The sequence below is a fragment of the Equus caballus genome, chromosome 1, assembly GCF_041296265.1.
Source record: "Equus caballus isolate H_3958 breed thoroughbred chromosome 1, TB-T2T, whole genome shotgun sequence".
In the NCBI taxonomy this organism is placed as follows: Eukaryota; Metazoa; Chordata; class Mammalia; order Perissodactyla; family Equidae; genus Equus; species Equus caballus.
Window position 1 is genome coordinate 188,149,369 of NC_091684.1, and position 144,179 is coordinate 188,293,547.

Genomic DNA, 144,179 nt, shown 5'->3' on the forward strand with positions numbered 1-144,179 from the left:
CTGCTCCTGCTTGCCCCAGGTTTTCAGGGTTGGACTCTGCCCCACAGGCGCTTCTGTCTGGGGCGAGCGGGGTAGGTTTGTCTAATTCCGGGGTCAACATTTGCAGGGCGTGGTGTCTGCACACTTAAGCTCTCTTCTCAAATCTAGTTTTTATAGTTAAAAAGGAAATAATTTTCTGATTCCTCTGCCAATACAGTTGGTTCATAACTGGGTGAGTTTAGTCCTCTTGTGTCTCAACACCAAAGCCCTACAGTTGGTCACTGTCAGAGTTACGGACTAGAATTCAGATCTTCCTGAGCTTCAGCTCTGCTTTCCCACGTGTCATGCACGTACCTCAGCCAGTTCCTCCACAACTTCCCTCTTGGCTCCCGGAACTGCCTCTACTACGATCAGCTCCTCCCTGACCCACCGCGTCAGAACTCGGAGCCATGCTCTCCCCACGCTGCCTTTGGTTAAAGATATTTACAATGAGTTCACTATGAACGTGTTTTGAGGCTAATGAAATCAATGTTTATAGAGCCAACTTAATAGGAAAATTGGGTAATGAGCAGATTAATGAGATAAACGTAAATACCTCATCATAAATTAGTCAGGTTATAAATGCATTCTTATCGTCAACATGTTTATTTTTACTTTTCCTCAAACTGTTTTGTCAATTCTCTAATTTTTTGTTTTATTTTACATCGTTTCAGGCAGCCTCTTAAAAGCTATCATTTCACTCTGACATTTATCTGGATATGAGATCAGAGTACTAACCCTCTTCTGGTTGATGTGCGTTTCAGTTAATTGCGGCTAAGAAGAGAACTGTATTCTGCTTTATTATGGCTATTCTGTAATACTGAAATGTAGTGTTTCTACTGGACCAACAGCCGGACCTTTTCCACAGTCAAGTGGAGTATAAAAAATTATTGAGTATGACTATGGAGAGAAAAATTACTCTAAATGAAAAAGCAAATGAAATATACCTCTTGGTTGAGAATCCTGAATCCTTCTCTATTGTTCCAAGTTAAGCAAAACCAAAAGAAATAATATAAATAAAATAAAACTTAAAGAGCAAAATATATAAGCCCCTCCCATGTAGTCCCGCTCCTTTTCTCTAGTGATGGCAAAGGATAAAGCCGCTTCACGCTGTGCATTTGGAGAAGCGATGGATCAGCGGGTGTTTTCACCTAAGTATCACCTCCTTTTCCGTTAGGAAACTGGCCTTCTACACTGTTTTCTGTGCCAAGGTGGTATATGTCCTTCTCTGTTTGGGGCTGTCTGCTATATTTCAGAGAGTCTTGTGTCTGTCGTATAGCTTGATATAGAGTTTTGATTTCTCATATTTTTGTTTCTTCTTCTCTTATTAATCAGCCAACAACTATCTACAAAAGAACACCCTTTGGATATAGAAATATGCTAGATCTTGAAGAGACCAGGAAAAAAATGATTTCTGTGTTTTGGTTCCTACTAGTTCTCAGTTTATTATCGGATTGGAAACAACCAGATGTGTCTTGACATTCCTTTTGTCTATTTTAAGGCTTCAGCACTGCTCCCTTACACAAGCCCTAACTCCAGTCAAGACCAGCATCTCTCTAGATTTTTCCTCTCTTAGTTGGAGTATAGACTAAGCTACAGAAAGAGAGACTTCAAGACACAGGGGCCTTACCCTGATAGAAGTTTCTTTCTTTCTCCCGCAATACCGCAATAGTCAGAGGTGGGAGTTCCGGGCTGATGCAGTGGCTCTGCTCCACAAATCATTCAGGGACTCAGGTCCGTTTCATCCTGTGCTTCCACCATCCCCTAGAGGGTTGCCCTTATTTTTATGGCCAAAGACTGGTCGATGCCACATAGGTGTTTCAGCCTTCAGAAAGTAGGGATTAAGTCTTTGATACACAATTTCGTTTTATGTAAGTGTAATAGACAACGATATGCACTAATATCCAGTTCTTTTCTGTTCGTGGGCACACAGAGGGTTACGTTTCTTCACTCTTGGTAGTTCGGCATAGCCATGGTTTTGAACAAAGTAACAGGAGCCAGTGTGGCAGGAGTCACTTGTGCGTGGGAGTGTTCATTGCTGGTGCTAGACTCTCCAGCTCTCACTTCCCTTGTCCTCGTGACCACAAAACACATGTCAGTGTGGAGCGCTTCGAGGTGGTAACATGCAGGAATCCTGAGTGAATGCAAAGAAGTCCTTTGGGCTTGCAGCAGATTTCTGTGAGCAAGAAATGACCTTGTGTTGTTGATTCCACAACATAACCGCTCCTACTCTGACTATTACAGCAGATGATGGGGACATTGTACACATTATTTCTGCCCCCATTTTATCATTGAGAACATAGTTGTATGGACAATCCTGGTTCAAGGGCTAGCTGGGCGGTTTATACTCCATTACTATGGAAACAGAGGGGAGCAGATAGTTGGGGGGAGCAGTGAGCCTCACCTCCTCGCCTCGAAGTTGCACTTGCTCGGAATGCCCTCCTCCCGCCTCTCAGTCTGCACATCCCACACATCCTCTAAAGCACAGCCCTCTGCAAACTCCTCAACATTCTGATTCCTCTCTCCTCTAAATTCTGATAGGTCAATGTTTCTAACCTTTTATTATGTGATTCACTTATTTAGAAAGGGTTGTGGACTACTCACCTACACACTGTGCTAGACGATGGGAATATAATGGCAGCAGAATCTTCAACTTCCAGAGCTTGAAGCTTCCACCTGCCTAGCACAGCACCCCACCCAGATTCCATAGTTAGTAAATAAGCCTGGGTTGAATACATGAATAAGTCAGTAATATGATGGCATGTGATTAAATGTTAAGTGGCAGAGCACTATTGGCAGATAAGAGAAGGGAGAAAATCCAAGGTAGATTGTAGGATACATGAGGACAGGGATCATGCGTGTCTTGGATTCTGCCTCATGTTCACTGCCAACCACTGAGCCGGGCACAAAGTAGGTGCTTAATATGTTTTTGTTGTTTTTGTGAAGAACCATGAGACAAGTGGCCCGACACGGGTGTCTTGAGGAATCTTGGGACATAAGTTTGGACCAGTATCTAGGATGGGACCAGATTTTGAGAAGTCAGTCATGAATTTTTGGGTTTTCTTGTGTTAGAAATGAGAAGCAAAAGTTGTTCATCTGTTTTTTAAATGAAGCTGTAGAAAGGTCAGACTGATTTGCTCAGTGAATTTGGATATAAATGTTAAAATTAAAAAAGATAACTTAGTGAAGACTATAGTAATGAAAATCTAGGTTGAGATGGCAATGGTGGACCTCAATACAAAGGGGAAAATCTAATGGACGTTTCAAAGGGAGGATCGATAGAAATTGGTGACACAGAATATAAGGGTTAAGGAAAACAAAAATGGATTGAAAAAGAACAATTGAGAGCCAGCCTTGATGGCCTAGTGGTTAAAGCTTGGCATGCTCACTACTTTGGCAGCCTGGGTTCACTTCCCGGTCGCAGAACCACACCAGCTGTCTGTCAGTTACCGTGCTGTGATGGCGGCTCACACGGAAGAACTAGCAGGACTTACAGCTAGGATATACACCCATGCACTGGGGCTTTGGGGAGGGGAAAGAAACGGAGGAGGATTGGCAACAGATGTTAGCTTAGGGTGACTCTTTACGTGCAAAAAGAAAAAGAAAAGAGAAAAAGCAATTGAGGGTTCTAGCCTGAAACTCTGGAATGAGAGTTGCAGCATTAAAGAGATAAACGTTACAGAAGGAGTCTGTGATGAGTTTAATCTGAGGCACGCTGCATTTGCGGGGGCAGGAGGAACTCTGTGGGGATGCTGAGCAGGCAGCTGAGGCCTGGAGCGCAGGTGTTGTCAGTAGTGAAGATGAAGCCTTGGAAGCCACTTTCTGTGGACATGCAAGACCTGAACAGACCTCTGCTCAGCTTTCACTTTTCCTGTGTGTGTTAAGGCAAACAGGACTGGTCCTCAATGCAATTGTCAAGTGGGCCTTTGCCCTCCCGTGCACCCTTCCCCTGTCACTGAGGGCCCTGGACCATCTGTACATGCCAATACATGATAAAGGAGAGAAAGTTCCAGACCATCTAAAAGAAGGGTAGGGTAGAGGATGACTGAAGGGACAGAAAGTGGTAAAAGGAATGCATCCCAGGAGGAATGGCCTGGCTGGGAAGAACAGAGGAGTAAAGGAGAGGCACACAGGCAACTCCTATAGAGCTCAGAGGTGAAAGATGTGTGTGTCTGCGTACATGTGTGCATACAGTCAAGTGTGTGTGTATTCAGAAAAGATCAGCAAATGTGTCTCCACCCACCAACTGTGCCCCTTAGCCAAGTTTTGAACCACCTACCCATTCCTCCATTTATTCAATAAGGACTTCGTACCATTTATGTGCCAGACGCTGTGCAGGTAGATGTGGAAAAGAACATCGGGCAGATGTGGTCTCTGCCCTCATGGGACCCATATATTAAAGGTGATATAGATGGTGACTACATACACCTTAATTAACTCACCAAAATTGTGGTAAGTGAGATGCAGGGAACTATGTGCTCTTCATTTTATCATTCTTGCCTCTTGCAGAAGCAAGAGGTATTTGGGGTCAGCTAATACTTTGAAAATAGCTCATTTGGGAAGATACTAGCCTAGTGGCCTGGAGAGGAAGGCCTGATTGTGGACACTTAGAGCTACTCCCACCTCACTTGCCACCCACAAACCTGGCACATAGTCCAGAGGCAAACTCAGTGAGAGTCGAGGCCTACCTTCAGCTTTGGAGCCTGGAAATATCTGTCCAGCATTCTCCTCACTGGCTTCCCATTTCAGTCTGTAGGTCTTTCTTTGGGTTCAAGAAACAAGGACATAAGGATGATGAAAAGATGATATAAGTGGGCTATCAAGAAGAGAATGGTAAAAGTGGAAGTTTTAGATGAAGGCAAAAGAACCATAGATGTGTAAATTATTTTTAATTTAATTTGCATTTTCTCCTTTTTTTCTACCCGTGGGATAACAGATTTTTTGGGTAATAGAGTCTGGATTGGTGCTGCTGGCTGGAACCACTAGAGATCCTAGTTCCACAGACTGTTGAGTAGAGAAGCCAGTGTGCCCAGAGACCCCTGTTCTCCTTGAGTTACAGCGATGGGACAAGGGACTGTCCTGTTGGATAGGTCCTTCTACTAGGCAGTTTCATCCCCAGGGACAGAGTCCATTGCCATGTGTCATTCAGCTTAGGGCTCACTGTCCGCCTTGGACTTGCCCCCACTTTTACTCCTTCAAACAATGGCACCTCAGAATAGGCAACTGCTGCTTCGAGCTGTCAGACATCTGACGCTGGTCTCCAGAGAGAAGGACCTTGAGTAGGGCAAGAGGAGGGGGCAGGTGTAGGAGGGATTTTGAGAGAAACAGATTCCATCTAGATGTCTTGTTTAGGAATGCGTTTGTAAAAAAAGAGATGGTCTGGGGAGGAAGACTATGTGTGGGAGGGTATGTGTGGGTGCAAAGTCAGTTGGACTTCCAGGGTACAGAGTCAAGAACTTTGTTTCATATTTGTCCTACTATGTACATATCATGAAGTGAAAGCTGTATAAAGTATACAGGAGAGCTTTAGTAATCACGCATAATATAGTTCCTAAATATATTCAAGGACTGAAAATTACAAAATGTGATTATTCAGGATAAAAATTAATATTCATTTAAACAAATTTATTATCATTTCCACCTAATTATAATTTATTTAGAAAAACATCTATTGATAGCTTGCAGCATAAAGGCAATTTGTTTTTTACAACACGCGTAAAGTATAATTCCTCACTTCAATGGCATGCAATGGTGTAGAGGAGATGAAAAAAACATACATCAGTCGTTATAATAAGGGAGATTCAAAGAAAGTGATGAGGGACTTCAGAGAACTGGTTTGAGTTTGAGGTACCTCGGGACAACATCTTGGAGGAGATAGCATTTAAACCAGGACTTGTAGGACGGACACATATTGGCACGCCACATGGTAATGGGTGGCATTCCAGCTAGGATTGTGTGTTAAAATGATGGAGCAACAATAAAGCAACACTGAGTAATTCAGTTTGGCACAAACACAGGCTACAACATGAGAGGACTGTGTACTAACCTGAGAAGGTCTCAGAGGGCCTGAGCCAGGCTTCGGAGTGTGGACCTCATGTAACGGGGAAGCCCTTTGGAGCAGCGGAGTTGAATGATGGAGTGGGATATGAGGAAGGTAAATCCGATGGCAGGCTGGCGTAGATCACCGGGAAGAGAGAGATGCAGCGTGAAGGGGAAAAGCAGGCTGATGGGATTTCTGTTTGTGGTGGTGGTTTAGGCTGGGGCAGCCTTAAGGGACCTATTGTCCAAAGGAAAGACCAGTGCAGAGAGGACAAATGAAGGTAAAAATGGGACAAAGTCTCAAATTATGGAGGAGAATGTTAAGGACATAAACAGAAGGGTTAGCCATCCCACCCCTGCCCAGCCTGAGACCTGAAATAGAGAAAAAGAAGAAGATGTGTAAAGATGGGGTGAGGGGGTGCAGAGGAAAGCGCTAACATCTGAGAACGAGGATTTCCTGGCATCAGTCTGTATCTCTTAAGTCACCTGCCAAATACAGGAGAAGCCTGAAGAAGACGTTTGAATTCTGACTTGGCTTTCCCCTAAACCTGAAACGTGCAGTCCAAAGTGGCTCAGCCTTAGGAACATAGAAATCTTAATCCGCATAAAACTCCTTAGCTTCTTACCTTTTCAAGGAGGAGGACCTCTTGTTAAAATGAAAAACCTGACTGATCTGCTATGATAACCATCTCGGTAATTCCGCGGGCCCCGGCTTGGGAAGAACCATCACAGCGGCTGCAGATTTCTACGATCTAGCCCTCCCTCAGTTTCACAGGGATTTTGTGAGGATAAATAAAACAAGATAGTACACGTAAAAATATTTTGTCTATAAAAAGCTGTTATGTGGATATTATAGGCCCATAAAAAAGTGCTTCGTGGATATTACAGCATAGAATAATATGGCATTATTTTGTTTTGTTCTTTTTAATTTATACTTGACGTTCTTACAAAAAGAATGTAAAGCAGTTTTTTTATGGTTTATCATTTTTAAGAGCTTTCTATATATGTTGATGGAGGGAGTAGTGGGAAGCAAAATGCTTTAAACCAAGCTCAGTGCATAGGTAATAATGGCATCTGCCAAACTGACACTCTTAACACTGTCGATGGACCCACAGTCACAGCCCTGCACAGTCAGAGCAGCTGGAGCTGGTCTAGCCAATAAACCACAATTACTGCCCTCTGTGATACTGTAGTGCCAGGAGAACTCACCTATTGAGGTGGGTCACTTAAAGGACATATTCCCACCGAAGGCTTTGTGGAACACGCTCTCTGGCCTCTTTAAGCATCCATCCATCCAGCACCCGCTGGATGAAACTTTATGCCCCCAGTGCTGCCACTTGAAAGAGGAAGAAATCTGGGAATTGGAAAGGGGTCACTTTTTCAAATAGTGAGTCTTACTATCGACTCCCGTCACATCCTCATATCACGTGATAAGTAGCATGCTTGGCAAGAAGAACGAAAGCATGGTTAGCTTAGGGGCGGCGTTTGCCATCCTTGGGCACAATGAAATGCTTTTTTTTTTTCCCAGAGTTATGGACCATTAAATTTGTTTTCTGGTTCTCAGGACTCTTGAATTATGTTCACTAGTTCTCATAATGACATTAATAAGACTTCCTAAAATCCTGAATGGGTGTGGTCTGAGTGGTTTATGAATGTCATGATAAGGGCATTTCATAGCTTTTCTCCTCAGTCTGCCATAGTGCACCTGATGGGCGCTTACTCTGCTCCAGGTTACTGTAATAAGTCTCTACACTCATTTTCTCATAACGACTTTATATGGCAGTTAACATTCTCGCTTTTACAGACAAAGCTAAAAGCGCGTAAATTTTTTTCTAAGAAAATAGCTAATAAAAAGTGTGCACAAGTAGAAATTTCTTTATTTCTCAGTAACAGAACTCAGTTCTTGAGCCTCATTCCTGCTGATGACAGAAAACTTAATCTTGCCACATCAAGGTAAGTTCAGTTCTTTCTGGTTTTTCTTAGTGCTTCCTGGTTAACTGGCTACTCTAGGAATCCCTCCGTCTTACTTCTTCTCTTCTCCATAGGAATGATCTAAGTTCGAGAAAGTTTACTTATTGACCTGGCATTAGGGGATAGAAGCCTAGTTCCATTGTCCATGGCCACTAGATCTGTCCACCTGGTTTACAGTGGAACATACACTCTCCAGTGCTTTTGGCTGTCCAAATCTGCGGCTGTAAGGGACAAGTTCCCCTTTGAATTTTGTGTGTTGGGTTCATCCAGGTTATTTAATGTCATGATAACTCCAACCTAAGGTGTCACAAGATCCACAGGCCCACTCTCAGGCCAAAGAAATCTTAGCTTCTCTCTGACACCATTGTGCAAGGCCTCCCTCAGGTCCATCCGCCTATATACCTCCCTTAGATGTTGCAACTCTGCAATATCAGCGCCGTGTTTGACTGTGGTTTCTCAGAGAGGTTTTCAGTTTCCTGGCCCATGCCCTGAGAATAAGGCATCGATTCCCTTTATCCTCATTATCCTCTAATCTGTCCAGTTTCTGTCACATACCCCCCCCTCCCCGCCCAGGGCTCATGTTCAGTGTGAAGGTGAGCAAGTCCTAGTGCCCACTAGGGACACTCACCTATGTTTACCTCTATTGCACTTCTGCATATTTTTTCTCTCTCTTGCTGGTAGAATTCTATCTTATTTTAGGAATTATTATACTTTCTAAATCTATCCACTGAAAAGGCCTAGAAACAATGACCAATTCTAAAGCAATGGATAGAGCCCAGATTGTAGTCTTGAAATATCAACTTCTATTAAAAGAAACCAGGACTTGGAGACATGGCTAATTCCAGCTCTGGGGCAGGAAAGATCCATAATGAACCTGGAAAATCTTGTAATACCAGATGGCAAGGAAATTATTAAAGGATACTAGGATCACGTCAAAAGGACTCAGGAGCCAAACTAGAAAGCTCCCATTGGCCAAAGAGAGGATAATTTGAGCTTCAATAAAGATATAAATGGCAATTAATTGAAATCCATCTAATATGTTTAATTCTATGAATTTATATTAATAGTAAAAAATATGATGATCATCTTTTGAAGAATATAAGGAAAAATTCTTATTTATAAGACTAGGTAAATATAAGGAAATAAGTATTTATCCTGCCTTTCCTATATGAAATGTATAATTCAATAACCAACTGGTAAATGAGGAGAAGTGTCTCCTTATAAAATTTTCTAGGTAATTAATAAAAAAAAATTTGAATAGCACCACTTTGTAACCCCAGTGAGTTAATCTATCTAAGCTTTGAGCATCAGTCACTGCTAACATTTAAAAAAAAAAAGGAGAAAAAACAGACATTATGAGCTGTTCTTGCAAAACATACCGCTACATATCGTCTTGTCAAAGAGACAGTTAATAAGTCTGTTCAAGCCACTGAATCTAAGTACCAACTTTCAGGAAACAGGGGACAGAGAAAAATGCTAAGCTGTACCATGAGTTTGAAATCTGCAAAATTGAGGCTGTGGGAAGCTTGACAGGGCAAGCAAACACTCCAAATTCATCAACATAAAACTTGTAAGATAGGGGCTGGCCCCGTGGCCGAGTGGTTGGGTTCGCGCGCTCCGCTGCAGGCGGCCCAGTGTTTCGTTGGTTCGAATCCTGGGCGCGGACATGGCACTGCTCATCGGACCACGCTGAGGCAGCGTCCCACATACCACAGCTAGAGGGACCCACAGCGAGGAATATACAACTACGTACCAGGGGGCTTTGGGGAGAAAAAGGAAAAAATAAAATCTTTAAAAAAAAAAAAAAACTTGTAAGACAAAGGATGGGATGGAAGGGGAGCATATATATTGATTACAAGAGACTTGAAAATATTAAGTTAAAAAACACGTAGTATGTACATCCAGTATGACACACCCTGATGGAATACCACGCTGTGCAAAGGGAGGTAGGAAGATCACGTGAACTAATGATATGGAGTGATTTTCAAGAGATATTTATAAGTGAAACAAGCAAAGTACAAAAGAGTATCCATAGGATGCCACCTTTCATGAAGAGAGAAGGCAAAATAGGAAAACACTCATGCAGCTCTCATAGTTTTAGAATAATAGCATACAAACATAAATAAAAGCCATAAGGATGAGGGGGACCAAAAATGGGCTGCAAACAAGTTAACTGTGCTCCAGATGAGTAACATGAAAACAGCGAAGGGGTGGAGGGGAAGAATTACCTAAGGAACTTTGGATACAGTATGTTCATTATACTCTAAGGCGAAAGTCCAAAAAGAATTGTACACAGCATTGTACTTTAAACAGTAGATTTTTTTTTCATGAGGATATGGACTAGGAACTCTGAAACAACTTTCCATAAACTCTAAGATTGAATTAATAAGTATAACACACGCACACACACATAAATATACATACATGCCACATTTTTTATTGTTGGAAAAAGGGGTTACCAATAAGGAAAGGGGGGAAGAATGGAATTAATTCTGGGTATAAACTGAAGTTGTAAATATCAATATGAACTCATGGACTATATAGAAATGGATATAGATGTGTATATGTATTCACTGATATAAAATTTCCTAGCCCTGTCTGTTAAAAAGCCCTAAAAGCAAGGTCATTAAGCACATCTAGCACTCAGATATTGATTTTTAGATACTACTCTCTAATTAAAGCAATCTGGGCTCCTTGGAGAAATGGCTAATGCTAGATACAGCAGGGGCAGCAAATGTACAAGATGAGCCCATACCAAAAAGGAAGGGAGTGCTCAAAAAGTGATGTGGCTATTTCAGAAGGAGATAGGAGATAACCAGAAAGGACCGCCATTGGCCAAGTCTGGGACAATTTGGATAGTAAAATCAATGAGCAAATGAACAAATACATGAATGGTTAAATGAATAAATGAAGTTGAAGGAAAGCTCTTCCTTACATAGAAATCCAAATAATAAATGTTGCAGAAATGATGAAAATAGAAAACCATCTTTAGGGGGAAAATCAAGGAAATTTGAATAAGATATGTATATTTGATAATAGGATTATACCAATGGTAATTTCCTGATTTTGATAATAGTACTGTAGTTATGTAAGATGTTTTTATATTTGTAAAATCTTGGTAAAGGGTATTCAGGAATTGTTCTATTTTTGTAACATTTTTGTCAGTTTGAAATGATTTCAAAATGGAAAAATTATAATTAAAAACATTAAAATAAAAAAAGGGGCCGGCCCGGTGGCATAGTGGTTAAGTTCGCACACTCAGCTTTGACAGCTCAGAGTTCATGGTTCAGATCCCAGGTGTGGACCTACTACCTCTCATCAAGCCATGCTGTGGTGGCATCCCACATAAAGTAGAGGAAGATTGGTACAGATGTTAGCTCAGTGACAATCTTCCTCAAGCAAAAAGAGGAAAATTGGCAACAGATGTTAGCTTAGGGCCAATCTTCCTCACACAGAAAAATTAAGAAATAAATAAATAAAAAGAAAGTATAAATTGTGTAAGATTAAAATACAGTGTCAAGGGATGAACACTTGGGTAATACAACCATAAAAAAGCCAGAAAATGATTTCTACAAATATCCAGATGAGGCTACTTTGGGATTGAAGAAGTAGTTGTAATTGGGATGGGACACAAGGAAAGGCTCCTGGAGGGGCTTCTGAAGTTCTGTTTCTTGTCCCTGGGGGGTGATGGTTACAAGGATGTCCCCCTTATAATAATTCACTATGTGCTTGTTCTACGTGACTTTCTGTATCTGCATTTTATTTTATGAAAATAAACAGGGGGCCAGTCCTGTGGCCGAGTGGTTAAGTTCACACATTCTGCTTCGGCGGCCCAGGGTTTCGCTGGTTTGGATCCTGGGCACAGACCTAGCACCGCTCATCAGGCCATGCTGAGGCGGTGTCCCACATAGTACAACCGGCAAGAACTACAACTAGAATCTACAACTATGTACTGGGGGGCTTTGAGGAGAGGAAGAAGAAAAAAAAAAAAAGAAAATTGGCAACAGATGTTAGCTTAGGTGCCAATCTTTAAAAAAAGCAAAAAAGCAAACACACAAAAAAAAGACCAGAAAAAATATGCCTTGGCTTTCAAGATTTTCTCTCTGATATGAATATCAAGAACCTATTTTGGAATTGAAAGACAACAATTTGACTCTTCACTCTTAGACTAAACAGCCTCTTTTGAGGATATAAATATCATTGGCTCAGTCAGGGGGGGAGGGGTCCTCCAGGGAAATAGGTAGAAAAGAGAAAATTTCTGTTAACTGCTTAGAATTTCTCCCACCCCAGAGCGCTTAACCACTACAATATGCTTTTCAATGAGGCACACACCCTGTCACCTCTCCCACCACCATTTACACAGATTTATATTTGTTCTTCCTCATCCTATTTTTAATGAGCTTAAGCAAAAGTGTTTTAGAAGTGGAAGAACAAGACTACAGGGAAATAGTCAAGAGGACATGGCTACAACAAGGACAATTAATTCAGCACACCTCCCACACTTGCTGAAATAAAACTGTATTTCCACAGCTTGATTAAGCATCTGCTACACTCCAGACACTGCCAGAGACTGGGAACAGAGAGAAGAGAACATTAAACTTTTGTCTTGAGTGTGTTGCATAGAATGGTTTGTAAACTTTGTTTATAATCAGAATCACCTGGGAGTGGTTAAAACCTATCTATAGAGAGAGATTCCACAGCCCAGCCTCCAAAGACTGATTTAGCAGGTCTGGAGTTAGGTTTTTAAATATATATTATATTATGTTATATAACATAAATATAATCACTGCAGATGATTTCAATGATAAAGTAGATTCAGGAACCACCGGTGGAGTAAGTTGCCACTAAAGCAAGCCCATGGAAGCAAATTAATTGGTGTGATTTGAGGAGACAATGAGACTGTCACCACTGCTCCCGCTCCTCCTGTTGTCCCATTCCCTGTCTCCACTCCTCAGCCCGGAGGAAGCCTTGAAAAGCAGCAGAATTGCAAGCAGAGGAGCTATGAAAGCCATCCGCCGGGCAGTCACTGGAAGGGGCAGAACAGATTTGGAACTTTCAAAGAGCCAACGAGAATTATCACTGTGTACCTATCTGTAATTGTGTCCTCCGAAACATGTATTTAAGTCCTAATTCCCGGTACCTGTGAATGTGACCTTATCTGGAAATAGGATCGTTGTGGGTGTAATTAAGTTAAAATGAGGTCACACTGAATTAGGGTGGGATCTAAAGCCAGTGACTGGTGTCCTTATAAGAAGAAAAAAATTTGAACACAGACACAAATAAGAGACACACAGAGGTAAGAAGGCCCCATGACAACAGAGGCAGAGATTGGAGTGACACAGCTGCAAGCCAAGAAATGCCAAGGATTGCATTAACCACCAGATGCCAGGAAGAGGGAATGAATGATTCTTTCCTAGAGACTTCAGAGGGATCAAGGCCCTGACAACACCTTGATTTCAGACTTCTAACCTCCAGAACTGCCAGAGAATGAATTTCAGTTGTTTTAAACTACCCAGTCTGTAGTAATTTGTTATAGCAGCCATAACAAACTAATACAGGTGGCAACGACACTGTGGCAAACCAGACTGTACAAAATTACAACGGGAGATTTGGGGAAAGAGATGTCCATATGGGGCTTTGCAAAGCTCCAACATATTCCTGGGAATCTGGGAAGGCAGATGCACGTGTAAGGCTGTGCACTTGCCCGGGAAAGATCTAAAAAGGTCCTAATTTCTCCAACTCCGGGAGATGCTGAGGTGCCGTGAAAGCAAGAAGTGAAGCCTAAGGTAGAATTGTAAACTGCCCGAGCAGTGAAGGCCTCCTTCAACACACACAGAGTCCCCCTGATGAGGATTTTTAGGCTGCTTAATTTTAAAATGGCTTATGATGAGGATTCTTTAGGCTGGTTAGTTTTAAAACTACAGATGAGATTCAGGCTCCAAGGAGTGGAATTTGTTTGCCCCTTTGTTGGGAAACATTTACATTTCTAAGGGAAACCTCTATCTGTGAAGATGCCTCCCTCTCTGTGCCAGGAAGAAGGGGGAATGGCCTTATCCCTAGAAGCTCTTAATGGGGAAGGCAAGAACTTAAGTTGGTTGCTGTCTGGCAATCTCATGTAACTGGTTTAGGGTGGTGGCTTCTGACCTTTACTTAATCCGATTTGATTCTTGTCTAAAAGTCATGGGATCACCCAACAACCAGACCCCACCTGCACTGATACCATTTTAACTTTTTTTCATGTTCTTTCCTTTGTCTTGTAAAGAGATGATTCACATACCTATGCCTTAAATTTAGCCCTAACCCTCAACTCGGGGCAGCAGCAGGAGCTCTGACTGCCCGTGGGTCCTGTCCCCACGCACCAGCTCTGCCTGCCCATGGGCTCTGTCCCCATGCCAGCGGGGGCAGCAGAAGCGGCGGCAGCAGAAGCTCTGACTGCCCATGGGTCCTGTCCCCATGCCAGCGGGGGCAGCAGAAGCGGCAGCAGCAGGAGCTCTGACTGCCCGTGGGTCCTGTCCCCACGCACCAGCTCTGCCTGCCCATGGGTCCTGTCCCCATGCCAGCGGGGGCAACAGAAGCGGCAGCAGCGGAAGCTCTGACTGCCCATGGGTCCTGTCCCCATGCTACACTATTATCTAAATAAAAGAGCACTACTGCCAGATCTTAAGAGTCTAAGAAATCTTTCTTTCGACTCCTCGGCTCACCGACCCCGCATCACTTCCACAAAAGGTGGGAGATCTATTGCTCCAATCAATTATATAAACCTCTGTGTAATCAGCAGCTGACCACTAAGCCACCTGAGCAGAGTTGGAGTTTGTTCAGTGGTCACACATGACAGGGAAGACAGACTTGTCAGATATATCAAGCAAAAAGCAACCATAAGACAGCTGAAGTTGTGGTACTAATATCATGCAAAATAGACTTCAAAACAAAATGATTACTAGAGATGAGGAGGGACATTTTATAGTGATGAAAGAGCCCATACATCAGGAGATATAATAATTGTAAATGTAGGGGAGGAAGACATTTCCTCTTCCCAAATGTGGGTTCGTCTGGCCAGAGAACGAATTAAATTCACATGAGACAGAATAGCCAGAGAAAATTAAACAAAGCTTTATGAGGAACCATGGCCCGGGGCCTTTCTTCCTGAAGGAAGAAAGGGCACCGAAGAAGTGGGGTGCACAGAGTGGTTATATACCCCCAAACAGGGTGTTTCACATGTGATTGACATGTCCCTCCCACAATAGTCACAAGATTGCCCTGTCGGTACAGCGCTTGATGGACACAGCAGGTAGTGGTCTGCTATCTCGGTGGGCGTAGCAGGAGGCAAGTCGATTGTCTGGAGCTGGGCGGTCACAGGTGAGCGCAGCAATCAGTTCCTAGCCTAAGGAAAGATGCTTAATCCTTAAAGAAATGCCAACGTTGGGAGGGGGAGGGAAGTCAGTTACAGGAGGTTACCAGAGAAGCACAATAAAATGCATATTTTAAGTCCTTGCCTTTGGTATTGATTAAGAGTTTCTAGAGAGAAAAGGTCATCTCCTTTCTTCTTCCTGGTACAGAGAGGGAGGCACCTTTCACAGATAGAGATTTACCTTACAAATGTAAATGTGTCCTAACGAAGGGCAAGTTCCATTCCTCAGAGCCTCCTTCCCTGTCCCAGTTTGTCAAAAGCAATCAGCCTCAAATAATCCTGATGCCAAAGAGACATATCTTGGGGTGGCCAATTTCAGGTCCCTACCAAACATATATGCACCTATCAACAGAGCTCCAAAATACATTTTTAAAAACCTGGCAGAACTGAAGGTAGAAACAGATCATTCAACAATAAAAGTTAGAGACTTCAGCAGCCCTCTTCAATAATGTCTAGAACAACTAAGGAAAAGACTGAACTGAAATAAAAGACTTGAAAATCTCTATAAACAAACTAGCCTTAACAGACTTCTATTGCACACTCTACCTAATAACAGCAGGATACACAATCTTCCTAAGCACCTGTGAAACAACTCCAGGATAGAAGATATGCTAGGCTGCAGGAGAGACAGTAAAACAAGACTCCACAAGTTTAAAAGAGTTGAAACCATACAAAGTATGTTCTCTAACCACAATTGAATCGAATTAAAAATTAAAAACAGAAGGAATTTAGGGAAGTTTGCAAATATGTGGAAATTAAGCAACACCATCCTAAATTACCAATGTATTAAAAAAAATCACAAGGGAAATTAGAAAATACTGAGATGAATGAAAATGAAAATACAACATGCCCCAACTTATTGGATGCCACTAAAGCAGTCTTGGAGGGAAATTTACAGCTGTAAATGCCTATATTAAAAAAGCAAGATCACAAATCAATAATCTAACTTTCCACCCCAAACAATTAGAAAAAGAGTACACCCAAAATAAGGATAAGGATGGAAACAATAAAGATTAGATGAGAAATAAATGACGCAGAGAATAGAAATGCAATAGGGAAAAATTGATGAATCCAAAAGTTAGTTCTTTGAAAAGATCAACAAAATTGGCAGAACCTTTGGTTAGACTGGCTCCATCCCCAAAAGGGGAAATACTTAAATGACTGAAATTAGAAATGAAACAGAAGACATCACTACCAACCTTTTGGAAATGAAGAAGAATTATATGGGGATACTATGAATAACTGTACGCCAACAAATTAAATAACCTAGAAGTAATCACTAAAGTATTTAGGGGTGGTGGGGCATTAGGCTGGCTATTTGCTCTTAAACAATTCAGGAAAACAAAGTTATTTTTACTTTGCAACTTGTGCATACATGAAATTGTTTCAGGAAAAGAAAAGAAAAAGAATGACACCATGTCAGGCTACTATTCACAGCAAGGCTTAATATTGTAAGAAAGAAGGAATCTCAAAGTTCGAACGATAATGGTTTACTTCTAACCAAGGGCAAAATTCATTAAAGTACACACGCACAAATGTCTGAATTTGTGATTTCAGATGCAGAACAATTTCAGAATCATCTGGAAGGCGAAGGTGCGGCTGTTGGCACGGATGGCTGAAATGAAGCGGAGGTCATCCAAAGTAAGGAAGTCAAAGAGGTGGAATGCCCAGGCACTGGAAGAATCATCCATGAGGACTTTGAGACTGTGTAAGATAATGGCAGGTCTTAGGCTGGAGAGAAAGACATAAATTCGGTTCCAAGTCTTCCTTGTAAGGAAATGACTCCACAGGCAGCTATGAGATGAGTGTGGGGGTAGAAGCTTTTAGGTAAGAAAGGAATGAACATCAAAGAGGTTGGAGAAGTAATGAAGAAGTGATAGTAGAGAAGTAGTACAGAGAAGGAACGCTGACTCTAGCCTTAGGTAGCTCTTAAGAGACCATCCTTAGCTGGCCTGATTCTGCCATGGCTTCAAAATTTTATGGAAGACTTCATAGCCAGAAATCAAAGGAAATTATATGAAGCTTGTTCTGCAATTGCTGTCTGTCAGGAAATCAAATGTGAAAACAAACTGTTTTCTGTAATTCTTTCCTGATCTACTTAGAAGGGGAAATAATAGGGGATAATGCTACAGTAATTAAGCTGGCAGCTTATTCTTTACATAGGGCATATGGACCCCAAGATTTGTAACGCCACCAGGGGCATGTTGCGCAACGAGTTAATGATGCATTCTCTGTTGTGTTGTAAGAATGATACAAGGGTGCCCTACTTTAAGACAAAGCATGTGTACACACACACACACACACACACACAGATATAGATGATTCTCTCTCTATATATAATTCTAGCTATAGATAATTTACATTTCTTTTCGATTACAGATGAGGCTATTTTTCAAATTACAAAAAAAGTACCATATATGCTATTCAAATAGTTACCTTCTTTACTGAGAGGTCATGTAGTAAAGAGGAAAGATAAACCACCACAACTGAGGTGAACTGAGACACACTGACAATCGGGGACATTGAGTAAACCATTTACTTACCTGATTTTAGTTTTACTTGTGAAATGATTTTATTTAAATTCCTTTGAATGTTGTTAACTCTAATAATTCATTTGTGATTTTATTTAAATGTAACTATTTAGACATATACTTAGTATATGAAGTAAGCTACCTATTACTTTATTCCTTTAATGTTGCAATACCATTCATATACCATATATATGTATTTTATACATTGCACACTCAAGAACATCAAAATGGTTCTATGAAAATATAGTGTAAATTTTCTCCTGTTTTCATTCTTCCTGGTTACCAAGCTTGTTTCTCTATCTTTCTCCATGCACCAACTCTCTCACACTTAAACTCCTAGCAGACTAATAAAAGTAGGATATTTTCTAGGGGTCTCAATTCCACTAGACAGTGATTATTATTATGTCATCTTTTTTTAGAGGAATGCTTCATTTAGATTACTTTCTAATACCCTGGGTCATAACAAGATATTTGTATTTACCACTTATTTCTTATGCTATTAATTCTTACGGAAAGCTGTTTACCATGCCTTTGTCCATGCAGACTATTGTTAAGTTGTAATCATTCCAAGATGGGCATGTACGGTCACTGCATGCACTTTTATTAACAGGAGAAGGAAATGGTTTGGAATTCAAGATTTTCCTTGGATTAAACAGTACACAAGACCTTAGCAACTTTGGAGGAAATCCAGTTACTTTTGCTTTAATGCACCCAGAAGATCTCAAATCAATATGTAGAATTAATGTTTTAATTGAAAATTAACATCGCCATAATTAGAAGTGAGGATCAGTATCCTGATGTTTCAGAGAGGTCTCTCTCGTTGGAGAGGTCATTGCACTGGGGAGCACAAATGTTGGAAGAGGAAAACAAATCATCGGTCCCCTTGAGCAAGGACACACAGAAAACCCTTGAATTGATGGTCAACTATAACCTGCTTCTAGAGCCAGCAACTCTGGCAACACGACAGTTTTGGTTTACAACAGAACAGACAAGTAGCAGTGATTTTGAAAGCAGAGTATAAGGAACCAAGGAAAAAGTTAATAGTTCTTAAAGATCTCCTCCTTATTACCAGATTTAAAGATCTCCCCCTCAATCTAAAAGCAGGATGCCCTCTTGTTGCTATTCCCAGCATGCCCCTCAGCTGTTCTTCCTAAATTACTCCTCCAAGAAACCAATGATATCCGAGTCTGGGTTTTGAACAATCCTTTATTTTTTGCCTGGGAATTTCAAACCGATATACTCCCAGTCTGAACAATCTGCACAGAAGGTTTCCTTCCCACTTTGGTAAAAAATAAAATTTTAAAAATCGTATTCAGTTTCCTATTTGCTTCCAGTGTCTTAAAAAGTTCAACCACTTTGCCAACTCCCCCAGAATAAACACAAGAAAATACCTCTCCCCCGTGGGATCCCGGCCCTCAGTACCACCCTAAGGCACTTGCACCTCTTCCATCTTCAGGGAAGGCGTGGCTAGTTTAGATTTAGCTCCTCAGCCCAGTAGAGGGAATTTAGGGGAAGGGGAATTTCTGCAGTAATCGTCAGTCCCACAAATAAGTTCCTCTTTTCCCTTTTCTCTGAAAGTGAAAAACTCTGCTCACAAGAAGTGCTCCTCGTCCCTTTTCCCTACGTATCACTGGAGCCAAGAGAAGACTCCGTCAGCGAGGCGCGCTCCGCTCTGTCCCGCAGACCACGGTCCCCGACGTTCACCCCGTTGTCTGTGCAATGGGCAGAAGTGGAGCGCAGAGCAGCGGCCTCAGCATCACTCTCCACGCCCGGTGGGGCCAAACGGCCCTTTCTCGGCCGGGAGGAAGGGCTCTTGTGGAAGCAGAGTTTGAAAAGCCCCAGCATTGTCATGGTCAAGATCACCAGCACTACCACCGCTATGCTCACAAGTAAGAAGACCACGGTGGAGGAGGAGTCGAAAGGCTGGGAAGGCTGGGGAATGGCAGAGGAAGAGGTGGAATTAAACTTGGGCATTACGCTTCCCGAAGAGGTTATGGCGGCCTTTGACTTGACTTGAGGGGACGTTTGAAGGGTAGATAGCGTGCTCTGTGCTCCCCACCGAGGAATCTCGGGAATAGATGTTGCTGAACCGCCTCGTCCAGGGGTATGGGGTACCTCTGCTGGGTTCTCATGGACCCTGGGTGACCACGTTCTCTTCGGCACGGGGCTAGCTGCAGTGGCCGGCGCGTGACTGGTGGGCACCTCGGTCCCCCCAGAGGCCGGCTGTCCTTCCCCACTGGTTACACAAGAGCGTCCGTCTTTCCCCAGCACGAAGCCCGGAGCACACTCGCAGGCGAAGCCTCCCGAGTCGTCGAGGCAGTTAGGAAGCTCCGCGCATTTGCCAGCACGGAGGTACCTCCCAGGGCAGGGACAGAGCACGGCCCCGGAGGGTATCCCGTCCCAGCGCGCGCCGACCTCGTCCGCGATGCAGGTGGCGGTGACGGAGAGCTGCCCGGGGCAGAGCGCACTCACCTTGGTGCCGGGGGGACTGAAGTCCAGCGCGGCGCTGTGCAGCTGGAAGGGCGCGCGGTAGCTCAAGTCAGAGGCGGCCCCGGGGCGCGGCGCGGGGCACAAGCCCTCAAACTGGTACTTGCACAGGTAGCCGTTGGCGCGCGTGTGGCATCGCATCTCCTTCCAGCCCGCGGGCTCGACTCCCCCGGCGGCCTGGAGTCCCGCGCAACTCCGAGCGGTGCAGGAGCGTTGGGGCTCCTCCACCCATGGCAGCGTGTCGCTTTCGGACTCACCGACGTCGGGGGACAACCAGGAGAAACCTCGCAACGGCTTGCTCTCCAGGGTGCAGCGGGATCGCCCGCGCTCCAGCGCCACCCAGAAGAGAAGGTCTTTGGAGCCCCCTCCGGGCCCCGGGCCCGCGCGCAGGAGCGCGAGCACCGCGCGGAGTTCGGCGCCCCCGCGCACCGTGCTGAGCGCCCCGCCGCGCAGGCTGCAGGCCTCCTCGGCCGCCAGCCGCTTGATGGTGGCGTGGTGCAGGCTGTAGCAGGCCCCTGAGGCCACGCAGCCCGCGCGGTCAGCGGTGGGGTGCTCGCCGCGGCCCGGCCGGGGCCAGAACGCCTGCCAGAGGAGGCACAGGGCGAGCGCCGGCCTCATCCTGGAGTCCCGCGCGCAAGGCCGCTCCCAACTTGGATCTGTCCCGCCGAGGGCGCGAGCTGTCCCGAGAGCGCGGTCACCGCCCCTACAGCTGGCTCTCCCCCTCCCCGCCCCTCTCCAGCCCGGCCCCTCGACCTCCCGGAATCCCCACCAAGGTCCTGGCGGCAAACGGCTTCCTTAGGCCGCGACAGGAAGCGCGTCCGGAGCTCCGCCAGGCCCCTGCAGCCCGGATTGGTTCTGGGGTCAGGGACACGGCGGGCGCCGGGCCCGGGGAAGCAGTCGAAGGCCCTGCTCGGAGCAGGAGAGAAGGCAGAAAGTCGCCCCCGGGAAGAGTGCATCGTTTCCCCGCTTAGGGGGTTCCAGGACCTCGGATCCCCAAACCCGCGGCGGGCGCACAGGGACCGGAGGATCGCGGAGGGGAGCTGGCCGCCGGCCCACACCGTCCTCGTGCAGTGGCCGGAGCGGGTCTGCCTCACGACGGGGCGGACGCCTCCGGCCTCCCAGCGGCCTGGGACTGCGGGGAACAGCTCCTGAGAACCGAAGCTTCTCCCTTCGCCCCAGGGGAGCACCGGTTCATCGGCCGAAGCCTCACTTCTCTCCTCTGTCAAAGGAGAGTCCAGCGTGCTAATTGCTAATCAAAGGACGCGGAGTTTCTTGTGGATGTCTTAAATGGAAAATCCTGCTTCTTCTTCAGCGCTTGCCTTAAAGGTTTATTTTTGGGGCCTCCCGGCACAGCGGTTAAGTTCTCGTGCTCTGCTTCCGCCTGGGCTTCAATGGTTCAGATCCCAGGCATGGACCTATGCACCAATCATCAAACCATGCAATGGCAGCATCCCACATGCAAAATAGAGGAAGATGGGCACAGATGTTAGCTCAGGGGACAATCTTCCTCTGCAAAAAAATAAAAAATAAAAAGTTTATTTTTCGCTTCCATTTGTTTCTCTGAAATGGCCTGATTGGCTCATTCAGGAAAGGAAATGTATTTCTAGGCCTAAATGAAAAATAATGACTGTAGATCTTAACTGTTAGCTTGGTGGGTTTCCTTACCACTATATTGGTTCATAACTTCTTCTAGCTTATAGGTTATAGATAAATGAACTCATGGCCTTATTAATGTTTGAGAACTGCCCCATGGGTGATTTTATCCTTGAACTATTTTAATATCATTTTCTCCTTTGATTAAGTGCCAATATTTGTAGCAGTAAGTTGTAAAAGTCTCCTTTAAGGGATACTAAGTTCAATATCCTTAGGAAATTAAAATATTTATTACATTATAATGCATATTGTATAAGGTAAAAAAAACACAACTTAAAAGATGGGTGAGCCTGTTTCTTCAGAGTGCCAACTGATGTTTGATGTTTTGTTTTAATAAAAACACTTCCACTCAGTTGGAAGTGGGGAGAAATTAAAGATGAGTAAAGGAAGGAAAAGTTCGACACTGCCCTGTCTATGAAAGGATTTTCTTTTTAGCAACACATACAATTCCACATAATTTTAGGAAATAGATTATCTGTCTTAGCTCACAGCTGCTAAATATTGCAATCAGAAATACATGAAGAGTTTCACCTAAGTCCTCTTAACTGTGCCTGATGCTTTTGAATATCTATAATCAGAATGAAGCTTGCCCTTCCATGAATAATGCACACCACAGTTGTAACTCATGGTGTTGTACCGGATGGGGCTGTTCAGGTTCAGGAGGGGGGCTAAGGAGGGAGGTTCCAAGACCACATCTTACACTCTCACCTCAGTTTTACCACTGCTGTCACTCTTCTTCTCCTCTTGGAGATTCCAAGTATCTTCACAAAGGACTGTGAACACCATGAGGCAGGGGCACACATACCTTGCTTTGGCTGACTGTGGAGTTTTGCAGCGGAATTTCTCTCCTACCCTTGCTGTTCCCCAGTTTAAAGGACATTCATTAGTCCTTCATTTCAGAAGTCCGAGAATCACCTTAAACATGACTTTGCATTTAAATTAACTTAATGTCTTATGAGAAAGAAACATGAAAATCTAGAAATCCAGTTGAAAGATTTTAAAAATACTTAATCACTTGGGCCAGCTCTGTGTACCTTTGCAATCTAATGACTGTGTGTTTGTAAATGTGCCCATGCAACACTGCTGTTTTAACCTTTTACAAACCTACGTAGTCAATGGAAATCTCTTAGATATGTTTAAAATCAGTAGGGAATGAGGGGAGGTTTCTAGTGCAAGAAAAAATGAATGACTGGAAAGCTTGTAGTAAATATTTTATGACCTCACCCCTTGGCGTTTTGCCTGGAGAGGCAGGATATTAGAAGAGAACACAGTGGCCACAATGACGTCGTGTCACAGTCCTGGCCGTGCCTGCAGTGATGGGAAAGAAGAGTCAGAAAAAAAATCAGCTTCAAGTAAGACATATATCATTTTGTAATTGCTTTGTGTTGATCTACATACACTAACATATTTTGAAGTGTATAGTATACTTGAAAAAACTAAAAACGACTAATTTTTTATTTTTAAACAGTATTAATTAAGAGCATAATAAGATACCATTTTACCTCCATTGGATTCCAAATATTTAAAATTCCTATAACACCAAGCGTGGATCGCAGGCTCTTTTATATGTGATAGATGAGAGCAACAACTTTAGAAAAGCTTGCCATTTTTTTCCTAAAATCAAAGATTTATGTACTCTATACACTGGTCCTTCCGTGCCCAGGTGTATATTCGAGAGAAACTCTTGCACATGTACAAGAAAAGATATGTAAAAGGAAGATGTTTATAGCAGTACTGTTCATATTAACAAAAAACAGAATGAACCAAATGGCCAGCAACAGAGAGTACATAAATAAACTATGGTACATTCACTCCCTGAATATTGTATAGCAAGTAAAATGAACGCAGTATAGCCACAAGTAACACTATGAATTAATCTTATCAATACAACGTTAGGTGACAAACGTTCCAAAAGATTATACAGAGCCTGACATTCCTTTCGTAAAAACTTTTAAAAATTACTAAGTATATATTTGTGTACTTTTCAGGAAAAAAATGGTTACAATACAAGATAAAAGGAACAATAAGATTCTGAGTGATGGAACATATTAAGAACGTGTTTCTGGGTGACAGATCCTTTGGGTGGAAGGGAGAAGGCGGTTGGCCTGGTGGGCAGACAGGAGATTTGATGTGGCCTGTGGTTAGAGTCTCAGCTTTCTCTTTGGATAGTAGCTTTGTAGGTGATTATTTCAGTATTAAAAATAAATAATTAAATAATTAACAAAGTAAATAAGAGCTCTACACGTGGACATATGATGAGAGAATGACATGAACCAAAAATTACAATTAATCTGACTGAGCAGCTGAGTTCCAAAATGTAAAATAAAAATAAAATCAAGACGTTAGGGGGCCGGCCCTGTGGTGCAGCAGCTAAGTGCGCACGTTCAGCTTCTCAACGGCCCGGGGTTCGCCAGTTTTGGATCCCAGGTGCAGACATGGTGCTGCTTGGCACGCCATGCTGTGGTAGGCATCCCACATGTAAAGTAGAGGAAGATGGGCACAGATGTTAGCTCAGGGCCAGTCTTCCTCAGCAAAAAGAGGAGGATTGGCAACAGATGTTAGCTCAGGGCTAATCTTCCTCAAAAAAAAAAAAAAATGTTAGTTACATTTTCAAAAATCTTTGTCAATAAATTTTCCTTTGATCCATATGTTCTTTTGCAGGTAACACATTTCTAAATTTAAGCCAATTATTAATCTGAAGAAGCATAATAAAATACTTTCCCTATGTTTCTAGACTTTTCAGACAATCTGTGTATTCGTAAGAATCATGTAAGATATTAATTTGTTCATTTATTTATACAAGGGCATCCAAAGAACCATAGAGAACATATAAGGAAAGTGAGTTTAATCCAACATTTTCAATTGAAATATTAATTTAAAATATCAGAAACAAAGATGGAGAAAGACAAAATTTCACTAATCACATTCCAAGTGATCTCATAAATTTATAAAGTTGTTGATCTTCACTGAATAAATTCTATTATTGTTGAAAGAAAACACCTGGGTCTTAGCATATTTCTGAGTTCACTTAAGATACATGAAAATACTTCAGAGGAAATTGAATAGAAGACAATATTCCATTAGGAGAACATAGCATTCAGAAACTGATCTAAGCTAGAGACTAAGAATTGTGAAGATTCATAGCCTTTTAGAACTATATCGGATCCTAACTAAATGATCAATGATGAATGTCTTTATACTTTTAACTGACAGCATTTTAAATTCTATTTCTCAAGTGTCCATGGGGCGCTTAATGAGTGATAAAATCTGGTAACTTTATTTGCTGAAAACACAACTTCTAAATTCTCATTATGTACAAGTCCTAATCAGGATGTATGGTCTGACTCCTAATCCAACAGATCATATAGGCTCATAACCTAAAAAATTCATATACACCCGAAAAGATAAAGACTTCTTTCAGGTGGCGTTGTATTTAAGCCATCTGCACACGTTTACGTACAGTCAGTCACTTCAGAAATGTATGTCACAATTAGAGTCCTCTTCTGCTTTAGTGAACAGCATGACTAGGTACAGAAATAAGAAACTTTAAAAAACATTAAACTTTCAGCTCCGTCATACAAACTGCTCTCTAAACAGAGGCAGGGCTGACCATATTCCTGGGTACAAGGAAGGTAATAGAAAAAATTATTCTCTGATGGCCATTATGGAATCTGCCCACTTCCCCATTGCCAAGTCTATAGTCAAGAAATAATGAAGGAATGACTCACGCACGTAAAAGCCTTGTTACAATCCAAATGCCTAACAAGTTCTAAAGTATAAGTGTTTATCCTGCTACTCAGGTATTTTTTCAAAATTGCCTACAGAGCTGGTTTATGAGCCACGCTTGAAAGTCAGTCTTGTTAAAGTCATAGTTACACACACGCACGTGCGCACACGTGCACACACACACACACACACACATACCCCTCAAGTCCATAAATCTTGAAGTTCTTCAGGCCCTAGCCATGGCTCCTCTTTTCTTCCCACTGAATAGCCTTTCCCTCGTGTAATCTCATCTCGTCTCATCCCACGGTCTTGGATAGCATCTCTATGCCAGTGATGCCCAAACTTACTGCCACACTCCATTCTTTTTGACTGAGCTCTAAATTCATGTGTCCACCATCTACTTAATATTCCCACTTGGATGTCTCATAGGTATTTCAAATTCTCATTTCCTAGACAGAACTTTGGTTCTTCCCTCTTGAGCCAGCTTCTCATCTTGCCTTTGTCATTTTAGTAAACAGCACATCTATCTTCCAAGATGCTCACCTCCAGCTCCCTCACCTCTTGTACTGGTCAGGTTTTTTCAGGTGTAATTGACAGAAATCCAACTCAAACCAGCTACATGCAAAGGAATTATATGATTCATTTAATGGGAAAAATTCTGGGGTAGTTCCAATAGTCAAATGGAGTACTGCCAAACCACAGCAGCCAGGAGATTCTATCACACCAAGATATGTCTCAATCTCTTTCCCCTTCTCTTCTCTCCAAGGCTGCATCCTCTACTGTTTCCTTTGCCTTTCTCCAAATGACCTTGAACAAGACCACTGACAGTTCTCATGTCAGACCTTTATAACCTTCTACTAAAGAAGGAAAGTCTTCTCCTCTATCTCCATTAGGAAAATCCCAGGAAAGGATACTGATTGATCCAGCTTCAGTAATTTGCAAGTCCTTGGCTCAATCACTGTAGCCAAAAATATAGGACCCAGTGACCAGTGATTTCCTTGAGAGGGCGGAGTCTGTACCAGAAGGATATGTAAAGAATATTCAATTCTATGTCTACAGTATAATTTGAATAGATTCAATTTTATGTCTCCATTTTTGATCATCCTAGTCAACCCTATTATATGTCTTCTCACTGGTCTGCCTGCATCATTCTGATCCCCATGGAATCTACTCTTCAGAGTCATCAGGATGATCTTTAAGAATCTTAGTCTCATTATGCCTCTCTTCTGTGTAAATCCCTTTAATGACTTCGGATTGCTCCTAAAATAAAGCTCAAAATCCTTACTGAGACCTACAAGGCCCTGGCTCCTATTCCCCTTTCCAATTTTACCTTCTTGTCCCTCTGGTGTGAGTTCAATTGCCAGCACCTCAGTGAGCTCTTTCAAGGTAATCCAATCTCCATTACCCCACCGAGCAACCCTATACCCCTAGTCTCTTCTTTGATATTTAGTCTATGGCTCTTTCTATGATATCAACCTATTGTTTTCTTCATAGCCATCATTACTCTCCAACATTACCTTGTTCATTTATTTGTTTTTTGCCTGTCTCCCACTCAATATAAGCTCCATAAAAAGAGTACTTGTCACAAATGTATAAATGAATGTATGAATGAATCTTCCACCATTCTCCCCCTTGTTCATTATGCTCCAGCGACAGTGACCTGTTCTCTCTTCCTCCAAAACACCTACAGAATTCTTACATGATTTCTCTTTACCTAAACCATTCCTGTCTGTCAGATTTTTTTAAATTACATTTTAGGAAAACGTGAAGTGTAATGTACATATAGAAAAGTGCCTCCAACAGTTACGTACAGTCTTCTAAACGACCCTGAAGCCATCATCCAAACCAAGAAACAGAATAGGGCCAGCTTATGGTTACAGCTTCTTTGGGAAATTTCCTTCCTGCTCTGCTCAACCTCAAGGCTACTTGTCTTGATTAGGAGAGGTTTACCCTCCTTTCTGGTTTACCCTGACATTGAGGATGTAGCTCAGCTGATTGGTAGGAGGGTCTCCTTGGGTGGGGCTGGGTTTCGACACTTGTTCCTCTCTCCCCTTGAGGTCCTGAAAACAAATTCAAGATCATCAGGATTGGTGGCAAATTTCCAAGGGCAAAAGTGCCTCAGTGCTCACCTTAGGGTTCTCTGTTCTTTCTTCCCCATAGATTTCAACCTGCTTGTGTGTGTGCATGTATGTGTGCACGCACATATATACATGCATGTGTACATGTGTTTGTATATTTCATCACTGTTCGTTGTCCTCTCCGAGAGGGTTGGTTTCTTAACTTGGGTTCCCTCAAAAGCATACTCTGAGACAAGGATTTGGGAGCAAGTAATTTATTTGGATGTGAGACCAGAGTCATTGGCAAGGAGTAGGATGTGATACAGGGAAGAGGGGAAAGTCAAAGTTATATAAGAATTACAGCTATGGGCATCTAGGGCCCAGTCCTGCTGGGAACCCTCTGACAGACTATAAAACCCAACTAAGTGTGTCCCACTGAGGAGCGGTAAAGCTGGGGTATTTATTTACACACTCCTGTCTCCCAAGCAAGAAGCTGCAGGGCGTTTGGTCTTAGGCTCTTCTAGCAATCTCTGGGCACAGGTCAAGCACACTCTGGTGTCTGAAGAACATCTTCAGGCAGAAGGACACCAAAGGTGTGTGTAGCATTCACTAGAGTTGGTCTCAATAACTCAGCCAGCCATATTCCCACCATCCTTCAGCTGTTACCTTAAATGTCCCCTCTCCTAGCCCTGAGCTATAGATCGGGTTCCCTACTTTATTTGATCTCATGGATTCTTGGACTTTATTCTTCATAGCACTTATCACAAATGTGAGTATATAGTTATTTGTGTGATTTAATGTCCGTGTCCTCTACCACCTTGCTACTCAAATGCCAGCAACGTTGGCATTAAAAGGGAGTATATTAGAAATGCAGAATTATCACAGACACACTGAATCAGCATTTGCATACTAACGAGATCCCCAGGCGATTTGTATGCACATGAAAGTTTGAGAAGCTCTGCTCCACTAGACTGTGTTTTCTTGGGGGCAGTGGCTGTGTCTCTCTTCTTCACTATTTATCCTGGGTCTCTAGTGATGTAGCTGGTATATAGTAAGCACTCAAGAAATAATACTTCACTGAACACACACACGCCAATGCACACCTGTGTAGGCATGCACACACATAGTACACACAAATATGATAAAGCACCAGTGATTTAGTAAAAATGCTGTATGTTAGTAATTGAACACATGGAATTTTCTAGCTTTTTGTCAAAAATCAGATTATCTTCCCACGGAGCCAGCAGTTCAGGGACCACTGGCTAGCGTGTCTCCTAGCAAATTGATCTGAAGTATGTGATAGTTTAGAAACTGTTGTTAAGACATTCTAATAACAACAAAGTAGGCAGCATTTTTATTTAGGTTTCTGGACAGCTCACCGTGGCGCCTGACCCAGCGCGAGTTTCACGCTGTGGTTCGGGCTTGGAGGATTTGTGTGGTAAGTGTGCTTGATCATCAGGGCAGGCATGCCTTGAGATGAAAGTGGGCCTTTTCCACTGTTGCCTGTAGAATTTCCACTTCACAGAGCTGGAAGAGGGAGGAAAAAAGTCACAACTACTTACATTCAAATGCTATTAGGAGTATCTGTTATCAGTTTGTAAGAACTAGGGATAATCAGCAGTTATCTTAGCATTTACCTTGTAGGGGGCAGTGGGAACCCTGAAATTATTATTAGCCAGACTGAATATCTGGCCCATTTTAAGGCCTATGTATCTGATAAATTCACATCCCCCTGCACAAGAGACTTGACATTGGCTGTTCCAGAGATGTGATTTATTCTTACTATAATACGGCATTTCAAATACATTCAGAAGATTTTTGTTTGACCTTCAGATTTAGCATGAATTTAGCATGAATTTTTGTTTTAAAATAGCAGTGATTTAGGCAAATCTATTCAATACGATCGGACGCCATATATTTTCTTGGTGCGCTACCTCTTCATTTTGTACTGAATTCACATAATGGGACATGATTTATTACATTGGGGAGAGGGAAAGTGCTGCCTGCTACATTACGGTTCTAGAACACACACCTCTGTCTGTGAAAAACTGAAGACCTTTAGTATTATATTTTTGCCAAATTACACCTTTTGTGAATGGTCTTACTGTGGGTTTGGCTTTACAATTATTGACAGATCGGAATAATTTCTAGCAATTTTCTTTCAATCCTTCATATTTAGCGTAGGAATTCACAATTTTCAATGTATTCGTGACCATGTCATTGTTTCATAATAACCGTTCCACACACTCTCTGATTGGCCCGGTGCTGACCGGAAGGCTGGCTGAGGGGTCCTCTGTGGAACTGCAGTTTTCCTGGTCTTCTGTGTAACAGGGTCACCTGAGTCACAGGATATGGAGGTGGAGGGCAAGGAAGGAGTTGAGAAGGACATTGGCCATTACAACCTGGGATGGTCTGGGGTGATGGCAGCCTTGCAGGAATGGTGTCTAAACGTGCCTTCAGGATGAAGTGGGGGAGACATGAGGGCAGGCGGGCTGTGCCTTTTACGTGCTCTGGGTCTTCCGCCCAGTGGCGTGGAAACCCAGCAGAAGATCTCAGGGAAAAGGATGGGTAAATCCCTCTTCCCTCACGCCTGGAGCGCCCTGAGGACTAGGAAGCCTAGTGGAAGCTGATTTCAGCCCAGAGAAGGCGTCGCAGCACAGTGGGAAATCCTCTTTCCCTTCTGTACTGAGAGAAGTCAGAAAAGCCTCTACTGTGTCCCCTTTGTTAAGTGATGGGCACACATCCTCTGACTTTGCTACACCTAGAAATCTCAGCCCAGCAGTGAGGGCCCCCCTGCCCCCCGCCCCCTGTCCTTCTCTGACTTTCTCTTCATGTTGCAGGATAAGCTCTGCTTTATCCTTCTTTAAAGATGAAGGATAAGCATTCAGGAATAAACAAGCATTCATTCATTCAGCATATATTATTGGGCACCTCCCACGTTCTTGGCACTGAGACCCATACTGGGAATACAGTGATAAATAAAATAGAAACATCTCCTTGCTTTAAAGGCATTTACGATCTAGTGAAAGACATAAGTAAATTAACAGATGGATAGTTACCAAGTGTGAGAAGTGCTATGAAGGAAAATAACAGGGAATTACAAACTCGAATTACAGAGAGCATACACTTAGCCTCACTGGTCCTGGAAGGGTGAGGATGCATCATGCCAGCTGAGGCCCCAGGGTGAGCAGGTGGTGTGAGAGTAGAAACAGGATCAAATCCTGCTGCAGGAGACAGCGAGAGTGGTAGCTCAGAGTGGAGTCTGCGAGCCCCCGTGAATGTCGGAGTTCCCTTCTCAGGGGTGTTGGTTGGGGGAAACACTGCAGGCAGCACCTGCTTTTCGCTTTTATGCAAATTTCACCTGCAGTCAGTTGAGTCCTGTCAGAAGTCTGACCTACAGTCACAGAAGTTCATGGGTTTTCTAACACCAAAAGAACCCTGCCTTCAGACTGAAGTTCCATTGTCTCATGTCAAAATGACATAAATGGCCTACTTCCGGTTGAGATCTCTCCCCAGAGGAGAAACTGCAAATACCCTTGAATCTTTCTCTTCCTCTCTTCCATGAACAATTGGCCACTCTTTCCTGTGGTTCCACCCTAGACGTGTCTCTTGACTATATCCTTTGTGCTCTTTCTGCTCCCGCCACCTCTGCCCTAAGTCACATAGACTCTTGTACTGGCCTCCACACCAGCGTCTCACCTCCACCCTGCAGCTCCCCCTGCCCCACCCAGCACGCTCTGCCCTCCACACGCTCTGAGGTTATTGTAAAGCACACAGCTGCTGACGTCACCTTCCTTTCCCCACCCTCCCCACTCTTCTTGCTCCCAATTTAAAAAACTCTGCATGGCTTCTTATTTTCCTCCCACAAAACTAAAGCCTTTGCTCTGTGAACACACTGCTTTGTATTATTTGCCTAGTTTTCTGTGTGATAGTTCCGGCTTCCCAACTACATTTCTTAAGCCAGTAACACTTTGTAATGGGACGATATCTACACCCTCCAGAACAGCAATAGCAATAGAATAGCAATAAACAGGCTGTTTGATTAATTTCAACAGCTAATAAATTAAGTCCATGGGTGTCCTGCGTTATCGCTCGTGGCTGGTTGGAACCATGATTTGCCTTTTCATAATTAAAATAATAAACACCTGCTTTATTTGACTAATCAGAATGTTTGGGTCCCTGTGGGCAATAGCTTTCTTCGTTTTGAGCCCTTGGTCTGTACACACTGGAGGTCGTTTTTGTGAGGGCAGCGTTAACCCCACACTAAATCATCCGCTCATTACTTCAGATACTGCTCCCCGAGTTCACCGCACCCATGTGCTCTCCTTTCAAAGCAATTGGACAGAAAATAGTCTCAAGGTGTAAATCTTTTAGTTCTTTAAGTATAAAGAAGACAAGTTAAACATGATCACAGCTTTAAACTGTGTATGCTTTCAAAGGAACTCAAGTGGAGGTCTCTCTTATTAGTACTTGGACACAAGGAGAAGAGTCTGGAAAACACAGGCTCCATGGGCGTGATGAGAGGAGAATCCCTTTCTTTCCTCTTTCCACTAATGTGATCTGAGGTCCTACTTCCAAGCCTGCAAAGCTGTTGGTGAATTTCCATGCTGTGTCCTGAATAGTCATCAGGGGTATTTTGTATTAATACCTTCTAATAATTTCAAATATTCTGGTCTTAAATGAAGAAAGCCAAACATGAGAAAGGACTGAATTTGGCAACAACTGTCTCCACCTGAGACTCATGAGGATCGCAGTCCAGATGCTCCTGAGCTCATGCTTGGTTTGGTCCGGATTCCACCCATCAGGGAATTCCCTCTGCTTTGTGGATGTCCAACTGCTTCTCAGGAAATGGCTTCAACTTCTTCCCATCCCAAACATGAGGAAGTAATATTTTTTCTTACCATTATATTTAAATCTTCTCTCTTTAAACTGCTACTTAACTTGCTTAAGAGTATAATTACCAGGGAGTAGAATGCCTTAGATATGAGAAAAAGAAACAGTAAAATCCACTTGGAACAACTTTTAATATGATATGTCTTTCCATTCCTTCCCAATTATAGTCAAACCACCCACTAATCTCCATTACTGGCAAGCCAGACTGTCCACCACAGGGAACTATCTCATTTTGCGTAGTTGCTCCATGTAGGGCCCCATGCTGCTTACTGTGATGTCCCTTTTCCTGATACATACCCATCACCTCCCTACCACCTACCTACACTGCGTCTCCAAGAGGAATTACTTCATTGATTTTGGGCTGTAATATTTACTCACTTTTAATAGAAAATGTCAGCATGGCAGGAAGGACTTGTCTGATATTTAGAATTTTGGGAACAATCCCTAAGCCATTTTCTCTGAATTAAAAAAGTGCATCTTCCTTTGAAATTCAGAGTGCATCTTTTACTCAACGCAGAGTGAGGCTAAATCAGCATATTTATTCTTACATACCGTATTTATAATCTTATAGGGCCAGATTTTAAATGCCTTCTAATTTATATGCTCCTGCAAGTTGTCCTCGTCTCCTTTGTCCACCTTTATAAATAAGTCTTTATTGTCTTAAATGAAGCAACTGAAATTTCCTAATAAAGTTAAAATGCAAAAAGGGGCCTATTGCTTTGGAAAAATGAAAATCACCTATTATATGGACTACTTTTTAATGGGACTGGATCAAAATTCCTAAATGTAGATATTTTTATTCTGAAAAGTTCTGACAAGATCATGATTCTAAATCTTTCTTAGCTTTACTTTTTTTCTTAAACTCATGGCATTATTATATCCATATATATTCTTGTTAAATGCTGTTTTGACTTTGATTAATAGTCACCAGTATAGTAAAGGGCATTGTCAGAGATGGAGGAGGAGGGTGGGAGGAGGTCAGAGGTGGGGAAAGGTGGGAGAATGGAAGGAAGGGTGAAGGCGGGTTTCTGCTTGTTCATCTCTATCTCCCAACAGGGTGGAGAGATGGACTTGATGGACTGGGGCTTCCTCCTTTCCTCCCTTCCCAGGCCTCCACAATTGGGGAGACTCAACCGTAACCACAGCTCTATTAAGGAATTACCAGGAGAAGGCTGGGGAATCAGGCATGGAAAGGAATGGACATGGTTGCTATTGACACGTGCTATCCCACTGTTGGGGCCTGGACTAGGTTTTCCTTGACAATCCACCTAGAAAAGTATCCTAGAAATGTTTGGTGTTGGCCACTGCCAGTATGCATATCATGTGTTACTGCTTTATCTTAGATTGGAGGAATGAGGATGGATTTGGTGGGATTTCCACCTCTTGAAAAGAGGTAGAAATTCTCCATCCCTCTTCTTGTTTCTGAAACAGTTGAATAAATCATTTTTGCCCAGGGTATAAAATTAAAAGAGGAAAGTTTCTTTTTAGCAAAGAATATGCTACAATTCATTTCATGTTCCTATTACAAAATAAGAAACAGTTTGACTAAACAAAATCTGGGACTGAAGTAGTTTATGACTGTGCTTTTTTTTTTTCCTTATGTTGACAGAAAGCTATTTTTAAAACACTTAAGAACCTGAATAGTGTTTTTGTCTGAATTAACAAATTGTTGTTCAAACGGTTAAAAAGGCATTTTTATTACATTTATGAAAGACTCAAACAGACAGGAGACTTCACAAGTGAACAGGGAAATCAGCACAAAGAATGTTACATGGACCATTTATTTTCTAATAGTTGCATCTGAGAAATGAAATTTGACTGTCGAGTGTGGGTGGTGAGTGTTGCCATAGCAACCTGTTCCTTAGAGGAATCTGGAGGGTGATCATAGTGGCGAGGGTAAAAGTCAGGAAACAGACTTGTCGAGATGTATTTTGAGGCGATATGAGATCATGGATATTTTCATTCAAGGTGCGTGAAGGAGAGCAGCTCCCAGAGTCAACGATCTTAGGTGAGAGGTTCAACACGGGGCTTTGGTTTAAGCATTTGATCATTATGGGTTCTAGCAGCTTGGGTTCCCACAGTGACAGTTCTTGCATTACGCAGGTGCAGCAGCACCAGCCAAAGTGAAACAGAATGAAGCCTACTTTCTCATACATCATAATAACAACAGAAGCGCATGCCTATTTCCCCAGGTGTTCTCTGGAGTACTTTCTTGCAATCTTCATAAGAACCCTATGAGATAGGGAATCTTGTTCTCCCCATTTGACAGATGGGGCAGCTGACACTCTGGGAAGTTAAGTAACTTCCTTTAGGTTGATGTTGAAGATCATTTGGAATGGAGAGAGGATGGATCCTCGTAGCAAGACCCATGAGTGGAATAAACAATATATTACTTCTCCCCACTGGGAATTTTAGAAAGAAAAAGGGTGTGGGGGAGTGGGGCCTTAAGTCAGGGAGTGTTGGCTTGAAGCTCTTCCAGCTCTTAAGACCTGTCAGCAGAACCCGCTGTACCAGTGTTGGGCAGAAAGAAGGTCTATGGTCAGGAGTTACAATGCCCTGAGTTCATGGTCACCCTCCAGGTGACCAAGACAAGCCATTTTAACCTCTGTGTGCTTTAGTTTCCTAATCTTTCAAAAATGATAAAAAATAGCCGGCCACTTTTGTGGCAGAGGTGTTGTAAAAATACAATGAGGCAATGAATGTGAAAATGGTTCAAAAGCTCAACAGGACAAAATAAACATAAAGGGAGCATTATTAGGGTTAATGACCATCAGCATTATTTTCAGCTGTTCTCAGCCTGATAATGAGTGTGTATTTTTTACTTATCTAGGGAGGATATGAGACTGGAATCTGGTTTCGAAAGGCAAACAATTCTGGCTGGAAGGTTATTCAGATGGAGTATAGAGAAAGAAATCTGTTTAAAATGGCTTTAGGATTGGTAACTTTTTTTTTTAATATTTTATTTTTCCTTTTTCTTCCCAAAGCCCCCGGGTACATAGTTGTGTATTTTTAGTTGTGGATCCTTCTAGTTGTGGCATGTGGGACACCACCTCAGCATGGCTTGATGAGTGGTGCCACATCCGCATCCAGGATCCCAACTGGTGAAACCCTGGGCCCCCAAAGCGGAGCACACAAACTTAACCACTTGGCCACCAGCCGGCCCCAGGATTGGTAACTTTTATAAGAGCTGGCATGTATTAACAGTTTACCACTTGCCAGGCACCGTTCTAAGCATATTTTGCCTGTTTTAACTCATTTATTCTATATAATAGTCCTATGCACTAGGTACCATTTTTATTTTCCCAAAATTTATGGAGGAAGACACTGGGAAGGAAGGTAAAAAATAAGCTTCCTCAAGGTTGCAGAGGTAGTAAGTGACAACCCCAGGTCTCCGGGCCGCAGAGTCCGTGCCTGGACCTGCCGCACTGTGCTCCCTCCGCGGTACCTGTCATTCTTACATTAAAGATAAGGTGGAAGGGTAACACATCAGCAAGTGGGCGTGTAAATTCTTTCTATTTATTTGTTTCTTTTCAGTAAAAGGAAAGAAGCTCTTTCTTCTAAACTACCTGGGTGATATACATATTTAGCTATTGGGAGAACTAGGGAGCATTAACTCAATAAAATGCTGATTTTTTTTTAATTCCAGTTATTTCACCGAGGGATAGTTTTAGGAAAATAACAATAAGAGAGAAGCAGTTAACTTCTAGCCAAGATGTCAGGTTATGCCATCATCCATCCAGCTGCGTTCAGCAGCGGCTCTGGAGGCCAAATGCTGCCAGGAACAAAGGATGCCTATGTCAGTATGTCTGCTCTCCAGGAGCTTTCTGCCTGGATGTGGAGATAGGACGTGTATATGGTGGGGAAGGTAGGAAACAAGAGGTTCAAATAAGATGCTCGAAGCCTTCAGAGAGAGAATATCGGTACACCTGTGTGGGTGGGGTGGGGCAGGATTATGCCTTGGTTTTCCCATCCCTTTTTGTCTATAAGTAACCTCATCTGCTCCATGATTATATTCCTTTAACTATCGTTCATATGTGTTACTAATTTACTGTCTCATGCATTCTGCCTATGTCTCACAAGCTACTTGTTTACTCGTTATCCATACTTAGCATATGCTATGAATTATGCCTTCATGTCATAAGCTACGAATTTACTATCTATCCTTAACACTTCTTATGCATTTCATCCATCTCATTTGTTTTGTAGTTTGTAGAGCAGCATTGGATAGTCTCAAACAATATGGCAAACTCAGATTAGAAGATGTGATGTGACTCGACCTGTCTTCAGTGCTTATGTAAAGTTCATCTGGAAGCAAGAAAATGTAGAGATTCGAGAGAAGGGAGCTCAGGATAAAGCATAGGGGAATGCCCACTAAGAGCAAAAAGGGGAAGGAAGATAATCCAGGCAAAAAAAAAAAAAAAACTCAGAGAGGAGGAAAGCCAAGGTTTCTTTAAAAAGTATCATAGATGTCAAAGGAAGAGTTTCAAATTGAGGAGACGCAGAAACCGTGAGATTAGGGAATCAAACCAAAAGGGTCCCCCTGGAAACACTGACAGGAGAGAAGTCTTTCCCAGAAGATAAAATCTCAGCTGAAGCTGTGGCTGTATCCTGGCTCTCAGAGAACAATGACAACAAACAAGGAGTGTGTGAGTGAGGAGAGTGGACATGGGATGGCCAGACGTCTGTAACATGGGTGTTCAATGCGCGGGTGTTGACAGCCATTGGATCAGGCCCCAGCTGGTGGTCTGACTTTGGATAATTTATTTAACCTCTCAAGACCCAATTTCCTCAACTGTAAAATAGGATAATGATAGTATTTGTAGGGGTACAATAAAATGAGATAATGCATATAAGTAAGGACCTAATAAATTGAAGGTATTATTTTTGACTATCATTTTTAACAACTATTAGTGAAAAACATTAAGCATATGGGAGAATTTGTTCGGAACAAAATGAGGGCTCCTCCACAGGACTCAGCATCGAGGTTAACAGAGTGTAAGACAGGAGGCCGGAGGGAAAGATCTTGGGCTGAATGTGTGGAAAGGCAGTGGAGAGGGTCTTCCAGTTGGCTTCCCCTAGTTCCTTCCACCTCTCACCTGCTTTCATTCGTCTGTAGGCCTGGAGCTAGATGATTAAACTTAATACATTTATTCCTCTCATCAATAGCCACACTTTTGGGACAGTGTCAGAAGTTCCTTTATATGTGATCCAGGTTCATGAGAACTCTCTCCTTTCATAAAAAAGGGAATAGTAAGGGGGACCCACAATCACTGAGCCTCATTTTATTACTGGGAGGTCTAGGAAAGCGTCTAAATGCAGTCATTTTCAGGTAGTGTGGAATTTCTCATTAAGGAAAAACATTTGGAGAAATAAAATCATTCACAAAATCCTCTCGTTAATTATCGTTTGAATAAAAATCTACTTCTAAAAATTATTCACAAGCTTATGCACAAAATTAAACTCATAAGTAGTTCATTTGTGGATGCTTAAAAAAAACTTAAGGTCATAGACCCACTGATTCCTTTGGAAGCCTAGAACGAAATTTAATCTTGACTTAAAATTCATCTCCATTCTCTCCCACCAGGTTTCTATCCACCATTACAATTCAATCTTGCTGATTTTATCATGTGTGGTGGGGTGGGTGACAACAGGATACCAAGGCAGATGCAGGTGGTGTGAAGGGAAAGGGACAGGCGTGTTTGAAATAAGCAAAAACACGCAGAGGACACAGTCATTGAAACACATTTGAATCAATGTAAGAAATTTGCATATTGTTACCAGACCCATTGTACAGGTCAAAGAACCTATTGTTATTGACACAGGAATGGTACTTCAACAAGGACATCTTGTTTTCTGGGATAAAAGTGACAAAGACACAACAAGTTATACCAACTGGAGAAAAAACTTCAATGCAATTATAAAGATGAGAACTTGATTCTTTTTAGAAGGATCATAGATGAGATCATTTAAAGATGAGTAAGTCCTTTCTAACTACATGCCCTGCTGTTTACGAAGGAGAAATGGTATAAATAGATCCCCATTTTCACCAATATGCAAACAATTTAATAATAGTCAAAGGATGATTGAACAGCCACAGAATGAAAACTCGTCCAGCAAACATTTCCTTTATTCATTTTCAAGTATTTTCAGAATATTTATATTTGAAAGTATTTGGAAAAGTATAAACACAAGTTATGCCATGTAACTTAGAATATCTGATTAAATAAAGAAGATACATTAAAATTCTTTAATTTGTACCTTGCTTTTACAAAATGGAAGGTGGTATACCGTGCACTTGTGGAAATAGAAGTACTTGGTGTAAACAATCAACAATTTTCTTTAGCCTATGGATGAAGAACAATATTTTTGGACATAATTTCAGTAGAATGAATTTTTTCCAAATGATAAATATGCAAATTACATTACTGTTGTTTCCCCTCTTGGAGTGGTGAATTTTCCAAATCAAATTTTTCCTTGCAGCATCATAGATATAGTTTAGCAAGGTGATATGAAGGGCAATGGCAATTATTGGATATTAAAATTCCTCTGGAAAATCTGCATAGCGTATGGAAACCACATCTTTTCCTCTTAAACTTATTTTCTATTTTTACCAAGTTACACATGTATACGATTTAGCATCAAACAGTGTAACAGGCTTGTTACTAAAACAGCACCCCCCTGACTACCGCTCCCTATTTCCCACTCCTCACACCTTTGTGCTTTGATACTGGCCTACATCTTTAAATAATATGTTTATATTTTATCTTCTCGATGTTCCAATTTTACACCAAAGAAAAATGAGGGCTTAATTCTTTTTCGGTCACCACCCACTATATACATGCACACCTCCCAGACTCTCATCTGCCAGTATAGTTCTGTGGGTTTTTTTTTTCAATTTCTTTTAGAATAGCTTTAGATTTACAGAAAAGTTTCAAGGATAGTACAGAGAGTTCAAGTGTCCCTTGCCCCCACTTTCCCATATTGCCGCATCTCCTCTTTATTTACTAAGTGTGCTGGTGTCCTCTCCTTTCCTGCTTGGAGAGGTCTCTCAGAGCCCCGCACGCCCCGGGACAGACTGAGTCAGCTCTGAGTCAGCTGGAGCTCTGAAGTGGTGGGAACCGCATTCACCTTTGTTTCTCTCTTGTGTTGTTTCCTTGATTCCTGGACCCTATGTCTTTCTCTCTCTCTCTCTTTGTCTCTCTCCTGTTTTTTTATTTTTAATTTTTTTGTTTATTGCCTCATTTTCATGGAGCACGTCCTCCAGGGAGACATTGCATGTCTGACAATGACTTTATTTTACCCTTGCATTTAGTGGGTATTTGTTGGGTCTGGAAATTTAGGAAGAAAATGATTTTCCTGCAGTATTGTGAGGCATTCTTCTATTTTTTTCTACATTCCACTGTTGTCCTTGTGATGTCCAAGTCATTCTCCTTTTTTTTTTTTTTTAAAGATCGGCACCTGAGCTAACAACTGTTGCCAATCTTTTTTTTTTTTTTTTCTGCTTTATCTCCCCAAATCCCCCTGGTACATAGTTGTGTATCTTAGCTGCACATCCTTCTAGTTGTGGCATGTGGGACGCCACCTCAATGTGGCCTAATGAGGGGGTACCATGTCCGCGCCCAGGATCCGAACAAGAGAAACCCTGGGCCACCACAGCGGACCGCACGGACTCAACGGCTCCGCCATGGGGCCCGCCCCGCCATTCTCCTTCGTAATCCTTCTTATGAAACCTGTTTTTTCTTCCTTGATACTTTTAGAATCTTCTTTGTCCTCACATTTGTCTTCTAAAACCTCTGCTCTATTCTCTGAATATTACAGGAATCTTGTCTGCTCTTTTGGATTTGTGACCAATAAACCAAACAGTGTATTGAGAGCTCTGTGTGCGAGTATACGTGGTTTGTTTTCTAGGGTCTTTCTCTAACAGAACCTCCAGCGTAAGTCAGTATATGATGCTCTTTCCTCTTCCCTAGTTAGAGTCCTCAGAGAATGAGCTTCTCATCTCCTAGCTGGAGGACAGAAGCCCGGCTGCTCACCCCCATTTTAATATCCAGTCCTTCAGTCTGGAGACAGTATATTTTATATTTTGCAGAAATTAAAACTCCCAGGATGAGGAAGGCACTGTCATCCAGCTGCTCAGGGCAGGGGAGAAGACCTGGGAATCTAACTCCTTTTCAAAAAAGACTTTCAGTTATAGTTAAATTTTTAGTCCCAATCTTCCCTTAGAGGTTAGTGGTATCATTTGAATCTTTTGAGAATTCATCAGTATAAAATTAAGTTGCTTCTCAGATGCCTGCTGCCAGTTTAGGATTTAGCTTCCTTGTCCATCCGCTTTCCAGTTTCCAAAAACTTGTCACCATTGTGTTTTTTCCAATTATCTTTGTCCTTGTTATGCTATTTAAAAAATCCCTTTATTGTTGTGTTACTGGGATCTGAGCAAGGGACAAAAGCTAATACATACAGTTAACTCACCATTTTAACAGGTGTAACCCTGTCATTAACCCAATGAGAGCAAACGTATTAGAAAGGAAAAAAAATTCACATATCCAAAGCTATTTCCTCTCATTTGATGGGAAATCAGGGCAGAAATTAGAGTAAACGCAGAATGTTTAATGCTTTTAGATTTGCCTAAGACCTCTGACTGGACTTTCTAAATTCATAAACCTTCCCTAATTGTTTAAACTTCAATTTATTTGAGTGTTAGGAGTTATTGAAACACAGAGTTCACGAGAGAGGAAAGCCTCCCCGTCACGCTCCAAAACAACTCTCAGTGTTTACTGGAAAATATTTTTTCCTTAGGGAGAGAAGGTTAAGACTCCAGGAAGCTTATCTGGGTCCTCTCAGATCCAAACTGTTCCACACAATGGCTGGATAAACACGGTAGTGACTGATTACGACAAAGATTCTGATACGATACGAAGGAAAACACAAATCTTAGAACAAAGTAACTTTGGAAAGAATTAAGGATATCCTTAGGAAATACGCCTTTCACTACATAGTTAGGCGCACGATAACTTGTCAATCTAGGCATGTGCTGGCGGGAACTGCATAACTGCAACTCTTACTAGACAGCTGTTTCTTGAATAATCACTCTGGGATACTGTCTTGGAGTATCATATCCCTTTTAAAATAACTTGTATTCAAAATCATTAGAGTATATATGTTTATTTATGATAAAGGCCCAAATTTACGCTAGTCTTAAGTTAAGCAGTATCTGGATTGTTCCCTCAGATTCTTTATGTCAGAACAACGTGTGACAATGCGATGGACAAGATTAGCTTTCAGTTTTGACTTGGAGATTTTTCTGTGCAGAATTTTTTATGCTTTTATTCTCCTTGAAAAAATGGCAGCACAGCCCATCTTAAAATAATTATGCTCTGCTCTAAATACTGGTCCCTGGGAAAATTTGATCTACAAATGGGAATTATAATAGAAGCAGCTTTTTAGAAGGACAATTACACAAGAATTGCCAAAGTGTTCGTATCCTCTAATTTTCATTTCAAGGAATTTTTCCTTGCCTCAGTTGAGAACCCTTCTAAGTGCATCCTACAGGAGAGATTACACTCACTGTTGTGGGACTCTTAGACCATTAAACTCCTAAATGAGGCTGTGCCTCCCTTCACAATTCCTGAAGTGCGTTCCTGCTCTTTGACATTCTTCTACAGATGAAAAACAAAAAATTAAAAAGGGGAGAGACATTATAAAAAAAAGGAAACCTGCTCAAGCATTTTATGAGGCTAACTCTTATGACGAACACTAGGTGGAGAGTTCTTTCTTAGAAACCATGAGCCAGAGAACTGGTTTGGGGACAGAAGTCAGGAACCACTATGCCCTGGAAGATGACACTGATGCTAGAAAACTTTGAGTCTATTGTTTTGGATTCCACTCTGTGACTTCTGCTGCAAATGGCCCATGAAATATACTCATAAATCAGGATTTTGGGGGGCTTACTTTTTAATGGCAGAGAAGAAAAATCTTAAGCTGATATTGAGAAGATTGAGTATGGATGTAGAGACTCCAAATATGAAGCATACAGCTGCCAAATTTGAGGGTTTCTTCTACGAAAGGAAATCATTAAAGGAAACATTCAGACGATTCCAGCCCCATCTGTTAAGTCATCTTAGTCGCTGAATCTTCCCAGTTGAGGCTCTAGACAGTCGAGAAGAGAGACAAGCATTCCTGTGAACATGATCAAACCATTGCTTTAAGCCACTAAGTTTGGGATCATTTGTTACACAGTAGTAGTAACTAGAACAACTGCTTTAGTATTTTTTCCCTCTGGTAGCCTTATCATTGTATTCCAACAAAGAGGGTTGAAGGTGCATAGCCTAGGAAGTCATAAAACATCACTTCTGCTGCATTCTGTTGGACACTTATGAGTCAAAACCCTACCTATTTTCAAAGGAAGGAAATATAGACCTCATCTCTTGAAGGAAGGAGTGTCAAGAGCATATGGGATGGGAGATAGAGTGTGGCTATATCTCTGGAAAATACAACCTGTCACCAGACTGGTTAAATAAATCATGGTACATCCAAATGTTGGAATATGAGAAACTGAAAACAAATGCTTGAAAACTATTTAACAATAAAGGTTGTTCATGCTGCAATTATGAGTAAATTAACACAGACACACATAATAGAACTTATAAAGTAGAGTAAGAGAAGAATATGATGCAATGCTATTAATCATTAAATATGAACAAATAAAGTGAATACATTTCTGCAAAAGTATAAAATGCCAAAATGAGCATGAGAATAAATATAAAAGTTGAATAGATTAGTACTTATTAAAGGCATTGAAATAATATACAAAGTCTTTGCCAACTCCTAAAAAGGAAAAAAAGAAGACAGAAATAGATATGTTTGATCAAGAAAGTTTTACAGGTGATTTCCATCAAATATTCAAGGAATAGACAATCCCCATATTTTATAAGTTGTTTCAGATAATCAAAGAAAAACGAAAAGGAAAGCTGCTCAAGCATTTTATGAGGCCAGTATAACCTTGACTTCCAAACCAGATAAGGATAGTACAAAAATTTAAAAATCCATGTGTATTTCACTTATTAACATGTATGGAGAATTCTAAATAAATTATTCACTAGCTTTTGACAGAATATTAAAAATAACACAAGACAGGGGCATGCCCATTGATGTGGCAGTTAAGTTCACACATTCCGCTTCAGCAGCCTAGGGTTCGCCAGTTCGAATCAAGCCATGCTGTGGTAGGCATCCCACATATAAAGCAGAGGAGAATGGGGGTGGATGTTAGCTCAGGGCTGGTCTTCCTCAGCAAAAAAGAGGAGGATTGGCAGCAGACATCAGCTCAGAGCTAATCTTCCTCAAAAATAATAGTAATAATAATAAACCAAGGCAATTACTAAGGGTTATCTCAGGAATGCAAGGATGGTTCAACATCAGAAAAATTTATCAGTGTCAGTTACCAAATGTAAATCAATGTAGAAAACAATGCAGAAAAGACATTTGATAAAATTTAATACTTAACTGAGACTGAAAGAAAAAAATCTCAGAAACAAAGAATTGAAGGAAACTTCTTTAATTCAACAAAACCTCTAAACCAAAGCCTACAGCAAATTTTACAACAAATGACAAAAAATTAGACACATTTCCTTTAAGTTTGAGAAGCAGACAAGGGTGCCTGCTCTCTCCACAAAGCTTTAACATAGTATAGCTGGACATCCAAGTCAAATCAGTATAAAAAGGGAAAGGACAATTGAAGGAAAATGATAAAACCATTGTTATTTGCAAATATATGATCATCCACATTGAAAACCAACGAAGTCAACAGGCAAATTATTAGTTAATAAGAGTTTAGTGAGTTTACTGAATAAAATATTAACTTATAAAAATCTATCACATTCTTCTCTATCAACAACAACCAACAGCAAATTAAAATAGAAAATAAAGGACTATGCACAATAGCAACAAAAACTATAAAGATTTTAGAAAATAACATAAAGAATAAAAGACTTTTTGGAAAACATTTTAAAATTTTATTAAAGAATATAAAAAACAAATTGTGAATAAGTGGAGAGGCAAATTATGCTTAGGAATGAGACAACTTAGCATTTTAAAGATAAGTCTACAATTTCAATATTATTTTAACTAAAATTTCATAAGGATTGTTGGGGAAGTTTGAAAACAATTATAAAATATATTTATAAGAGCAAACAGTGATGAGTAATGAAAAATTTTTAAATGAAGAGGAAAATAGAATTTACTACATAGTTGTGAAAACAAAAATAATGTGTTACTGGCTCAGAATAAGCAAATAAAATAGAAAAATAAGTAAAAGAAGTGCCATGATTTACAGAGTACCATTAACTCTGTGTGCCTGAAATACAAGAAAATAACAGAGAAAAAGACAATACACAGTATACAAAATATCTTGTACATGTTGATACCAAAGGAAAAGAGGAGAAAAAAGACTAGGGAAAGTACTTAGTTTTCATTTTTAAAAAATCTTTTCGTTTTTTTAATTGGAAAGAATGACAAAAGTGTTAATAGAGATTATCGTTAGGTGTTGGAATTATGGGTTTTTAAATTTTATTCTTTTCTGTTTCCCAAATGTTTGTAGACTAAACACATATAATTATTATATTAAATAGTGTCCATTTAAAAAAAAGGAAGTGGTATTTGAACAGAGTCTCTGAAGATGGCCGGGAGCTTGCTAAACAGATACTAGCAGGCCAAGTGGTCCAGATGAGGTGAACACAGGTGCAAAGCATGACTGGGTGAAAGGCTGTGGCATTTCAGGGAACTGCTATATAATTTAGGATGGCTGGAATGTAGGATACACATCTGGACAAGTGGTGGAGATGAGGCTGAAGAAGCCTATAAAGTTCAGATCAAGAACACCTTCTGTTTCATACTAAGAAGTTTGAAAACATAGGAAGGTATCAAACGCTTTGAATAAGGAGAACGGCAGGCGGTGTTCCACATTGTCAGCAGTTTTGAGAATGGATTGGAAAGGTTGTATGAGGGAAGATAGGAGGCTATCGCAGGTGGAGGGTTTCATGTGGTAGCCAAGGGAACAGAAGAAGTCAAAAGGATGCTTCTGAGATTCTGAGTGCTAGTACATGCTGATTCCATTAACCAAGATAGAGAATACAAGAGCATGGACGAGGCTCTGCCAGAGCCTGAGAGTCTATGTGTAAAAATCACACTTTATGAATGAGATTAATTAGATGTATGCTAAATGTAACTTTTTCTGAAACAGAGTTGGGAAGAACAGACAAAGGCAAGCCATACTCGCATTTATATAACGGCTATGGGATAGTTTAACTCCCTCTGTCAATCTGAAACATGATACCTTTGGAAGACAATTTGTCACAGAGTAGAGGTGGTGGTGTGTGTTCAGCACTGTTCATTAATAAAAAAGACAGAATATGGAGACAACAACCAGATTGGGTTCATGGTACGCTGGAAGGCTGAAGCCAGGACCTGAACTATGATAAATTCACCAAGTTCTACCCTGGGAGACCGCTAGGCAGCCCAGCCGCTGGTTTCCTCTCTCCATCTGAGATGTATGGGAGACATCTAAATGGAGTTGTCTGAAAGTCACTTGGAATTGGAATGACTCTGGGGTAAAGAAGGAGGGCTTGGACTTCTGGACCACCTAGGTATTAGATTCCGCTTTAGGAGTGAGGGAGGGCCCCCAGGAAGAGCATGTAAAGTGAGAAGAAAAGCAGGTTAGGAGTCGAACTTGCACAACATCAACATAAGGGGAGGCGGCAAGGCACAGCGATCGGCAGACTTTCCTTTTTAGGAATATTTACTTATCAGGAAGTCAATAATCCAGGCAAGGATTTGAAGTTTAAGTGTTTAAGATTTAAGTGAGGATGGTGGCAGCAAAAAGAAAGGAAAAGACAAAACGACGGAGAGAGACTGTGAAAAAACAACAAAGTTTTAAACTGATAAAACAGAATTCCCAGGAGGAGGATGGCAAAAAAGTTGTAGCTAAGATTTTGAACTGAGAGAACGAGCCAGCAATCTAAATGACACAGCAGAAGAATTTCGGTACGCTACCATACGGTACCATACAATACGCCAACGAAAGTCTTAAATTCTTACAGTACCATAAGATTTTATGAAAAAGATTTAATGTTGGTGGAAGAGCAAGAATTTGTTTTGGGGGCATATCAAATAGATATTGACAGGACAAAAGGTGAGGTTTTGAGCAGCCATCTTATTTTTGTTTCCAGGTATTTATTCATGCTTCGACCCTTCCAGGTAGTGAGAATGCACCACTAGAGGAGTCTGGTTTGAGGCTAGAGAGAAAGATTCGGGTAGCATTCACCTGGCAGCCTCATCTGATACAACGTGAGTAAAAGAAGTTTCTGCCGGGACAAAGTGAAGTGGAGCATATGAGAGAAGGGCAAAAAGTTATGAGCAGGGCTGTGGGGCATGTTTGGAGGCTGAAGTCAGAGAAATCTGAGAACAGGTATAGTACAGGCTCCTGGAAAACCAAGAGAAGAGTTTCAGAAAGAAAAGATGGGGAGACTTCCAGGGTCTGGCCCTACATATAAGGAACTTAAAAGTTACCACTTCATCTTAATGAGTAAAAAGCTGTACAAACTGAAAAATCAATGATTCTTCTTGTATCTCTCAGAGACGTGAGGTCACAGGGTAACCCACTGCCTGCAAAATTGCGGAGACAGACACACAGATACAGAAGTTCACACTCACCTGATCAGAGACCTCAGTGGAGACCAGCGCTGGGCTAGGAAAATCTCAACTGCCGCTGACGAATGGCTAGAGGCTCAGTGTGGACAAGCCTGAGAGAGAAAAATCTAGGCAGACCCAGCCATTGGGGGACCCTCATACTTTCTGCGAGTTTTACTCCAGGAACTCTACCATGTTCTCATAATGAAGAGCAGAGAAAAATCCCCTTATGCCTCCCCAGGAGGAGGGGAAAGTTAATCATTTTGAAATATGCTAGACCACTGTCTGTTTCGACAAGGTCTGCCTTTAAGAGAAACTATTTAATCAGAGCTTAACCTGCTGGGGTTTATCAGAGCTGAACTGACCTGAGGAAAAGGAAATACCCAACTCCAGCCTCCCTAACCTTCCACACAGGAGGAAGGACATCCCGAACAACGGCTGCCTCTAGTCATCCTGTCCCACCTAGAGAAGTGGAAAACAAAACTGAGAATCACTTGTCAAGTTCACAGTCCAACGGCGCAGTCTCACTAAAAGACTGGGACCTGGTCGTAGGACTACAGGATGCTTCCTCGCCCCCGTGTCCTTGCCACATTACTACAGGCCTGTTTACGGCAGTTCCTTTTACACAGTGCATCCTGTCCCCTTTTCAACAAAAAATCACAAGGCATGCTAAAAGATAAGAAGCACAGTCTGAAGAGACAGAGCAAGCATCAGAACCAGACCCAGTCATGGCGTGTATGTTGGAATTATCAGACCAGGAATTTAAGTCAACGATGGCTGATACTTAAGGACTCTAATGGAAAAGTAGGCAACATGCAAGCACAGATGGGTAAGATAAGCAGAGAGATGGAAATTCTAATAAAAGAATGAAAAACAAATAATAGGGATCAAAAACATTGTAACAGAAATGAAGAATGCCTTTGAGAGGCTCATTAGTAGAATGGACATGGCTGAGGAAAGAATCTCTGAGCTTAAGGAAATGTCAATAGAAACTTCAGAAACTGAAAAACAAAGAGAAAACAGATTGAAAAAAAGAAAATGCAACTTGCAAGGACTGGGAGATCACTACAAAGGTTGGAACATACACGGAATGGGACTACCAGAGAAGTTATACAGAGCAGAGGAGAGGGAGGAAGGGAAGGAAGCCAGGAGTGACCACCAGGCTTAGTAGCACGACCTCGTGAAGGTGTGTGTAGCCTGATTAAAATGCAGGAAAGCTAAGCTCTGAAACCCGTTGCAAAACAAATAGTGCTGTTCCTGTAATCCAAAGGGTTAGTGTTGTAGAAAAATTACAATGCTCAGAACTTTTCTCCACCTTCAGTTGATAAAAGGTAAACTTCACTCAGTGACCCGAAGAACGCAGAGTACTGGTGCGTAGCCACATAGCAAATCTTGAAGAATGATTAGGCATCGTAAAATGGCTTGATAAAAAACTTCTCAAACTGCTCTGTTGTTCAAAATCCTTAACTGGGTCTTGAAATTCGGTTTTATTTTCCTTGTATTTGAGGCTGAATTTTATCTTCAGGAAATAACCTGGAAGGCCATTCTTATTCATTTCCTGCTTTGAATATATCAAGTTTCAATCAGGAAAATGAAAAAGGAGGAAAAGAATGAAGTATGAAGTCAAATAAAAGACAGGACTAAAATAACTCTCCTAAAACGAAAACAAAATATGCTAAAATCAGTTAGAATGGGCTGAAAAATTAGGCAAGGAGAAAAATCAAAGCAAGAGTTTCATTACTACGTTCTTTAAAGATGCAAAGTATTTCCCAGGCTTTGGGTATGAAAATGGGCAGGCATTAATGCTTTCTAGTTAAAACCCTAAGAATAATGTCTTTTTATAATAAGGCCTTGTCACAATATTGCCATAGTATGGTTTTCTTTTTCCCACTTGACATTAAATATGAAGCTTATTTTTATATCAAATAAGAAATGTTATTAAGAAAAGAATGTTAGAAGCAGTGTTGTACATCTGAACTCAGAGACTACTATTGCATGTGAAACATTGATTTGGGTGACTTCTTTGATAAACAAGATTGTTTTGTTGATACTGAATAAGACGGCAAAGCAGATAGGACACAGAGAAGAAATGAGCATTTCTTGCACATAACAGAAGGGCACACTGCTGAATAAATTAAATACAACTTGAAAAAAATGAAGATACCAGTGCTTTAAAAGCCTGAAGCTAAAAGGCATAAGTGAAAAGGACCAACCGAAGAGAGTCATGTGGACTGGATTGCAATTCACGTTCTCTACGCTAACCCCCATTTTCTTCCGACTTCAAGAGGGGTCATAGTGTCAAAGTCCTGCAATTTGTGCCATTAAGGGTAGTTGACTGCTTAGGAGAAAACATTCCTTTCCTCAGGGAACTGCCATCATCTATCCTTCAGGAAGAGTCCATCGTAGATTTTTTGTTTTTTAATAACAAATTACATGTGATTTGTATTTATAAATAAAAATCAAAGAGGATCGGCTTATTACTAAGTTTTCTCGTACTACTAGTGCCTAATAGGAAACGAAAACAGAAACAGTACCATTCCCTTCACAGAAAGAAAGTACGATACTTCTGTTTCATAATTCAAACTGGTTGCTACCAAAAAGATTGCTCCCTCAATGCAAGCATATCTCCAGTTTTGCCTCAGTCGCTATCAGATAATCTTTCAATGTTTGGGGAAATGTCCACTTTCAGTAAATGTCTTTTTTTTCCTCCCACACAGGATGCGAGAATCAAAGTTGTCCTCAGTGGCTTCTCTCAACACTTCTGGACCCCATGAGAGAAATCTCTGAAGCTCGCTAGTCCCCCACCGCACCGTGTAAACTCACTGAAAACCCTAAGTGATGGAGTAAACGGCTTCCTGTGGCTTACTGACTCAAATGCGACAGTGCTCAAATCCTTTCCTTTGCCAAAGTTAATAACCCAACACAATCATCAATGCTGAAAGTTTCATGAAAATATTAAAAGTATCTCATGTATTATAAATGTTTTCTTTCTACATTCAGCTCAACTTCTCTGGTGCTAATTATCCCCAGAATATTTCTGAATTTGTTTGTTAATTCCCTCTTGAGAGCAGTGGACTGTAACTGCATTTCAACTGCCTAGAATATTCTACTTATATGGCTCTGACTGCATGTATCCAATTCTTCCAACACTGCTGATTGTGCTCTTCGTATGATCAGTTCAATAGAAGGTGACTTCAAAAAATCTGGACGCCATTTATGTACAGAATTTGAAGCGTGCATGTTTTTCATGAGGAAGCTTTAAGGGTTTTTTGGAATTTTTACGTCTCCCTCTATTACATTGAGAAAATTGGGTTCAGGGAAATTTGTACTATTTTTCACATGCTTTTAGCAATGTCTGAGAAAATGCTGTTCAGTACCCCAAATGCCTACAAGACAGAAGGATTTCACTTTTCATCCATTGGCAGGTACGCTACCTCCCCTGGGTTTCACTCATTCACCAAATATTTATTGAAAGTCACCAATTTCTTAGGCGTTGTTTCAGCTCGCTGGAATAGGAACAAATTAAACAACATTTCAGTCCTTACATTCTAGAAGGGAAGATAGACAATAAACAAATAAATCAACATGCTACACAGTATCTGGTAACGATGACCGCTATGAAAACAAACACAGTCAGCAACTAGAGTGGCCATGAAAGGGCTGTGTCACATGGATGGTCAGGAAAGTTCTTGAAGAGGGTGGCATTTCAACAGAGATACCAGTTTGTGCTTCTTTTGACTTGTGGTTCCTTGTGGAAGGATTCGTTAAATTCTACAGCTCTTATTTGTCTCGCGGATATTCTTGAGGTTTCCTGCTAAGGGTACTGTAGTGAACATAAGCCCTATATCTAAACAGGGGCCTATCAGACTACTTAGAAGACTTTCTTTCTCTTACTGAGACCCTATCAAATTTGTGCCACCCTAGGTGACCTGTGAGATCAACATTAGGTTCCACGACAGCAATTAAATATAATAGCATATGGTGATAATGATGATGATGATGATATATAATAAAAGGCACCCTTAAGATAGATTTTTAAGCCTCAGTACACAATCTGTTCTTACTTTAGATACTTCACTAGGGCCTAGAACTCCACATATTTTTCTACTATTGTTTTTATAAAAGTAAAATATTGATCATTTCTTCAGAGTTTGTCATATGTTGATTATAAAGGAACATGGACCACTGCTCAGTAAGAGCCTATGACACGTATGATGGGTCATTTTAAGGCTGAGTCATTTTAAGTACAACCTTATTGCTTTTTAATGAATAGATCTCCTCTGCTTGTTCCTTTGAAAGGAGCGTTTAGATTGAAGTGTTCCTAGACAGGGTAACGACAGCTTCAGTTGCCAGGTGTCATCGAGAGGCCAGCTGTGCTCTTACATTGCCAAGTTTTCTGCAAAGACTTTGGTGAAGTAACAGGGCAAATCCTAATTTATAAACATGTTGGGGGGCAAAAGATAAATATACTATAAATGCTGTAATAACACTTTATCTTTTACCTCTTGTCCCTCTTTATGTTGGTTGTATTCAGTTAGATTGATCGTCGATTTGGTGATTTTCTGAACATGATTATTGATTCCGCATCTTGACTTTTTGTTTTACCTTTTCCCATGACTGCTCATGATATTTACATAACTTCAACTAATCAATAGGAGCTTTTCCCCTTTTAATTATGGTGATTATATTGAAGAATTAATTATTCTCTTTCATGGAAACAATAAAATTAAATCTAAATTTGGTCATCCAGTCTTTGTTATTTTATAAAAGAAAGCTTGGTAAGATTAACTGCTCATTAAAGTTAATTCTACTCTCTCTTTTGTTATTAAATGACCTTTTTATTCATTCACCTTTAAGAAAATAAACTAAGTGCTACTAGTCCAAATAAGACAAGACCCCAAATATTTTTACTGTGAAAATTTGGCATATGTATCAAATAGAAAAATAATCCTCAAAAGAATATTTTCTAGCATAACTTTGGGCAAAAGATAGTTGACATTATTTATTAATCCTAATGGAATAGTCACTTGGTTGAGAACTTGGGCGAGTATGACTACACAGTCCTTTTCAAGAAAACTTCAGCTGAAAAATCTGGAATGATGAGGTTAGAGTTTATAAGCCTCAGCCATTCGCCATGGAAATCTACACATTGTCTTTACTTTGTGAAGATAACTTATTTAACCCTTTTAATCATGCCAGAAACTACACTTCATTAAGCTTTACTATAGGTAAACAAATTGAATTCTGCTTGAACAGAAGAATAAACAGTAGATGAGTTTTCAGTAAGAATTGATCTTTTGGATCCTTCACATGAAACTGAGAACACAGAAAGGAACATGCTGTGGATTGCTACCAGTTCGATTAGTAGTTAAAAGGACAACTTAGAAACAGTGGGAACAACAATCTGGAATTTAAATAAAAAATATCACAGTCATAGAGTAATAGAATCCTGAAAACTCTGAGTTTAAAAAATTAACTTAAATTACATGAAATAACCAACTATCTAATGCTATCTCCCCTAAAAATGATTACTAAGTGGTTGTCTTCCAGCCTTGATTGAACACATGCAACAGGCAACTCACTACTTTGCTTCTATCTTTCTATCTTTCTTAGAAAATTGCAATAAGGGGCCAGCCCTGTGGCATAATGGTTAAGTCTGTGCACTCCACTTTGGCAGCCCAGGGCTTGCAGGTTTGGATCCCAGGCACCGACCTACCCATTACTCATCAAGCCATGCTGTGGTGGTGTCTCACATACAAAATAGAAGAAAATTGGCACAGATGTTAGCTCAGGGCCAATTTTCCTCACCCCCTAAAAAAAAATTGTGATAAAAATCAAACCTGCTGTTCATCCTCATTTTATCCTTTGGGGTTTAAATGGAACCGTCTTAACGGATAGAACATATCAACAGCCCACTCTTTGAAGACAGCAGTGAACATTGTGGAGCCAAACGAGGCTGCTGTGTCCTTCATTCTAGAGTCTAGAAACCATTTCTATTAATGTGGTCTAGGATAACATTAGCCTTTGTGGGTAGACATCATAAACTTGACACAAAGTGAACTCAGTCAGTTCTAACAACGTTGCTGCCAAGTTGTGTATCCTAATTAAAACGATTTAGAATCTAATTCTGCCTTCTTTTCAGTTTTTAGTTTAATCTTCTCGTCTTCTCAAAATCATGTCCCATATGTCAGTGTATTGAGTATACGATTATAATTTGGTCCAAATTATTGACAAACATGTTGAAAAGAAGAGATATAAAGAGTTGGGCATTTGATGCACCCCTAGAAACTTCTAGATTTATGTTAAACCTTCAATCAGTGTCATTTGGTACAGTCACTTCACCAGTTTGTAATCTACCTAATTATAGTAGAGTTTAGCTATTTCTTCACTTTGGCAAGAAATCTATCATTGAGATGACTTTTATATATTAGCTGATATCCAGATACCTAGTCTGTTATAGATGATTGTTCTTTGAACTTAGGAATACCATCAAAGAAAGAAATAGGATTGTTCACGTTTTATTTCCTTTTTCTCCTCCTTCTGCAATCCATTCAATCACCAGGTACAGCAGATTTCCTTCTAACATTGATTTAATCTTTTCCCTTTCCATGTTCCTGCTAGCACCTTTGTCCAAGTGTATTTCACCTCAATTTATTGCCTCCTAACCAGAGGTGGATCCATATTTGAGGAGATCTGAAGTTTATACAATTCTCAGGGTCCTCTTTAATAAAAATAATACAGAATTACAAAAATAAAATTATGTGTTCTGAAAGTGCCCTGTGCGAGGGAGGAAGCCTGAGGCTCAGCTTCACAGGAAAGCTGCCTCTGGGCTCACTGACTGATCAGCGGTTGGAGTGAAGTGTTGACAAGACGGACAAGGGTCCTGCTCCAGTGGCCTTTACATTCTAATGACAGGAGATATTTCTGTGCGTTAAGACCAGCAACACATCCAGTCTTCGGGTGCTAATTAATACGAGCATAATGTTGGCACAACAAATGGGAAGTTAGCCCTTAAAACAGATTGTGATTGACAGCTCATTTCCTTCCTTGTTTCATTCCTTCCTTCCCTGTTTGCTTCCTTCCTCCTTCTCTCCTTCTTTGTTTCCTTCCCTCCCTCATTCCTTCCTCCTTCTTTCCATCTTCCTTCCTTCCTTCTTTCTTCCTCTTTCCTTCCTTCTTGCCCTCCTTGCCTCCTTCTTTCTTCCTTCTTCCTTCCTTCCCTCTTTCCCTTCTTCCTTCCTTCTTTTCTTTTGTTTTTCTTTCTTACTGTTTTTGTTTTTTTGCCTCCAATTCAGATCCCTCTGCATCCTGACCCACACCCCAAACAGAGCTACCTTTCCCAACTTGACTTGATTTCTGCCTTAATGTTTTAAATTAAGGCATCTACCCCTGGGGAGCTATTTTCCAAACTTCGGGTTCCTCATTTCCTGTCTCAGTGGGACCCCCTCCTCAGGGCCGCGAGCACCACGGGAGGAGCCGGCAGTAGAACGAGAGGCTGAGGAAAGCAGGGCCTGGAGCTTCACAATCTGTGCTCTTTACAGCAGCCTACCTCCTTGTTGGGGATGTTGGAGACACTCTGGGACCATATTTGTGCTTTGCTGTTTTATAAAAGCCGATACTCATTATGATAACAAGTATTTGAACATCAGTTTATTACCTTAAATTGTTGACATGTGCCGTATACCAAACTCTTTCTGCATGTGCACTTTTAGACTGTGAAATTATGTTCTAAATAACACTATTATATTATCTCTTAAAATGCAAGCCAGTGAAAGTGAGCCACATCAGGAATCACAAGGAAGCTTTTAAAATGCTGATTTCTAGGTCCTGTCCCACGATGTGGTAGAGAGAGGAGCAAAGCCCTTCAGGGAAAAAGACAAGGCGAGTGGTTCTCAAATTTTAGCAAGCACCAGAATCATCTGGAAGGTTGTTTAAAACAGATGGCTGGGCCTCAACCCAAGAGTTTCAGATTCAGTCTGTTTGGGGGGAAACCTGAGAATTTGCATTTCTAACAAGGTCCCGAGTGATTCTGACACCACTGGTCCAGAGACTATGCTGTGAGGAGAGTTGGACTAGGCCTCCCATGGCGGCTGACTCACTCCAGCTTCACTAAGAACACCATTCAAACCAACACCTCAGCAAAATCACAAATCTCCATGAGTCACCAATTTAACAATCGTTGTACACGGGCAATTTTCAATCCATAAATGTGAAGAGTCTGCTGAGCTTTCATCTGCCTTTTTACAGTTGAGTGCTACACTGAAGCTTAACCTTCGTCTCTTTTATAAGGGACACATATTTCTTTTTTTTTTTTTTGAGGAAGATTAGCCCTGAGCTAACTACTGCCAGTCCTCCTCCTTTTGCTGATGAAGACTGGCCCTGAGCTAACATCCGTGCCCATCTTCCTCTACTTTATATGTGTGATGCCTACCACAGCATGGCGTGCCAAGCAGTGCCATGTCCACACCCGGGATCCGAACCAGCGAACCCTGGGCCACCGAGAAGTGGAACGTGTGAACTTGACCGCTGTGCCACCGGGCCAGCCCCAAGGGGCACATATTTCTTTTATCCAAGTACCTGGACAAGGCTGTGATTTAAATGGTGAAAACTCAATGACAATGAACCCAATGCAAAGATCAAGCTTTTATGTAAATTTCCAAGTCATATCTGCTTCTACACATTAGAACTAAAATAGTCATTTATTTTAAATCTATCACAGTGTAGTGAGGACTGCGTATTATCAAATTTTGCTAGGTTATTTGCAAGAACAAACAAAGGCAAAATCTCAATGACTTACACTAATAAAGATTTATTTCTTGTTCGTGTTACGAGTCATCTGTGGATCAGCTGCAGCTCCTCTCTATCTATCTTCTCATTCCAGGAGCCAGGCTGAAAGGAGCAGTTCCTGTGGGGGTGTGACTTTGGCATTGCAGAGGGAGGGAGAAATGGCTGAAGGACACTAGGGTTCTCAAAGCTTCTGCTTGGTTACAGTATACTCTACTTCTGTGTACATTCCACTGGGCAAGTAGTCACATGGTCCAGACTGGTGTCACTGTGTCATATGACCACATATGGGGATGTATAATCCTGCAGGTTGGGCATCAAATAATTGGAAAATAAAGTACAATATTACACACTAGAAACTAAGCTTTTCATTTAGCTCTAAATATTCCAGAGAGTATGCCCAGGAATTTCAGTGAAATAAGAGATCTCTTTGAAATAAGACTCCTAAACAAAGAACAAATATTATCTGCCCACTCTGTCTTAGAAAAAAGACAAGACCAAATGATGGACAAACTGAAAAGAGAAGAGCATTGTAAGAGTCCTTTTCAGTCTGCCCCTGAAAATAGAACCCATGGCCAAACTCTTTGGTTTCCCATCTGCAATGCAGAATTAGAAAATATCCCATAACCCTTTAGGGATAATGTAAGAACTCATTAATTTCCAGAGAGGTTAGCAATTTCCCCCAAGGTATTTTCAAGGTTCTGTGTTCCCTCAGAAAAAAAAAGTGTCAAAAGTCTAAATTTATTTTTAGTTGCTATTAAATTCATGACATTGTACTTATCCTGGAAAGAATATCTGAAAACTTCATTTCTGACCTTGTTAAAGTGATTTTAAAGTGCTTTAACCATTTTTTTTTTACTTTGATAGATTATGTATCTTCTACTATTAAATGAGTAGGGCCAAGGGCACTTGGTAATAAAATTAACCTTGATCTCCTTTCTAAACTTAGAATTATCTTATGTACTAGTTAATACATATATAATTAATACTTGGCATAACACGTTTTACTCCTCTGGCATAATTTTCTATTAGCCTATTTTCCATACATACTTAAAAGAAATGTATACTTAACTGAAATTTTTGTTCTCTAAGGAAGAAATTCTAATTACTCTTTTACTATAGGCAGCAGCTGAGATAGCAAGACTCCAGCTGCTTTTGTACCAAATCGCTCAGAGGTGTCTAATGTGGTGTCAGTGGCTTCCTGGACCTTTCCCCAGTGGTTTGTGTGAAGACAATGCAGAGAATGATGCTATTGAATTTTCAAATTTGGTAATTCCCAAATACCAAGAACTATGACATAAAACGGAGGGTGCTATTTGCTTACCAGCTGCCACACTAAACAGGACAACTTGTAATTTCCATGACTACTAGAAGCCAACAGTAAGGGAAGGGTGCCCGGATGAATCCAAGAGACAATTCAGAACAGCTCTCTGGGGTCTCAGACAAGAACCGTGGCAACAGTTGCCGATGTGAAAGGAGTCGGTCAGAAGTGGAGCATTCCTTAGAGGGGTGTGGTGCCTGATGAGCAAGAGAAAACAGTGATGAAACATGGCTGCCATTCACCGCACCTAGATGCACCTTTTCCTTGTCTCTGAAATTAGGTTTTGGCCACCTTATTATTGAGGCACACAGGCTTTCAGAGATCTTTTCCACGTCCTGTCTCACTCTCTCCTCGCAGCCTTTCCAGTCCTATCCACTTTGAAGATAAGGAAATCGCATTTCAGAGAATTTAAGTAATTTCTCCAAAGTCCCACATCTCGTTAACAGAAGAACTGGAACTTGAATCCAGGTCCTCCATTTCGTATTCTGATTCCCTTTACCGTAAAGCAAGGCTGCCTACCACTGATTTTTTAAAAAAATAATCAAATTGCTTTAGAACCAATTTAGTTCCCTCCTTAACATTTCTGAGAGCACTGAATTGATTATTTTAAATCTCGTGTTCTTTATCACATGGAAGGTATTTGTATGTGTATTACATACCCACCTATTAGAAGTGTTTAACAATAGCCCAATCTTGCTGCTAGGCGTAGGATCTGCTTGTCAGAGCAGGTTTGGTAAATTTCCAGAGTTACAGAAAGTGTTTCTTACATGCATCTTTAGGCTTGAATTTGCCAAAAGGTTCTACCAGACATCTGAATCACATCCCCCACAGCTGAGACACCAAACTGGAGCACAGATGATGTATCTGGGAGGGGGCTCCAGGGAGCTTTCTGGGGTGTGGTTAAGTATCTATGTCCTGATTTGGTTAAACAAGTATATACGTATACAAAATGTCTACAAACTTGGCATTTACTATTTGCTTACTTACCGAATGTAGGTTTTACTTCAATACAAAAAAACAAATACAAGAAAAACAGAGCGCTCGTGGAGAGTCGGGGGAATGGAGATGGAGTGCTCCCTGTCCCTCAGCTCTCATCTCTACTCCACCTGTACGTCTCAGTGACTCTACCTCCAAAATATATCCCGAATCCAACCACTTCTCTCCATCTCCACCACTTCCTTCCTGGTTCAACCCAATGATACTTCTCATCTGGGATATTCCAGTGCCTTCCTGACTGTCTTTCTGCTTCCACTCCTGCCCCACCTCGCTCAGTTTGTTGTTGGCACAGGGGCCAAAGCCAGATACTTTAGGACAGATCGTGTCACTCCAGCTGGAAGCCCCCCACGGCTGTTATCTTAGAATATAATACAACCAAGCTCCATGTGACCAGGCCTTTCTCTGACTCCCCAAGATCTTTCCACATAATTCCACCTGCTGTGCTCTAGATACCCTGTCTTTTCTTTTCCTCAAACATGCCAAACTCATTCTCCATCTAGGGTTCTGGAATGAGCTATTCTCACTCTGGCTGCAATGCTTTACCCTGAGATTTCTTGGACTCTTTCTTATCACACAAATCTCTGTCTAAATGTCACCTCCTCAGCCACCTTTCACATTCCAATAAAGGGAAGCTGACAATAAGTAAACAAAGAAATTAATTAAATAATAAAAATATCAGCATTAATAAGAGCTACGCAGAGAACAGAAGTAGCATGACGTGATAGTGTGACTAGGAAGGCCTCTGCAAAGACCTGCTCAGTGACCCCTCCTGCCCTCATGACGATCAGAGCCCCCACTATGGGACATGGAGAAAGCATTGCAGTCTTAGATATAATACTGTCTCTTTCCAAAATGGCACTTTCTTTTTTTTTAAAGATTTTATTTTTTCCTTTTTCTCCCCAAAGCCCCCTGGTGCATAGTTATATATTCTTCGTTGTGGATCCTTCTAGTTGTGGCATGTGGGACGCTGCCTCAGCGTGGTTTGATGAGCAGTGCCATGTCCGCGCCCAGGATTCCAACCAACAAAACACTGGGCCGCCTGCAGTGGAGTGCGCCAACTTAACCACTTGGCCACGGGACCAGCCCCAAAATGGCACCTTTTTTGAGCTTCCCTGAAGAAGTTTGCTAGGTAACCCAAATTACCTTGAAGGAAGTTTCATTAACCACAGCTTGTACTTGTTCACAGAGTCTGAGAGACTACACTCCATTTTAAATTGCTATAGGATTCTGTGAGACAAATTGCAAACCATTACATCAACCCAAAGACAGTAAAAAACACACAGACAATTCCTTCCTCCTTTTCTCTATCTGTGGAGTGAAGTTAATGAGACGTTGTAACGTACCACAAAACCATCTTCGTAAAATGGGTTTGGATATAAATAGAAAGAATGGAACTGTTTCGTCCTAAATATGTGTCACATTTATGTACTTTGAATCATCATAGGGTTCACGGATGGTCTGAGAACGTTCTGTGGGTTTGCAATGATTCTGACAAACAAACAAAAGCATCTAGCATTGGCTAGGTCTAAAAACCTGGGCACCAAAATTCCGGACACTGCCCTTAACACAAATCTCAGAGTCATCTTGGATTGTTTATAACAAGTTGAGATATTTTAAAACAAATCTAAACTTATGGAGAGAAAAATGATATCTTTGAGAAAAGTATATCTTGGAACTCAAAAGGAACAGCACATAGGCACAGAAGGTCGTAATTCTTAGGGTCAGTTTTCTCTTTCAGGTTGCGTCTTAATGGATAGGAACAGCCATTCAAAAGGAGGATATTTTAAGGAAATTTCCCATCACTGCCAAACAGTACCAGTGCTAATTTCATAAAGACAAAAGGTATCTGATGAACAACTCCTTTCTTTGATGCTTAATATTATAATAGATTTTAAAATTTAATGTGGATTGTCACTTACTATCTCTGTTGTAATATTCTAACCAACAGGAAAAAATTAAGTTCTATCAGGCTTCTTCTTTTCTTCTTGTTTGGTAAGAATGTCAAGACTCTTCCAACAATGATTCACTTTCTGGTCTTTGTAGTTCCACTCAGGGCTTACTTACATAATAAAGAATAATATTTTTAATACACTATTGAGGATTTTAGTACAAAATAAGGCGATCGTTATTAAAAGTGTCAAACTTTTAAAAAGGGAACTCTACAGTCTTGCAAGTCGTCAGATATCTTCAAATTCTAAAGAGCAAAAAGCAATCGAAAAGCTGATTTTCAAGTGAGTCGCATTTGCAGAAAAAATGGAAGAAATACTGGAAAGATTGAGGCATTTTTTAATAACAGAAAATTGCATTGCTAAATTTCTCTTTTTTAAAGCATCTTAAAATATTTCACAAAATCCTTTTCATCAAATGTGTGTCTTCTCTCAGGAAAGAGAATATACACTTGGGATGAGATTTCAGCATTATTCAAAAATGGAAAAAGAACTAATATTTAAATTTTATAAATTATGCTAGGATTAGGTTAATACTCACACTAGAATATTGCTGTGAAAATCAGAATATCAACCGTTAGATTAATGTCATCTTACCACTGACTTTAAGGATATATTTTGTCATGTTTTGACTTAGAAAGTATCTATTTAAATCCTTCATTTTTACAATACTCATCATAGCAATGATAAATGATGATTAAATTAAGCTCTACCTGGAACACAGCCATTTTTCCTATATTCTATTAAACATAATCTGCATCTTATGTAGTTTTTAATATGCCAGGCACTATGCCAAATATATTACATGTCTCAATTACTACAATGGCCCTGGGAAGGAACCAGAAGCTGGATGACGTGAAGTAGTTTGCCTGTTTTGTTCACTGATAACATCTAGTACTTAGAACTGTGTGTCACATAGTAAGGGTTCAATAAGTATTTGTTGAACTGAATGACTTTTACGCATGAGGCAAGTGAAAGTGCTACATACATAAAAGAAAAGTCATATTCTTGTTTGGCTAACTTCTTTCTTACCTTCCACCTCTGTGGCACCATATGGCTGACTTTCCAGGAAAAACGATTTCTTCTGGGTGGAGAAAACAATCAATAATTCTGCGTAAGTTCTGAGTTTTCTTCTGTGGGTTTACAATAGCCAGGCCTCCAAGCTCCAGGTCAGAGAACAGCACTGATAACAAAGGATAAATGATCCTAATGCCTAGGGGGGAAGCAACACTCAAAGTGCAGTTTTAGAAGGCTCTGAACATGGGAAATTGATATCTTCTGCCTCTCATTTGCAGGGGCCCTGGGCTGCACTCTGAGCATCTGATGGAGCTCCTGACTCCGGGTGGCAGTGGTAACATCAGGAGTCAGACCCCTGAGGTGCTCAGGAGCTTCTGTTTTTAAACATCTTATTGAACTACAGAGCTTCGGCCTATTGAGGTTGGCTCCAAAGGATCAGAAAAGATGACTGAGTGGTGCTCTTGAGTGACTGTGTAGTCAGATTAACTCACGGGTCACCAAGCCACCTTTATATCTGTCACTAGAGTTAAGATATTGCTCTATCCATAATCAAGGACAGAGAGAGACTGAGCAAGTCTATAGAACCCAAGTTGGAATAGGTGTGGTCATGAGGCCAGGGAGGTCCATGCATAAACCTAACTTGGGATTTGCAGGTCATTGGACAACATCATTTAAGAGATCTCTTAAAATGAAGTGCAGGGGCTGGCCTGGTAGTGCAGCAGTTAAGTTCGCACATTCTCGGCAGCCCAGGGTTCACCGGTTCGGATCCTGGGTGCGGACATGGCACTGCTTGGCACGCCATGCTGTGGTAGGTGTCCCACATATAAAGTAGAGGAAGATGGGCATGGATGTTAGCTCAGGGCCAGGCTTCCTCAGCAAAAAGAGGAGGACTGGCAGTAGTTAGCTCAGGGCTAATCTTCCCCCCCCCCCCCCAAAAAAGGCAAGTGCATGTTGTATTAGGGAGGCCAAAAAGAGGTAACATGGGTGATTCCAGAAAGTGAGGCCCCAAAGATCGTGGCAACCCAAGCTTCTCTTTACAGCCCTTTTTCCAAGCCCCCCAGAGGCATCGAATGCCCTTTCTTTAGTGCAGGGACCATATATTTCTGAAGCATATTCTAAAAGCCCAGTGCTTGAATTCTGACAGAATGAATATTGGCAAACTTAGGGAAGACAACTGAATTTGTGAAATGCCTTATTATTACCAGCTGCTTCCTGCAAGTGCCATTCCGCACACTAGGGCTCCTTTTGGCTTAAAGTTTCTGCTGTGACCCCCAGTTCTGAATGTGCTCCTTCCTCTCTTCTTAGATCTCCAGCCAGGAATTTGAACACACTGAGAAAAACAAAAGAAATTTCCAGGGGAGTGTAGATACAAAGGTTATCAATTGAAAAAGTTCTCCCTAAAGGTGGTATTTAATATGAATGTTAAAATCTGGTATTACTTTACCTTGGGTGACTGAGAAAGGCAGAAAGCTTCAATTGTTAAAAAGACTTAAAAAATATAATTCAAAAAAGTCTTGGATAAAAATTCAAGCAGCTGTCTAATATCTTGTAACTGTTTAATATGATTTATTGTGAGTTCTTTAGCTTCCTGTTAGAATGTTGATTAGTCAACGCATACATATGCGCGCATGCACACACACACGCGCACACACACACAATTATATCATTAGTATTCCTGCAGGTCACTTAACACATCCACGTGCTGCTTCTCTAACCTCTTGATCCCTTCTCAATGCTGGTGACAAGTAGCAATTGCTACTGACACAAAGCAAAAGAGAAACTACAAAAATTATTACATGATCTTGGGATCAATCAATAATCTGAAAAACATGCTGGAAAAGAAATCATTACCTTTTTAGAGCTTTAACAACAGGCTCTGACTCAGACGATTCTGCCTTGACTTTCTGACTTGAACCTGAGTCTAGGTTAAGTAACCACCACTTCCTCATTCGTAAATGGGCTGTCTTGGTACCACCCGTTACTTCCCCTAGAGGGATTTCCTCAGAAGTCACTAGACTGCTATTAAAACAAAGTTAAGTTTCAAAAGTTTCAGGAGGAGTCCCATGTAATTATTACAAGCATCATTCTAAATCATATTGTGCTTGTTGCATGAAATACGAGAAGCAAAACAGACATTTTCTTTAAAATTACTATTTTTTTTATTTTTAAAATTTTTTCTGACTTGCGAAAGTGGAAAAGCATTTCTACATCCAATAGATAATGTAATATTTTGTAAGTGGTGAACATGTACAGCTGATTAAAAATACCTGTTTTGAGATTAACAGCCGAAGAAGAGTTATTATTAAGCAGAAGTTACTCTTAAATAGAAGAGTTACTATTAAATAGGGCTTTCTAATGAAAATAGGTCTTTATAAATAAGATATTCGAGGTGCATTGCAGTTCTAGAGACTTAAACTGCTTCTGGCACATCGTAAGGGCTCAGTATATATTTGTACTACTGAATGAATTTTACTGATGGGGAAAGTGCTATGTATGGTAGTGAAAAGTAGTTTCTCGTTAGACTAAATGCTTACTTTTCATCCATACTGCACTGAATAGTGGGACGTTCCAGAAAAAGGAAAATTATCTATTGAACTGTTACAGTTCTTTTATTTACTCCTAAAACAGTGCGATAATATGACTGTATATAAGCAAGCCACTAACTACAGTCTCAAATATGATGTATTATTCCTTCAAACTAAAAGCATTATTTGAAATTTTTAAAAGTAGAGGTGACTAGAAAGTCCAAATATAGGTGAAACTGAAATACAAGTTTCAAAATCCAGCATGTCCACTGCAGGGGATTGGAATTGGCCACCTGAAGATATGTCTCTTTGGCATGAGGATTATTTTGGGCTGGTTACTTTTAAAAACTGCAGACATGAGAGAAACTCTGAAAAGCAGAAGTTACCTTTGTAAGAGACATTTACATTTGTAAAGGAAATCTCCATCTGTAAAGGTGTTCCCCTCTCTGTACCAGGAAGAATGGGGAGGACCTTATCTCTAGAGACTCTTATCAATGCAGAAGGCAAGGACTTAAATTTGTATAATAACCTTACTCTTGTTTGCTGTGCTTTTCTGGTGATCTCCCACCACTGTATCCTCCCACCCCCGACATCCTCCTTTGCCTTTAGCTGAAAAGGGTATTTAAGATGAGAACCTCTGCCATTTTGGTGAGTTACTTGGTTTTTCTGGGTCTCTCCCATGTGTACATGTTATAAAGCTTTGTTTAATTTTCTCCTGTTATTCTGTTTCATCTGAATTTAGTTCATTGTCTGACCAGAAGGACCCAGAGTGGGTAGAGGAAATGTCTTACTCCCCTACAGTTTGGAGACTTGGACAGGATAAAATTTAACTGGCTGCACACTGCTCACTCCTGGACTGCTGCAGTCGAGAGATCCTGGACCCCTGACAAGAGCTGGCAAGAGGTAAGAGTTCTTACCATGTCAGTCTCCCGTATCTCTGCCTGCATGGTCCAATGAAAGCAAGAGTGGTGAGTTTTTTTGCTTTTCTTAACTTAGATTAGCAGGAGAAAATTTTGGTGAGGCTAGCTTCTTGGACTCAGTGACTCTAGGATTTGGTTGAGTACTCATTGGTTGTAGATCCTTTTCCTCCCAGAGATATTTTTCCTTGTCTCTGTCTTTTTTGGTTGTTTGTCATAAGACACAGGCATCTGTATAAGCCTGTTGTCTGGGAATATGTGCATAGGTGGAAGCTGTTGCTAAGGGCATCTTGGAAGCCAAAAAGCCTGCAAATTTGGTGGGCGTGGGTCGAGCAGTTAAGAGCCGTTAGGGTGCTCACCACCTCAAGAAGTCTCCTGTGAAAGGATGAGTTGGTCATGGAATGCGGTGGATGACACAGTTCCCCCACCAACTTCAAGAAAATGTCCATGCAATGAGAAGGCACTCTGTAAAGCACACACGACCCCCAACCCCATGGCACCTCCCTCTTAGGTATTATTCTGGCTCCAAGAAACCCGAGGCTTAGCTAAAGCTGTTAATGTGCGTATTAGATGAGGTTTTTCTTTCATCTTGTTCTACGTCTTGAGAGCTTGGCTTTGTGACCTTTCTGGTCTCCGCCATCCAGAGGATACATGTACTGGCACGCATCTTGGTGGCCAGTTGAGTAGACTGGAGTCCCAGGACACACTCTCTTCATCTGGATGTGTCAGCTCTCAGGGGATTTTGTCATAAGGGGTCCCAATTGCTTTCATAAGGGGTCTTTGTCATCTCAACCTTCATCGCTTGCTGTGCGATGAAGGTCTTTACTTTCTTAGACTATTTTTGAGAGTGAACTTTCTGGATTTCTTTTGGGGACGCCTCTTGCATCCATGGTTAAGCTTATTGGTATGAGTCCCTATTAAGATTCTACTCATCAATGTGACCAGACAATGGATCATTTAAATTGGGAAAACTTCTAAATTGGGGGGAAAAAGTTTGTGAGAGCACTCATCATAACTTTTTATTGGTACCTATGAAAAGGCCAAATTAAAAAGGAAATACAAAAAAAAAAAGACTAGCCTTAAGACGCTGACTCAGATTACAATTGAATTGAGCAAATATAAAAGTGTAAGTGTTAATAAGATTATAAAGGTTGGAATATTTGAGCTGATTTCCTATAAAGAGGTTATATCAACTTTGCCTGAGTATGTTTTAAAATGTCTGGCTGGGAATACTTCCTCTATCCAATATTATAAAGCCAAGACCTATTGATAAAATCCTAATGGAAGCTATCATTAGAGGTATAAGAGTTGATGGAACTCAGATAAAATTTGTAGAAAATTGATATATTTATGGGCTTTATGTAAAGTGATTGTATCTCTTTTTGTCTGATTATATCGTGCCAATAGACATTGTCTCACTGGGGAATGTTTCCCTGCCTGATTGTAAGGCTTTTAAAGGTGTGATACATTGTCCTGAAAGTTTTAGAACATATAAATCTTTGATTCACCTCTTAAGTTAAAAACTTCCCTGGTATAAAGAAGCAATTGGAAGGGAGCAGCTGGAGGGGCGAGTCAGCCTCTTTTTTTGTCATTCAGGTTGTAATCCAGTTCTTTGGGGAATTGGAAGCACCCATCTTTGTCTTGAAAATCTCTGCAAGGCCTGAGGTGTGGCTCTGGAGGGCAGTTCAAAGTTCACTTGTCTTTCCGCCAATCCCAAAGCCTCCCCTGTTCCTCCCAAAATACTCCTAGATATTGAGACAAAAGATTGAGACATTAGAAACAGGTAAGGCAAATATGTCCCTGAAACTCCACCTTGAAGAAAACTTGACTTATTTCTCTGCCTTTATGATGTAAATTTTCTGCTCCCATCTTCTCTAGGACCTGAGAGCCATTCTTCGAAAAGCAAGTGTTTCTCAGAAACTAGCGTGTTCTATGCTGCACCTGATTCATAACAAACATTTAACCTCTCTGTCAGTCTATCTGTGTGTTCACGTGTGTCCATATGTATGTTATATATGTGATATTCTACCCCCGGATGGTATGGCCAAAATCAAGAGCTCTGTTTAATTGACTTAAAGTAAGCTCTTATGTCGTTCAAGTTAACGTGATATGAAACAATCTTTGGTGAATGAAAACTTGTTTAGGTTTGTTGGTTTCATTAAAATAGACATGTCCTTAGAGTTATCAGCATTGGATATGATGCAGACACACAGCCTGGGTTTACTAGTCAAATAAGCTCATGTTGTCTGTTACAAATTCACCAGCAAAATAATAGCTTTAAATGATAACTAATTTTGTCTAATGTCTCATGAAGTTTCCTTGGGTAATCTAAACATAATTGTTGGGAACAAATGATTTAGATATAAATGAAATAAGAATTTATAGATAAAGTTTTAGCAATAATGATCGTTTATGGTATGTGTATTTAAAATAACTTCCAAAATCTCTTTGGTAACTTGAAACTTTGAAGTTTTGCTGGGTTAATTTAAATGATAAAATTCGTTGAGTACCTAGATCATTTCCAAATAAGATAAGCTATTAGACATTAATTATTAAATGTAAGTTTATCTACTTTTAGCTTCTTATTGCAGAAAGGTTAAATGTGTTTGGGTCTATTAGTAAACATGCTTTGTGTTTTATTACCATGAAGTGGTGTGTTTCTAGAAAGTATGAAAAATGTTTAGAATGCTGGTATAAAAGACAGTTCGTAATTGCTTACCTTTTTGGTTTTTACTAGGGTCTGTAAGGGTTAAAAATTCTAATTAATATATGTAATTAAAGCTACTGGAAATTAATAAGGCAAACATCTTTGTATTCAAGGAAAATAAAATGTATGTTTTTGGTAAAGAAGGTATAAATAATGGAAGTATTTTTGTTGGTCAAGAAAGATAAATTTGTCATAAGTATTAGAAGAAAAAAAAAGGAAGCATGGGACAAATTCTGAATGTAAAAAGAAAGTTATAGAAGATTTGTGAAAGAGAAATTCTGAAAGAAGTTTTGTACCTAGTCAAGTTGGCTAAGATTAAAGTAAATCCAATTAAGTAAATGAGTTTTAATGGAAAAAAAAATGAGCTGGTGCAAAAATTAAAATTTGGTTTTCTCTCAAAGGATAATTTTCTTGAACTTTTGGCCTGCTCTAAGTCTACCTAAAAGACTAAAAACCTATGTTTTGCTAAAATAATTTCCTATGTTCGGAAAGAAAGAGATCTCTCTCTTAGGATTTTTTGACTGTTGTAACTGCCCTTGACTGTTTCTGTTGTCACTTTGAATAGATACCTAAGCATTGTTTCACAGTGAGCATTGTTTCCTATTTGAACAAGTGTTTTAAAACCTTTTGATATTTTTGACAAGCCCTGTCCCCCCAAAATATTCAAGTCCTGAATAAAGGCTTTCTTTTAACCTGGAAGAAGGAGGAGAATTTCTCTAAGGATTTTCAGAGGGCCCCTGAGATTTCTCAAAAAAATTTTATCTCTCTTCCTATAAGGAGGAAAATACTAAACTAAGTAAGCTTATTTGGTATGTTAAATTACATGGGAAGCATTGTCAGATAAGTGATGATAAACTTTCTTAGTTGGTATTATGTGTATAAACATTATTGATACAAATGTTTTGAAATTACATAACATTCCTAAAATTCTGATCTGTCCTGGTTGTCAGCCATAATTCTAGTTATTATCTTGAAGTGTTTTATGTCACAGAAATAGCTGTTTCTTTGTCAATTGCCCTTTTTAGTCTTTTGTCATTTGCAGATAGTTGCTGTTTTACTCTGAAGCTTTCGCAAATATGTTTCATCTTCAGAGAGATTCAAGGAAAGGACTTTGACATTTACTCTGGAAAGCAGGTTTCTGATAAACTTTCTGATTGTAAAACCGAATTGGGTAAGAAACTACAGAAATCAAACTGAGAAACTGATGACCTCATAAATCTGCTAGTAGAAGATTAAGATCAAGAATCGATTATACAGGACTATGTGAACTGATGAGGATAGTTATAATTTTTGATGACTTTTGTATGAAATATTAATTTTTTGATGCTTTATTTTCTCAGATTTAAGGAAGTCTTTTTCTCTTTTCTCTTATGCTAACTATGACTTACAGCAATTTGGTGAAATTATACCTTTGTGAGTAGAACTAAAACATTTATCTTTTTCTCCCTACCTGCTCGTTCCAAAATTTGGAAACTCTTAGTAAGTATTGTTATTTTCATGGCAATATAGTTATTTGCATAAGTTCAATAAGAATCTGTTCTCCTTATAACAGGACATAATTGGAAACATTGGTTATCTTACCAAAGCTTTGACTGGAATGTCATATTTGAGAGAAACAGGCATAAACTCAGATATGACCAGACAGCTTTTGAGAAACAAGGATTGGACTTTATGGAATAAAGCCACTTGGAAATATTGGCCTGGTACCTTGTTTCCTAGCAACCCCAGGTAAGCAAGGAAGGTCACTTATCTGGCAGGTGCCTGGAACATTGAAGTATTTTGGGGAACCGCAAGAGAAGAGAGGAATTCACCCAAATCCAAGGTATTGCAGGCAAGGTCTGATGGCAAATCAGTGCTTGGCTTTCCTGGCCTTGAGAGGCCTTTAAAGTTCAATCTGAGATTCCTTATAAAAAGTTCCAGCAAAGCAGATTTAAAAGAGCCTGTATGATCAATGGCTATTCTTGCTGTACTTATGTAAATAATTGGGCCAAGTTTATTGAAACTCAACTTATTTTGCAAACCAATTAGTCTTAATTTGGGTATCTTTGGTAAAAATGAGGGTGATTTTAGAGAGAAAAGTTATGTTTCAGTAAAAAACTAGAATACAAGTTTGTGGATATTAGATCCTAGTTCTGTTAATTGTTTTTGAGGTTTTTTTCTACCTGTGAACTGGACTGGATCCTGAATTCATCTCCTGAAATATCTGGCTACAAATCTCCAAACTAACATTTTCAATTTTTTCCCTCATTTTCATTTGGAATCACTGAGAACTGAACCTGCACTTTTTCCTGAAACCTTGCAAACTGAAGCTGAACAATGATATAAACTTAAGAGAGATACATGTCTGTTGCTGTGTAAGCTGCAAGCCATTCAGAAAGATGCTTGAACGACTGACAACATCATCAGAGACATCTCGAGTTGCAAAAGATGCTTCAACACTGACATCTAGAAACCTTGACTGGCCACCCCCTGGGCTCAGGAGCTGGTTTATAATTTGCTCTAACTGTTAGCCTTGTTTTTAACTTTTTACTTCCATGGAAATACTTCTTGTTAAATAGCTGATTGCTTGCTTCCACAATATAGGCCTAACTTTGGGAACCAACCTGCATCAGTACCTTCTAAAATAATTTAACTGAACTGACCTATTATCAGGACTAAAATATGTGTTCACTGAGATGAAACAATCTACCACTCAGCTTCTGGACTATGAAACTTCTTAAAGTTTCAAAGGACTCTGAAACTTAAAAGTTTCAAAGGCAGTACTGTGGGGGACAGGAATTGGCCACCCAAGGATATGTCTCTTTGGCATGAGGATTATTTTGGGCTGGTTACTTTTAAAAACTGCAGATATGAGAGAAACTCTGAAAAGTAAAAATACTTACCCTTTGTTAAGAGACATTTACATTTGTAAAGGAAATCTCCATCTGTAAAGGTATCTCCCTCTCTGTACTAGGAAGAAGGGGGGGGTGACCTTATCTCTAGAAACTCTTATCAATGTGGAAGGCAAGGACTTAAATCTGCATAATAATCTTACTCTTGTTTACTGTGCTTTTCTGGTAATCTCCCACAACTGACTCTCCCCACACCCAACATCCTCCTTTGCCTTTAGTTGAGGAGGGGATTTAAGATGAGAACCTCTACCATTTTGGTGAGTTACTCAGTTTTCCTGAGCCTCTCCCATGTATACATGTTATAAGGCTTTGTTTAATTTTCTCCTTTTATTCTGTCTCATGTGAATTTAGTTCGCTGTCCAGCCAGAAGGACTCGGAGTGGGTAGAGGAAATGTCTTCCTCCCCTGCACCACTAAGGAAATCTGTTGAATGTCTGACAGTGAGTGAGGCATCTCCTATTTTTACTGCTTCTTAAGTAGTAAAGTAAAAGCTTGAGTCAAGTAGTGGATCTAAGATCATATTCATCCCAAAACCAAAGTAACCTTCAAGCTAAAATTTTAAATGACATCCTGCTACCTAATTTATTTCGACAGATTTTTCTCATCACTAATATATAAGAATGGTATTTATGCACATTCAATCCTTTTCTGTCTGTTTAGCAACATTCTTTACATTTTAGTATTGGATGGATGATTTTTTTTTTTTTTTTGCCATAAAAACCAATAGGATTACACCATAACAAGGATAATTCAGATACAATTAATCACTTCCAAATTAGGAAAAAAATTTTTATCCTCCTTTCATTATTATTTATCTTTTGCCGCTTCATTACTTATTTGCTGTCTTGTTTCGGGAAAAAAGAAAAACAGAGAAAGGAGGTAAAATTAAGATAGATAGTTATGACTAATTGCTTAAAAGTGATGAAAGAAGGGAAGATTGGAACTAGTCTTAGAGCAAGAACTCTTGACGAATTTTAAGTAATTTTTTTTTTTTTTTGAGGAAGATTAGCCCTGACCTAACTGCTGCCAATCCTCCTCTTTTTGCTGAGGAAGACTGGCCCTGAGCTAACATCCGTGCCCATCTTCCTCTACTTTATATGTGGGAAGCCTACCACAGCATGGCATGCCAAGTGGTGCCATGTCCACACCCGGGATCTAAACCGGTGAACCCCAGGCCACTGAGAAGTGGAACATGCAAACTTAAAGTGCTGCACCACCAGGTCGGCCCCGAGGAATTTTAATTTTAGCCAAAGGTAATAAATTATGTGAATGCTCTGACATATTAGTCCCTTGCATAATATTGGTCTTAGCTGAGAGTCTCTCTCTCTGGTCATCCAAAGAGATGACTTGGTCCAGGTTTGAAGATAATGGAGGTGGCGAAAGAGGGCTGACATTGGAGCTTCTTACAATGACAATTTATGTTTAAAAATAAATTTTGCAGTTACAATTTCCCAACATTTGAATTTTCTTGTTCAGTTTCAGTTTTATATTACTTGTTTTAAACAAGAAACACTATCCTGTTTTGTATTGAAAATGTGTGCAAATGTGAACTTAATATAATACTCAGAACTGTTGTCCATTTGGCTTCATACCTGCTTGTGTGTAAACATTTTCTCATTTTAGTTATATTATACCCTGGTTGCAATCAAGGAACAGCTGCACTGTGGTTAACTTTCCGGTTAGAGTGTGGAATATGTGAGACTTACTAAAAGGACATTATCCTGAAAGATGATTGCAAGTACTGAACATGGATGAGTCCATAAAATTTAATAAACTGCTGGGGTGCAAGGCAAGTGAAGTGGAAAACTCTCAGAATTATACTGACTTAAGTAGATTTCTGATTTGTATACGAAGTTGATCATTTGCCATTGATTTTCAAATCATTGGTTATACAGTCTGATAGGCATAAATAATAGATATGTCTTGGTTTGTTTCAGATATTAAAATTCTATCTCAAAAGCCTTCATAGAGTATAAAACACACTGAGATGTTGATATCCTTGTGTGCAGACATATTTTATGATATATGTATGAATGTGTGTATTTAAGTCTGAGAATCTTAACAATTTACTGGTCAGTTAATGTCATGAGTTAAAATTAAATGATGTTGCTAATGAGTTTGATGTCATGGGTAGAAATCTTACGAGATAGAATTCCCATTGAGTTATATACAATTTTTTCTATGTTTTACAATTTCGTGCTTTAGCTCAACTATTTCCAAAATGTCTCCCTGATCACAAAGAATGGCATAGGAAAGTTAAAATAATTTTCAGTCATGTAAGTACAAGTAATCAGCATGTTACCTAGCACACACTGTTACATAAATATTAGCTATTATTATTACTACTACTGCACAATGGAAGACCAGTTTCTACTAATAGTAATCAATACCAATTTCATAAATGGTCACACACAATGAAAGTGAATGGCTACAATTTTATAGGTGTGGCAGATCTTGATAGGTAAATACACGTGTTCATTTCCACTAAAAAATTGACCTCTTTTTTGATATCTATAGGAAATGATCCTACTGGATAATGCCATCTAGAAGTGATATATTTTATGGATTGTTTTCTTAAGGAGATATTTGTAATAACAGAGAGGAAAGAACAGACTTTCCTATTTTCAGATTCCTGGTAGATGTGCCCAACATCTATCAAGGGATGATGGCACTGTGGATGCAAACCACACGGTGGTCAGTGTGCATTTCTGCTGCAGAAGTTATTGTGACTGCAGCTATATCTATAATTTTAAATATTAAAATCTTAATAGAGAACTAAGCTTCAATTAGTGTAAAGTCTATTAGACAATTAATCGAAGCGTGTGTCTTTTCAAAAAAAGAAGTAAACACAATACCAGTGCATGAACATCTTCTGGCAGGGCAGATAACACAGCTCACGTCATCCTTTCACTACAGTGAATGTAGAACAATGAGCGAGGGAGCTTTCAGATCAATAGATTTGTGCACCTCAGAAGTTGGAAAGACCTTGCAGCTAAGCACTATGAAATATGAGCTTGTAACAGTCACCCAAAAAGAGACACCGTCCAAATTTTAATGTGGTGATTGTCATAAGAGCGATGTCAACTGAGACCTTCAGGGGCCTATGAAACCCCTGCTCCCCACCCCTAATTTTCCACTCTTCTACTTTATCTCATGATTTTCCTTTTTTTACGTTTCCTCAGCAGTCCCTCACGGAGCTGTGATGTGTGCATGTTCTCCACTCTCTAGGATGTGAGTCATCCCGGCCAGGAAGCTTGGAACACATTTAGGACTGCCAGGTGTTTTCTTAGATTGTTCTACCCCGTCTTGGACTTCCTTTCCTGCCCAACAATGTTTTTCTACACTTTTTGGTGCCAATATTATTCATGATAGAGAAGAAAAATCAGGGTGCTAACTAAAAAGACATTCCAGAAATAAAAAACATCGAGTTTTAGAGACAAATTATGTGTGAAGGGTTAGGGAAGTATGGAGCTGGGGACAATTTCCAGGACTTTGGATGGTGTATCAGTCAGAATTGTCCAGAGAAACAGAATCAATCAATAGGAGATAGGTAGATAGACAGATTTACTATAAGGAATTGGCTTTCATGATTATGGCGGCTGAGAAGTTCCCAGATGTGCAGCTGGCAAGCAGGAGAGCTGGTGGTATCAGCTGATGGTTTCAGTCAGATTCGGAAGGCCTGAGAACCAGGAGAGCAGATAGTCCCAGCCCAAGTCCAAAGGCAGGAGAAGACCCAAAGCCCAGCTCAAAGACAGGCAGAGAGCGAATTCCCCCTTGCTCCGCCTTTTTGTTCTATTCAGGCCTTCAACAGAATGGCCCCTAACTGGGTGAGGGCTTCAGCTGGACGAGGCCCACTCCCATCGCAGTGGGCTTTACACCATCTGCTAACCATCTGCTAACTCAGACGCTAATCTCATCCAAAAACACCCTCACAGACACACCAGAATAACGTTTAACCAAATACCTAGGCACCCCAAAGTCCAGTCAAGTTGACACACAAAATTAACCATCACAGGTGGTCAGGTGAATTACGATGTTTTCATTAGATTTGATGTCAGCAGAAGTTTGAAATGCGCATGCGTGGCTGGGTTTGCCCTCTTGTGCTTTTGCCACCACCATGAAACAATCTATCCCAGCCAGCTGATTAGTTAAAGAAGGACAGAGAATTATGGAGCAGACCTGGAGGCAACCTGCCTTTGGAACTATTCCCAGTTTAATTTTGTCTAGATAACCTGACCTTCAGCCAACTTGCAGACATGATAGTAGAATAAATCATTGTACTATACGCCACTGAATTTTGGGGTGGTTTACACAGCAAAAACTGACCAATACAGAGTTCTTGAGGAGAAACGATATGTAAGGGATCAGTTAAGGAAAAGGAAACAGAGGCAGAAAAAAGACTGAGAAGAATAAATCAGATGTAGAAGGGAAATAATGAGGGAACAGTATTGAGGAAACCAGGATTGAGGGAAATTTCAAGGGAGAAATGGTCACATTCCACAAAGAGCTCACCCTTGTGAATGCAAAGCAAAAATAAACCACTGGCTTTGTAAATTAGGAGTACATTTTTCGTTGACTTTTGCCAAAGCAGCAGTCAGTTTGGTAGAAGCAGAAATCCTATTTCAGTTGGTTTAAAAATAAGTGGGAAGAGAGAAAGTAGAGGCAGGGCCTGTAGACCACCCTTGAGCATGGCAACGAAGCGGAGGAAGGTGGAGTCCAAGAATAACACACAGACCACCAGAGCAAAATCTGAGAGGAGTTTGTTTTCTTGCCAAGCAGAGGGGAATGGAGTCCCCTCAGGAAGAGGGCCTCCACAAGCTGACAGAGGAAGGACTTGATACCACAGAGGGAGTTTGTTCCGCATGAGGAAGAATTCTAGGCATTAAATTCTAGTTTGCTAAGGAGAGGGTTGTAAACTGTCTCTTGGAATTGATCATCAGTCTGCTTCACGTCACAAAAGTATGACAAGGTCTTTAAGAGTCCTAGCAATGCTCTGTTAGGCTTGGGGCTGTGTGCTGGGTGTTTTCGTCTGCGCGATACCTCTTCCTCAAACACAGCAGGTGACGCTGAGTGGAAATGAGGTGGAGGGGGAGAAACTGAAGGAGGAAGATTTCACTCCTGCTGACTTCTGCTTTCTCTGAGACACTGAGGGTGGATCATCTGCTAAGAGTGAGGGGACAGTGGATGTGTCCCTTCTGTGATCACCTTCTTGTTCCAAATACAATTTTAAGAACATAGTTCTACCCACAGCAACGTGTACACGTCTCAATTCATTTTATACTTTAAACTCCCTCCTTGCTTAATCTAAAATTCATGAATATACATGGGAGGATAAATTGATACACATTTGGAAGGCAACACGGCAATTGGTATCAAAAATGTTAAATATTCATACACCTTGATTTAGTAATCCCACTTCTATGAATTTATGAAAATTAGAAAACAATACACAAAATTGTAATTGAAGAATTGTTTTATATTAGTGAAAAAATGGATGAAGCCTAAATATACACCAATAGAGATTTTTAAAGGTAAATTGCATTATGAACACACACCCACAAAAATTCTATGCAGAAATAAAGCTACAATATAGACTTATACTTATGTCTACAACAATGTCGGTGAGTGAAGAAAAGTCACAGATTAGTAGTTTGCTACTATAACGTGATTCCATTTGTGTAAAATTGTTTACACTGTAGTGTGTGTGTATATGTGTGTGTGTGACCAAAATGTTAACAGAACTTATTTATTGGTTGAAGGATGTGGGGTAGTTTTTCCTTTCTTCTTTTTTATTTGTTGTATGGTTTGAATTTTTCAGGTTAAGCACTTATCACAGGTGTGATATAAATGAGCCAAAGATGGCCTCTAGGTATCAGAGAGGTTGTTCATTTCTTCACCGCAGCTTGAGACTCATTAGCTCAAAAGCCCACCAGCATCAATCTCAAATTTTGACACATCCAGCTGTTTTTAAAAAATGCCCAAGCAAGTACATTTTTAGCCATTTAAAGCCTTTCTGCTTTGCATACCCTGCGCAACCTCACTGGACAGCGGTTCCCATTGATAAGATGGAGCCTTGTAGTTATAAGACCCTAAGCCGCTCCGGCCCTTTGGAGCTCTCTGACCCGGAGACTCCTTGCTGCTGCTGACAATATCATCTAGATGTGTCAGCCACCGCTCAGATTCTCCCCTCCCCCGAGGAGTCCCTTTGCCTCCTCCCGTTCCGGATGGTGGCCTTATGTCTCTGGACGGTCTCACGGGACTTCCCCTGTGACAACCCTGTCCACACGAGCTGCCGCCCAATGAAGCTTGTTGTGTTACTGCCTCCTGTGGTCATATCTTCTTATTGATCAGCCCCCAAATGCCTTGAGCCCCCTACCACAGGGATTTGTAATAGCACATAAAAATAATAAAGCCATTTTTTACACTAGTTTTTTAAAAAAGAATTCAAATGGGCCCCCAGCCTGTGCCAAGGAGAAACCGGGCAGGATCCAGCTTCCAAGAAAAGGTGCCTTGCAAAGCCAGGAGCCAGGGCCTTAAGCCTCCAGTCAGAGGGTCTCAGTTGACAGCCAAGGTCAGTTAGAAACTGTCCTGCCGATTCTCAGCCATGACCACAAAAGCACCTTGTCCTGCCTTTTGATCTCAAATACTCTTTGTTTTAAATGTTCCCCAGGCTCTGTGACTGGTATGCAGGCAGTGGATATTCTAGGTGTTATTTCAAGCCAGTTATCCAGTTCTTAACCCCAGTGAGCCATCAGGGACCTCCCACAACTTCCTCCTTCCTGTCATGTGAGACCGGCTCCTTCTATAGAAATTCATAGATTCTTCCCAGCGCTATTTTCCTCCCTCCTACCCAGTGAGATTGCAGACCAGCAAGCTTCCATGTTTCTACCCTCGTGGGACGTCCCCTGCCCTTTGGAAACAGTCTTCCTCTCAGTATCTTCAACTGTGCTTCAGAATCCAAATCCAGTTTATTGATTTCATCTGCATCTCTCAGATCTTTCTCTCTCCACTTGCAAAGCAGAGGGTTGCTATTTAACTATCTATCCCCACTCCCTATTATTGATCAAGTAAAAGTTTGGTTACTACCTAAGAAGTGATCATCAATCACTGGACTTTGATAATCAACAGATTATGAAGAATACTGTATCCATCTCTCTCTATTCCTAACTTCTTGACTGTGCAGGAAATTTGCAAATTCGGCGGATTCTATTGAATAATTTGACGTACAAATACTGTATATTGAACCTTTATTTGACTCAAAAAGATGAGATATATGGTAAGAATGATTCTCATTTTTCACTGGGGAATCTGACAACGTTGAGAAAGCAGGAGACAGATTTGGCCGCAGAGTGAGAGGGAAGGCTGCTCGTTACGGAGAAAGCAAGTTAATTTCCTGAATTCCAGTTCCATGTTCTTTGGAGATTTTCCTCGATAACCTTTGCCTCCTTTCTTCTCAACCAAAAAATGCTTAGTGCTAGTGCTCCCCACATGAGACACTCTGATTTAACCAACAATGGGGAATGGAAAATCATACTCCGGCATCTCTTTTTGCACACTATCAGGGAAATACAGATAAAGAAGAGCTGAAGAGGGGTCTGAGGTGAATTTCAGTCCATGTAAGCTTTGCCATTCCTCTCTCCCAGATCTGTTGCAAAAAGTGATTGCCCGGTGAATGGGCCTCTGTAGCACGTCCCTCTAGACCATTTTGATAGAATTATATGTTTCTTTTTCACCTAGGATCCTCTCGTTCCTTGTACCTTTTGTTACAGCTCTTGTCTCTAATTCTCACTGGTCATTGGAAGTGATTTACTCAGGCTACAGAGTGTCACTTTCCTTCTTTCCAAATGTCAATCCTCAGAATTTTCTCACACACTCTGAGAACCACATCAGGGTTAAAAAAGACTCCCAAATCAGAGGTTTACTTACGGTCACTATCGAGGGCACAGCTGCCTCTCAGTAACGACTAATTTAACAGCGTTCAAAGGACAGTTCTAACCGGGATCCAGAGTTTTCAAGCACTGAGTGGTTTCATCATTTCCTTACTTTCATTTCCTTTTAATAAACCAGGAATATGCTTCAAAGAACAAACTTAAAGACTTCAGCTCTTAGACTTGGTTGATTGTTGCGTATAATTAATACAATCTTGTTCTCTATTTAATTTAGAACAACAGTAAATTTCCAGGCAACTCACAAACATATATGTGGATTATTGGAACACAGTTAAGAAACCCAGTTGTCAGTTGGCAAAAGCTTCATTCAGAGACATCTGGAGCCCAGTTGACGAGGAATGCTTTTGTGCAAACTTGCAACGAAGGCAGGCTTAGCACTTCTCCTTGTTAGTGTGGTGTATTCATTCTCCTTTAAGCACCCTCCCAGCCACCTCATCACCACCCTTGGCTCAGAGGACCCCTCAGGGATGTGAATCTTCCCTTACAGGAAGTGTCTCCCACACTGCAGGGGGCCACTTCATCAATGGAGCAGCTTGATGAACGAGGTATTGGAGTAGCCATTGGAACAGTGGCTTCCTGAACTAACGCCTCTTCTTTGTCTTCCAGACCCATTAGTGGTTCCCCTGGGAGCAATTTCAGTCCTGGGAACAAAAACATCCTCTTCTTAGCTTCCCAGTAAATATTCCTCAGTATAAAAAAAGCCGTGTGGCAATACTAATAATAATAACAATAGCAGTGAATAATAACAATAAGAAATACACACGCCCAGGGCACTTATTTGGCTTCAAAGCACTGTAAGTGCTTTTCACATGTGTTAACTGATTTAATCATCATAAAAACCCTAGGAGGTTGGTGCTATTATTATCTGGCATTTCACAGGTGATCTTTTGAGGGGGTATAGAGACTGCTTTCCCATTGACTTAGGAGTCTGCAATGACATGCAAAAGCTTCTTAACAGTAGGTAGAACATATCCAGGGTGTGCATTGTGGTATTTCTGGTGTCATGATATGCTGCAGCAAAATCCCTGGCAGGAGAGGATAAGGGGAGTCGGCTCATGGTGCGTGGAGGCCAGAACCAGACGGAGGTTCAGAAAAGATAGGGGGACTTTCACAGCAAAAGGAGATGACTCAGGAGGATTTCCTCGGCTCTTGCAGTTTTAGGATACCATCTACTTATGGGAATGTTCTGAGACACCCACTAAAGACATCCTTTGAGGGGGGCTGGCCTGGTGGCATAGTGTGATGTGGTGGGCTCCGCTTTGGCAGTCTACGGTTCATGGGTTCAGATCCCAGGCAAGGATCTGCACACCGCTCATCAAGCCATGCTGTGGCAGGCGTCCCACATACAAAATAGAGGAAGATAGCCACAGATGTTAGCTCAGGGCCAATCTTCCTCACCAGGAAAAAAAAAAACGATAGCCTTTGAGGAAGAGTTGGTGACAAAAATTCTAGGAAGCTATGGCATAGATTTCTAGTTGCTGTCCCAACATCCATTTATTTTTTCTTTGTAAGAGACCTCCAATTTTATTCAGGTGGCAATGTGCTAGCTAAAATAATGCATTTCTCAGCTGCCATTGGTACTCAAGTGGCCATTTAAGTGAGCTATACTCAGTAATAAGTAAGCAAAAGCTATTAGGTGGAGAAGACAGACAGCTAGGGTGTGCCCCTCTGCCCCTCCCTCTTTCCTACACCTGCTTCCTGGAATGCAGATTTGATGGATGGAGCTCCAAACACCCTGTTGGACTACTGAGGTGACCTTGAGAATGGAAGCCAAACAGTAAGAATGGAAAAGCAGAAATAGAAATGGAAGGTGGGTCCCTGACAAGCCTGGAGCCCCCACATTTGCCCTGGACTGCACGCCTCCAAACTGATCTTATATGAGATAAAATGCAATACATGTTCATGTGTTTAAGCCATTGTTACTTCTGGCTTGTTATATGCAGCTGAACATGATTCTAACCGGGTGCATAAACTTGGCTGGAGGTTTTGTGGGCTGCAAAGACTTAATTTTTTACGAGGAGAGAAAACTTAAAAGATCCCTCTGTCAGTAGACTCATCCAGTAAAGAGAGGCCAAGTGAAGAAATCTGGGCCAGGAATTTCCCAAACCCTGAAGGAGGGAATTAACCTCTCTGCTTCTCAGTCTTTCATTTTATTTATTTATTTAGTTTTGGTGAGGAAGATTGGCCCTGAGCTAACATCTGTTGCCAATCTTCCTCTTTTTGGTTGAAGAAGATTGTCACTGAGCTAACATCCATGAAAATCCTCCTCTACTTTATGTGGGATGCCGCCACAGCATGGTTTGACGAATGGTACTAGGACTGCACCCAGGATCCGAACACGTGAATCCTGGGCCACCGAAGCAGAGCGCATGAACTTAACCACTCCAGCACCGGGCTGGCCCCTCTTAATTTTCTCATTTACAGAACAAGGATGCTGGTGTTTGGTCATTAAAGCTTGAGGACTCCTTATCCAGGTTACACAGAGATATCTGACTGAATCAAAGGGAACCCAAGGCAGGAAATCCCAAGAGGAGACTCGAACTAGAAAGTGGAGAATTCCCTCTTCTTGTCTCTGGTCAAAGGGATATGTAATTTCACTTTCCCTCCTGCTTCTCACTGCTGTCTAGCTTTCTCTGCTGCAGTCCTTACTTGGTAGAAAAATGAAAACGCCTTTCCCAGCTCTACATCATCTCATATGCAAGCTAGTATGCCACACTAATTGAGACACCATGCCGTTCGAGTTCTTCATTGAATCTGATTGGCTCAGGTTACATTAGCAAGGGCCCTGGGTGGGCATGAGCTCCCAGGGTACCCCCCGGAGCAGGTAGGGCTCAGGGGCTGGTTCTCCAGGAAGCAGCATGACTGGAAAGGGACGATTTGCATCCCTAGAGAAATAGTGAGGAGGTCTTCCAGCGTTCCTCTTTAGGAGGGGATGCGTTTCTGTGCAATCTAAGAGCTCTGTCCATGGGACTTTGCTGAAGCAGGGCAGGGCAAACGTCCACACACCATAGCAAGATATTAAGTTGTGCTTCCTAACCTACCTGGAGTGGTGAAATACATCACTGTTTTGAGTTTGTAACACTCACTACAGATGTGCTATATGACATGCGTGTACAGATGTACTTGGAATGATTACAACAAATTGAAAGAAAACTGCTTGTGAAATTTTTCTTGAGAATCCAGCAGCATCCCTTTAGATAACTAAAGTGTCAGAAGCAGGATTGAAAACTGCTAATTTAACCTCTCTTTTGTCTGTTTCTCCAGCTCTTGTTACAATGTTTTCTACTTCATGTAGGCCTTGTCTGGGTTATTCAGCCCTTTCTAATTACTACCTTAACCAGTTCCAAACTCCATTATTTGTGCATCACCTTGATAATTAACTGAATGTTTCTATATTTTAATTGGATAGAATTCATCCATTTACAGCATATTTACAATTATTTTAGTGTGAAAGCCATCTCAGTAACGGATACTTTTTTTCTTGCTGAGGAAGATTTGCCCTGAGCTAACATCTGTGCTAATTTTCCTCTATTTTGTATGTGGGATGCCACCACAGCATGGTCACTGACGAGTGGTGTAGGTCTGCACGTGGGACTGAACCTGTGCCACTGAAGCAGAGTGTGCCAAACTTAAGCACTAGGCCATGGGGCCGTCCCCAGTAATGGATATTCTTGCTTTTTGTTTTTGTTACTATAGTAACACAAGTAAACTTATAGTGTTTTTATTTATCTCAGGATTCGGCTTAAAATAATAGTTTCCATGACATCTTTCATATCTTACAATAATAATTATTTTACCTTTGAAAACAGAAGAAATTTGGTTACTTGGTAAAATGTGCTGGTTTTTCAAAATTTAACTTTTTCTTTTTCTTTAGTCCCTTAAGCACAAAAAGATGAAGTATAATAAAGAGACAACATACTACTGTAGAAGTCATATGATCTGGATTTAAAACTTGCTAGTGATGATAGGTTTGGCAGGTCATTCCATCCTTCTAAACTTCAATTTTCATTATGTAAAGTGACTAAAACAGTATCTGCATCTGCTTCTCCATGTGACTATTAAATTTGTCAAATTAAATAATGGTTATAAAAATAATTTCTAAAATGCTAACATGGGCAGCATCATAAGATAGTATCAACAGGGAGTTTCCCCAGCCTTCCATATTTTGCAAGATGATATATTGCTGTTGCCAGAAGCAAAGGAGATGAAGCATAAATAAACCAGGTCACCTGGGCTCAAACTGGTGGACAGCACAGAGAGTCAACAGACCTCTCTACGCTAAGTATGAGTGAAACATCATGATTAGGGGCAAATTGATGTACTGTCTCATCAAGGCAGCGTGTCCATACAATATAATAGAAGGGCTTTAGGAGAGGCTCTCTATATTTAAATGTGATGCTTGCTAATCAGTCATCATTTATTTTTTTTATCACGTAAACTGCCAGACCACTGATTTCACAAGAATCTCATGAATTAGTTTAAATGTATTCCTAATGTGTAATCAATATCTCCAGCCAACGTCAAGAACGCATTTTAGAATGTTACATCCTTATTAGAAATATCAAAATGAGACTGACCTGAAGCTAATATCGTCAAATCGCTCAAGAGCTTAATTCTGGCTCAGTAATCAACTTCTATAAAATTGCCACTGGCGAGGCTGAAGGGACAGCCTAATCGAATATGAAGTTGCAGGCTTGCCTTCCTCATACTTTCTCAAAATGTATTACAGCAGATCTAGTTAGACAGATGAAAAATACCTTAAACTTATATGAGTATCACATGCCTTCTCTAAATAAATTTCATATTCTGAGATCAAAAAGTGTGCAACCATGTAGATCAGGAATTGCAGTACATTTGACTCACTTTCTGGAAATCTTCTGTTGGTGGCTTGCTGGTGTTTGGCCCTGGATTCTGAGGACAGATTTCTTGTCTCAATCATCTCGTGCTTGTCTTCATTCCAGCTATTCAGAGGTGTGCGAGTAGGCTGTGCTCCAGACCCACGGTCAGGAAGGAGTAAACCAAAAACAAGCACAAGGTGACGAAACAAACTGTGGGAACTCCAGCTCTCAGGAAAAGCTATATACCATTTCCTTTTAAACGTGACACTGATTTTTTCAGGAGTCTACCTGAAAATGCAGTCCAGCCTGCTTCCTCTTTGTCAGGACCCCAACACTCCACTGAGGATGGGCGGGAAGGGTCAGGTCAGAGGACTACAGGGAGTTCTCCTACAGAGAGAGGAGGAAATGGAAGTGTCCCTGCTCCTGACCACACCAGGGAGAGAGGACAGTGTGAGACCCTCAAAGACCTATGCCCAACAAAGGCAAATGTTACAAATGTCCAGGGTCACACAGACAGACTTTAGTGACATCTGGGTAAAGGGGGAAAAAAACCCAGTACTCGAAGGCTTAGGAAAATGATTACAGAGACTCACTGAAAAATTAAGAGAAGATCCGTGCATGCTAGAAAGGCAGATTGATGGATGGCTCAATCTATCTATCATCCAGCTAGATAGTTATCTGTTTATTTAAACTCTTTTGTTTTTGCTTACCTATGGATTCAAAATTCTGTATGGTAAACCTGTATTACTTTTCTAATAAGAAAAAGGATTGTAAAAAGAAAAAGCCTACGCTATGATTATGACACAGCAGAAAAGGTCTCTCGTGTATTCACTCAGTCAAGTGACACGTCAAAGGCAGGGACCAGGTATGATGGAGGAAGAAGCTGGATTTTAGCACTCCAGGTCAGTATTGTTTTATCCTTCAGAATATGGTAAGCTCTTAAAATCACTATATATTAATGAATATTTACCATAAACATTACTAAAATAAGTTACTGTTACATTTGAATAAATGTAGCAAAAGAATGAGTTGCTAGTTAGCCTTACCCAGAACAATGCTTTCCCCATCGCTACAGGATGAAGCTTTTATGGGTTCATGGACAAATGAGAAAAATAAGGAAAGAGCGATGAGCTTTACATGAACACAAATTCTTTTAACTTTTCAAACTTTCTTTTGAGTGATAATGATAGCAGCTCCATACCCGCCCCCTACAGTCTATCTTCACAATTCGCAGATTCCATATTTATGAATTCGCCTACTTGCTAAAATGTGCAGACATGCACAGAGCAAAGAAAAATTAGAATCACCCGATGGGCACATTCCCAGCTGAGGTCCGATGAGGTGACACCACTCTGCCTTCTTGTTTCAGCTCTCAGACGGTAAATGTTTCCTTTTTGCAGGCCATTTTGTGCCTTATTCTTTGCATTTTTGTGTTTTTTGTTAATGATTTTGCTGTTTAAAATTGCCCCCAAGCATTGTGTCGAAGTGTTGTCTAGTGTTCCTAAGCACAAGAGGCTGCCATGTGCCTCATGGAGAAAATATCTGTGTTAGATAAGCTTTGCTCAGGCATGAGTTATGGCTCTGTTGGCCATGAGTTCAATGTTACTATATCAACGATATGTATTAAATAAGACGTCCTTAGACAGAGACACACATAAAACTAGGTTATGTATGATTGATTGATGACAATGCTGTGACCAGAGGCCTCTCGGGAACCTAACCTTGTAATTCCCCTAGGAGCAATGGTTCAGTACTTGCTAATTCAGTGTTCCCAGCAACCTTATAGAATGTAACTACCATGAGTAACAAGAAGATACTTCTCTATATATAGTTTTAATACTAGGTTACTATATGGTAAAAAGTAAATTCAATAGCACAATGTTCATCTTCACAAATTCCTGTTTTAAATATCACACATAAAAATTTCAAAGTCTGGGAACAACTCACCATCATTCGTTCAAACATTATTTACTGAATGCCTTTTGTTCTCTCCCAGGTTTTGCCGAAGAAGCAATGGTGAAGAAGACAGTGACAGCACCTGCGGTTTGGAATACATATTTTAGGGGAAGACAGCCCACTCCCCAAAAAAGACAAGTAAGTGTGTGAATAAAATGACTCAACATGATAATTTATGTTACTAAAGAAACAAAGAGGGGACCAAGGTCAGGAATGAGAATGGAGAAACTTACTCTGGATGGTCTGGTCAGAGCAGGTGTCTGTGGGAGGTAACCTTTAAGACTGAGACCTGAAAGGATAGAGGGAACCAGCCACACGACAGGTGGGGAGAAGAACATTCCATTTAGAGGAGAAAGCTTACACTGAGACGTGAGGCGGGAATGTGCTTGGCACATCCAAAGCGCTGGAAGATGACCAGGGCAGCTAGAAGATGGTGAGATGGCATCAAAGCGGAAGTGGAGACACAGGCGGGGGACAAAGGAGCCAGGAATTGTGGGCTGTGGCACAGAGTGTGGATTTGATTCTGTTGTTATGGGAAGCCACTGGAGGATTTTGAACAAGGTGTTGACATGATTCCATTTGCACTGTAAGACCATTTTTGCTACTAGTGGAGAACGGATTGGAGAGCAGCGAGCATGGAAGTGAGGAGACCCAGTGAGAAGTCCATTCCGATGAGGTGAGTAGAAGATCCTGATGCTCTAAGGAAGGGGAAGCGAAGAGACTGAAGCCAAGAAATCTATTGGCAGTAAGATCACACAGGGCACAGTGAAGAACTGACGCTGGGGAGGGAGAGCGAGCACTCAAGGGTAGCCCTGGGTTTCTGGCTTAAGTCTAAAACAGGAATAATAATGTTTACTTTATACGGTTATTCTGAAGATTAAATAAGGTGTTCCATGTGAAACTCTTATCGTAGTGCTCGACACATAGTAAGCACTACGTGAATGTTAGCTATTATCATGAAACGTGGTATAGAAACAGGTTCTATTTTGTGTTTAAAATGGTATTTCTCCACTAGCTAAATATCTCCCTGGATTTGTTATTATAGGGAATGATGGTGAGTTTAAGGTGAAGTTAGAATGCTCTTTGAACAAGGGGCCCAAGAATAATGAAATCGTGACTTGGCCCAATAATCCCGCCTTCTTGTGAAATCTCCAAATTAAAATAACATCTAGAATGTGGGCCCCAAAACCCAATATAATTTAGACAAGGCCATGAGGACACTCTTTTTACTATACCAAGTAAGCCTGTTCTGGCTTCTAACCAAAGCAGAGTTGTTCACTTCTCTGGTGACACCTCCCCCCTCAAGGGGGGCTCTCATCTAAGCTCAGGTCGTGTGAGTAGGAGCCATCCTTGAACTCCTGGAAAACTCCATCCGCTGTAATGGAGCGCAGTCAGGATCTACCTCCTCTTAGGGTAGCAAAAGAGCTGGAGTGAGGTGACACAGGAAGGCATAGTTCCTGAGGCCCCCTCAGAGGACAAAAGCTACACTTTAAATTGACTTAGAACATGCTTTTTCTCGAGACTCAAGCTAAAATGGACTTATTTCACTCTCTGATCAAATTAGCATAGATCCTAAAATTATAAGGGAGTAATATGATATAGTGATTAAATTAGCCACAGTAAAGACCACCTCCCTTAGAGAAGAACATCACGAAGGCTAGGGGATGTGAATTCGGCTCCTTTCAGACAATGCTCCTAATGGCTGAACAAGCCTGGTGGCTGCGGGCGTGCTCACTCACTCACTCAACAAGCATTTCCCGAGCCCTGTTCATTAGGCCCATCACGTAATAATCCTATCACTTTTAGTCTTCATACTTTTCATTATAAACAAAACTGGATGATATTACTCATTTCTGATAAAGGCGGGTGTGTTATCTTTTTAAAAAATCAATAAAGTTCAGCTTCATTAAATACAGCTAAATCTCTAAAATTTTGAGAAAAGTGTAACACAATAGGTAATCTTTCTTTTTTGTATTTATCTAATTGCATCATCACAAAATGTTTCTTTGCCACTCAGGATAAAGCTGTCAAATGAATAATTAATTTTGCGCTGCCTGGGTCTGGTTAACATATCAGTTCCCCATAAGGAAGCCACTTTTTTACTGCAGGGGCACACTATTTATCATTTATTCATTAGATTTCTGAAAAGGTGCTTGTATTTTAAGATTAGTTACATAAGAAAAAGAATATTTTTAAAATAGCTATTTATCATATTGAAATCCCCCAAAATACACAAAGGTACACATGCACATGCATGCACATCATACTCATACAAACACACACACACATGTAAATGTGTATAAACTTGGAATCCCATTTGTCACTCCAGAATGGTAGCTGGTCAAAAAAAGAAACCTCAAGGGGCCTGCCTGGTGCCACAGCAGTTAAGTTCACATGTTCCGCTTCGGTGGCCTGGGGTTTGCTGGTTAGGATCCTGGGTGCTGACCTACTACGCACCGCTCATCAAGCCATACTGTGGCAGGTGTCCCACATATAAAGTAGAGGAAGATGGGCATGGATGTTAGCTCAGGGCCAGTCTTCCTTAGCAAAAAAGAGGAGGATTGGCAGCAGATGTTAGCTCAGGGCTAATCTTCCGCAAAAAAAAAAAAGAAGAAACCTCAAACATGCTGAAAACAGCAGTGAGAGCAGTCTGAAGATACTGATCTCTCCTACACAGCTAGCTGATTGCAGCTGTTTATGACTGCACAGTGCGAGTTCACTAAATCAATACTGACAATACTAGTTAGCCATGAAAAAGGGCCAGAGATCAACCACATCTGGATAAGAGTGGAGAAAACAATGTATGTGGACATATATTGTAGCTATGGGAAATATCTAGTCTAAGAACCAATTAATGCAAAGCCAACGAGTCCTCTATTATTTTAATAAGTTTAGTTTATATTCATCAGAACTTAAAGAGACCTCACCAAGATGGTGGCGTAAGCAGACTCTGAACTCATCTCCTCCCACAAACACAACCAGGTTACAACTCTTTTTGGAAAACTTACCCTGGATAGAAAACTGAAAACTGGATAAAAAAAAAAAAAAAACCACAACAAGGGACAGTCCTGACTAATGCAGAAGAGGAAGAAATTCCTGCTGGAGAGGAAAAAGCCACCTTTGGGAGCAGCGGAGCTTCTCAGCTGGCCAGGCGGGAGCCACCCTAAGGTACGCAGCCCTCCCTGGAGGAGTGAGGTCCGGAGCGGGGGTCGATACTGCTGTAAGCATCCTTCAGACTCAGCCCAATTGAGACAGAGGTCTTACTGTCTGGCTTCGCTGGCTGTTAACTGCAGCCAGGACACCCCCAGAAAAGCCATTGGCCGAAAGCCCAAAAGACACGGGTCTTAAAGGGCCCACGCACAAACTCACGTGTCTCAGCAACCCAAAATCAACACAGAGAAGGCTGACAGTCCTTTGGTGAAACAAGACTCAGCTGGTGGGTTCTAGGGGCATCTTGGTGAGAGGAGGGACCTCTCCAGAGACTGACACATTGGTGGGGGCCATTGTTCTGACCTGGTCCAGGCATGCTGACACAGACCCTGGTGGGGGGGGGGCCATTGAGTTTCTTCCCTTGGCCTGTTAGCCCAAGGGTCTGCCACACCCACTAGAGCACAGATTTAATCCAGTTCAGCCAGGGTAGGCAACCCACCCTAGGGGCCAGCCCCACCTAACAGCAAGCCCACAAGCTACTTTTCAGCCTGCATCAACTGAGTGCCTTGATCCTCTACAGGCAGGCAATGGTGTCTGCCTCTGAGGGGCAGGGCTTGTGTGAGGACCAGGTGAACTATAGGGGGCATTGGTGGAGAGGTGGGGGCCTCTGCAGTGTGGCATCAGGGTATACTCCAGGGGGTTGGGAAGTGTGCACAGGACCAGGACTGTGTTGACAGTGTGTGTGGTCCTCTGGGGTTGAGGCTTATCAGTGGCAGAAGACCTGTACTTCACAAATAGCCAAAAAAAGGATCAGCCCCACCTTCCAAAGCCTGAAACAATTGAGTGCTCCTGTGCCTAGGGCCAGCCCCACTCAGCTGCACTCCTAAGAGAACTCACAACAGCCTTGTAGGCCTAAGGCCCAGAGCAACTATAAGCCCCTGAGCCTAGCAAACAGCTACACTGAGTACCAACCCAATTAAGAGGAAAAGTGCAACAGGACTGTGCTGATAGACTTCATAGCCAATGGTGCTGAGGTTCCCCAAACCAGATTTACAAACACCTGGCCAGGGAAGAAAAGGCTAGACTCCCTGGGTACCTGCTGTAAGAGCAACCCTGCCTCAGCAGAAAGACACCAGTAGCCCACAAAGGGGTCACTCCTGGATTTTCTGGACTGGTGACAAGAGGGAAGCACACTGCTGGGCCTCATAAGGCATCTCATATATAAGGCCACTTCTCCAAGATCAGGAGACATAGCCGGCTCACCTAATACATAGAAATAAGCACAGAGAAAGAGGCATAATGAGAAGACAAAGGAATACTTTCCAAGCAAGGGAACAGGACAAACCCCCAGAAAAAGGACTAAATGAAACAGAAATAAGTGATCTACTCAACAAAGAGTTCAAACAAAATATCATAGGGATATTCACAGATATTGGGAGAAGACTGGATGAACACAATGAGCTCATCAGCAAACAGCTGGAAAATATAAAAAAGAACCAATCAGAAATGAAGAATACGATACTGGAAATGAGAAATTCACTAGAGGGACTCAGTAGCAGAGTTGAGGATGCAGAAGAACAGATCAGTGAGCTAGATGAAAGACTAGAGGAAATCACCCAAGCAGAACACATAAAAGAAAAAAGAATTAGACAGAATGAGAACAGTCTAAGGGAACTCTGGGACAATATCAAGTGCACTAACATTTGGATTATAGGGGTCCCAGAAGGAGAAGAGAGAGACAAAGGGGCAGAAAATTTATTTGAAGAAATAATAGATGAAAATTTTCCTAACCTAAGGAAGGAAACAGACATCCAAGTACAGGAAGCACAGAGAGCTCCAAACAAGATAAGCCCAAAGAGGCCCACACCAAGACATATTATAATTAAAATGTCCAAAATTAAAGATAAAGAGAGAATCCTAAAAGTAACAAGAGAAAGGCGACAAGTGACATACAAAGGAAAGCCCATAAGGCTATCAGGGGGCTTCTCAGCCAAGACCCTACAGGCGAGAAGAGAATAGCATGACATATTTAAAGTGCTAAAGGGAAAAAACCTATGCCCAAGAATACTCTATCCATCAAGGTTGTCATTCAGAATGGAAGGAGAGATAAAGAACTTAAAATACATAGTGCTAGTAATGGCTAATTGTCCCGGTTATCATAGCATGAGTGTATAATACACTGGAACTGACTCTGGATGCCATCTGCTATAGTGCAAAATTCAGTAGAACACAGAGTGATGTCGGACTCCTTTAGGTTGCAAACATATTCCTTATAGCAAAACTCATTTGTCCCAAGTGACTAGACATACAGTCATCTCATTATTTCAGAATTAGTATATAAAATATATTGTATTCATGTGTGTGTGTAAACACAATGTATGAATTAAATAATTTGAACATAATAAAACATAATCCTTAAAAATTGCTTGAATAATGACTGTCTTTCTTTGCTATTTCCTGAAATATTCAAATTGCTTTAAGGTTATTCTTTCAAACACCAATTATCTATATACAATACAGCATCATAAGTTCTGCACTGGTTTTGTGAATATCAGACAAATGAGTCTTTGCTATATTCTGGGCAACCTAGTGTCATAAGGTAGACATTGGGGATGTTTTGGTTACTCAGTCCTATTGTATGACAATGATATTTTTGATGCCCCTGGAATTTCACAAGTTCATTTACCAGCTGTCTCGGAGTTCTATAACAGCTTTTATCCTGATGGTAGAACAGTTTATATCTAGTCATTTCATCCCCTAAAAAAAGGACAAAACAGAAAAACAGCATTACAAGTTACATTAAATTGTAATCTTTAGACTGTAAAATAACCAGGAATACAATTTCCACCTAATTAAGTAGCGGAGAAGACATTCTAACGACTGCATTTGCAGAAGATATTAGCAACCCCTGGTAAACAAACTGTATGCTAATTCACCAGGTAACTGAGAACACCAGGATAATAAAGTTCCCTTTAAGTGTGCTGAATATAAGAACAAATAAGCAAAAACAACAAAAAGTGTGCGGCAATCAAACAAAGCCTGCCTTCATTGTAATGAACCATGTAATTACCAAAAACGCTAATGTTAGTGAAGATAAAACAGAAACCTTCTAACTAAAATCTTCATAGAGTTGAAATCTAGTTAAATTTTGTTAAAACACTAGTGCAATGGAAAACAAGCAGAAAGACAAAGGAATAAAATTTTCTACCTCCTGGGAGGAAAATACAGAATGTGCTGACAGTGGGGGAGGAAGTGGTTTACTTGGGTGGAATAAAAAAAGCAATAAACAACAATAATTGAGTCAACCAGCTAGCATTCCAACTGTTGAATACCAACTCCATCTAGTCTAATTAAAGAACATAACAAAGGGAGAGTATTTTGAGATGGACCATCCATCTCCTGCTGTAACAAAATGCCATGGTATTTATGAAAAAGGCAGACCTGAGGCATTCACTTTCGTACTGAGGCAAATTTTCCTGTCGAAATGTTCTCATTTAAAAGCTTCATCCCATAAAGTAATTAAACAAAAATGAACAGCAGGCAAGCTAGTCAGCTGGCCATCTAAGTGCTTACTTTAACATTTATGCAGAAATAATGTCAGTAGCATGCCTAACAAAGTGGTCTTCCTTGAGCTGACCCAGTGATGGTGACAATGTTTGAGTTGACTGTGTCATAAAAACCTTCTTAACTACAGAGTCTTTTTTAAAGTGCGTTTATCATTAGATCGGCAATCTATTGGCTCAAATGAGTTACTTTTGTGTATAACGTGATTCAGAATATTAGATATCTTCATATAGACTTTGCAGTAAGAATGGGGACGTCAGATCTGATGGGATGCACTTACTCTGTCCTCCATAAGATGAGATGTAAAGAAGAAACTTCACTGTGATTGACTGAGGCCGCACCTGCTACAACAATCTGAAAAAGAGCACGCTGCAGACTGAAATCGAATTTCCCAGCCCTTCCAGATTAAGAGAACTGTGTGTTCAGGCTTATTTTTAGCGTTGTTTAGGAATGGCCATGAGTGGTATCTTCATGTTAAGGTCTTTAAATTTTAAATTTATTTAGAAACTAAGTTCAAAGATATTTTAGAAGCACACAGAGATCTTATACATTTTGCGCTTTCTTGATGGAACCATGGTAATCCATTTTTTCATCTTCCTATTGAAATGATCATGAGTTACAATTTCCTCTTATCAGACTTCTTATTTTATACTCATTTGAAGATTCAAAGCGAAGTCCTTAGATATTTGAGATATGGCTGATTTCTCTCATTTTGTATCTTCTCAAGGCGACGGTGACAATCCAGTTATCACGCAAAATGAAGCATGTGAATGAATCTGTCACTGTGAAAATACCATCTCCTTTTAACAAAGGAGAAGTGCCTTCTTATGTTTAAAAGCGTCAATATTTAGCCAGGAGTTATCTCTACTAAAAGAGGTTTAACTATTTGGATAGAGGTAGGAAATGCAAGCTGCACTGACTTCTGACACCAACTACCCAGAGCTGGGCCAAACACCACAGGCTAAAGGCACAGTATTCCAGAAGACTGTTCTTATTTCAGAGATCAACCACAAGTTCAGGAGTCCCCAGGCTACCCTCACTTCTGACCAGCTGGCTACAGATTTAGAAATTTCCACTATCCATCAGAGTCAACAAGTCACCAAAATGACTCATGGACTCAGGAAAGTGCTATACATGTGCTTACAGTTTTATTACAGCAAAAGGATACAAATCAGACCCAGCCAGAGAAAGCTGCATTGGATGAGGTCTGGGAGGGGCCCAAACATGAAGCTTATGCTGTCCTCTCCCCATGGAGCCAGGGCACATGGATGTGTGGCAATATGCACAGTTGAGCTTCTGTGTCCAGAATTTTTATTGGGATTTCATATGTAGGCTTGATTGGTTGAATCATTGGCCCCAAGATTGAACTCAATCTCTAACTCCCCTCCTCTCCCTGGAGATTGGCCTGGTATCAAGGGGCTCAAATCCCCAACCCTCCAATCTACATGATTGGTCTTTCTGGCATTGTCAGACCCCATCCTGAGTCCTTGTTAACATAAACTATCTATGAACCTGCCATAATTAACAAAGAAACTCCTATTACTTGGGAAATCCCAAGGGTTTAGAGGTCATTCCTGGAAACCAGGGACAAAGGCCAACCAAATTTTTTGTTACACAAAGCCTATGAAGTCTTATGTCTTACTAGATTATTTTACAATCAATTTTTAACATTTTGGGAGCAGCATAAACATTTAGGGAAAGTAGTCTTAATCCAAACCCACAACTGGTCCTTGTCTATTGGCTTATACTCAAATTAGGCAAGAAACAGTTAACAGTTTCCAAAAATAAAACAAAGCTTTCTATTAAACAAACTCTTACTATAAAAATTATTACTTCCTAGGAATTTTATTTCAAATAATGATGAACACGTTGTATATTTCCCAAGGGAATAGCTATACTACTAAGTAGATGGTACATAGAGTAATGGTAAGAATCAAGTTTTGGAGTTAGTGCTAGATAAGGATTCCAAATTGTATATGGATAGCAGATCCGCCATTCATTTCTGAAATGGAAAATACATTGAGCATTTTTATGATGCTCAAATAAGATAATGTATTCCTTGAATATGTTAATTATATACTAAATGGATTCTATTGTTATTATTGCTGTTTATATATACGAGGTGAAATATATGGAGATTTTCTGGTGTATTTATATATATTATAAATAACAACAACAAAAGAAAGCTCCTCAGAGAAAGAGAGCTGAATATCTTGTTGAAATACAAAACTTTTATATATTGACATTCAGGTATAACTCATAAAGCTCATTGGAACTACTGATATGTCAGAATGTGAAAATAATAAAACCCACATGCTGAGTTTTTTAAGCTCCTTAAATTTCTTAAAATTCTCCTTTCGTCCACCCTTTAATCTTTTCTAGAATGTCTAAACGCCAGTTTATTCATCTTATTGGTACCTAACTTAAGATAATCTTTTCATTCATCTAGTGAGCATGTTTCTTGAGCACCTATTATGTGCCAGTGGGGGTGCTTCAAACACTGGCAATACTGCACTTAACACAAGAGATCACAGTCCCTTCTCTCAAGGAGTTTTTATTCTAGTGGGGAATGATAGATAATTAACAAGATAAAAAATAAAATACATAGTGTTTTAGATAATAAATCTGTGAAAAAATAATCTAGGAGGATGAAATAAAGACAGTTGGATGAGGGTTGCCAATTTAAATAGGGCTCCCAGGGCAACTGCAAGCTGAGAGTGGTGAAAAAGAGAAGCGAGGAGTTGTCTGGGAGAAGAACATTCTAGGAAGAAGGAACTACAAGTGCAATGGCTCTGAGGCAGGTGTCTGACCGGTATGTTCAAAAAGGAGCTAATGAGGCCAGTGCTGTCCAAGTGGAGTGAGCAAGGAGGAAGAGGTAGGAAATGAGGTCAAATAAGTAATGCGGGGGTATGGAGGTGTGCAAATTAAATAGGGCCTAGTCATTCATTGTGAGTTTGGCTCTTACCTTGAGGAGCCATTGCATGGTTCTGAGCAGATGTGTGACATATTTTAAAGGGATTCTGGCTCCTGTATTCAGAACAAACTGAAGGGGAGGAGGTAGAGAAATAGGAAAATTATTTAGGATGCTATTGAAATAAGCCAGGTGAGAGACGAGAGCGGTTTGGAATACAGTGGTAGCAGCAGGGGAGGACGTGTGAAAAGTGCTTAGTTTCTGGATATATTTTGAAGGTAGAATCAACAGGATCTGATGGCAGATTGTTTGTGAGACTTGTGAAACTTGTGAGACAAAGAATAATCAAGGATGACATCAAGACATTTAGCCTGAGCAACAGGAAGAATGGAATTCCCATAAACTGAGAGGGAGAGACTGGGAGAAGCAAACTTTGCGGGGAGGGAAGGAGAGAAGGAGGGAGGAGGGGAAAAGAGTCATAGTTCTAATTTAGATTTGTCTGATTTCACAGCATGTATCCTTAACCGCAACAAGTCAGCACACCAGCTTTCATTTATTGAACACCTGTAATGTTGCAAGGACTATGGTTTACATATTTGACCTTATTAAATTCATTCAAGAAGCCTACGATGATGAAAACAACAAGGCAAGACACTTACATAATGCTTCCTATGTGTCCTGAACTGTTACAGGCCACACACACAGCACTTAAATAATCATATGACAGTCACACTCACGACAATCAGAGGGTAGATAGCTCCCAAGTCTGTTGTGTTGTCATCCCGAGAGGGATGTAGGGGAGAAGCCGGAGGATCCAAGGTCACTTCCTAAAGATCGCATGGTAAGAGCTGGCATTTTAATCTTTGCCCCTTTCACAGCACTTTGGCCAATGGATTATAGAGAACAGCACCTTTCAACTTTTGGTGGAAGAGGGACCAGGATTAATAACAGAATCAGTGGCAATGGCCTGCTATTTCTCGGAGCTCGACTTATGGACTCTAAAGTAGCCTAAATGTGTGTGCGTGTGTGTGTGTGTGTGTGTTTAGTTTTACTGTATTAGTTTGCTAGGGCTGCCAAAACAAAATACCACAGACTGAGTGCCTTAAACAACAGAAATTTATTTGCTTACAATTTTGGAATCTAGAAGTCCAAGATCAGTGTCAGCAGGGTTGGTTTTTTCTGAGGCCTCACTGCTTGGCTTGTAGATGGCTACCTTCTCCCTGTGTCTTCATACCGTCATCCATCTGTGTGTGTCACTGTTCTAATTTCTTCTTCTTACAAGGACACTGGTCATATTGGATTAGGGTCTACCCTAATGACCTCATTTCAACTTAATTTCCTCTTTAAAGACGCTCTCTCCAAATATAATAACATTCTAAGATACTGCAGGGTTAGGACTTCAGCACGTGAATTCAGGGGGCAGGGGACAGACAACTCAGCCCATAACTGTTACTTAGCATTGTTACTTAAAATCCCCTTAATGCAGACGTTGACAAATCTCTTTCCCACTGAACCATAGAGGTAAAGTCTAAACTTATATGAGCCAAGTGAGGAATCCACCGAGGCAGCAGTGTGATGACACCTGGCTCTCTTTTACTCTAATCACTTTCCCCATCCGCTTGCCTCTGTGTCTCAGACATGGGAAGAGGGAGAGCAGGAAGCAGCAGCACCTGGCTCACTCGTGGGCATTGCAACAGAGCACATAGGGAGGAAAGTTTAGTTAGAAGATAACCAACTAGTCAGTTCTGGCAGCAATTCGGAAACACTTCTGCCATCAACTCTCTACTACATGACAGAAAAGAAGGAAAATGCTTTTGAAACTCCTGAATTTTTAAAGCTAAGACTAATTTAAGTTGACAGGCATATCAAGTGTTGAGCTTTTACGTCTTTAAGTTGGTTTCATAAGATTTTTTTTAAGTTGAAAGGGATGCTTCAGTTTTGTCAATAGGAAAGACAGAATTATTTAGAATGTCTATTGATGGAAAGGTACTGGAGATTTTTATTAAAAATCTGTATGTAAATGTATTCCCTCAAGATTGTAAAGTATTCTAGCCTCTGAAATGCAAAACTGATTAAACCCACCCAGAAATAGTCTAAATTCTTTTCATAAATGAAATGAGTACACTTTCAGCTAAAGGGGAAACAAGCATTGTCTATTTTCCTGGAATTCTATAGAAACGGTAGACTTACAAAAGTTCACTAAAATAAAGATGTGAAATAGGCTTGCAAGTTGCCTTCGCAAACGCTTTAATGCTCAATAGTTCTTGGTGACTGTAACCCCGGAGATGGAGCTGTGGGTCAACTTGAATATTGGAAGAACGACGAATATGTAGTGAGACGCACATACCACGCATCTGAAAGGAGCACCGCAGGGCAGATGCATCATAAAATTGTAAGGTCTTGAAATCCCACTCTGAACAGGAGGTATTAGGGAGAAGAAACGTTGCGGCCCACAGGATCCCAGTATCCAATTCTGCATTCGTAACCTAAAGTTTAAGGGTTAGATGTGCCTTCTGTTTACAAACGTTTTAGCTGAATCCTGTTGGGGACCTGGTCCTGGATAACCCACTTCCCCAAGGACTCCAGAAAATGCTTAAAGGTCAGGTGTCTTCTAACCCCTACTTATTCCAAAGCTCTAGAAGAAAGGAGGATCCTTGGTTTACAATAAGAACCAGGACAAAGGAAGTTTGGAAGAGCTCAACGTTCTGAAGTTTTTGTTGGTGGAATTAAATGCTTTGGTTTGAACCAGAAATGGCAAGTTTCAGGTTGTAGGATTTATTAGATCGTGTACTCCAAGATAAGAACAATAGCAATAACTACTTATATTTTCACAGTGCTTTATAACTTATACATAACTTATGAAGCTTTTCACATTCATTATTTCATTTAATCAGATTTTACAATGTAGAAAAAAAGGCCCTGAATTCTGATTCCAAAGGTCTTCGTTCACGTGTCTGAGCCTTGGTTTCCCCAGCCGTGGCGGAGACAATCATACAAACTCTACTTACCTCAAGGGACAGTTATAAATGTCAAAGGATACAATGGTATGTGAAAACAATTTCCTTTCCATTCTTAGGTGCTATTTTTATAGCAGATTCTATTAAACTATAACCTATGAATTAATCATTTACCATTTTTTGATGGTGATTGATGGCAAGAATGGCCCCGTTGTCCTCACATTGGAACTATCAAAGACTTTAAAAACAAACTTAATCATTATATTAAGTTGAGGGAAAGAAGTTTCTATAGTTTTGTTTACTAATGAAGACTGAGAATTTAATTTATTTAATGATTGTCTTGGGATATATCTATCCACTAGTGATGGAAAAAGATTTTTTAAATTGTCAGTAGAGAAAGACAGTTATTTCTTCTTTCTAGAAATGTGAAAATAACAACTGCCACTTATTGAGCACCTGCTCAGTGCCAAACACTGTTCTAGGTGCTTTGTATACTTCATCTTCAGGTCCTTACATGATGCAGTGTGTATTATTATTCCTTTTTTTTTTTAGTAGAGCTGGGATTTGAGCTCAGATCTGTTCAGCTCTAAAGCCTCTTGCTCCTTCTAGTAAAGATTTTACCACATAACTATTAAGACACTCACAAATACCATGTGTTCTTGTATCTGAATACATGGAGGTCTGGCGGGGCCAAATGGAAGATGTACATGCTTCTTGGCATGTTAGAATGGTCATGGACACTTCTGCAAAAGGCTGCAATTACATTTGACTTTGTCTCAGTTTCATCAGCCCTTCTCCTGTCATGTGCTTCCCAAGAGCTCCCCCATACTAATGCAATAAGAAAGGGATAAAGAGATTATTCACCAAAACACTTCCTAGGGAGCCACTGTTTATGATAGGAAGAAAGACTTTGAGGAGTCGTTAAAGGAGATGCTGTAAGTGCAGGGAACTGTAGCAAACAAGGATTGCTAGTGTCCTATGCATAAGTCAAAGACAGGAAATGTTGTTTCTGAGAGGGAGAAGGGAAAACTGAAATAAAGGAGAAAGAAAGATAGAGAGCTAACAAGCTTGGGTCCTGAGCAATGAAAAGGCCAGAGAATGAAGCTCTTAGGATAAACTCCAAAAACAGTCATGGGACAAAACTAATGTACGTTAGTGGTTGTGCAATTGGTTGGTTGAAAGGTATAATGTAAACACCCTCTTCTGCTTCCTTCAAGAAAATTTACTATAAAACTCAGCAAGGTTTCTGAGATATTATGGTCTAAATTTTTGTGTCCCCTCCCCACCATCAAATTCATACACTGAAATTCCAATACCCAATGAATGGTATTAAGAGGTGGGGCCTTTGGGAGGTGCTTAGGTCATGAGAGTGGAGCCCCCATGTATGAGATTAAGGCTCTTGTAGATGAGACTCCACAGAGCTCCCTAGCCCCTTCCAACCACATGAGGACACAGCAGGAAGGTCCTGGGTATAAACCAGGAAGAGGGCCCTCACCGGAACATGACCATGTTGCCACCTTGATCTTGGACTTCTCAGACTCCAGAACTGTGAGAAATAAATTTCTGCTGTTTATAAGCTACATAGTCTATGGTATTTTGTTACAGTAGCCCAAATGGACTATGACGGGATTGTAGGTTAATCTGGAGGAGACTAGAAGTATTGAATTCTCAGTTATGGTCAACATAGGCAAAACAGACGGCACATGTGGATGGAGAAGCTGGAGGATGAGGGAGAGCCAACATCTGCATTACGTAATCCTCTGACTGTCGCATCCTTTCCCCACCACCACCATTTCTACCCTCCCTCAAAGCAAACCACTTCGCAAAATATTAATAGCCCCTTCCTATCAAACTTACTCCATGAGTGCGCTTAAATTAGGCAAACACTCTGATGTAATTAATGAAAATAATTCAGAAAAGTTTAGCATTGTGCGAAATATTAGAGCTAATATAATCCTCCTCCTTGGAGTTTGATTTCTCCCTTAGACTATTAAAATTCTTTGTGAAATATCCTTGAAAATATTTTATACATAGCAAGTATTCAACAAGCGTTTGTTAAACTGCGAGATTGATCACTACTCACCAATATCTGTTTCCCTTTCTTCTTCCTGGGGGAGAGTTACAGTACCTCTCTCATTAAAATCAGGACTGCCATCTGATTTACTTAAGCCAATGAATGTAATGAAAGTGACATGTGCCACTTTGAGGCGAATCATCCTAAGGAACCAGAGCCCATCTCAGATAACAGGTGAGTGTGCTGTAGATTTTGAGAGATGAACATAGATTGTTTATTGATGGCCAAAGGTTAGAGAGGGCAGCATTAGGTCCAGGGAGGAAATTACTGGAAGTAGAATAAGCTAACTTGTTCCTGTTCTTCTCATTGGCTAAAGAGAGTTTTGATGAATAACTCGAGAAGAAGAAGAAGGGAAAGTTTGATGCTTTCAGATTTGGAAGCATTTAGGAAAAGGGGGCTCCCCTCCAGAAAAAGAGTGAACCAAGCCACCTGAGTGTCTCTGGAGCATCCAGGGGAACTCAGCTACCTTAACTTCCACTCTCTCCAGCGCAGTATGAAGAAACTTTTAAAATATTTAAATATTATTATAGTATTAAAACAATTCATTAATGAGGGATAGACTATGCATTTTTCCATTGTGAAATCAAGGTGACAAATTTTGCTTTTCCTCTTGAAAATCAAATAAAAGTAACAAGAAGAAAGGTGAAAGCTCCGTCTTCACCGAAAGCTGGGGAGGTCATTAATTCTAAATGCCACTGTATGAGGGAGGTCAAACAGGATCGTGGGAAGATGCCGAGAGAGGCTGACCACACTGCAGGTCTCCGAAAAAGATGGCAAAGCATCATCGCCCACGGTAATCCCAGACACGAGTACGACAAGAATGTGCATGTGCCTTGGCAGCAGGAGTCATTGGACCTAGTTTCTCAAGAAAGACCCAGGAGTGAGGTAAGATGTAGGAAGTGAAGAATCACACAGACAAACTTATTTGTAAGAAACTGTCACCGAGGCCAGGTGAAGGGGAAATATTCTGCATCATTAGCTGCCCTGAGATCATATCTTAGTTGCCATGGGGAAAGAAAAGGCTTAAAAAACCCAACCATACCCAAAACACTATGTCATGGGTCCCTTCCTCAGGCACCCCTCAAGAATACTCCTTGAAGTAACTTCTCCAGGCAGAAACCATCTCATTAAGGGTAGAGTAGAATTTATATAACTACCCTGTGAGGAAAGAAAATAAGTAAAGAACCAAAAAGTACAATGAATTGGAATAATGTTGCCATGGACTGGATGGGTAACCAAGCAGAGGGTCAAGAAAAACAAAACCTAAATAAAGCAATTGCTCCTAGAAATCAGGAATGCAGAATATATCTGCATAGTGGAAAGATAACAAAAGTAGATGGAAATAAACTTAGCTAAAATACTCAAGTGTTATATGAAATAAAATTTAAAACACCTCTGAGAGACAAGATTTACACAAATGGAAAATATACCATTGATTCAAGGAAGAAGATTCAACATCTTGGTGGGTGAATCTATAAATGTAATACAATTTAAATGATAATGCCAAAGGATGTGTTTTGGAGCTATGACAGAAAAAGTTAAAATTTAAAAAACTTAAAAAGTAAGAATAACCAAGAAATTTCTGAAACATAAAAGTCATAAGCTGAGGAGACGGAGATCCAGCCCCACAAAATATCAAAACTTATTATAAAGTGGAATATTAAGAGTTTGGCATGAATAATCAAACGGATCAATGGAACACAAATAGGCCAAAATACATTTAAAAAACTAATATATGACAGAGAGACATTTCAAATTAGTGGAGAAAAGACGAATTAGTCAATAAAGGATGTTGGAATAATGACTAGTCATATTGAAAACAATTAATTTAGATCCCTACCTCATACCTTACACCAAAATAGATTCTTGATGGATCAAAGGTTTAAATCTTTTAAAAATTCTGAAGGAAGTGTACAAAAAGTTTCAATAAAATCAGCCCAGATAAGACTTTTCTAATTATGATATAAGACATAGAAGCCAAAAAAATGATAGATTCAACAAAAGTAAAAAGGTTTTGCATTGAATAAAACACCATAAACAAAGTCAAAAGACAAAAAACAAATGAGGAAAAATACTTTTAATTCATATCACAGATAGGAGTTAATTTTCTTAATCTACTATAAACATCTTATAAAATAACAATAAGATAAACAATAAATAGAAAAATTGGAAAAAGGTTTGCATGTCAGGGGTCCCCAAGCCCACCCTCAGGCTTGATGACTCACTAGGACTCAAGACTAAGCAAAGCTATTATACTCACCATTACTGTTTATTACAGTGAAAGAATACAGACGAAAATCAGCAAGAGGGAGAGAGGCACATGGATGAAGGCCAGGAGAACCAGGTACACGCTTCCAGGTGTCCTCTCCCGGTGGAGTCACATGGACACAAAATACATGCAAAGTGTTATCAGCCTGGGAAGCCCACCTGAGCCTTGGAGGTCAGGGCTTTGATGGGGGGTCAGTTACATCTGTGCCACTGACCACAACTACTCAGACTCCAGTCCCCCAGAGGAAAACAGAACACTGTTAAAGTAAACTATCTGATCAAATTATCGCCCAAGGTATCAGGCATACAAAAACACCCTTACGGAGCAGAATATTCTCAAAACTCAGAGCTTGACTTTCAAGAGTCAGCCAAGGGTCAGTCCTAAGACAAATCTTTCTCGGGAATGTGCATGTTTTGAGCAACCCGGGCCAACTGAGTTAACCCTCTCCTTGTTATTGGCAATGAAAAATGGTACAGTCATTTTGGAAACAGCTTGGCAGCTACATAAAGTGTTAAACATAAATATGCCATACAGCCCAGGAATTCTACTATTTCGTATACCAAGGAAAAATGAAAACATACGTCCACACAAAGACTTGTGTATGAACATTCATAGCAGCATTACTCATAACAGCTAAAAAGTGGAAACAAACCAAATGGCCATCAACTGTTAATGGATAAACCACACGCAGTACATCCACACAATGGAATACCACTCAGCAATAAAAAAGAAATAAAAAACTGCTATATGCTGCAATATGTATGAATCTTAAAAACATTAGGCTAAGTGAAAGAAGCCAGCCACAGAAGACCATATATTATAGGCTTGCATTTATACAAACTGTCCAGAAAAGGCCAATCCACGAAGACAGAAAGTAGATTAGCGGTTTCCTGGGGCTGGGGTGGGAACAGGAAATGATTGCAAACAGTCACCAGGGATTTTTTTTGGAAGTGATGTGAATTTTCTAAAAATTGGACTGTGCCAATGGTTGCATGACTCTGTAAACTTACTAACAATCAACAAATGTTACTTAAAAATGGATGAATTTAACAGTGTGTGAATTATGCCTCAATAAAGCTGCCAATGTTGTTTTAAATATGCTGCAAGGCATCGTGTTTGAAATGCTACCACTTGTGGAAAAGGGCAGACTACCTCCAGAAGCACAAGGCAAACTGCCAGCAGTGGTCGCCTCTGGAGGGAATTGGGCACGAAGGGCTGAGGCGGGAGGAAGAGGCCCTCTTACTGTGTGATGCTTTGTTCTCTGTGGATTTTATACTGTGTGCATGTAAGCACTATTCAAAACATAAACACCTAAAAACCTTCTGTGTCTCTTGGTTACTAGAAAATACTTGGCTGCCGTTGTTAGTAATGAGGTCATTAATAGTAATGGGGTCACTAGAAAGGATTGCCTGAGAGGTAAATGCTGCAATTCTGACTATTTTCAGAAATGGTCATTTTCACATTGTGGAACAATATTTGAGCAGCAATATCCTGGAATCAAGGAACTTGAAGAGAGGAGTATGCAGAGCCTGCGATCAAGGCACCTGCGTATTTCCTTGTAGGGAGAGAGCTAAGCTAGGGTGGGAAATCTGAGATCTTCATTTTTTTTAAAGATTTTTTTTTCTTGAGAAAGATTATCCCTGAGCTGACATCTGCCGCCAATCCTCCTCTTTTTGCTGAGGAAGACTGGCTCTGAGCTAACATTCGTGCCCATCTTCCTCAACGTTATATGTGGGATGTCTGACGCAAGGCTTGACAAGCGGTGCATATGTCCGCACCTGGGATCTGAACCAGCAAACTCCAGGCCGCCGAAGCAGATCATATGAACTTAACTGCTGCGCCACTGGGCTGGCCCCTGAGTTCTTCATTTATTTGATGCAGGAGTGATCATTCTGGTTTTGGAGAGTAACGTATTGCCCACACTTTATATTTCAGTCATTTCGCCATCCTTGTTTCTATTAGATACCATAAATGTAGCAATTCAAGAGCAAACTATTGGAAAAAATGTTCACCTCACCTGCAGCTTTTTATTTCTTCCAATTCTCTAATTCTTTGTGCTTTTTCGGAATCTGAGTGGGTTTATTTTTTATATAGATGGCTTTCCATACAAGTAGAATTGCTAAAGAACTGTCAAGCTTCTGCTCCACTTAAAAAACCTGCCCTCGGTCCGGCCCGGTGGGGCAGCGGTTAAGTGCACACGTTCCGCGTCAGCCGCCTGGGGTCTGCTGGTTCAGATCCCGGGTGTGGACATGGCACCGCTTGGCAAAAGCCATGCTGTGGTAGGCGTCCCATATACAAAGTAGAGGAAGATAGGCACGGATGTAGCTCAGGGCCAGTCTTCCCCCGGCCAAAAAAAAAGAAAGAAAACCTGCCCTCATCGTAAATCCCATTACAATCAATCCCCTAATAATGAAATCTCTGTAATCTCAAAGATTTTCAAGTCTTAATGCCTGACTCACTTGTCAGACCTGGTGGTGAACACAGCACTAGTCCTAGCAAATGCAAGTATTTGCGCATCCCCTTCAAAATGCTTGTTGAAGGAGAGCATTACTAATACTTGGAAATTTGTAAGAATATGTCTCTTAGAAATGGATCTGTAGTGCTTAATGTGACTATTGTCTTTCTATGACCCAGAATCCGTGAATCAAAGAGGAGGCTAAGATCTCTTTTCTTTTCTCACTAATACCTTTTTATATTCTTAATATTCCATTAGGACTAACTGTCCTCAATGGTCTGGAGATAAATATGTATCATAGTCTGAGAATATGTTAAATGATGCTTTCTAAATGAAATGCTTCGTTTAACCTTGGAGACCCACACAAAATTTTATTTCCCACATGATAATTCTTAGTTAAGACTAAGGATGAATGGGTAAGGAGAGAGAAAATGTATGCACAGGTAACTAAGGGGAAGGAATAGGGGCCTAGCTAGAGTGAGCTCCCAGAAACATTGCAATATACAGCGAGTTAAGCATATGGGCTCCCAGTTAAACAACCGGAGTTCAAATCCTAGTTTGCCACTAACTTGTTTGTAATAATTGAATTGAGCAGATTACCAAAATTCTTTACAATTCAGTTTCTTATATGCAGAATGAGGTTAATACTATACCTACTGAAAGAGTTGTTAAGAGGATTACATAAGACAATGCATCATTCGTTATTGCTCAAGGTCATTGTTTTGATGGAAACTTCAAATTTCATAACAAGAAGAGAATAAGTTTACCCACCAAATGGGGTGCTTTCATTTAAACAGGATGAAGAATTCAAATGCTATCCAGAGAGCTAAAGATGTGCTATGGAGATAGCTCAACATGAATCTGAATAATGATTGAAAGACTCAGAATTATGTGGTAAAGAAAAATGGCTTTGAAATTTTAAAATTAACTGTGTGGACCTGGAGAGTTAGTTAACCTTCTGAGTCTTACTTTTCCATTTATAAAATGGGCATGATAACAATATCTTGTGAGAATTCAGCAAGTCTATGAATACAGGGTAGACAGCACCATGCTTGGCACAGGCCGGGTGCTCAATAAATGATGGCTATTTTTACTAGGAGGATTATTATAATTATTGTTTATGTGTTCTGCAGTATAGAGGTCAAGAGCAAAACTGTCACACAAAGTAAATTGTGTATAAGTTGTAGTATTAAAAAACTTGAAACCTGAAACATAGGAAACCCAGAGGAAAACAGGTGGAGCTGCACAAGGGCCGGGTCATCATGACGAACGGGGTGCCCAACAATTGAGCAGGTAACATCGACCCAGACGAACTCAAGGAGACTTCTCAGGGCACCAAGAAGAGAGAAAGAAGGAGAAAATAAACACACTGACTTCCAGACGGCAGAGTGGCCGGAAAAGGGAAAGAAAACAGAGGGATGAGAGACAAACAACAGCTGAGAAAAAACAACAACAACCAAACCACCACAACAGGATGACGCCAGGTGAGCTTGATCAGAAGAGACTATTCTTTCTATTTTTTAATTTTTTTTAAAGATTGGCTCTGAGCTAACATCTGTTGCCAACCTTTATTTTCTTCCTTCTTCTCCCCAAAACACCCCAGCACATAGCAACCCCCCCAGTACATAGCTGTGTATTCTAGTTGTAGGTCCTTCTAGTTCTGCTAAGTGGGATGCTGCCACAGCATGGCCTGATGAGCAGTGCTCGGTCCACACCTAGGATCTGAACCGGCGAAACCCTGGGCCACCGAAGCAGAACATGCAAACTTAACCACTCCGCCACAGGGCTGGCCCTAAGATTATTCTTCCTGGGACTAAAATCCTCAGATTAGGAACAAAGATGCAAGGAAAGCATCTACAGAAATTGTGGTGGTGAAGAGAAAGCAGAGAGCAGCCCCAATGAAGACAGAGACAGTGCACTAAATGTAGCATAGCCTAGGCATTCAGTTGGGGCCTGAGACAGTGGAATAGATGAGTCAAAAGGGAAAGAAACGGCATTTCAAAGTAGCTATGAAGCACTAATCAAAAACTCACATAGAGTAAGGACAATCTACAGGAAGAAAATAACACAAATAAGAATGCAATAAGCTGGAGACGTGGCCTAAGGGACTCTCAGAGAAGAGAAATCAGATGTATTCTTAGTGCAAAAGCAAAGGCTGATGGAGGAGAAGCGACAAATACTCCTTATAGGAGAATTCTAAATAATGCATGTAGATACTCACCCTCTAAGAGGACTATTTGAATTCCTAGCCCTCCTTCCCCATGGGTGGGCTTGCTTAGTGACTTGCTTCCACAGAACAGAGTAGGAGAAGCCTGGCAAACACACCTTAGCCAAGTGATGAAAGTTAACATCACTCTAGTGACATCAGATGGATGTCATGGACCCTCTGATGTGATGTGACAAGAAGGGCACTTCACCTCTGTGGTATTCTTTCCAAAAACCCATAACTCCATTCTAGTCATGAGAAACATGAGACAAACCCAGAATCAGCGACATTCTGTGGCATACCTGACCAGTACTCCTCAAGACTGTCAAGGTCATGAAAAACAAGGACAGACCAAGAGACTGTCACAGACCAGAGGAGACTAGGAGACATGACAACTGATGTAATGTGGCGCACTAGACTGGAGCCTGAAACAGAAAGAGAACATAAATGGAAAAGCTGGTGAAATCCAAATAAAGTCTGGAGTTAGTTAATAGTAACCTATCTATCTATATATCTTTTTAGTTTTAAAAAATATACCACAGTAATGTAAGATGCTAACAATAGGGGAGATCAGGTGAAAGGTATTCTGTATGGAACTCGCTGTACTATCTTCGCAACTTCTCTGTCAATCTAAAATTATTCTATATTAAAGTAGTTTATTTAAAAAAAAAGATAGTGTGTCAAAAGGACACAGGAGTCAACTGAAACAGTTCCTAATGGCCAAATGATGATAGAATTGACTTATAATCCAAAGAATAAAATAAATATCCATGATTACATACTGATATAAATAAATGATTGAATAAATCAGTTAATGGGGAGGAAGGACAACCATTCCTTACAGAGCTGTAATTGTTAACATGCAGAAGAAATGAGGAGAATAGAAGACACCATTAGAACGCCACAGTAATCATCGCTACAGGCATGATCAACCCATAAATAACAAAGTTCGCAAGAGAAAGTTTATGGAGAAGCAGGATATTTGTATAGACCTGAAATAGCTTCTAAATATTTCTTCCAAATATTTATTAATCACAAAGGGAAAGTGTTGAACTCTGGCAGGTATCAACTTGGTAACCAAGTGATCAAGGTTAACACTACCAGTAGTAAGATCTGAGCCAACATCAGATAAACCCAAAAGGAGGAACATTCTACATAACTCCTTTCGTGTCAAGGCCTCAAAAGACGAGAAAAGACAGAGAAACCATCACAGGTCAGAGGCACCTAAGAAGACGTGACAGCTAGTGCAACGCGGGATTCTGGATTCGACGCTGGAGCAGAATTAGGAATTGTCTGTAGTTTAGTTAATAGTATTGTACCAGTGTTAGTTTCTTAGTTTTGATAAATGTGTCACAGTTATTGTAAGACGTCAATACTGAGGGATGCCGGGTGAAGGGTACGTGGGAACTCTTTGTACTATCTCTGCAACTCCTCTGTAAGTCTAAAATCATTTTAAAATTTAAAAATATATGCAAATCTCACACACACATGGCCAAACATAAAAAGGGCTCACTTGGGGTTTGGTGTCCAAATACCACCATGGGTCTCTCTTCCTGTCCAGAATTCTGGAATTCTAATGCTTACAAACAACTGAGATAAGAGGCTAATTCATCAGCTTTAAAGAGCACACACTCATCAGTGTGGCTGGAGAGCACAGTGGAGCCTCCAACGCCCTCACTGAGCCTGGGCTCCCGGCCCCATGTCTCCCACAGTTAAATACTCAGGCCTCTCAGAGAAGCAGCAGAGCAAAATGCTTCCCTCCACGCTGGGGAGAGTCTGCCCTTTTGTGTTCTTCACATGGAGAAAGGTAAAGAAGCAGCAGCACACGATTTGAAAGCCAACAAGTCACAAGGCCCTTGATGTCAGTGCAGCCACCGCTCTGGCTGCCAGGGCTCGGTGGATGCCAAGCTCTCGGCAGTTCCAGCCCCACCAATTGGATGGATTAATTCTTTTCCCACTGAGAGACTGAGTGAATTCATTGCAGTATTCTCCAATTTAATGAAAAGTTCAGTATAGAAATTTTTCTTCGATGTGTCCTTCTATTGGTGAGCGGATCGAAAAGCCTTTCATTAAAACATAAGAAGGAGAGTTTCTTCCTAAAAAAAAAAAAGTTTTCCTCAAAGGAAGAACCTCAAAAAGGTTTATTTTTGTCTTTACTCTCCATGATGAACATGGTTAAAAGATATGTGATCTTGTTCAGAAAATATAGTGCTGAAGATAGGAAGCAAGTTGAGGAAGATTAAATTTGTGAAAGTTTATACTTCTCAAAAGAAATATAAAAAAGAGGAGTTTGTTCAATAATATGACACCATCCCTGCATTTATTAAGATGGGTAATGCCAAATGGAGAATTTAAGTGTATTTATAGAAATATGGAATGGGTTGGAAAGTAAAAAAAAATTGACTCAAACTCAAATATTTAGAGTTATCCATAATAATACAATACTTAATGCAAGTGCTGAGTATGGAATATCCTCTTAGAAAAGGGCAACATTTAAAATATGAGAGATAATTAAGGGTGGGTGAGCCTTATCCCACTTTCAAGACGCCAGGGGCTTGTGGGGCAACTTAAAAAGGTATAAAATCATAAAGAGTGAAAGAGATGCCCTCACTTGCAGACATAATTAATGGAGACATTTGGGGAAAAGTAAAGAAGTTAAAGCAGAAAGAGTAAAGATGATTCAGTAAATGGGTGGCACCAATATAGACGTGATCAGAATCATAAAAATACCAAATAAAAGGCAAAAGGGACAGATGTGTCAGAGACATGCACAAAGAGACAAAATGAAGGTGGATGTCAGTGTGGCAGCAAAATTGACATTAATGAGCAACTGTGGGAAAATGGAAGTATTTTTTAGAGAGCTATTTTAAGAAAAAGAAATGCTTAGAGCGGAGTGTCATCAATACGATTCTGAAAAGGAAAAGTCATGTGATTTAACTGCGGACATCACAGTTCATAAAGTGAACATAGTCCACTTGCTGACCTGAGGAGGAAACGCGTGAGAGCGTTGAATGACCTCAGAACTGCTTCCAGCAACACTTCTGAGCGCAGCCTGGGCGAAACTGGGTGATCTTTATTAGCCCGGGAAGAAAGGGAAGAGTGAGCGGTGCCGTGAAACAAGCCTTGCCAGCCCTGATGTGCTCAGAAGGAGAACGGGAGGAGGGCGGGCAGTGGGCGACACTGTCAATACCAGCCCCCACGCAAACTGCAGAAATCCTACTGTGTGGGCTGCAAGATGAGGGCGGAACACAGCCCACTGCACAGAGCCACAGAGACAGGAATTAGCTAAGAGATGGAGGAGGTGGAGGGAGGGTTGCTTATGATTAGATCAAGAATAAAAGCTTTCAATGGACAACAATTCTTTCCACAAAAATATTCCAGATGAACTTTGAGGACATCATATACCAAGGTGACCAGGAGAGAGAGAAAGAAATTAAAGTGAATGGGTGATTTAATGTGTGCTGCTATCCGTCAGAGAAAGTTCCTCTCCACTTTAATCGGTTCCGTACACAGATGAAAGCAGGCACCGTGACATGGAAGGAGAGGCAGCTTGAGACAAAGGAGATCCTGGTGGAAACTGTCCATGGGGCAAGGTGAGCTTTTCTGAAGTCATCTGCTTTTATCGTTTTTCAAACTGAGCCTTCTGATTCACATTCTTTGCCTTTTCCACCTTCTTTCCCATTCTTCTTTGTATGGTTATAACCTTATCAATTTATTACTAATTGCTAAGAATTACTTCCCAGCCATGGTAAATTACTTTTTAATTGATTGATGTCCCTATGAAGTGCCTCATCAGCTATTACGACAGCATCTTTGGAGTTTCTAAGTTTAGCAAGGACAACCAAGCTGTGTGTGTATACACTTGGGGGGACCAGGACCTTGCAGAATTCTTATTGGTTGAATTTTTCTTCACCTAATTGTCCCAGATGCAACTCAGGGACTCTCAGTCACGAGAATATAGGCCACAGTGGAGGATTCTGCAGTGAAGTAATAACGATAGCTAACTTACTATGGGCCGGGCTCTGTGTAAGAGCCAGATATATCATCTGATTATCTCTTCACTGCGGTTCAATGACATATAGCATAGTACTATCATACCGATTTTCTAACGAAAAGGAAAAAAGAACTAAGGATCAAAAAATTTAAATAATCTGCTGAGGGTTGCTGCATCAGTCTGCTGGAGCTGCCATAACAAGATATCACAGATTGGGTAGTTTAAACAACAGAAATTTATTTTCTCACAGGTCTGGAGGCTAGAACGCGAAGCTCAAGGGGCTGGCCAGGTTGGTTTAGGGTGAGATCTCTTCCTGGCTTATAGACAGCTGCCTTCTTGCTCTGTCCTCACACGGCCTTTCCTCTGTGCGCAGAGAGAGAGAGCTCTCTGGTATCTCTTCCTCCTCTTACAAGGACACGGATCCTATTGGATTAGGGCCCACCCTTATGACCCAATTTTACCTTAATTACTTCCTGAAAGGCCGTATCTCCATATACAGTCACACTGGGGGCTGGGGTTTATACATAGGAATTTTGAGGGGGACACAATTCTGCCCGTTACAGTCACAGAACTAATAAAGGAAGGAGTGAGGATTTGAACCCACAACTCCAACTCCAGATCCTGTCCTGTTACACTCTCCTGCCTCCATATGCTACACATAGTATGCACTTGTTTTTATTAATTCTAAGTAAAACATCTGGCCATCCATTTTACTGTCAATCACAGTTGAAACATCTAAAATCTGTCTCTCATGGAAAAAAGGGCTAAATATATGTGAAAATTCATGTTTTACAGTTTGTAGAAGCTTAACTCACATGAATGAAGGGTAACATGATTGTCATGTGCACAATGGAGAGATCTGCATTATAAAGTAAGCCAAGTGGCATTCAGTGAGGTCTAATGTACAGTGCATGGGGTAGGAAAGGACCAAGTAGTTGCCCGAATTGACTGGAGATAAATATGAGCCTATGTAAGCCCAGCCCAGTTGAGGATGAGAACATTTATCCATTTACTTAGTGAGTATGCATTTACTTTTATTATGTGCTAGCCACTGCGCCATTAGGCAGGTTGTTAGGATAGAAAAGCAAGTGAGAACGATGCTTACTCTTTGCAAATGAAAGCATCACAGATGTAGGATGTCCGCGTAGTATGCAATGGGGCCACAAAAAAGGATGTGCCAATTCAGGTATAACATGGATGGATACCTCCAGAGGAGTAAATGCATGCCAGGGAACTTAGATAAAAGGCAAGAAAATAAAAAGTTAACCCAGAAGGAGAAACCAAGGAAAATTCAATTGTACTGATAGTTTAAAAATAGAAGAAGAAGTGGTCAGATGTCTTCAGGATCCTTTGATGGAGAAGAAGATGAAATTAGGATAATGAGAAGGTAAACTCTCTAAATTGTATCAAATGCATCAAGCTGGTGGTGTTTGCTACCACTGCATATCTCAGTGTTTTCTCATATATCTCCACGATAAGTGTATGGATCAGTGTGAAGTCCCCCATGCACACAAACACAGTCAAAACTACAAAAGAAGACTTACCAGTAGACCGTGCTTAAGTGGATGGCAGTGTAGGGGACAGCAGCTCAGAAAGAAATGCATGAAAGAAGGATAGAGGAGAAAGATTTTCTTTTTTAAATTTTTTAAGAGGGCATTGGAAATAGAAGAATCAGGGCAAAGCAGAGTCATTGTGTGCCGCTTTACGTAACAAAGGGCCGGCTAACAGCAAGCTAAACTTTTGGTTCCCAAATGATGGCACCTGCAGCAGAGAACAGGAGAGAGCCAAGGAGACAGGGGAGGAGACAGGGTGATGGGAGGTCTGTGAACAGCCCATGAGAAGGTAAAGTTACCCACAGTATATTCCCTGGGGTTTCAGGGAAAGGCTCTGTGGAAGAGGATATGGCTGAGCACATCGGGCTCTATCATTTTCTGAGCTAATTACAGACAGAGAACTTCAATTTCACTGCATATGTATTTTGTACAAATTCTTCTGGCTGATGTCCAGTCAGAGAAAAGAGGTCTGACACTGTCCAGAGTGTTTCCCCAGTTTTCCATAACCTGCAATCTAGAGAGGGAGAGAAAAATCCACACCATATACAAGACAAGAAAACTATATATATAGGGCTTTATGATGTAAGTGCCAAGTACACAACAATTACTAAGTGGTGGGTGGAACTGCAGGGAATTCCTGAAGGAGGTAAGTACCCTTGGAAAGCATCAAATATGTAAGAAGATAAGGAATTCCTGAAGCTTCTTTGAATTTCCACGTTTCATTTGAATAAAACTCTGGGGCAGTCCCGTAGGCTATGTGGTCATAGAAGCCAGGTTCATTATGAATTGATTGAAGTGGTTAAACTACTATCTAATTTTGGTTCCATTCAATTGCCACAATGCCTGGAAAACTTAAATAAACCAAGATGTCTTGGTGACAATTTATCATTAGAGATACATAGCATTTAATGAAATTAGGATAAATGATCAAAGTTAAAAATTGTCCCTAGCTTTCTCCATCATGTTTTCTAAAGATTTTCCCATCATTCCTTATCAAAAAACTACCTGGGTTGAACATAGGACTGGCTGTCCTCTAATCTTGACAGTTGAGCAAGATTACCTATAAGAGAGGATGTCTGTAGAATTCATTTTTACCTTAGGCTGGCCTAGTTGCCATGGTGGATCTATTTCTAGTTTCTTACCTAATTTTAAATGAACATACACAATGTGCAAGACATTTTAGAAGCAGAATTTGGCTGTTGCTTCAAGATTGAGAGTTTGGCGTCCTTCCAGATAATTCTCTCGTTTTTGACATTTAAGGTGCACTCCCTCTGTTGCCTGAGGTGCTTCCCTTGCAGTTTTGTATTTTCATACTTTGTAGTCAGAAGTCCCTATTCTTTTCCTTGTTCTTCTTCTCCCCTTCGTTATCCTTTCCTTCCTTTTATGTCTGGGCTGAGTTCTCAATTGCAGTCGGCTGAGTGTTCTCCATTCATTGGCTCTAAAAAAACACCTGTCCAGCATCATTGTCACTATCTCTCCCTTAGACTCCACGCTACAGCCCTACTGAATGCATTCACACATCCTTAAATTTCCTCCTGCCCCCACTCCTCACTGCACAGGCTTCTTCTCTGCTTCGCCCCTCCCCCCACTGCTACATGTACCTCAAGACCAAGCCGAGCAGTCTTCCCTCTTCGTCCCATCTCCACCCCAAGCCTTGATTGGGCACCACCCTCTTTGCGCTCCCCTAGACCCCTGTGTGTCTTTCAGTCATGGCATTGACCATGACACTGTGCTTTTCTGTTAACTAATCCGAGCGTCCCTCTGCTACCGGCATCAGCGTGGCACCTGGCCCAGAGTAAAGGCTTAATAAATTCTGTTGGATGAATGAGGACGGAGAGGGCATGCAGATAACATTTACAGAAGACACAAGGCTGGACTTGAGAGCACTCACGCTGGATGATAAAAGCACTTTCTGAAAGAACATCAAACTACATCTGACAGGAAGGAATTTCATAAAGGAAAAATGTCAAGTTTTGCTCTTAGCTTCTAAACAATCAAAATCAACTGCAGGTGTGTAGGGCTGGGGACTATTAGTTTAGGTAAATATGACTTCAGGGTTTATTTGACTCTGGCTCAGCTTATAGAATCCAAAAGTTTAAAAGCACTTTACAGCTCCCCTTGTTTAACTCTCTCTGTGCATCACGAGTCCCGCAACAGTGTGACAGGTAAGGGACATTCTGTCTTCTGTGTGCACTTCCATGACTTTGTCAGCCAGGTGCTAGCTGACAAGAAAAATTTTTAAATAAAATAAAGTAATCTTCACTTGTCTCAGTGAAAATAGACAGGGGGATCCTCGTGTGATTGTCCTATTATGACATTTGCCACATTGCATTTTTGACCAGCATTGTATCCTTATCTAACTTCTCTACTGCACTGTGAGTTCTTTGAGCAGAATCTCTGCCCTGTCAACCTTTGTATTCCTGGGATCTAGTGCAACATACTCAGTGAACAAATATTGAATGAGAGAACCAGTGACGGCACACGTCTAGGGCAAGTGAGGTTTTCATGTTGGGTAGAGAGAACTTGTCAGGCTTGAGTTAGAACATCGGCCCCACCACATGCAAGCTGTGTGACCTCTGGCATCTCTTCTAACCTCTCTAAGCATGGGTTTCTTTGTCTGAGATAATAATAGATGTTTTGAGGATTAAATGATAAATGTAAATACTCAGCACTGTTATCCTTCTGGAAATCAGATGAACAAAAATACTGACAAACCAGAGTCAAGAATGGTGAAGAAACATAAACGCCTATCAGAAGGGAATAGTTAAGGAGGCTTGGCACGTTTGCCCTAAAGAAGGGAAGACTTAGAGGAAAACGTGATAGGTCAAGAACTATTAATGCAAATAATAATAGTCTATTTGCTTGGCATTTTATAGTTCAGAATGGGCTTCCGTATGCTATTTCATTTGATTTTCACAAGAGCTATATAACTTAGGAAGGAGAGCAGGCCATGCATCATCATTCTTAGTCGATAGATAAGGAAACTGAGGCACAGAGCTGCCGCTTGCCTAATGTCCCACGGCTAAAAGTGGTGAAGTTGGGGCTGACTCCACGTGTGCTCGTTTGTGGCCCATTTCTCCTCCCACCAGAGCACAACGCCTCTCGAGAGGCATGGAGCATGAATCTTGTTTGTGTGACATTAGAAGTCAAAGTTAAGATTAACGCATAAAAAATCACAAAGAGGTAGAGAATGTCTTAGTAGAGAGGACCTTTGGGAGTAATTACAGTTACCCCAAATCACAACTGAATGAACAGCCTTCTGAAGAAGGGAGTTCCCTGTCACTCTTAACATTTAAGCACAGAACGAATGCCCACCCATCGGAGAGGTTGAGGGGAATACTGGGCATGATAATGTCTAAGCTTCTTTCAAACACTGGCTCTGATGCTTAGTCACTTATCCATAAAGTATTGAATTCTGCACATTTAAAATTTCCCTACCTACTTCTCACAGGAATATTATTGAAACAACAATGGCGAGTCTTTTGAGTTCTTGAAAAGGAAATGTCATGTTAACTCAAAGCGGTTTTACAGTTATCAGCGAAAAAAGAAAAACATCTTCCACATCAATATATCTAAGAGGTCATTCTTTGCTAACAACCCAGGAAAATTTCTTAACTCTCACATTGTTTACTGATACTCTATTTCCTCTCTAAATAAGACTAGTTAGTAAACACTGTCTATGTAACAAAAGCTATTATAGCCGAAAATTTTTGAAATTATGGATATTACTTTAAATATGTGTTACTCTATCCCAATTGAGATCATCTCAACAGTGTTTATAGGCAACATACAAATTAGGCATAATTAAAGATGATGCTTTCACATGTTTTAATTACTGCTCTCTTATGCAGTAGTTTGACTAAATGTGAAAATTATTTCAGGGCACAATTTTCTAAGACATGCACAGCAATAAAACAAGTTCTGCAATTTTAATTTGCTCCACTACTCAACTATGTGAATGTCATTTATTTCTTTCTTTCTGGATTATTTTAAATATGATTAATTGTATTTTTTTCCAAAATCCTTTTCATACAAAGTTATCAGAAGGAAAATTCATAAGGTAGATAGATAAATAGGTAGAATTAGATTCCTGGTAGCATGAGACGTTAACTTCCAATGAAAGTTTATTATTAAATCTTTCTAAGAAAATTTAAAAATCATCCATTAATCTTCTTTAAGTTTTTAAACTAAGAAAAAAGACACTAAGTAAGAAAATATTATATTAACTTTAACATAATAGCATAAGTACATAAAAGAGTAATAGATTTTCTAATATTTTATATATGTATTTGAACACAAAGATTGCAGAACTAATAAGAGATTCTCTAAATTACTTGCTAAAATCATTCCAAAAGTATTAAGAAAATCAATGTAAGTTCCACATCACTTAATTCTTAAAAAGATGTACGCCTAAGTGTTTAGATGGAAAATCCTGGTTACTGGTGGAAATTGATCATTAAATATTTAAATGTTTAAATAGTCAAAGCTAAGTCATTTGTATTGAAGATAAGTTAATGTTCTCCAACTTTTATTTAACCTCTAATAAGCGAATGTTCTCGTAAAAGGGAATAGATGTCATTTTAAAGTACATTTCATTCAATTATGTGCTAAATGCAGAATGAAAAGCTGAAGTGATAAAACGTTCTGAGAAATGAAACAAAAAAGGCGGCAGTAATCCATGTCAGTTTTCACCGATTATCTGGCAAAACTCAATCACAGATTTTGTGCTTCCAAGATGGAACAGCTATTTAAAATGTAATTATTGTATTTATGGATTTCCATAACGCTTTGAAAGCACAAAAGCAAATAATAAAGACTTTTCTCTTGAATTACATTAGCTCAGATATAAGACCAGGAGCTGATTTTTCTGATGTTTTATTGATTGTACAACTTAATGTATTCTCTAATTACCTTTTGTAAAGTTAAGATTTTTAAGCTCACTGTTGGATAATCTGGAACATAATTTAGAGAACAAGTAATTTAACATGTTTTAAAAAATAATAATGACTTAAAAATTCTGCAATCAAATGAAATAAGGGATTTGTAGTGGTTATGGGAAATTTCAAGGGGGCAGGGAGGGAACATATTTAGCTAAGAAGAGCATCCTAGAGGCCAAGGAGAAATCATTGTCCCGACAGCTGGGCGAAATGGACACATTTGGGGAAACAGTTTTGATTTTTTAAAATCAGCTGAAGTATAGCCCTGAAAATCAGAATCTGTGCTACATTCAACCAGGCAGTATTGTGAGGCATTATCTCCAGGTGCTGGAAGCCGTTAAAAATTTTGTTCAGCTTGTGCCATAGTGACAGCTGTAGCATATCTAGCTCTACCCCACACCAACGTTTAGGGGGCCAGGCTTGCGAGGAGAGCTCCAGAGACCATGGGAGAGTGGCTGGTTAAGAAATGTGAAAATACTGAATTGACTTGGAATTTTCATTCTTTCCTGATGTTTAAAAGCAAAAACAAGTTTGGGAATACATTGAAGTCAACCTGGTGGGGAAGTCGTAGCACTTTGTAAAATCTCATTAGGAACACATTGTGCAGAGAAGCAATGTGAAAATTCAAGATAAAGGTTATCTGCGAGAGGGGCCAGAGGGCAGGGAACGGGGAGCAGCACGTTGGTGGATGCAAATTATCAGAACGTGCCGGGGCTTTCGTGTGTGTGATGTGTCTACAGGTATTCGTTTCATGATTGCACTTTCCAATTCGTGTGTGTGTGTGTAGACACAAAAATTCTTTTGAATGTAACAATTATTACATTTCAAAAAGACAATAATGTGAAAAATGAATTGAAAAGAAAGAAACAAGTGCAGTTATTCCTTGGAAAGGGTATCATACGTGTTCCAGAAAGATCCAAGAACTTTACTTCTTTCTGGGGAAATAAAAGATCAAACTTTCTACACTTGTTAATATTTTTGATTGCTCCTGTTAATAACAAAGTTTTGTGTTTTGGTTCCTTTTTGCCTTTTTCATTTTTCATTCAATACTTATTTGTCCTCCCTTCTTACTAGGCTTTGAACAGCTATCTGCATCTGGCCTGCTCTCTAACCGCTCCTCTCCCCTGCCCTCGAAGACATTTGCCCTCTTGTCCTTGCCTGCCGGACTGGATCTTCCCTGCTGCATAAGCACTGCTGAGTGACTGTCCTTCTTGGTAAACGGGAACAGGACTTACATCCTGTGCCTCTCCCTCCCACTCAGTGTACCTGTCTTGTGGTACTCTAAGTCCCGGCCTCTAACGTGCCTCACCTTCACCTCTCCTTTCAAGTGGCTATTAGAGCACATTGTGACCCTGTTGATGTTTTTCTTCCGCACAGATAAGTTGATTTGCTGTCTGCCTTGGGCCTTAAGAGAACAAAAGCTTATGGCTTGTCTCCATACCGGGATTCAGCTACTTGCAACTTGTTATCATCTTTTCTTTCTTTTCTGTCTACATATTGTTGATGGTCAACGGTTTCTCTTCAATTTGTTGTATATTCTTTTTTGCCTCTGCAACCTGTCTTCCCCCAGGACCGTGTCTTAAATTGTGCAGAACTTCGTGTATGTCTTTCTGTTAAAAATCAATCTGTCCCTTCTCTCTCATGCACGTATATTTTTCAATAGTGGCCAAAAGATAGGGAAGTCTTTTTAGGTCTTCTTCATTACACTTTCTTGTCTCTCCTTTGAAGATTGTGTCTGTCTGGCAGTTGGAATGGTCAGATCACCCATGGAGGTTTCTGGGACGTGGTTTTATAGTCTACAAAGGTGGACTGTAGAGTTTTGTGTCTTCATAAGAAAATAGAATAGAATGTGTCTGTCTTAAATGCACACACAGATCTTTGTCTACTGCTTTTGAGTGAGCTAAACAATGAGGAGGTCTCAGAAGGTGACTTGCAACCACTTACTCTTAAACTAAAATTAATACTTAGCACCATGGCTTGGTGAAAAATGTCTTTATCACAGGCTGAAAAGCTCTTGATCTGAATGACCTGTGTATCATATCTGAGAGGGATTTCTGTTAAAATGAACCTCAGGAGATGATATTGTCCTGTCTTCTGTGTTTCTTGCCTGAATCAGTCAGCTATTGTCACAATAATGCTGTTATAAATCACTCTCAAAACACAGTGGCAGACAACAATAAGCAAATATAATCACACTTGCTGGTCTGCTGGTCGCTGGGGCACTTTGGCGTCACATTCTCTCGCTGCTCTGGGACCCGTGGACTGTCTGTGCCTGTCCTTTTCACAGCAATGGCAGAAGTGCCAGAGGGGGGAACAGAACATCAAGCTGCTTCACAAGGCCTTGTCCAGGACAGGCACACTGGCACTCCCACCCACAGTGTACTGGTCACAGCAATCACGACTTCAATGAGATGGGAAGTATTCTCCACTCCCAGTGGGAGAACCTCAAAGTCATAGGGTAAAGGGTGAGATGTTGGGAAAGCATGAAGGATTGGGAACAAATATGCCATGTAGTTCACTGTCATTCTCTCCAATCCAAGGGTGGCTTGACACTAAGTATTTGAGACATGAAGCTCTACATCCTTTCTTAAATGTTTCCAGTGAAGATATTGATAGATCTTTTCCTTATTTTGAGAAATACTTAAGAAAGTTGCTTAAGTAAAGTTTGTTGTTTTCTTTTTGTATTTAGAGGAAACACAACGTTTAGCAGGAAACGTCAGTTAATCAAATGTTTAGTAGCTGCCTGTGGTGTCCAAGCCACTGGGTGAGGACCCGTGAGAAAAGCAGAGGGTACGATGAGGTCTCTGCCCTTATAAAACAGCCGACCTGTCACAAGACACACAGACAGGAGGAGACAAAGTTTCTCACGAATGGAATATGGGACCCCTCGTCATAACCAAAGCATCAGAGCAGGCCCCCAAATACCACAGAATGTACTTCTGTCAGAGAAAGAGGCTCCCATCAAAAGTCCTTAAAAGATTTGGAGGTCAGCTCTGAAAAATTAATCCTCTCCAGGAATTGAGAACTCTAGTCCTCTCATTTTATCTCACAATTGCCTTCACTAAGAATAAGAGGGCTGTCCCACAACCTGCAGGCAGTTATAATTGAGGTCCTAATGATCAGAATAAAGACTCCTGACCCACAGAGGAACTTCTCCCTTAGACCAGCCTGAGATGTAGGATGGTGATGTCTGTTTGTTGGCTTGTGTGAGAGTTGGCTTCTGGAGCCCGACAGACCTGGACGATCAGGTCTGGTGCTCTCTAGTGCAAGCAGCACTGAGAAAACCAAAGTGTGACTGAATCTCTAGGGTTTGCTGAGCACAATAGCGGCAGCACTGAAATCTAGAATTTTTCAGTCCCTCGGTGCCACAGCAGGATACTCTTGGAATCAAGCAAATTTCCTTTAGAAAGTAAATAAAGTTCTTCTAAGTCGTCATAACCTGTGTCTGAATTATGACTTTAAATAAGACTTAGTGTGTGGCCTATAAATCATCCAAATCCCTAGAGATATTTGCTATTATGTTCTTTTCTCTTTTCTCCAAGAGCTACATCCTCCACGAGCTCCAAACTCATTGATGAACAGAGACCTCACTAGAGGAAAGAAAAACTCAGCATATAGAGAAGTTATATTAATCAGAGGTTTCTTTAAGTTCATTCAGAAAGAGTAGACACCTTTCACATGTCTCGTTAGGAGGAAACCAGATGTAATAAAGTCAATTTCCTAACCAATAATAAAGCATATGGGGTTGTACAGTTCCAAGGTAGACATTCAATAAGTACTTGTTGAATTAATAACTAAATATAAGAAAAGCTTGGCTATTATTAGAGTGGAAGAGGGAACGATAATAAGAAATATGTAATGAAATACTTTGGTTAATCTGATGTAACTTGATCTTATTCACTAACAGCCCTGCACTCTTCATTTTTAGGGAATGTAGCAATTCTGCACAATGGTTTAGAAACCATTGTGTTAAAACTGGAAGGTCTTGGAGATTATAGCTCACACATTACAAGGAATGGAAGACTTAGTCAAAGTTTTTCATGCAGGCTGCAAATGACTATATCCTCCAAATTTTAGAACTGCAAAAAAGTGAAAATAGTATCATCTAACCTTCTCCTTTTATAGATGATGAAAGTAAAACCTCCAAAGTCTGGAGTCTCACAAGCTGGTTGCACACTCAGGCTTAGAACATAGGTCTCTGGACTTCTAGGGCAACATTCTTCCCTTGAGAAAATAGCAAAACCTGCATTTGATCACTCTGGGGTTCCCTTCTTTTGCTCCATATGACATCTGTGAAATTCGCCCGTGTTGATGCGTGTATCAATGGTTTATTCCTTTTAATTGCAGAGTAATATTTCATTGTATGAATACACCATGACTTGTTCATCCATTCTCCCGCTTATATGCATCTGGGTTGTCATGAGTCTTCGGCTTTGTGAATATAGCTCATATGAACACTCATATCCAAGTTTCTTTGTGGGCATATGCTTTCATTTCTCTTGGGTGAATACCTAGAAGTGGAATTTCTGGGTCAATTGCCTGATAAGTGTATCCCGAAATTTATAAGAAGCTACTAACAGTTCCCTAAAGGCAGCAGAGCAGTGCTATAAAAGTCCTCAAAGAAAAAGAGCAAACTGGGATTTATGTACCCAGACAAAATGTAGATTAGGTATAAAGGCAGAAGACAAACTTTTTAAAACATGCAATGAATACACACTCCCTGAGCTGCTTCTAAAAAAAGTGAAAGAGAACGAGCTTTAACTTTCCGCGGTAAAAGGCATGGCTGTGATCACTACAGCCATAGACTCCCAGGACTTAAAAAGTACACAGTAAATTTTTTACTGCAGACCAGAATGTAAATGTCTGCATCTCTGACAACATAGAAACAATAAAAATCACAATGGCTGGTAAGAGAAGGGAGAGGTTGGGGCAGTTAGCGTAAGTCAGCTCATCTTCCATAGCCAAGGAGTCAAGATATTAAAGAGGATAAAGTAAGAAATAAAAGTAGAAATATGTTTAAAATATAAAAGTAAACTAAGAAAACATATAACCAACTTAAATTCAGGTAGTAGAGGAGAGGGAGAGAGGAGGGCTAGAACGGACAGGTCTCAAATTCGTTCTTGATCATAAAAAGCAATCACTAGACGCGTCTAAAAAGCAGAGGATTCCATACATTGAACAAAGTTAATCATTCGAAAAAAAAAATAAAGTGAAAAATTTTATACATCATGAACACAGAAAGCATAACATAAAATGTGGTGATAGAACGAAGAACAAACGTTTCTGTCATGTCAATAAAGGTCTGAATTTTCCTGTGAAAAGAAAAAGACATTTTTGAACCACAAAGCCAAACATAACTACACACTGTCTACAAGAGACACACAGAACAAACGGCCAATGTCCCGACAGAAGCAGACTAAATAATGCGACTCAGAGCGGAAGTTCAGTCTTACTTCCATAACCTGCCAATCTGACTGAAGGAAGGATTTCTGATGGGTTACCAGCACACCCCTGAGTGGGGCGGGGTGAGCCTTTAACAGGCTTCTTCTGTAAATAAATCTGTCAAAGCTTGGGTCCTATGTGTCTTCTCCACCTCCTCCATGGAAGGTTTCTTTAGACATTTAGACTTCCTTTTCCCCAACAATGAGCAGCAGTGAGGACCAGCAAAGAGACCCTGTGTGTGCCTTCCTTTTCACCAGCGCTCCAAGATGTTTCTAGATCCAAGAGACACATGCTTGTGGCTGACTTAGGAAAATAAGAAGACTAACAGTGACCTGACCTGAGGACAGTTGCTCTCCCCTCTGCAGGGCAGCAGCAGCGTTGCATTCATCTTAGGCCCTCTGTGGGTGGGCTGCCTGTGCTCTTGTTCATGAGAAGAGGGATGGACAGGTGGGCCAGGGGGCAGCAGGGGTGCAACTTGGCTTCTCATGGAAGGGTATGACTAAAGAAGAATTGCACTGATATGAATAAAAATATGGAGCTTAATTGGTCTGATGGTATCATTAAACACACGATAAGCTCCAGCAGAGTCTAGCTCCAGGGCAGCATTACTAATATGCTTCTGCATTTGTCTTACTCTTACCTTGGGGAGTACTTACGTTTTATAGCCTCACGGTTGTTAGATTCTTCTCAGCCACAGGTATTAGAGAGCTGATGAGACATTCAGTGGTGTTCAAGGAGACCTCAAGAAGCAAGGGGTGCTTTACTGCAAATGCATTTGACATACTTGGATCATCCTTGAAATGCAGAGCATAAGGACACTCATACCTCCTTGGGGCCCATTTTAAATGTCCCATGGCTAGGAAAAGAGTCATGTAAGATTCAGTGTGGAGTTTCTTCCTCCCCAAGGTGAGCATTTTGTCTAAGGAGACTTATGGGCTCTGAAAAGAATGAACCATCTGAAATAAAAATACCCTGCAGAAACGACGAAGAATGGATGTCAAAATAAAAATGTCTTAGTTCCTTCCTTCCTCGGTATAGAGACAGAATTCTATAAGTCTTACTGTCTACATGTTGTAAATTATTACACAAAGACACAGCACAATCACACACAAATTAGAGTTAGTATTTTCAGATGCCTGGTCTGTCTCGTCTCCTCTTGCAGATGCATCTCTGAAATCAAGTGACCATTTAATTTTAAAAATTAGCATTGACTTTTGTGAATGGCAATAATTAGATAAATCTTTGTAGAGCCCTAACAGTCAACTTGTGAGAGTGTCACCTTTATCACCCCCCATTCAATCAGCACAGTATGTTTTTAATAGTTAACATGTGTGGAATAACATGAGGGAAAAATAAAATGAAGATTCATCAGTCCCTTCCAACCCTTTGGAGGGAGCCAGCCGGGACTCCTTTTTGGGACAAGAACTCAGGCAAATGTGCTTCAGTCTGCTACAATGCAAAGTTTTGGTGTGGGTGACTCATTTCCCAGGATCTCACCTTTCAGAAGATGTCACAGGGAAAATGTCAGTTCCATAGTCAGCCTCCCTGCTGGGGGCCAACCCCTATATAAGGCTAATCCTGCAGCCCTGAGGCCCACCCCAGAGCAAGATTCACTTCAGGTCCTGAATTAAGGGTGATTCAGTGCCCTTCTCTGATAGCGTCCACAGCAGGCCCCTAAACTGGGGCCACTTGCCTTGACTCTGCATTCTACTGCCTGCAAGGGCTCTAGGAGCCCACAGATCCTGAGTAGTCTCAACTCCTGTACTTCTCGGGCCTTACTGTCACCTCTTCTCCTGGTCTCACTCTTAATGTCTGTATGGTGTCAACCCCTGGCTCTCAGTCTGAGCCATGGGAACCAAATCTCCTGACCTCACTGTCACTCCAGCTTGCTACCTCACCAAACTCTGCAAGTCCCAACCTCAGCACCACCTCTGCTCCCAGAAGCGGAGATCCAGACGTCAATCCAGTGCAACACAGAAGCTGCCAGGACTCCTCTGTTCCAGAAGCAATGCCCCCAAAGGGCCTTGCCTGCTCAGGAAGAAAGAACACAGCCCACGAAGATTTGCACCTGAGGCACAATGCTGAGCGCACACGTCACAAGCAGAACTAAGTTGCTCTTCTCCACATCCACAAAATGGCAGCCTTTTGTGACAGAGCAATGGAGAACCACAAACTAAGGGACAAAGGAGACAAAAAGGAAGAAATAATTCAATTAGAGAAAGAAGGAAGAAAGTATCAACTAGAGACCAGAGAGCCAGACAGGTGATGAAAGGAGCTGTGGAAGTGATAATTAAAACTGAGATGGGAAAAAAAAGTCTTCCTCTGGTAAAAGCCAACTGATAGAAGCCTGGCGAGGCAATGATGAACTAAGGAGAAAATGGATACCCCTTTACCACTGGATAGGGCTGGTCATAGGAAAGTGTTAGTAGATAATCAATATTCTTCCACATAGTATATAAAATAGCAGGGAGCAGGACAGCTGATATTTAAAGGCTGAATAGATGTTCGATCTTTCAGAGGATGAAGGGACTAGTGCCCCACGATGCACTTACATAAATAAATTAGGGAAACTGTGCGGTGTTCTGAGTGAGTGGTTCTCAGTGAAAAGACAGAAAGATGCCCTTGTCTCCGACCCACTGCTCTTTGAAAAGGCAAAGAGCTTGATGAGCAAATGCAAATGACTGATTCATGTGTATTTTTGGAAGAGTATCTTAGGCATTTTAAAAAGATCCGTGGGATTAAGAAGGCCAGCTATAACGAGAAATAGTCACCAAATGACCGTGCTGCGGTAGAATGTTGTGACATTTTCAGAGAGCTCATTTCTTAGAACAATCTCTCCTCTGTGCACTTGTGTGGAGCTGCTGGTCCTACTGAAATCAAGGCCCTCTGGGATTCAACAGAAAAAGGATTATTTTTACACGTGCAAATCACACAGGCTCTCTGAAATAAAACTGCTGGGCTAGAAACTCCATTATCCTACAACTTCCAAAACCAAAAAGCATCTTCGCTCGCTCCTCACAGATTGCCAGCTATTGTGGAGATGAACAAATGCGTTTGTTTTGTTTTGATATTCAGAGCAGTTCAGACATACATTTATAGTTCCAGGAAGAAAAACATTTCTGAGCGGCTGGTTGCCCAGAATTGTGAAGTTATTCTACCCACTCTGAGGCAGCAGGATCAGTTTGGGGAATATTTTTCCAACATTCCTCCTCAAAATGTACTTCATTGATTTGACTCATTGTTTTGGGAATCATTCAGAATATCAAATAATTCTAATCACAGCTAACGTTTACTTAGTGTCAGGCAGTTTTAAGCATTTCACAAGTGTTTACTCATTTAATCCTCAGTAGGGCAATTCTACCTGGTGCCATCCATGTGAGTTTTTTACCTCTGACAACTAATTGGAGTTTTGACAGTCACAGCTTCCTGCTATGATGATCAGAAATGAGGCAACAGTGAGAAACGAAGCTCATCAAGTCAGGAGGTCAGAACACAGCCAGCCTTACGGCTTGAAGAACTGAACGGAGGGGGCTAAGTAATTAAGATGCTTGAAGCTGACAAATGACTCCTATTGAACTTGGTCTTCTGGGGAAAAGTGGTGTTTACCCGAAAGGCTGTAATATTTGTCTCCACGCAGGGATCTTATACAACATGGTCCATGCATAAGAAATTGAAACTGTAGGTATTTTAGTAAATAAATGTTTATCCACATTTTATTCCAACGTGTTATTTCTTAAGAATCTCTTACAAAAATGTGCTCTTGGCTTTTATAAATAGTTCTGCCCAGAGTTAATCATTTATGAAGGCAGTCGTTGGTCTCACCCTGCTAAGTATTCTTTGCATGGATACAGTGAGTATTGCAATAAAAGAATTAGTTCCTATTGCACTGGAGTTGTAATAAAGCAATGAATTTGTAACTAGTTTGCCTTTTAGAGGGAGTGGGTGACATCTAAAACATTTTTTAAGATTCTCCATGCCTTAAGTATATTCTAGGAAACCACAGATGTAATCACCAAGAGAGTGTTCTTTCCTTTAATAACAAAAATCTAAAAACCGCAGTTAATTCAGTACAGTTATCCAAGGATAGAGGAAACTTGCTCATTGCTGCCTCAGTATCAGGGGAACCATGAGCCCCACTCCTTTCCTCATGGTATTTTATGCCATATAAATTCTTAGCCCCAGAGGGGTTACATGCATCACAGCTTAAAGAATGTCTTCCCATATGGCAGAAGTGATTGCCTTTAATTGAAAGTTTGTCTTAAAAGTGTTATCCTTCCAGATTGGATTGAGGTCATCAATGACTTCTCTCCTGTTTACATAACAAAGGATACACTGCCAAATGTTTCCTGTTCCCATTCTTCTTAAAAATACCTTCTGAAGGGCAGAGGAAAGGCTAAAATATATCTAGCTGACCCACAGGATAAGGAAAGGTGGTTAGAATTAGCTTCAAGTTGAATGGTGAGTCAATTATTTCCTTCCAAAATCTCCCACATCATCCACTCAGAGGCCAGATTTATGGGGAGAAGGACTCATTTATAACTAGCCCTCCAGACTGCTGGCAGTGGCACTTCATTTACAACTTTCACAGTGGCCACTGAGAGGACAGTGGTAAGACAGCAATAGCCTGCCGCCACCCCAGGACCGTGCTGTTGTGAGGGCTAGAGGGTTGGGTCTACAGCATGCGGAGCAGGCAGTGTCCATCCTCCTGGGGTTTCTGGCAGACCTCACACAGCACAGCCAGCCAGTGTGATGGTCAGATAGAATGCATTTTTTAAACGCTCTAATATACAAGAATGTAGTTGGATTGAAGATCTTTTAAAATCATCCAATGAGAAATTGTTTTGTTCTTGTTGAGATCAACCATAATTAAATGTTATAAAATCACCTCAAACTAATTTACTTTTGTAAGCCCTTTAAATGACCTTTACAAGCAAATAGCTTTCTCTCTTTCAAGTAAATCATGTAACGTTTTTGCTTTATCACGGACTATAAGAGATAGAAACAAATTTTACTTGTGTAACATATTGGAAAATCACAACTAAAATAGGAGAGGAAAAATGTTTTCTTCTCTCTTTCCAGCACTATAAATCATAGAGTAAGCCAAGTGGAGGACAAATATATAAAAATACAAGTTACCTAAGGCAGTGAATTTAACTTAGTAGATATCTTTCTACAGTGCTACAGAGCATTAACTTTCAGAAAAGTCATTTTTCATGGTTATTGTTCTCAGTGCTTAGTGTAACAGTATAGCACTTAATTGTAAAATGTATGGTCTTCATATTAATCAGACAAAGCTTAATATGGACATAACTAACCAAGGCATACCTGGGATGAAACTGAAGTCAGAGATTCAAACAGAAACAGGTGTACAGAAAACTGTGGTTTGATTTCTCTGCACATAGCCGATTGTCTCCTGAAGTGAAATTCCCTATCCTTGATGCTCTGAATGTCTCTAAACCAGATTTGAGCAAAATTGTTCACTTTGCTCAATTTGAGGAAAATTGTAGTACTCAAAAATATGAAAAGGAAACAACCCACCTGTAAGGGATACGTTAGAGTTTATTCACACCTTGGAATACTATATGGTAGCTAAAATATGTCTGAATGGATAAACTTCAAAAACATAATGTCAAATGAAAAATCAAGAACACTGCAAAAGAGATACATATAGAATATGAGATACATATATCTCACAGCAATAGTATATGTTGTTTATGGATACAGACACAGATAGAAAAAAAACATTAAAATACATATGGGAATGACACACTCCACCTCCTGGATAGTGATTATCTTTGGGGAGAAAGAAAATGGATGAAAGAATTAGGATTTAGGTGTATCTATAAAATTTCATCTCAAAAAAGAGAAGGAGAGAGCAGATGCAAATACGACAAAATGCTAAAATTGGTTAAATCTGGGAAACAAATATATGGGTAGATATTGTATTTTGCTAGTCTGAAATATTTTATTAAAACATTAAATAGAAAAAGAAATCAATTGCCTCCACATATATTTTCTTATGATCATCTGAGCATCTGGGTCGATTATGACTAGAACGGAGCTGTATCTTGCTGTTGGCACGTTAACCACTTCGTTATAATGTTATAGAGCTCACATGTTCTCTCGTTTCTCCCTTTCTAACCAAAGGAATGCAGTTCTCAGCTTTCACTTATCGTTGTCCCTGAAAAAGACCACTGTCAAACATTACTACCTTAGCTAAGGCCATCTGTGACATCCTCAATCCCATCTAAAAAAGCAAGGGGAAAAATGACAACAAACAAACACAGAGAGACAGAGACTGGATTGGTGGTTACCAGCAGGGAAGCAGGGAGGGAGGGGGACGAAAGGCATGAGTGGGCACATGTGTGTAGGGGTGGATGATGATCAGTGTTTGGGTGGTGAACGCGACGTAATCTACACAGAAATCGAAATATAATGATGTTCACCAGAAATTTGTATAGTGTTACAAACCAATGTTACGGCAATTTAAAAAAAAAAGAAAGTAAGGAGCAAATTCCTGGTGAACAGTAGATTTTCCCAGTGTCTAAATATTATTAAAGCTCAACTTGGTAACTGTCAGCACAAATGTCATTAATTGTACCCACATGATCTGAAATAAATTTTAAAAGATGCTTAACATTCAACCAGAAGGAAACTTAAACACCACAAAAATATGAGATACAGATATATATATATAAATATAGCAAATTAATTTAGGAAAATTTATAATTAAATTTGTCTTAACAAAAGAGTTTTAAATGAATTAGCCACATACCACCGTAAACATTTATATTGGTGAGGTTGCAGCTTAACCAACAGAATGAGCAACTATAATAATTTTTTGAAAATTAGATTATTATGTAAAAGTGGCAAAATGGCCATTACTATAAGAAAAACGTATCTTTTGCGACAAGATGAAACATATTACATCCATGTGACACTAAAGGATACAATGTTAAAACTCACACATTTAAAATGGGAACAGATATTGTCATTGTTTCATAGAGTTTAGCAAAACCTGCAGAGGAAATTATTCTGGGAATGATATTAGATCATGATTTGCTTATCATGGTAATTCTAAAAGACGAATCTATGTTGCCAACCAAATGGAGTAGGAGTAAGAGTTGCAACTTCTAAAGAAAGATTTTGTGACGTTTATGATTCAAACTCTCCTGGACAATCTGCAGGGAACAAAAAAATTAGAGGGAAAAAAATCGAGTGGATCATCATTTCAATTCTTAGTTCTGGGTAAGAAAGATGTCCAAAAATATGAAATGAACCCATAAACACCTGATTATATTACTCAAACTCACAGAATATACTGAATGTTTGAAAGCTACAGACGTATTATCTGCGTTCCATTTATTTGTACCATTTTCCAAAACGTCAGTGGAATAAAGAAAGCTTAGAAACAAATGGAACAAACTATGTTTAAAAGATTCAGCCTTGTGGAAGTGTTAGATAGTGAAATTCCTCGGGAAACTCAACCATGTGTTTTGTGTCTTATCAGTTCTGCATAAATAATGCAGCCTGTCTGCCAAATTCAGAATCCTATAATAGGCTGTTCAGATGGTATTATTAGCGAGAGGCTGGGGTTGGCTTGGCCCTCCTGAAGGAAATGGGCAGATGACATTGGTGGATAAGGAAACTGCACACAAAATTAAAAACGACAGGATAAGTGTGAGATAGGAAAGCAGGCGGTGAAAGGACTTTAGAGACAAAGGATTCTCTTAATTAAATGTGATTAGGCATCTGTTATTTTAAAAAAAGGAAATCAGAGTAGTATCAAGGCACATTTTTCTGACTTTTATGATAAAGCAGCAGGCTTCTGCCATCCCCTTCCATTTTTTGTAAATTTTCATTTTTGGTGGATGAATACTAAAGTAGGTCTCAGACATGAGTAATTTTAGCCTAGAAGCTAGAAGAAATAGCGAATTTTGGAATGAAGGTTGTGAAGTCAGTCATTGGACCTTCTCCAAGTAATAACAGCATGTAGTTTCACTAAACGTTGATAGATTCTCCTCCTGGATTTTTTAAAAACATCATAGTTAACCCTTACAGAGAGAGGGTCCTTGCAGAATAAAATATTCTAAATAGGTTTAATTAATGCCAAAAGCATAGAATAGTATTTTAATCCCCAGAGGACTTTTAGAGATTTTTTTAAATTAAAGCACCTCTAAAAAGATGCATTGTTATTTTTATAGTAGCGGCTGCATTTAGACGCTGTTATTTCTTTTAAAAAAGATTGGCCCTGAGCTAACATCTGTTGCCAATCTTTTTCTTCCTCTTCTTCTTCTCCCCAAAGCCCCCAGTACACAGCTGTATATTCTAGTTGCAGGTCCTTCTGGTTCTACGATGCGGGACGCTGCCACAGCATGGCTTGATGAGCGGTACTAGGTCTGCACCCAGGATCTGAACCAGTGAAACCCTGGGCCACCAAAGTGGAGCAAGTGAACTTAACCACTGAGCCACAGGGCTGGCTCCTAGACATTATTAATGTTATAATTCATTTGATTCCTTTTCAACGAGTTGCTTTAAATTGATCACTCGGGTTTCCTATATCATTGTCACTATCGAATAATCAATTCAAAGAATGATTATTGAACAATTAATGTATATAAGATAATGTGATAGATGTGGGGATGGGAATGAAAGGAAGTTTATAGCTCAGCCCTTGTTTTTAAGAAGCTTAATATCTAATAAGCTTCAGGAAATGTGTGATCAGGGAAGACTTTATGGAGAAGACAGAGTCTGAACTGGGCTTCGAAGGATTCTTTACATTTTAAAGGCCATGTCTGCAGGGTGGGGGGCGGGGGACAAAGCGTCTAAGTAAGAAGAATCAGCTATTTCAGGGCCCGCAGAACAATGGTTCCTGCCCACCTACGTAAGAAAATGAGACTTAATGCTAGAAATGAATTTCTAGCTAGGAGACATGTGTGAATTAATTAAGCCAAGATACTTGAAATAAGAACATACAGAAAGTTCTAAAATAAATTAATGGTTCACAGCCTGAGAACTTCAGCCCTCTAGAGGGACCACTGAATTATTGCAAGGAGCCCTTGAATGGAATCCAAGCCCAGGTAACAGAATTAATAAATCACCTCACCTGCAAATATGAACCACCATCTTTCTAAAGCCACTGCAAGTGATAAAGAACATATTCACTTAACAGCGCTACTGCATTTTTCAATCAGTTATACTGAAAGAATAACTACTGAAATTTCCTATCATTTCATTGTCTTATTCAGACCAAATCAAGTCAAATTTATATGCATTATACTATATGGCTATTTTGTCTGCATTTATAGTTAATACATTATAAAAATAATATAAAAAAATAAATATATGAAAAAATAAAAATACATTTTTATGTGAACAAATGTCCAGTTTATAAATCATTGCAAAATATTTACTAGTATTTTGTTCTATTCTGTACTCTATCTAAACATTCCCCTGTTACTGAAGATTTACGTTGTTCTAGTATTTCACTATTCTAAATGATGCTGTTGCAAACATTCTTGCCATAGCTAAATATTACATACATCCTTAAAGTTTTTTAGGATAAATTCCTACATGTGAAGTTGCTAAGTCAAAAAGCATATATTTTTAAGGCTTTCAAAATATATTGCTAAACTGACTTCTCAAACTTTTTATCATTCTATGCTCTTTACAACAGGCTGTAAGACCACTAGTTTCCCTGCTAATATGAAACAACACTGCATGTTGAAAAGGGGACATTCATAGTCAAAAAGATGAGAAATTTCCAAGCTCCAGCTAAATGACATGGGAAGTACACAGAGAATCAAGACATTTCAGTGTCTCAGGTCAGCAGGCAAATGTCCTATAGCTGTAGAGAACTATTCATACGATGTATGCTTGTATACATGTGTAGTTGGGTGCCGAACGGCACACAATGTTTCCTACCATCAATAACTCACACACTTGCCTAAGAGATATTCACTCTGTTGAAAGCCCTTTTCTTCTTTGTAGGCTCAAAAAATTACAACCCAAGGTTCACTCAAAAAGAAATCAATGGAGTATAAAGTATCCTGGTCTCCCCATATGCACAAACATGTGAGAAAGGCTACTTTCTCCTGAAGAGGATCTTATTTCTTCAACAGGAGCTGTATCTACAGAGAAGGGGGTGAGCACACTGAAAACATGGTCTCTGAGAAGGCAGTAGCATTCTCTCCACTCATCCAGAAAGAAGACAGCAATGGAACTGGAATTTTTGTCAGTTTGGGAAACTTAGAAAATGTACGTTCTAAACACACATTCGCTGTTGTCTGTGCATGACAGAGAAAAAAATACATTTGTTGGATCTGATTATAGTGATTAAAAAATCAAAAACCTTTACCTCTATTTGATGTAAGTGAAGTCTATTCTATTTATAGAAGATTGGGAACTATCTTTTAAAAGAAAATGTAAGGCTCAGAAGCCTAGAGGAGTAATTTCTATTAATTATACTTGCGATCTCTGTCTACCCACACATTTCAATGACATCCACTTATGCCTGTAAAATGGAAATAAGAAATGTTCCTCTGAGACAGAGAAAATGATGAGGTAAACTGGCAAAGGAGAAATGAGATTTTTAAAACTTGAAGTCCTTCAGAATACTTAGATTCTGTGTTTACCTCTCTACCTAGGGCCTCTTCTTTGATTTGGTACTTGACTCTGTTTTCCCGCAGATTATCACGTCATTCTATCTTGATGTTGCCTTGTTTATTGCGCTCCAAATTCACAATGTCTGTCTCCTTCAGCATCTGTTGTTTTCTTGGACGCTAGAGAGAGGAAGCTAAGAATTCCAGGCAAGAATCCAAAGTCACTTTGTTCAAATAAATTTCCAAATACACTGGCCGCAGACAAAGGTTTGTCTCTCTGGACCATCATTTCAATCCTATCAGGGGTATAAGCAAATCAGGAGAGCAAGAGGAACGAGGCTGAGGCCCAGGGAAGAAGAGGCAAACCAGTTAGAATTCGTCATTGTTACCTGGGCTTGAAAGTAAGAGAGCAGCTAAAGGGATTTATGGGAATTCAAAACAGAGGGAGACATAGCAAAGAGAAATATCAATAAAGCTTCTTAAAATGAAATAATCTAGACAGATAAGAGAAGTCGCTGCCCTAAAATGCTGGTTACTAATAAACATGACCTAAAACGTAAACATGGATTGGTCAAAAGTTTTCCTGCAGAATGAAGCTGGTGCCAAACTCTTGCATTACAGAGATGTTGACAACTGAGCTTTATTGGGAAATTGGAGGGGAAACCAGACTGTTTTTTTTTTTCCTACAGAATTTACAGAAAGATTTCAAAGACGTACAGAGAATTTCCATACGTCCCTTAACCAGTTTACCCTATTGTTAATATCTTCCATTCCCAAAGTACATTTTTTGAATCTAAGAAACTATGTTGATATGTTGCAATTAACTAAATTTGATAATTTATTCAGATTTTACCAGTTTTCCCCCAATAACCTTTTTATTTTCCAGGATCACATCCAGGGTACCACATTGCAGCTACTCATCATGTCACCTTAGGCTCCTCTCAGCTGTGACAGTTTCTCAGAATTTCCTTGTCCTTGCTGACCTTGAGAGTTTTAAGGACAGCTCGTCAGGTTTTTCTCTTTTTCTGAATGTCCCTAATTTGGGTTTGTCTGATGTTTTTCTAATGGTTAGACCAGGGTCAGGGTTTTTGGTGAACAAAACCCACAGAGCTGAAGTGCCATTCTCAGAACATCCACTTAGTTTTTGAAGATAAAATTGATAATTGCCCTAAGTCTTTTGAAATGACTCCACCTCCAAATTAATTCAAAGTCTACTCTAATAAAATGACATCAGCAAGGCTACCATGACCTTTTCCATCAAGAATTTCTAGAATCTTGCAGTTGTGACTTCCTCAGCAGTGATATTATCTCCCTCTTTCTGAAGGACAAATATGTTGATATCAAGCAGTGTATGAGTCCTAACTCAGCTATGAAAGTATAACTGAAAGAAATGCAGATTTATAATGATTTGGATGATACAACAGACACCACCCTGGTTGTCCTCCCAGCATCCATCATCAAGCCTCTTTCATCTTGCCCACCTCCTGTTTTAAGGTTGAAAAGACCAACTTTTCACTTTCCCAGCCTCTCTTGCATTTGATCCAGTGCTGGTCTATGAGACGAGAGCTAAGTGAGGTGAGGTGTTATGGGGAAAAAACCCTTCCTCCTTGATCAAGGGAGAGGGGCATGGTGAGAAAGCTCTTTTCTCACCTTTCCTGATGTGGATGTGTGAAGAAGAGATGTCAGGGGATGTGTCAGCCATGAAACAACAAGCCTCAGGATAAAAAGCTAAATGCTGAGAATGGGAGAACAGAGGATGGAAAGAGCCTGACCTCTACTTCTAGAGTAGAGTAGAGTAGAGTCATTGAGGCACTGCATCAACCCCGGGACAGCCAAGTGAACTATTGATATCCTTGCATTCATTGGGTTTGCAGCTCAAAGCATCCTTACTGATACCCACAGCGATATTTGACATTTCTCGTGATAACTCAGAGGGGATAAGTTGATGGCCCATAGACATTTTTGTTTCGTCTACACAGTGTTAAATGTACTTACCCTGTCTTTAAAATCAGTTGTTTTCACAGGAACAAAAAATTTTCATTTCTTTGAAAAATCAGCAAATCTGGAAACACTTGGCCTGCAGGTCCACCTGCCAACTGTCACCTGGAATGCGGTAACCGCTGCCACTTTCAGATGGGACCTGTGCTCTGCTCTTCAGTTCACTGCAGTCCTCACCTGGTCAACTTCGTGCATTTACATTATCTGTCTGGATCTTGCAGACATCTGTGAAAAACCTTTCACACCCAAGTTTCATTTAAGGCAAGCATTCCCCGGCATGTCCTTTTCGGAGTTTTTCTTTTTTCAGTTTTACATAAGAGGAGTGGCTTCTAATTTTAGAAGAATATGTCCAATGAAAATTAGAGAAATATGGCTCTGATAAACTTTGCAGCCCCTTTGTGATAACATATTTCTTTCTCTTCTCTCCCTCTCCTCTCTACCCTCTGGCCACCCAGAGAGCTGCTGAAGAAAAATGAGTTGATTAAGAATAGCTTTCCAACTAACATAGCCCAGATGTTTTATTGAGCCTGGAAGTGCCTGTAGTCAGTCAGGAAAAGATTCCAACGTTTCATGTGTCCATTTATGCTCTGTAGAAAGCCACCTAGCTGATCTGGACTTCTCTCTTTGGATGGAGCCTAGCAAGTTTTCTCAGTGGCATGTTTTGAGTTTGCAGTTCAGGGAAGTGCAATGTATACCCCATAAAACATGCCAAATGCATACACATGACCCATGGATTGCGGCTTTCCGCTGGGGCACTTCTCATAGATACAGAAAGAATGGAAGAGGAAGTCTCTTTCCAGCAAAATGTATGAGGCCATCAGTGACATTCTTATTATTAGAAGCGTAAATGTGATGTCACTATAGATAAGGCAACTTGACAGAAGGAAAGTAAAGTTTATTATTGCTCCCATAGAGGATAAACATAAGACTGTTCTGGTGAGAAAGTTTTGAGACTTGCCTCGAGATTTCAGAGCTACCGCCTTCGGGGTCATCCCCTCCCCTTAGCAGTAGCCTCATTGCAGCATATTCAGTCGGAATATGCCCCTCCGTGCATCGCCCACAGAGGTCACAAACACAATGCCACAGGAAAGGTAGACAAGTGGGGCAGGCCAGGAGTCAGTGCCTCAGCAACTGTTCTGACAGTGGTGGAACCTGAGGTACGTGACCCCAAGCCCTGTTCAAAGGGACACCGCCCGTCAGCTGTAGCCCCTGAGTGCCAGGCAGGATTGTGAGCTCAGCCATGGTTTGGGGTACCTATGACAGGTCTCTAGGCTCACCTGCTTTTCTGATGAGAAATGTTTGTCATTTTCAACCGTCTAACCTAATGTTCAGCGCCTTATAAGAAAGAGCGATGGAGAGAGGTAGGCCTTTCTCACGCAAGAGTCTCCGTGTAACTTTTCTCTGCTACTGCAACAATGACTCTCGTGGAACAAGCTGGCTAATTATTTTGTCTCCAATGTCAGCGTTCGATGTTTTCAAAAACCATTTCTTATTTAATTTTAATCTTTTCTTAACTACTAATATTTCAAGAAAATCATTTCCTACTTTCATTACAAACACTTTTCAGGAGGGTCCCACATTTTCATTACATTTTTTGCCTGGAAATCACAACGCAAGGCAGGTTGCCCTGAAGGAGGTTACGTGTTTCCAAAAGAATAACGCCGCAATGGGAGGAGATGTCATTTAATAAATCATAGTGATAACAAAAAATTCATAATGATGAAAATAACAAAAATACTACTATATGCTCATTTTCGTGGTAAAATTTGACTTCCAGTCATATAAAACGGACATAAAAGTAATATACAATGGATATATATATATGACAATTATACAAAGGGCCTCAATATATCTGTATCTGTATCTCTCAGTATATATTTAACTAAACAAATAAATCATATCATAAAATTGACCTAAAACTAATGTAATGTCTACGGTAAATATTAATGAATAATTCTATAATTTTTTTTTACTTCTTAGCATTTAGTAGAGATTTGGGAGAAATATAATTTGGATAATTTATAAATTGTCTCAAGTAATATCTGTCACAAAGGTTTGAATTGATACATTGCTTTTCCTTCAAAACTTTTCCATTTAGTAAGCAGAAACAATCTCCACTCTTTTTGACCTTATGGCTTTCCTATAGGATCTTATAGGTGTCTACTTCCCAAGTATTTTCCTTATTGTTGTGTTTCTTGTTATTGATGACAATGACAATAAAAATAATTTGTTTTTGTTCTATCTCCTTGGTTCAGGTTTTCAGAAGACTTTCAGGAAAAAACCTTTTAACACCTACAAGTAATCCCAACGTTTAAAAATACATCCAAAAATTAATTAGTATAGATGTATTTTAATAAGCTCAAGTTAAAAAATGTTACTTATTACAGATTCAATCAGTGAGAATGCTAGGTGTATTCAGTTGAACACAAAAATGTGAAAATAGGAGCAGTTAATAACAGCTGCACCTTTATATCAACTTCAGCATCTAATTTATTTCTGTGATGTTTTCCTGGCTGCATAGTATTGAGAAAATACTAATACACAGGAATGCAAATGCCAATAGTTAAAGTAATAGATTGTAATTTCAAGATTTTTAAATTGAACTTATCCAAAAGCTTGAAGGAAGACTAGTAAAACATTTTTGTTAAAAAAAAAATGATTAATGAATCAAATTTAAGCTATAATAACCACTTACACTATATTAATCTACACATTGCATATAATGCTACAAACACACATACCCCTCTGTACGATAAAGGATTATCACCATACCACATGCGAGCTTGTGGGCTGTGAACTTCAGTCAAGCAGAGCTGGTGTTTTGTCCGTCACTGAATAGCACATGATGCTGTGGCGGTGTATTTTCTTTTGGAATTTTACAGAAATTGCAGAGCTGGAAAATGCCTTTATTTATTAGTTATAACTAACACCTAGCACAGAGCTAGAGCATAATAGGTATGTTTATTGAATGAATGAATAAAATTGTTTAAGGCTTTGGTGAGAACTCTCAGAGCATTTCATAAATTTTTGATAATGCACAACACGAATTACCAAGTCATTATAAAGAACCAATGTAAAGACTAATAAAATATTATGTATAGTGAAACTGCACAATGTAGACATGTTTGTGTATATTTCATTGTCTGTGTTACACCCGTGCAAAAACCACACTCATTAACCACAATGTTAATACTCTCGCAGAAGTGGGTGCAAGTGGTGAAACTGGCCGTTAACTCAGCTGCATCAAGAGATTTAAGCTGCAATGTGTGAAGGAGCAAATGGAAGGAATTTCTTGCCTTTCACTTACATTGTGGGTTAAATAGGATTTTGCATTCTAACCTGAAACACCAACACAAAAACATATATTCAATACGTGTTTGATGATGGTTCCGTGGATTAGTAACATTGTTTATGTGTGACAATGTGATTATAAGATCCAAATAATGGCTTTACATATACATGTTCAGAATAAAGGCTATTTGTAACTTGAGAAATCCCTTTGCCGTCCTGGATGTTGTATCCACTTTAAAACACTGCTCCATAAGATTAAATTATTTGAAAACTGTTGAAAGTTTTTGAATTTTACTATTAATAATTTTAGCTATGGTAATAACTTCAAAAGGTAACGAATGTTAATGAATATTCATGGATTTAAAACATTTGTTAAATGCCAGGAAGGAACTGTATCAGCACATTAAATGTTGCCTCATGTAAACCTACAAATTACCTCATTATTACTGTCATTTTACAAATTAGAAAGCTGGGGTCCAGGAACATGTAGTCATTTTTCCAAAGTTGCAATGCCACTAAGTGGGTAAGCCATGATTTGGACCTAGGAGTGATTACTCCAAGGTCCGTGTTCTTCTCTTCCGCTTTGCATCTTACCCATGAGTAAAATACTTCTGCAAAAACAGATCATGGAATGAGAACATTGTGATGCTTGGGACTTATAATTCCTTCTAGGTAATGTCTCTAGAGGGTCTTGAGAAACAGCTTGGAACTGGTAGACACTGCAGTAAGTTAGACTCTGCAGCAAGGGGTCTCCCATGTTCTTGAGTCCTCCAGACTGGACATGATCCCCTCTTGGTGTTCCCCAAATTCTCTGAATTTTACTTTTCATATGTTACACTACAATCGTCCATCTTCTTTGTTCTCCATTAGACCGTGAATAATTTGAGGGCAGAAATGTTTTCTCTTTTATCTTTGTGTCACCAATGCTTTGCCCAATGCCTGTCAACACGTAGTTCAATACCTGGTTGGCACTTAATAACTTTGAAACGAAAGAATAAATGAGTGAATGAATAAAAAGTCAAGAAGTATTATCTTAATTCTAGACCAGTCGTTCCATAAACAAACAGGATAAAGTGCAGAAAACCTACTTCACTTACTGTTTAAAAGCCTTTAAGAAGACACCAAATTTGACCTGCTATTTCTACTTTTCCCCTGTAGATTACTGATTCTCTTTGCCTAAAGATGTCATGAAGACCAGTGCAGTTAAGTTCCTTGGGAAAAAAATCTATAAAACAAAGGTAAGTTATTATGGTTCTTACTTCATGTGAAGAGGTATAGGGTACATTTCCTAACTTTTTATTTTTAAAAAAATATGGATGGTTTATTAATTCTGGATAAAAAAGCAAAAATAACTAAAACAATTATTCTCAGGACTGCACAAATATATTTTCCTTTTGTTTCTTGCAATTTAAAACCATCACCATGTAATGCAATTAAGCAGAAAGAAATGTTTGTAGTAATGCAAGGAGACATTCCTTCTTTTAATTTCTCTTACAAAATTGAAACTTTCTTTTGCTGATATGTTACTAATTAGTTTCTGATATGTTACTAATTAGTTTCTCATTATATGTGCCCATTAAATTAAAAACACAAAAATAAAACCACTTTTGAACAATAAAGCTATAAAAACACACTGCTATTTTAGATTGCTAGTTTTCTGGATCCTTCTACCCCTACACAGTTCATCCATCTCTCACCTACAAAATTTTACTAATGGTTTCTTTTAGATTTTCTTAATCGTAAGCTAAACAAATCCTCAATAGAAAGTGACCCCATTCATTCTAAACTGTGTCTTAAGAAGGTGCTATTTAACTGCAAGAAAGGTGGATACTCAACCTAAACTTTTTCCATGGTGGACCCCAAGAACGGGGGAATGTTAAGATATAGACATCTACCTATGCAGCTTTTTACTTGTAGGTCTGTGAAAAACAATTTTAAGAACAAACTCAAGTATAAATAGTAAGGGAGGAATATTCAGTTAAAATAAAATATCTTAAGTATTCATTTATGATTTTCATCACTTATGGGATCCAGTATTGATCATTTTTATGCTAGTCTTTGTACTGCTTTGGAATTCATTTCCAGCACAGACGTGGGAGCATTCCCTAGGGGCATAACCCAACAGGTGTCCTCCAAGTTTGTATTATTCAGTCTCATTTTCTGAAGAGCAATGTGATGTGACTGGGGGAAAGTACTGATCCTAAAAGAAGTCAGCACATTTGCATTCAACTCTGGGGTCTCTTACTGACTACTTATATGTCCTTGAACAAGTCGCTTCAGCACTCTTCACCTCAGCGGCCTGATCTGAGAAATAGTGGCATCAGGCCTGATAAGTCCTAAGATCTCTTCCCAATGTAAAATGCAATTAAAATTTTTTTAAAAATCTTCCTTTAAGTTTTAGAAAATATTGGTATCTATATGAGATGATGGATGTTAACTAAACTTATTGTGGTATTCATTTCACAATATAGGTAAGTCAAATCATTATGCTCTATACCTTAAATTTATGCAGTGCTATGTGTCAATTATATGTCAATAAAAATGGGGGAAAAGATTTGGAAAATAATAGTTACATGTACAATAAAGGGATTATCCTTATAAATATCAGTTCTCATTCTGCACAGGTAAGGAGTTGATTTAGAAGAAGGAGTTCTTTTAATAAGATCCAAGTTTTAAAGTCACAAAAGCTAATATTTGTAAAGACCACAGAAATGATAGTCTTTTTTATTATTTATTATTTATTTTAGGTGTAGAACCATTCATCCATTTAGTAAACAGCAGTCTAGTGAATGGGCTTGGGAAAACTGAGACGACTCTACTCAGTGCTAGCACACGGCTCAGGTCTGCGATTTTTGCATAAATTCTCTCGACGTTAGAAAATGTTTTCAGAATTTTCTTTGAGTCACAGTAGCAATTGAGATGACATGGAAAACTACATCTCCCATCTCAAGTACACATAAACGCTAGATCAATATAAGCATGACCCATATTTATACATATTTAAACAAGATATGAACTAATAAAGGTATCCACATGCAAAAGAATGAAGTTGGACTCCTACCTCACATTATATACAAAAATTAACTAAACATGGATCATACCTAAGTGTAAGAAATAAAGCTATTAAACTTTAGAAGAAAACATAGGATTAAAATCTTTATGACCTTGGTTTAGGCAATGATTGCTTAGATATGACACAAATAGCACAAGTGACAAATGAAAAACCAGATACATCGGATTTCATGAATATTAAAAACTTTCGTGCTTCAAAGGATACCATCAAAAAAGTGAAAAGATAACCCACAGAACTGGAGAAAGATTTTCAAATCATAAATCTAATAAGGATTTTTTTTATCCAGAATATATAAAGAACTCACAACTCAAAAGTAAGAAGATAAATTATACAATTAAAAACAAGCAAATGATTTGATTAGACACTGCTCCAAGGAACACATACAGATGGACAATTAGCACCTGAAATGATGCTCAATGTCTTTAATCACTGGGAAAATGAAATCGAAACCACAACGAGATACCACTTCACACACACTAGGATGGCTATAAGCAAACGACACTAGGAATAAGTACTGAGTGTTGAGAAATTGGAAACCTCACATGTTGCTGGTATGAATTTAAAATGGTGCAGCCACTGTGGAGAACAGTTGGGCAGTTTCTCAAAATACTGAACACAGATTTGCACCATAACCAAGCAGTTCCACTGCAAGGTACATACCCAAGAGAGATGCAAACATATATCCACACAAAAACTTGTACCCTAATGTTTATAGTAGCATTGTTCAAGATAGCCAAAAAGTGAAAGCAATCCATCAAGTGATGAATGGATAAAGAAAATGTGGTATACCCACACAGTGGAATATTATTTGGCAATAAAAAGGAATGTAGTACTGATACAGGCTACACCATGGATGAACCTTGAAAACATTATACTAAATGAAAGAAGCCAATCACAAAAGACCATATATCGCATGACTCCATTTATATGAAATGCCCAGCATAGGCAAATCCATAGAGATAAAAAGTGAATTAGTGGTTGCTGGAGGAGGGGAGGAGGATATAGAGAGTGACTGGAATGGGCACCAGGTTTCTTTTCCATGTAATGAAATGCCCTAAAATTAGATAGTGATGATGGTTGTACGATTCTATGAGTACACTAAAAATCACTAAATCACGTACTTTAAAATTTATGGTATGTGAATTATATCTCAATGAAACTGTTTTAAAAAAGAATTTACCTAAACTAAAAAAAGAAAAAGGGATGGATAGTTTTGAAAATAAGTTAGATATGAGTGAAGAGAAAAATGGTCAAATGGAATCTAGATGCGAATAAATCACTGAGGATGAGCTACAGAAATAGAAAATATAAATAAGCAATCAGGAGAAATAGATGCTAAAATGAAAAGTTCAAGCATATATCTAAGAGGAATTCAAGAATGAAAGTAAAAAGAATGGGAGAAAGGCAATATTCAAAGAGGTAATGACTGCCAATTTTTAAGACTTGATAAAGGGTGAATTGAAGATGTACAAGTCCTGAGCAGGACAACAAAATGTTAATTTGAAAACATTTAAATAATAAATTATAGGGACACCAGAAATCATGAAAACTGAGGAGAAAGATTTTATAAACATCCAGAAATAAAATTATGAACAAAGGAATGAAAATCAACCTAGAATTCTGACTATGTAAACTACAGTGCAAAAGTTAGAGTGAAAAGAAGACATTCCTGGCCAAATGCTGAGTTTATTATTCACGACACCATCAGCTAGAACTGTTAAAGTAAGTACCACAGAAAGAAAACTGAACCAAGAAGGTAAACATAAGATGCAAGGAGAATGGTGTGCAAAAAAAGAGATAAATAGATAAAGAACCCAGAATATGGAAGATTAGTGTTAAAGCAATCCAAGGTCATCATCTTGTTCAAGAAACAAAGATGTAAATTATGTTTTGTTAATTTAAATATATATGTATTAAAATTTTGAGAGAAGCTGTCAACAAAATAGGAATATAATGTATAATTTTCAAACGCTGAGGAGGAAGAATACAATAGAGAACTCTCTATTCATTTAAAACGAATGAAGAAATGAAGAGGGTAAGAACAAGTCAAATAAGTAACATGATGGATAGAAAACACAAAATAAATTAGAATAAATAAGTCCAAGGGCTGGCTCTGTGGCCGAGTGGTTAAGTTCCCGTGCTCTGCTGTGGCAGCCCGGTGTTTCTCAGGTTCGAATCCTGGACACGGACATGGCACTGCTCATCAAGCCATGCTGAGGCAGTGTCCCACATGCCACAACTAGAAGGACCCACAACTAAGAATATACAACTATGTACCGGGGGGCTTTGGGGAGAAAAACGAAAAAGTAAAATCTTTAAAAAAAAAAAGAGCAAATAAGTCCAAGTATTTTAGTAATTGCAATAATGTAAGTGCTTTAAATTTATCTATTAAAAGA

At 40.1% G+C, this 144,179-nt stretch overlaps 1 protein-coding gene and 3 long non-coding RNA genes across 8 annotated transcripts in view; 1 reads left to right on the top strand and 3 right to left on the bottom strand.

Annotated features, from left to right (window-relative positions):
* Positions 1-19,155: 19,155 nt before the first annotated feature.
* Positions 19,156-48,914, bottom strand: CLEC14A (C-type lectin domain containing 14A). Of its 5 annotated transcripts, XM_070274424.1 has the most exons (5): positions 47,487-47,934; positions 42,732-42,929; positions 29,270-29,417; positions 23,332-23,415; positions 19,156-21,963 (listed from the first exon to the last, which is right to left on the bottom strand). In XM_070274424.1, the coding sequence occupies exon 5, from the start codon at positions 21,070-21,072 to the stop codon at positions 19,588-19,590; it is 1,485 nt and encodes a 494-aa protein (XP_070130525.1). In that variant the 5' UTR covers positions 21,073-21,963; positions 23,332-23,415; positions 29,270-29,417; positions 42,732-42,929; positions 47,487-47,934; the 3' UTR covers positions 19,156-19,587. The 5 variants fall into 5 exon arrangements, 3 of the variants coding, with proteins under 3 accessions (XP_070130525.1, XP_070130529.1, XP_023480069.1); XM_070274428.1 differs by lacking the exon at positions 42,732-42,929 and having other exon boundaries at positions 47,487-48,018; XR_011441064.1 differs by lacking the exons at positions 19,156-21,963; positions 23,332-23,415 and having other exon boundaries at positions 29,222-29,417; positions 42,732-42,959; positions 47,487-47,824.
* Positions 48,915-56,255: 7,341 nt separating this feature from the next.
* On the bottom strand, positions 56,256-63,473 carry LOC102149306 (uncharacterized). Its single transcript, XR_289043.4, has 5 exons — positions 63,378-63,473; positions 62,729-62,856; positions 61,542-61,692; positions 57,571-57,764; positions 56,256-56,549 (listed from the first exon to the last, which is right to left on the bottom strand). It is a non-coding gene; the product is annotated as an uncharacterized lncRNA (long non-coding RNA).
* A 69,468-nt stretch (positions 63,474-132,941) lies between these two features.
* Positions 132,942-144,179, top strand: part of LOC138925185 (uncharacterized) — a 13,862-nt gene continuing 2,624 nt past the window's right edge. Inside the window, exons 1-2 of the long non-coding RNA XR_011441067.1 lie at positions 132,942-135,680; positions 139,869-139,948. This is a non-coding gene — a long non-coding RNA (uncharacterized lncRNA). The remainder of the gene's footprint in view (positions 135,681-139,868; positions 139,949-144,179) is intronic.
* The window catches only part of LOC138925184 (uncharacterized), a 13,402-nt gene continuing 6,308 nt past the window's right edge, over positions 137,086-144,179 (bottom strand). Inside the window, exon 5 of the long non-coding RNA XR_011441066.1 lies at positions 137,086-139,689. This is a non-coding gene — a long non-coding RNA (uncharacterized lncRNA). The remainder of the gene's footprint in view (positions 139,690-144,179) is intronic.

Bases quoted from the DNA above. Each gene is read 5' to 3' on its own strand.
- CLEC14A (XM_070274428.1), bottom strand. From the start codon at position 21,072: ATGAGGCCGGCGCTCGCCCTGTGCCTCCTCTGGCAGGCGTTCTGGCCC.